This window comes from Silene latifolia, chromosome 1 (assembly GCF_048544455.1).
Source record: "Silene latifolia isolate original U9 population chromosome 1, ASM4854445v1, whole genome shotgun sequence".
Taxonomy (NCBI): Eukaryota; Viridiplantae; Streptophyta; class Magnoliopsida; order Caryophyllales; family Caryophyllaceae; genus Silene; species Silene latifolia.
In genome coordinates, this window is record NC_133526.1 from 8407730 (window position 1) to 8550144 (window position 142415).

Genomic DNA, 142415 nt, shown 5'->3' on the forward strand with positions numbered 1-142415 from the left:
TATTGGCGTGCGCGAAGTTCTCTAATTCTGCCCAGAGTTCAGTTCGATTGCTCGAGTTTGGACTGACGTAAACAGCAGAAAAGAACCAAGGCAGCTCTCCATTGCGTGATACCTCAATCGTAATATACTGTGAATGCTCTTTGACAGGGGTTATGGTTACAAATTCTGATCTCCAATAAAACCAAATGCCCCCGCTAAAACCATTAGCATCCACTCTAGAATGACCTTTGTACCCTATGATCCTCTGTATTTTTTGAGCGTGGTCACCATTCATATGGGTCTCTACTAGAGCGATGATGAAGGGTTTATAAGTTCTAACCACCTCTTTGAGTGCATTGATTTTATTCTTATTACCGGTCCCCTATATATTCCAAACCATACAGGTAACTAGGGACAAATTGGGCGATAGTGCAGGGATTCTGTCCGACATATTAAAAGGGGCGTAAAGTAAGTGCGTTAGATATGATCGACTTACAAGTGACAAAACTTGATTGATGTTCCAACTTCCATGGTATCAACATCTCCATTCGGAGAATCGGTGGGTCCTCCTGGATTGTGCTGAAGCTGATATCCATTATCGGACTCTCCGGTACCATCACCCCCATATAAGGTGCGATGGTATCCTTCCATACTGACCTCATACGATTGTTTGTGTCGAGGGTATCATTTCGAACTGTGGAAGTTGGGGGAGGTAACGGATTTGTGGTAATTTGAGCTCCAAGTATGGTATGTGGGGGTCCATGGTGATCGACTGTTAGTGAAGCAAGTGTTATGTTTTTTTGGAACGTCGTAACAGAGGGTGCAGTAATAATAGGAGTAGGGTTGGATTGTGGGTTGGATTTAGGTAAGTTTGTGATATCTTGTACGTAGAATATTATGGTTATTATTATCAGAAATAATAATATTATTCTTGGTAGGATTCTTATTCTTTTAGGAGGATTGAGAAAACAATTTATTAGCTTGTTTATTGAAGGAAGTAATTCTTTTGTTGATTATGGAATTATTTTTCGCAATCTTTTTGGAATTAAACTGCATATTCTCATTGGACGAATTAGGAAATTGAATACCAGGAATATTCTCTGGATTATTCAAAATATCAAACCGTGACCCCTGTTTCGCTTGATTGCTGGCGAAGTTGAAGACCGTTTTGTTATTATCGGGTTGTCCTGGAGCCGGAGCTAGCTTATCAGGGGTGTTAACCGACTCCTCCTCGGAGATTTGGTAACCATCATCCAATTACCGAAATCGTCCATCTCTTCAGGTCGGAGGCCTGCCTCTAAAGAATTAGCATTTACTTGAGCATCAACAGTAACCTGTTGCACATCCATTGACTGGTTTATGTCTGCTAAATTGCCCGTATCCTCTTTGTGACATGCTTCTGAGTTATGACCTAGCTTACCACATTTGAAACAAATCATTTTCAAACCTTCATATATATTGAATACAATAGATTTTGCCATGTAAACGAAACTTCGATAACAAAGGCTTGGAGATATCAACTTCGACACTTATTCGCGTAAACTGACCCCTTTGTGCTGAGGCAGTATTTCTATCTATCCGTATGACTTCTCTAATCTTCGATCCTACCTTTCTAAGAAAAGACTCATTGAAATATTCGACGGGAAGGTTTGGAATTCGAACCCACGCAGTTAAAAACTTGATATTATCCTCAGACGTCACAAAATTCGGAATCCACTTTCGAATCGTTAAGTAAGGGTCATCTATCATCCATGGCCCCTGAGTGATAACATGTTCATAGTCTTCCCTTGATGTAAAGCGAGCAACATAGTATGGACTAGTTAGATCAGTAAGGGTTAATTTCCCTTTAATCGACCATTTTGCCTGCAACTTTCTCATGAGCGAGAGATACCCTATGTTCTTATCGAACATTTTAATGATTAGGGATCGTCTCCAAGGCTGACGCGGCTTTTCTTTCTCTTCCTTGGTGAGAATAATGCGTGGACAAATAGCGTCATCTTCATCAGGGTTTGCATCCCCATCGTCATCAGAGTCAAGATCAATATCATCCAGAGAAATGTCGTTCAAAAGATCCGAATCTGACCCGAACCCTTGAACTGTCTCCCTATACGAGAGGTTTTGTATTTTGGAATTGTCTTGAATATTAGATGGTGGGTAATTAATGATAGTGCAGGTAGTATTTGGATTCAGAATGATTGAAGGTGTATTGATAAATTCACTTAAATGCATGGTTTTTCGTTTCGAATTTTTTGTGATTGATGAAGGAGAGGTATCAATTCCATTGGGTGATAGAGGAGGATCCGGGGGAGCGGTTGATTCGTTGTGGTCTCCGGCGGGAGACTATTGGCAGTGGTAGTCATTCAAAAAGGAGAAATTGTATCTCTCTAGAAATTTGTCGTAAGATTTCATAATATTAATTGATGAGAAAAATATTTAAAATTATTTAATAGGAGTATCACAATTTCCTTTACAAAAAAAAGAAAAAAAAAATTAAGAAAATGTTAGTTAGTAGTTACGGTCTTACGGATGATTTATGAGCAATTTCATGGGTATTAATAATAAACGGCTGATTAGATTGTAAGATGGGTCAATTGAGAAAAAAAAATAATGTGAAAATCCGGTGAGGTTGGAGAAGGATCTCGGTTTGCTGATTTATTTTCTGGTTGGATGGGGAGTGGATAATATATATTTGAAATTATTTTTGGAAGATAAAGTAAACTTAGGTGTTAGGGTTATCAATGAGGATTGTCGCTTGAATTTTTTGTTTATTAGTACAATGAAGATGTTAGGTAGGTTACAATGACTAATCTCTTTACAAAAACAAAGTGTTAGTTATAATAAATAATGTTACACAACATTTGACCTTAACTTCAGTTTTAAAAAAGAATAAGCAAATATTATAATACCTTCTATTGGTGTCACATAACATCCTCATACAAATCCTTGTAAAATGACATTGAGTGACAATTTCACGTAATTCTATTTGGTCAAAATGACTATTTCGACCGCTTATTTGGATTTTGTCGATTTACCTTATTCAAGTGAAAATCTTTTATGAGTTCAGATAAAGACCATATATAAATGAGATTTTTTTTTATATTTTGTTAAAAAAAAAATTAAAAAATTCTTGATATACCTACCAAGCCACCGTTCTGTTTATCTGATGAGAGAGTTTCCAACTAATTAAGTTATCATGGAACCCCAATTCCACCACAATTTTGTATTCCCACAAATTCATGGATCTAAAATTAACCTGACTCGATCCGGGCCCAGCCCAAAATATCGTGATCAATTAAAGTGGCAAACCAAAATGAGTTTGGAATTGAAATTACAGAACTTGTTGAGTAGGGCGGTCTCTTACTATAAGACGGACCCAATTGCTAAAAGCCCAAAGCAATTAAATACTTTAAAAAAAAAAACTTAAATACTCAATGAGTGGTTACTGGGAACTGGTAATCAATCAATCAATCAATCAATCAATGAATACTATATATTAATTCCAGAAACCAAAGGATTTCAATGTAATTAAAGAAAGTTATACAAATTAATTATACTACTCCCTCCGTCCCGGTCAATTGTTATCTATTTCCTTTTTGGGGTGTATCACTCATTTGTTATCTATTTCTACTTTTGGTAAATTTAGGCAAGTGGACAAGTAGGGTATGTGATATGGGCAAATGGACATATGAGATAGCTCCTTTATTTATCATTATTTTTCTTTTCTTTTTCTCATTTTCTTGGTCTTTGTGCCGAACTGAATAGATAACAAATGACCGAGGTGGAGGGAGTATATAGTTTTAAATCACTAGCACCGTGTGATGGACCCGATTAAGGGATCTCAATGCAAATATTATATAGTTTGGGTTAAATTTAAATTATATTGAAGCTTGGTAATTTTCCTAAACATTTGTAAGAGACTAAAACATGGTCAATTTCCTTAAAATAAAATAATTAATTAAGATGGTCAGTTTCCTTAAAATAAAATAATTAATTAAGATGGTCAGTTTCCTTAAAATAAAATAATTAATTAAGATGATCAATTTCAAGGAGACTAAAAAAAGAAGATGCTTGGTGATTTTCCTAAATATTTATAGAAGACTAGAAGATGGTCAATTTCCTTAAAATAAAGTAATTAATTAGTATAAACACGTTTTAGTTTATTAGATGTATAGAGATGTTAATTATTTAACATACAAAAATATAATATAAGTAGATTATAAATAATTCAAGTTAGATTCCATAATATATAATATTGCATAATTCTTTCGATTTGATTTAATGCATATATGTAATATATTTATATAAATATATAATCCTCTTAAAATAGCATGCCTAGTAGTAAAAGTAATTTCGTCAGTAATATGGTAGTAAACTAGTAATCACTCATTTGAATATTAAAAGTAACAATATTACCAGCGAGATTAGTGAAAGTGGTAGAAACAACAACGGGAGTAGTAAAATAATCAATATTAATTCGGCAATAGTTGCGGGAGTAGTGAAATTATCAATATTAATGCGTCAGTTATGACAGTAACAATAATTACTGCGGGAGTAGTGAAAGAAACAATGATTACGAGCAAGTAGTGACATGTTATTACTATTGTTTCATTAATAAGAGTAAAATATTAATAGCGGGAGTAGTGAATTTGTCTCAAAATTTATTTCATCGTAATTGATGGGGCATATTCTGCACCCGCTGACCGAGTCAACATACTGAGTAAGGTCAAAGATATCTACAGCAAGTCAACGACTTAGACGGCCTAACCGACGCAACCCGTCGGCCTGTCTCTTGTGCCTCGGCTAGGACAATTAGCCAGCCGGGGCACATATCCGCGAACTCATATCCAAGACCCCTCGGCGGCGAGTCAACAGGGCCCGCCGGCCTGCCATGGGTCCCTCGGCCGAGGGTAGATCAGTCTTTCCACCTGCTAGCCACTTGGCCACTTGGCCACTACGTGACAAAAGGTGAAAGTCTATAAATACTCCTCAACCTTCATTGAGGAAAGGATCCCAACCAATCTCACAACTAAACCTAGATACACTATTCATCTGGTAACATCTCTCTTATCTCTCTACAATACATTCCTAGCCAATTAGCATACAACTTATACCTCTAAGTTCACTGACTTGGGCGTCGGAGTGGGTACGCTTGGCACAAAGCCAAGCCCTCAGTTCGTTCATTGTTGCAGGGGAGGCCGAGGGAGACGATAGAAGCACGAAGGGTCTAACCCAAGACATTATTCTACAAGCACGGGTGGTAACTTATAACTGCTCTGGAATTATACCCGGAACAATTGGCGCCGTCTGTGGGGAAGTGGATACTAGAAGCTAGTCACATTCACAACACAAAACAAAAACCCACCCAAAAAGCTAAGAAGATGTCGAAACAACCAGAGAAGGTGCTTGTGGAAAATGAATTCTACCAAGACGACACATTCCACAACTCGGAAATCGGGCAGTCCCCCACCGGCCGTGTCACTGATACGACGAACGGGATGCCAAAGGAACAAGATACACCGCTGCCCGCCGACCAAGTCACCATCATGGGACATGTGGTAAATGCGGCAAAACTGAAGCTACCCCTGGACCTAATTGGTAGTACGCCGACTCACACTGTCACACCGACAAGAGCGGCGGAACCCGTCCAGGAGACCAGGGCCCAAAATGTGACTCCGAGAAACTTGAACGGAGCACTAGGAGAAGCTTGAACGGAGCACTAGGAGAAGGCGACCACAAGACGCCGGGGAGCTAAATGCGGTCGAGCCAAAACCTCGATCACTTCGGCCGAAGCCAGGAGTGACGGGGGAACGAGCCGGTAAATGCAATCGAGCCAAAACCTCGATCACCTCGGCTAAAGCCGGGAGTGACGGGGGAACGAGCCGAAAGATGCAATCGAGCCAAAACCTCGATCACTTCGGCCAAAGCCAGGAGTGACGGGGGAACGAGCCGGTAAATGCAAATCGAGCCAAAACCTCGATCACATCGGCCAAAGCCGGGAGTGACGGGGGAACGAGCCGGTAAATGCAATCGAGCCAAAACCTCGATCACTTCGGCCGAAGCCAGGAGTGACGGGGGAACGAGCCGGTAAATGCAATCGAGCCAAAACCTCGATCACTTCGGCCGAAGCCGGGAGTGACGGGGAACGAGCGGTAAATGCGGTCGAGCCAAAACCTCGATCACCTCGGCCGGCCGGAGTGACGGGGAACGAGCCGGAAATGCAATCGAGCCAAAACCTCGATCACCTCGGCTAAAGCCGGGAGTGACGGGGGAACGAGCCGAAAGATGCAATCGAGCCAAAACCTCGATCACCTCGGCCAAAGCCGGGAGTGACGGGGGAACGAGCCGAAAGATGCAATCGAGCCAAAACCTCGATCACCTCGGCCAAAGCCGGGAGTGACGGGGGAACGAGCCGAAAGATGCAATCGAGCCAAAACCTCGATCACCTCGGCCAAAGCCGGGAGTGACGGGGGAGCGAGCCGGTAAATGCAATCAAGCCAAAACCTCGATCACCTCGGCCAAAGCCGGGAGTGACGGGGAGCGAGCCAAAATGCAATCAAGCCAAAACCTCGATCACCTCGGCCAAAGCCGGGAGTGACGGGAACGAGCCGAAAAGATGCAATCGAGCCAAAACCTCGATCACCTCGGCCAAAGCCGGAGTGACGGAAACGAGCGAAAGATGCAATCGAGCCAAAACCTCGATCACCTCGGCCAAAGCCGGAGTAACGGGGAACGAGCCGAAAGATGCAATCGAGCCAAAACCTCGATCACCTCGGCCAAAGCCGGAGTGACGGGGAGCGAGCCGTAAATGCAATCAAGCCAAAACCTCGATCACCTCGGCCAAAGCCGGAGTGACGGGGAGCGAGCCGAAATGCAATCAAGCCAAAACCTCGATCACCTCGGCCAAAGCCGGAGTGACGGGGAACGAGCCGAAAGATGCAATCGAGCCAAAACCTCGATCACCTCGGCCAAAGCCGGAGTGACGGGGAGCGAGCGGTAAATGCAATCAAGCCAAAACCTCGATCACCTCGGCCAAAGCCGGAGTGACGGGGAACGAGCCGAAAGATGCAATCGAGCCAAAACCTCGATCACCTCGGCCAAAGCCGGAGTGACGGGGAACGAGCCGAAAGATGCAATCGAGCCAAAACCTCGATCACCTCGGCCAAAGCCGGAGTGACGGGGAACGAGCCGTAAATGCAATCAAGCCAAAACCTCGATCACCTCGGCTAAATTAAAACCGAGGGCGACGGGGGAACGAGCCGATATGCCTAGATATTTACAACGGCGGTCAGAACGTAAACTCGATCACCTCGGCTAACTAAGACCGAGAGTGACGAGGGAACCACGACTTGCCCTCGGCTAATTAAGACCGAGCTTAAGAATGTATAAGTACCGTTGAGACGCAAAATCGACACCTCGGCGAATTAAGACCGAGCGTGAACGAGGACGCAATCAATAATGGTCTATAGATACGAACGCTGTCGCGCCGTAACCCGATTCCCTCGGCCAAGGCCGGAAGCGTGAGGCCTACAACGACCGATACGCTAACATGTTTACAATGGCGGTTGGGACACGCTCCTTGACAGAATGCCGATCGACGTATCTTCTTCAACACGCTCCTTGGTATCTACTTGCCAAACGGTCCACTCTCAACCCTGGTCTCGGCCAACGTCTCTCTCTTTTCCACATCGGATGTCCATTACACATCCATGTGGAGGGGGATAGGTGCGGCCTAAGCGAACCAAACCGAGGTAGAAGAAGCGGGGCGAAAAATTTTTACTTGCGCAAAATATACGCTCAACACACATCGGAGCCCATACCACGGCATAGACTACGGGGGGCAAATTGATGGGGCATATTCTCGCACCCGTCGACCGAGTCAACATACTTGAGTAAGGTCAAAGATATCTCTGACAAGTCAACGACTTAGACGCCTAACCGACGCAACCCGTCGGCTTTGTCTCTTGTGCCTCGGCTAGGACAATTAGCCAGCCGGGGCACATATCCGCGAACTCATATCCAAGACCCCTCGGCGGCGAGTCAACAGGGCCCGCCGGCCTGCCATGGGTCCCTCGGCCGAGGGTAGATCAGTCTTTCCACCTGCTAGCCACTTGGCCACTTGGCCACTACGTGACAAAAGGTGAAAGTCTATAAATACTCCTCAACCTTCATTGAGGAAAGGATCCAATTAATCCACAATTTAACCCAAGAATCACTATTCATCTGGTAATATCTTCCTTATCTCTCTACAATACGTACTTTGCCAAGTAACAACAACTTACCTCTCTAAGTTACTGACTTGAGCGTCGGAGTGAGTTCGCTCGGCTCAAAGCCGAGCCCTCAGTTTGTTCATCGTTTCAGGAGACCGCAAGGAGGATTCAACTAAAGACGTCATTCTACAAGCACGGGTGGTAACTTATAACTGCTCTGGAATTACACCCGGAACAGTAATTTTAGGATGTCATAGAAAAATATATTAATGATAAATTTATGGGTTATGTAACTTTAAATAATTGTATTTAATGAAAGAAAAATTTAATGATAAGTGGAGATAGCTCAGGCGAAGCCGGGCACCAATACTAGTTCATAGTAACTCTGAAACCGTCAGTTACCTTCCATTGTTGTGTAGTTTCCCTCATGTCTACAAGAGCAATTCAAACACTTGCCCTCCCACTTGCATTTATGTGAGAGGGAAGTGACCCGTCACTCACTTGTGACGGATAGTGTCCGTCACAAGTGAGAATTTGTGATTCAAAGGAGCTCGACAATCCATATCTTCAACTTTGTTCTAATCAAGATGTTGAGCGTCAGTGCGTCACTCTCTTCTTCAATACCAGAGTTTTTTTCCTGCTGATATTTAATGATATCTCCAGAAAATAATGCCCAAAGATTACCATCGATCTCATTGATAGAGAGGTTTGTTTTCATTTTTTTCCTCTTATATTAATACCTTGTACGGAGTATGAATTTAAGTACGTAAAACATTGGTGCAAAAAAGTCAATAACTGAGCTTTTGCTATGAAACTAATGACATAATGGTAGCACAATTTAGCTAATGAATAATCTCTCATCTCTCTTTGTTATTGATCTAATTGAAAAGTGTTCGTTCTAAGTTGTGGACTAACCTTTTTAATTTGCAAACTTACCCAACTATATATAAAAGCTATGAATTCAAAAGACCAAAAACACTCTCTTTTAAGATATAAACCCGGTATGAAATTGCCATAGTTAATAGTAACTCAATGTGTAATCGACTGTGTTTAGTTGACAATATGCTAAAGTTGTAATCTCGTGTTCCTAGTTTGAACCATTATGCGTTAACTTTAATAAACTTGTCACACTTTTTGTGTTAGCGACCATAATTTGTTGATATAAAACCGATTAGCTCAAATGGAAGAGTATGTGCATTGCACAAGGTATGGGTTCGAATCCCATATTGGCTATATAATTAATAAGACTTACGTCACTTACCATAATTTATATCTTAGTGGTTTAATTTAAAAACATGCATTTTTATGCTAAAAACTCAACGTAGTCAAACTCATAATATTTAAGTTGTAATTGTTGGTTTTAAAAATAAAATTACGAGTTTATATTATATATTCTTATGTTTACAACTAACTTATGTTAACGATGAAGAAATATTTATTATGTTTTGTGGTAGCCCGTGTGTTTCTTGTTTAACTACATGAGAAGTATCGTTTTATGTTGAAAACTCCATGTTTTTACATTGAACATATAATGAAGAAAGTTTTGTGGTTAAAAATACTAGTTTTAAACTTAGCTTACATGTATGATAATTAGTTTAACTAAATTTTGTTTTATGGTGATAGCCTCATGCCTTTTACATAGAAACATCATACAATACAATGAAATTCAAGTTTTGTAATTAAAAATACTAGTTTTGAACATAAGATTTAACTAATAAATATGGGAGTAGTAACGCATCTAGTGATTATAGAATTATAATTATATTATAAAAAGTTATAATCAAAGAAATAAATTGACAAGATGTTTTAACTACTGGGTTTTTTGTTTTAAATAACTTGTTTTAAAGTTTAACATGTACGAGTAAATTTTAAATAAGGCTATTTAATATTATTCTAATGATAAATTTTGTAAATCATAAATTGATTGAAGTTACAGTAGTGCACACACAAGTACACAACGAACTTCACCTTATATTCATTTATTTATTTATGTCTAACTTCTTTCTAGTAACTGCTTCCCTATCCATGATTTAACTGCCAATTATTTACATTTCTTTTATTTTTTATTTTTCACTGATTTAAGACCTGGACTCTCTTTTAATGGATCCGTTCTATGATATAGGATGGACCTATATGAGAGCTGGTGACCAATTGGAGTGGGAGTCTCTTAGTCTCGTCATTCTCGTGTGCTCCCACAAAGTCCACGACGACAATCAGAAGCCTCACAAAATGCACAAATTGTCAAATTGAGAGTGTTTCTTTGAAAACTGTCTTAAACCAAACCGTTAATTGACAGTGGCGGTGACACACACATAATAATGAGCAGCATGGCCTTATCTTCTGCTTACTCCTTCAAATCGTTTCCTGCAAATGAATCATCATCATCATCAATTAGAGCATCTTCTCCTGCTCTTTCTGTTCCTTCAACATTTCAGTTGAGTACTACCAAACCCAGTTTCTCAAACAAGCCATTATTATTAGCAGCAGGAGATCAATTGTTGAATAGAAGTAATGTTTGGAAAACAAGAGTATCATTTTTCCCTGCTTTTTTGACTAACAAAAGCAAAGATGCTAAAGCTGTCAAGGAACAGCTTCTTCAAGCTATTCAGCCTCTTGATAGAGGTGCTGATGCCACTCTTGATGATCAACAAACTATTGATCAGGTTCCATTCTTTTTCTTACCTAATTACGAAAATTCCGTCTCTGTCATTTGTTTACTTTTATATTCATTGCGAGGAGTTTTATAAATTTATAATCAAACGGTAAATAAATAATTGGGACTGAGGGAGTATATGCTATGGTGGTAATTGGGTTTTAAAATTACTAATGACATTAGAGATAGCCTAATAGTTAAGGCGGATGTATTGTGGATAATAGGTTCAGGTTCGAATTCCGTTCCCCTAGATTGTTATGCCTTTAAAGCCCTAGGCGGAGTTCAGGTATACTCCGTCTGTCCCGGTCATTTATTGTCCTTTTTTGGGCGTCTTAGTCAATTGTGTCCTTTCTATTTTAAAAATAAAGTTGATGAGCAATTTGATCATTCATACTCAATTTATTCCACTTGTCATTCAGTAATTGACCCCGTACTATTTTCTTGGTTTTTGTGCCAAAATCAAAGGACAACAATTGAACGGGACCGGAGGGAGTACTTTGTAGTATATTCCCTGTGGTTTAGGGTTTCTAACTTTGATGAATTGAGGATATATATACTCCCTCCGTCTCGGTCATTTGTTGTCCTATTCCATTTTGGGTGTCTCAGTCAATTGTTATCCTTTCTATTTTAGGATTACATTTGATGAGCAATTTGGTCCACTTGTCATCTTATAATTGGCTCCCTCCTATTACCTTGGTCTTTGTGCCAAAACCAAAAGACAACAATTGACTGTGACGGAGGGAGTACATGATTAGAGTGTTTGTGATCATGTAGATCATATGCTTTGGAAGTACCCAATTAGTGTAAAATTAATTTTGTGTTTTGGTGATGAAGCTTACGCGTAAACTTGAAGCTCTGAATCCGACCAAAGAGCCACTAAAGTCGGATTTACTGAATGGTAAATGGGAGCTCATTTACACCACTTCAACATCCATTTTGCAAACTCAGGTGATCATTTTTATATGCTCCTCCTTTTTTTTTAAAATCATACACAGCCTATGCTTTTCGTCAATTAGATACCATGTGAGAAGACCATCTCAACCAAAACCGTAAGGTGATGGTTGAGGCCCAATCAATGATCATGAGACTGAAATGCGGTCAGTGACCATGTTCAGTTTTTAAGACTAAACCCTATGATTTGTGAAGGTGAACTATAGTGAAGTGAAAAATGGATTATTACTAGCGTTCAAAAGGGTTTGCAAGGCGAAGGATTTGTTGTTTTACCTGTTCTTGTAATGCATTTATGTAACTGATCATCCAGTTGTATTTTGCCAGAGACCCAAGTTCTTAAGATCAAGGGTAAACTATCAAGCAATCAACGCAGACACACTTCGAGCTCAAAACATGGAGAGTTGGCCATTCTTTAATCAGGTTACCTACAAATAATGTCTTAGACTAGTACTCCGTATTAATTAGCAGGTATTTGTAAGAAAAGCCGAATTTTGCAGGGTTTCTATATCCACTTTTTGTGGCAATTCCTTCGTTTTCTGTTTAATGAAGTTCCGTCATGCTCAACTCTATATTTTCAGGTAACTGCAGATCTCACCCCAGTAAATTCGAAGAAGGTGGCTGTGAAATTTGATTATTTCAAGATAGGTGGACTGGTAATGTTTTCATCTTACCGGGTGAATTCTGTCATTTGTTTACTGCATGAACTGATTTGTTTCATGAAGTGTCTGGTATTGTAACTAGATTTCTTTCGTTTGCAGATACCTGTTAAAGCACCGGATAGAGCTCGTGGTTCTTTGGAAATAACTTACTTGGATGAAGATCTTCGGTATGTTTGCTCAAATAGTTTCAGTACTAAACCGCATCTATGCATCTTATGTTTTAACTATGAATTGACTAGTTAAGTTCAAGTGTGAACTATCACGGCTTAGACGGCCTTGAAAATAACATACGAAAGTACAGAGTAGCATTTCTATTTCGGTTTAAATTTGAGGTTTCATCAGTATGATTTACAGGTGAGGTGATTATTTTGCGTACCCGGCCCCCTACCAGGCTACCATGCCCTTAGCCCCTCACCCTCTCATCAGCAGAATCTTTACCATTAGGTCCATGCAGTGATGCAACTGCTGTTGTCAAATGAACTTTTGGCTTTGAAGTTTGATTAGCCCACGTTTAGCAACAGACGATAAACCTAACAACTTCATTTTTAGTGAACTTGTTGTCGAAAAAGGGAAAAAGAATGGTGAGAGGGGAAGATACATATCAAACAATCCATAAAACGAGATTTTTAGGCTTGAAGCCGAAATCACAATTAACACGAGATGAACTATGACTTGACCCGGCAAGATGCATCAGTTAATTTTGCGTACTACTAATGCTAAGCGAAAAATGACTGGAGCTGAGGCCCAGGTGGGCGTCAAAGTAGTTCCGTCCTTGAAAGCAAATTGTTGCTTATCTGTATATTCAAAGTAAGTAATCGCTGACGAAAATTGTTGGATAAATTGCAGTGTGTCAAGAGGAGACAAAGGAAACTTGTTCATCTTAAAAATGATTGATCGATCATACAGAGTTCCAACAAAATGAAGTAAATTTTGGAGTACGTCTTGTGTATAGGTGTCTTGTGTATGCAGCTTATTTTCTTCCTGATAATTTTGGCTGAGATGTATTTAAGATTTAGTGATATACTGAATACTGATATTTAACCCTTTCAAGAGTTTCAGCCAGGTCTTACCTAAAGGTCAGTTTGGAGGATTCCCAATAATGTACAACCGTAATACTGTATACTAGTGTAGATCCCGCGCAAATACGCGGTAAATATAGGCCTTTTAATTTTTAGTGTATTAGTTATAGATTTTAGATTTATATCTCGCGAATTTTTATTAAAAACAACTAATATTAAAATTAATCAAAAGAATTAAATAATTCCATGAATTGTGTTTTTTATGAAAATATTTTAACTATATCAAATTTATTAAAAAAATCTTTTTTCGTCACGATATTAATAATAGGAGATACAGTTTTTATGTACAGGTTATTTTAAATGGAAAATTAGTTTAATAAATGAAAATCTAATTTGTTTCCATATATAAGTTTGAGCACTTTTGGAGGGAAAACTTTAGAGAAGTTGTATTCTCTTAGTATATAGGAAGATTTATACTTTTAAAATTTGCACCGCATTAATATTTATCAGTTCACTCCATTGTATTTTGATATGAAACAAAAAAATTGAAATGGAAAACTAATAAAAAAAATTCTTTATGTTTTGAATTTTTTTTTTATGAATGTTTTTTTGTCACGAAGCTAATAATAAGCATGCGTCAAGTTATTCTCTACAGTAATAATTACTGCATTACTGGAAAAATTTAGCAACTTATACTTTATAATTTACTATCAATTTTATATTATTTTAATGAAAAAATCATAATTATGAATTTATTTTAAAAATTAGAGTTTATTTATAAGAATATATTCATTGAAAAGATAATAATGTAATGAAAGAAAATTTTATTTATTACCTTATTTGGCTAGATGTTTTTTGGAGGGAAAATTAAGAGAACTTTTATTCTCTTAGTAGTAGGGGGATTCTGTAATACTAGTATGCAACTATATATCTTCAGAGTTCAGACGCCTGTTTTCACGCGGCTGTTCGGTTCATTCCCCATTTCTCTTGCCTACTCAAAATATCTCACAGCACAGAGCATATTAGTATGGTAAATATGTATTGGAGGTGGCCATGAAGGATGACCTTACTAACCTATATAGGCTCTTACTCGGAATTTAAAAACCTTCACCAAATTGTCTTTCAGACGCTGTTAGAAGAGCGTGTTGTAAGGCTAGAGCAGACGTTTGCTACAATGTTTGTGATAAGAATACTTACAGTCTCATTTGCTAAATCTATCAATGTTGAGTAAAATCTGGAGTGTCTTGTATTTATACGTCTGTTCATGTCCGGATTTGGGTGCCTTGGATTGGAATTGTAACAAATTAAAAGCAAAGTTTGATGCCTTTACAAATAAACTTGGTAACTTGTGTTTTTCCAGATGCAATTAATGAGAAACTATACTGGATTCAGTAAGGTTTGATGCCTTTTGATAGATAAAGCCATTTAAGTCCATTTCTGGGACCGGTGCAAACCACGTAAAATGGAACGAATCAAAATACTTTACTAAATTAACGTTAGCCAAGTAACAAGCCAGATTGCCAGGCAGAGTATGACCTTTGAGACGGACGCAAAAGGTAAACAAAAGCCCTCTCACAAATGCGTCTCGTGAAAAACTTGGCAAAGGTGAAAACAGATCTCCAACACGATTAGTTGCCAAACAAAAATACGCGTACTTGATTACTGTTTTCTAGTTTTACAGCATAGTTGTTGGCTTCAAGATTTAATTCAACTCTGGAAACAAGATTAACTTCATTTCGCAATACTCGATTCAAAAATAATGCATCCTGCGCGACCTAGTCTTGATTCTTGAACAACTCTACTCCTCTACAGACGATTTTGTTCGAGGATTGGCTAGCCGAACCAAAGTCCCAAACCACGCAACCATACCCTACAACACTAGATGATTGTTAGATCCTCTCTTATGTACGAAGCAATATAGTGAAGCAGGCCGCCTAGGTGTTTGAACAAAAAAGTTCTTTCCACCACTATAATCACAGTTACTCCATAGGAATAGCTCCTTCATTCTCGTCAATATCGACTTCTGCACTGCCTAGCATCACTGCTGTCAACATCAGTTTTCCGGCATCTGAGAAATCTTTATGTTGCATCAAGACTGCTTCCACAGAGGAGGCACCAGAATCCTTCACACTTGAAAGTTCAAAGCTCTCTTGCCTCACTGGCAACACATCCTCAAAACCTCCGTTGTACGAATCTGATTCTGGGCCATAACATCTCCTACCTGCCTGGCAAAGCATAGTTTTTTCAAGAACACGTAAGGTATCGTCCTCACTCCATCCTTCAGCAATTGAGAATTGGTAAAGCTTTTCCCAATCGTCCAAGTCAACAGCAATTTTCCAACACTCTTCTAGGAGAGATTTGTTTGATTTCCTGAAGGATGAACTAGTCCAGGCAAAGACATCAAAAGCCTTTAGCAATAGCTCTGGTGTTCGACCCTGAAGGCACAATCTGATAAGTTCCCAAGGAGGCAGCATACGTTGTCCAATGTGCTGCGTCTCCATCTCATCAGGAAGTAGTTGCAAGACGTCTTCCTGCAGCAGGTAGCTTTAAGTGGTCAAAATCACAAAATTCAGGAGTTATATTACTCCAGCTTAAGAGCTGAGAAACATTTTTGATGATTAGTCACTTGCGACACATTTTTGATGATTAGTCATTAGTTGCCATTTATTCTGACGCTAAACTTGAACCTTAGGGGCCCAAACTCGTACATGTATACCAAAGGAAGCCGAGAAAGGTCTTTTCGTATTTTCAACCACTCAAGCCCCCCCACCCCAACTCTTTACCGATGAACCTTGCTCATCATAACATCACAACTTTTTTTTCGCCACTCTTTACAGATGAACCATGCTCATCTTAAACATAACCAATCTTATCTTTAGACAAGAATATCCACAAACCAACAGGAAGTTACTCCATCAGGAGTAGTGCATTAGTGAAAAAAACGGTACTACAAGTCTACTACTTCCAAACATCTTTGGCAGAAGTGGCTTTGAAATGAAGGACAAGATGATAGCAAGTAAGTAATGAGGTTGGATTTTTAACCACGGGGATGCAGACAAACTAAAGAAATAAATGAAATAGCTCCACATGGATCCGAAGCAAGACAATATGGTTCATCAATCATCGCAAAGGCGCAAATCTAAGAAAATTCTTATGCAGAAGATACAATCCCCCATATGAGAGAAGCAGAATATCTATAAGGAATTACTAAACTGTCATGAAACTCATGATAATTAGGCCTCCGCCTCTACCAAAATTATTAAGAAAATCGATTGTGTCTCAAGAGATACCTGACACTTCAAAATCTTCAAGTCGGCATCAATACGTTCTATTTTTTCTTCATAACTATTATCTTTGCCTGTCATGTTTGTATAAAAAAAATTATAATAACTCAAAAGATATACGTCTAATTACAAAATACTCAAAAACACATCATAACAACTCATAATATTACACCATATAATCACGCAATACATGTAAGAAACTCTGTCTACGAAGTTTGAGGACATCACCTAGAGGCTAGAGTTATACAACAGGAAAGAAGCTCTGAAAATATATTTACTCAGCGAACGGAAATGTAGCAAAAAACATCCAGAGCAGTCTTTCATCCATAGACTCGCCATTCTTTGGCTTGATAATTGTATTATGATAAATAAAGATTACAAAACCAAGAAATGGCTTGCTAAATGGGTCACCAGCTTATGTGGTTTCAAACATATATAAAGCTATGCACTTTAGTCCACCATACGTGGCCTCCAATGGGAGCCTATAGAGCGCTGCACAATGTTGTAATCTTTCATCCATAAATGTCAAGCACTCAAGCCCAAGGGGTTGCTTGTATTAAGGAGTAAGTGTTACATGACACTGAGACGGGTGGTGAAACAAAGATACGGCAAAGCTGCTTTCTTACCGATGCACACTTTCGAAGGTTATCACAAAGAGACAGCAAGGGCATGGTGACATCTCACCAGTATCAATTACAGATAAGCACCAATACATGTGCAGCACTAGGCTCCGACTAGAAACAATTTCACAAAAATTGCATGACTTCCACTCACCACGGAGAACACTCGGATAGTCGCATTTATGTCGGTTCCATTTTGTAGCTTTCTTTGATCTACCATTTCTACTTCTAGATAAACCATTATAGAGCAAACAGAACTCTTTTTTTACATGTTGCTTATCAGAGTGTCTTATATAGTTATATCCTCATCATCCAAGTCTCAACTCTCAAGCACAATCTTTAACCTCCAAAGTTGAATCGTACAAATCCCAAAACGTTCCTAGATAAATTCATGAAAATAAATTACAAAAAAGTAGCAAATGGAACTTCTTTTTTACATAATCCGTATTATTTATTTAAGTCTTCTGTATATTTAATTTCCAGGTCCATCTTTCACCCTCCAAAGTTGAGCCTAACTAATGCCAGATTGAGGCAAGATAAATTCGTGATAACAAAGTGCCAAGTAGCACGTAGCCACGTACAACACTTTTCTACACATTTGCAAAGTTATATGTATACTTTAGTTTTGAGGCCTCAAGCACATTCTCCTTCCAAAATTGAATCTAACATATCCCAAATAGATTCACCAGAAATTTCAGTAAAATAAGGTGCAAAATTGGAATGCCAAACAAAACACACAAGTGCAACTTTTAAATTTTCAAGGTTGTCAAAAGCCCATGGACGCCATTGTATACTTGAGCACATTTATGGAGGCATCGACATCTTTTATTTTATTTTACAGTCAATCTTCACATGTGCTCCTAAAATTTGTGTATAAGTACTATTTTTCATTAATACTCCTTTTTTTTTTTTTTTTACAGTGGAGAGAACCTCCAGAAAAGGAGATTCTAAAAAAACAACAGCTATTCTATTCCTATCAACTACAACCAAGCAATTAACACTGCCCATAAGAAAACACACTAACACTGTTGTTACATAAAACAAGGCTTATCTAATTTCGTCTCAATTTCTTAAAAAAAAAAAAAAAAAAAAAAATAGTAATTATGTGACATACGAAGCTTATGAAGATGGGAAGTCGAATAAAAAAAAACTAGACTTTTGTAACAATCATCATTGAAGGAACGCAATGGTAAAATCCTTGTTGGATTGAGCCTTTCTTTCATAACTTATTGACACCTACCAGCTATGCAATTGCACAAAAGTCAAAAAATGAACCTAACAGCTAGTCAGATTAAGCCTTTCCTTCGTATCCATGAACATCACTAACTAACCAACACCCCAACATCCTTAACAATGCTAGTGAAGATTTCTCTATCGTCCACAGTTGATACCTTAATAAAATAGCCTCAATTATGTACTCAGTCCATGTCAAGCTGTTTCACTAAAAACTTTCACCTAATCTTTTGTTCATTAGACAGACAATTCACTTTGACAGCGTACATCTGGAAGGAAATGGTAATGGGCATTCTTGGCAAATGTTTTTGATATTATGACTGCATCGGCGGCAGCCCGAAATGTTCTCTATGTGACATCCCGGTACCGTAAAATTCATAATTGTTACCGCAACCAAGACATCAGCCAAGGTAACAAAATTAGTCGTAGATGCACAAAAAAACAGGTTTGAGGATTGTACAATGATATATGCATAAGCTAACCTGCGGCTGCAGCTATCTTCGAGAGTTGCAAGAAACGCTTCCTGTCTGACAATGTCAGTTCTGATTTTCCAGAGGCTGATTCTGTTTCCTCATCAACAGCTGAAACGAAATGTCCATCTTCAGAGAGTGCTAAACCATGAAGAGTTCTTGAAGCATCAGAATGTTGAAGAAGATAAATTTCATGAAGCCACATCAAATCCTGGTGATCCTTCAAAAACTTCAATAGCCCTTGTGGGAACTCTTCTCCTAGCCTCAATAGCTTTGAAAATTGTTTCATCTTATGCAATTGTTCAAACACATAATAACTATACCCTCCTCTAGGCCCCATGCTTTCATGCTGCAAAAGAATAGAGTCAATTTCAGATTGAGATCAATTTCTGTGTCTGATTGATCAATTTCAGATGGTAATGATTTAGCCATTTTGTAAGAGGTGTTCTTACCATAAGCTCTTTAAGAAGAATAGAGTCATTGAGATCACAGCAGATGTTCCAAAGAGTTTGGTAAGCCTCATGCCGCCTCGCAACAGACAATAAATTGGAAGACAATTCTCGAAGTATTACTTCACGGAGTTCTCCATTCTCATCGACTGAATCCTGCGGGGTCAAAAAATACCAAAAAAAAAAGTCATTGACCATCACATTCCTTCACCCAAGAGGCCTAGCACTGTAATCAATCTCGTCTACTCATAACATTCAACTCAAATTTGCTAAAGAAAAAAAGGACCACAAACATCAGATCAAGGTTTATAGAACTAATATTCAGAACCTATAAGCCTTCAAAATAAAAACAATATGTATAGGTTAACACTCAACAGTTGAACAGGCTTTATTTCAAGAACATGAAATGCCATCAGTAAATTGAAGTAAAAAAAGGCTCATATGGGTTAGGGCTGAGAGAAGCTGGTTCTAGAACTAACTTCAACAGAGCTTGTAATTATTCCAAATCATCAACAAGCTCATTTACCCCCAAAAGGTTCAGCTTTTTAACGACATTCATTTTATATCCTTCTTGCTATTAGACTAATAACATCCATTCCCGAGGTAATTATCATGTCCGGTTGCGAGCTATGTTACTTTGACTCTTTACTTTTCGGACCTTACTGGTGTTGATAAGACATGGATGGTATGGATCCCATACCCGACACTTCTCCTAGGAGAACTGAACTAGTGAGGCTTGCTCCACAAAAGTACAGGAACAGAGGTTACAAGGCATTGAGTATTATATTTACTGATTTTAAGTCTTATTTGTCCGACTTCTTTCCATATACTAAAAAAAAAATGGAATAATTTGAACTTAAAAGTGCATTTTTGCTTTGAAGACGTGTCCCCGCACCCATATCCTTATTTTAGGACAAGATCCCCATGTCTCCAAATTTGTCATTCCAAATCCGACACTTGGATGTGTACCTGTGTCTGAAACTCGTACCCCAGTCAAAGTACCATAGGTTACCCGCCTTGAAATTGAACTCTTAACATTACAAGGCCCTCCACCTGGTCGCTATATGAGTACATCCTAGAATGAAGAAAAACCATTTATACATGCCCAGATTTCAAGACAAGCTAAGAAATCATTTTCTATAAATTGAACAATCATGCTAATGAATTCATAAATAAAGGTCATATCCAAACCTTCCTGTAATTCTCGACCCATCTTCGACTTTGTTCAAAAGGTTAAGGACAAGCAGTGAAATTTGAGTGTGGGATCCATAGTGAATGGCTTGCATTTTATGCAAAATCTGACATTTTTAAAGGGGAGGTTGAAGATGTAGAGCATAGAAGTGCTAAGGGAATGGAACCTCGGAAAAATACCGTCTTGAGAGAGTTGCTTGGCTATTAGTGCTTGACCAAGATAACTCCTTGATTCAGAAGTATTTGCAGATCACAAAAATAACCTCTTAAGAGAGTTGCTTGGCTCTTGGTGTTTGAATTGAGGAGAGAATTTGAGGGACAAAAGGATCAATACAGGAAGCCACTTTTCTACTTACACAGTTACACTTAGTCGCCATTTTCTAATAGTGGTTTGCGTTTACAATCATCACTGACTCGAAATTTTCATTCTAGGCATCTAGCATTCACTAAATTGCAGTGCTAGTCATCAAGCATTCACTAAATCATTCCACGTCTGCAGCATTCACTAAATTGAAGTGCAAAGTTCAAATTACCACCAAACAATCATCTAAGCGAACCGAGATCCACTAATGCAAACAAATCCTTCTAAAAAGAGATTTGAGAAGCAAGAGAAAAGAATCAATTACACAGTGCATATCATCCAACCCCAATTAGTTGACAAGCTAACAAGGTAACTGCTCAGAAAGTCAATAAAAGAAACCTATGAAAACTCCTCTAACCCATTAAAAAATAATCGTGGGAGTATAAATTATGGGCATTAGAAATGTTGACACTTGCACATAATTGACAATTCCCAAATCATGGTCAAGTTGGCAGGTGGTTTGCAGGATCCCTTTCCTATCCGAAATCCCAATAACCGACACTTCAACAACAACAACAACAACAACAACAACAACAACAACAACAACAACAACAACAACAGAGCCTTAATCCCAATAACCGACACTTCAGAATAAAAAAAATACACACATTACAGATTCGAATGGGTAAAAAGGCCGAGTTGTTCTTCGGGCTTGTTTGCTACGCACACTAAGAATAAAGGACTAACCTGATACCTAGCATTGACAAAGACCTTGATTTGTTGATAGAGGGAATCAAGAAGTATGTCCCTCTTTTTCCTATAGTCATCTGAGAGACCTTTGTGGTCTTCCTCACGCTCAACTTTTGCTGTGATTGCACCAACATATGACTCTAGTACAACATCAGCTAGCACCTCTAGATTGGAACATATATCTGATTTAGAAGATATGTCAATTGGAGATGACTCATTTAATGTTTGAATCATGAAAGCAGCAACACTCCACAAGCCATCACGCACAACAGACTGGCTATACCAAGGCACCAAGCCATCCGGGGGTGGGTACCAGATGTGATGCTCATTTTTGTACTGCATAGAACTGCGGATTATCGTGACACATGCTTTTGACAGTTCACAAGCTCTCTGGACTTGAATCTTAAGCGGCTGCCCTACATTAATAATGCAATGTGCCTGCTTGTCTAAGCAATAGAACACTTCTTCAATGTCAGAAATTTTACTGTAAAACACTTCAGAGTTGTCCCTATCCATAAGGAGGACAGTATTTCTGCGAGCTCTCTCACCAACTAACTGAATTAAATCCCATAAAGAACCTGATGCTTCCCTTTCCATACCCAAATGTTGCGAACCAGCTCCAAATGAATTGTTATGACTGATCATGTTCTGCAGTTCCCTAAGCTGAATCATGCCAGTGAGCTTTTCGCCATGCTCCAGAATGATTTGCAGAGCATGTCCTGACAAAATAAATGCCACACCAGATTGATATATATCTATGTGGAGTAAGCGAATTATGGCAAAGCAACCAAACAAACAATAAATAAAGAAAAAGGCCCAATATTGCTTTGCACAGAAAAGCAGAGATAGCCGCACAAGAAGCAATATTATTCAATCAGATTTTTGATATTATCTGCTATCTTATGGTATGCAATTGCATTATATCTGAAAATCTTCAAAACCTCTGTATAAATTTGATTTACAAGGATTATCTTATGTATCAACGAGAAGGGAAAACATTACATGATATGAAGTTACTCTATACATTACCAATGAACTTCTAAAGACTCGGTGAACAGATAGTAGACTTTTGACATTTATGAGGACAATTGGTGACTGCTTTTTACATTATAAAGAACCATTTTCTGTTGTCAATTGTGATTTGTGAGTATATGACGAAGATTAAATACTGAGATATACAAAGCTTCAAAATACACTAAAATTATGTTAGCTGCAAAAATTGTAAATAGAACTTTAGATCGATCTCTCCCCACAACCATAAATAACCCCTCCATTACATCATGCAAGGCATGGAAGTCACTACACAAAAAAAGCAAGAAGGTGAAAAACTCAACTAGAAAAAAGACACTACCACATCCCCATATTCTTGAGGGATCAAATGGTGGGGGTAAGGAAGAGAAAAACAGGAAATTTTATTTAATCAACTTACCAAGTATTGGTTTTTTAAGTTGTGTTATGCAATAAAAGCAAAGCAATAACTGTCTTATGACCTTGGTAGGATAACAGATGACTTTATACACATCTTTTATTTGCACAAAAACTTACTTTGTTTGATACATAGTTCCTCATGGCACTTGGATAAAGCAAGAAACTGGAGAAATTTTTCATGCTTCTGCAGCTTCTCAGTGAGTTGATTGGATACTGCCGCCAAGGCAACTATCTCAGCTCCTCTGGTTGTTGTCCAGTGCTTAGCGAGGGTGTCAACAATAGCTTTGCTTGCCCGAGCAAATGAACTAGTTTCTCCATCCCTTTCAAATGCTCCAGCATTTTTCAGCTTTTCAAGAGAACCATCAACAGTGCCAGACAACAGAAAATCATGAAACAGACGATTAAGTAAAGCCTCAGTTTCTTCATCTTGAGCAGATCTGCTCACAACACCAGTGAAACCAGCCCTTTGCTTTCCAGCGACATTTGGTGATTCAACACTGGCCTTCACTGGAGAAATATTGCCTACGGCGAAAAAGGTTTTCTTCTCTTGCTCAGTAGACCTTTCATTTGAGCTCCCCTTGCGCGACAAGCTTCTCTCTGGTGGCTCCACACCACCAAATAAAACAGACTCCTCTCGTATAGCCCAAATTCCAGCTTTCTCAGTCATTACAACCCATGCACCCTCCCCATCATCTGAAGAGGGGAAAACCGAAGCATCAAGAACTTTTCCAGCATCATAGGGTAGATCAAATTGATAAAGCCTAGTTGTGTTTCTCCAGAAATAGGAGACAGTGGCCGTCCCATCTCCAGAGAGTATGACAGCAGAGCCTGAAGGTTTGCCCCCAACTCTCAATCTCATTGAGAATAAGAACTCCTCTTCTTCGACCCTTGCTTTCGGTATTATAACTTGTACTGGTGCCTTCTTTTCTAACACCCTTTCATGCTTCAAGTTTGCTGATGTTTCATCTACACCAGCTTTATACCGCATTGTCAAAAGAGAGTACTGTGTATAGCTCGAACTGCTCACTCTGTCCTTGCAAAATATTGCAACCAGAATGGTAATTTCTTTACCATGTTCATCCACCTGAACATCCAAAGGCCAGATCCTCTTTTGACCAGCTAAATCCTTCTTAATACCAAGATCATTATCGGTCCCAATGATTTCCTGAGACCAGACTTTTGAGACATTCATATTAGATGAGAGTTGAATGCTGAAACACTGTATCTCCATATCAGTCAGTAAAAGAAACTGCCTATTATTTTCTCCAGTCAAGAGAGATGGAAAACGCCAGATAAGAGATCTAGGATACCCTTTACTCACTGAAGCCTGGCCACATTCATTGTTAGCTGTCGAGCCTAGAAACCTATCATAAGCACGCTGACGCCGAATCCCAGAGGAACTGCAAGAGAATTGCCAGAGTTCACCACTAGAACTAGTAGCAAGGGCAACACAAGTATGGTAGCTGGAAGGGACGGCAGAAGCAATTAAGGAGTTAAACGAACCCGATTCAACTAGAATACTTCCGCGCTTATTGTTTGAATGCAATCTACTTGGGGGGCTCCTATCATTCCCAGGAGAAGAGATAATCTGCCGCTCCTCCGGAGATGCAAGGCTAATAAGGGGTGTGGAGTCATCATAGACGTTAGGCCAGAACACGATACCTCGATTTTTCTGATTGCATAAAACAACTCCGGCTGACGTTATACTGCTGTCTGGGCGGTCGTTATTCCAATTGATACACGAAAGCAACCAAGTATCGCCAGGGTAAGTAGCTCTACCACTGAATTCGGATACTTCTAATGGAATATCAAGAGCTATACATTTCTTTGAAGCAGCAGGTGATAAGTAACTCCACATGAAAAGTTTGTTTCCACAAATCATCCAAGACAAAGAAGTTTCCTTGTCCATTCCACCAGCAATGCATGCTTCACCTGCCACAAAGGCCTAATTCAGGAACGTATTGACCTCTAAAGATACAAAGTTATTGAAAAATAGGCCAAACCCAAATTACTAACCTGGGACGGAATTATGCAGAAAGTTTGTCTGCTGGTCATAAACAACTTGCGGAAAGTCTCCGACATACACAGGATTTCTATCATCTACCTTTGCATTTTCCTTAGATGTAGGGATTCTGGAAGATAAAGAATCTCAGCCTCAGTCCAAATTCAAATGGAAATAATCATATTTAACAATGTCACAAACTCAACATGATAGAAACTTGATTTTTGTAGGTGATTTAAGAATTCTTCTGCGAAAAATAGCACTCAGAAAGGACTCCGCACTTCTTAGGCACTAAAACTTAAAACATTTCAAAAAAAGTCCCTATTTCCAATCAATAGATTTACAGACTCTTACATGCACAACTTCTTCTAGTCGATTTTGAATCTAAAATAAAATTTCGAGAAATGCTAATCATGATTCCTCCTAACTCTAATAATTGATTTGATCATTTTTCTTACGGTCCACTGCACATTGAAGCTTATACTAGTAACTAGTACGACACCTCAACAAAAATCCAAACATCTACAACCCAAACGCAACAAATTTGAATCACGCAAAGTTGTAAATCTGAAGGACTAAAACCTACATCGAATCTCAATCTCACATTAAAATATAACATGTGAGTCAATAACACATCCTAAGACAAATTTGCGAACTCCAAACCATAATAGTCCATCTCTAATTAAAAGGTTCCTACCCTTAACTCTGAGAGTCTGAATATATGATAGATTGATGAAATCCTACTTCATGGTACAATTTAATTGAGTAACTAGTAAGACACCTTAACGATCTGTGAAGATCTACCATGCAGCAGAACAAATTTGAGCACACAAAACAATATTTCCTAACAACTAAAATCTGCATCAAATCTCAAACCCACATGAAAGCACCATCTCTTCGTCAATACAGCATTCTAAATAAATTAGGGAACTCCGAACCACACGGTCTGTCTCTTATTAAAGAAACTATCCTTCACTCTTAGTGTATATTAGATCAGATGAAATCCGAAAGGTAGACTATTTGAATATACAACTTCATATGATTGACATTGCTCAACTTCAAGCTACACAAACACTATTATATGTTAACAATTATCAATGTTGCAAAGTCCAAACACCATCTCTGCTTCAAATACAGCATTCTAAATAAATTAGGGAACTCCGAACCATACACGGTCTGTCTCTTAATATATATAATCTACCCTTAACTCTTAGTGTATATTAGATAGATGAAATCCGAGTACAATGTAAGGAAGACTATTTGAATATACAACTTGAAATGATTGGCATTGCTTAACTTAAAGCTACACGAACACTGTTATATGTTAACAAATATCATTGTTGCGAAGTAAATGAATAATGCTTCGACAACAGTGCAGGTAGAATGAGGCCATCTCACCTAGAAACTAGTGTTTGAACTAACATCACATGGAGAAAGAGCACTCAATACATTCTAAGTAAGTCTCTTGCGAGACTGCCTTGTTGTAATTCATGTGACACCACCTCATTTGCTTGAAAAACTCCCTCATTTCCCCACTAACCCAGATAAAAACAGAAATAAACTAACAACCAAACTATTATATAGGTCCATCTCATGCTACTGTCTCATACAAGAAACTGTGTACATTAAATCATGAGACCACAACATCAAAATATATGAACATTTTCAACTTAAAACGTCACGGTTTTCGACAATGAGAAAACCTAAGTCAAGCAATCATCAATAAAAGGGCCCGTAAATCATAATATATCAAACAAACATGATATAGGCACAAATGACAAATACTTCAGCAACAACACTGATGGAATACTAAAGAACTAGAGTTTCAACTAACATCCTCTAGATAGAAGATCATTAGAACGCAAATACATTCAATCATTAGACCACATCAATTAACATCCAAAAGCGACATCAAAAACCTACAACATCGCTACTTAAACAGCCACATTTTCGACAATAAAAAACCTAATATCAAGTAATCAGCAATAACAAAGTATATAAGAACGCAGATAAATTAAATCATGAACTAACACAATTTTGACTATGAGACCATCTAACCTTAAGAGCTAGTGTTTCAAATAGCATCCTAATACACTGGAAAAGCGGATACATTCAATCATGATACCACAAAACCTACAACATTCACTACTTAAACTGCCACATTTTCGACCAAAAAAACCCTAAAAATCTAGCAATCAGCAAGAAATTGTGTTTCAAGTAGCATCCTAATACACTGGAAACGCGGATACATTCAATCGTGAGACCACAAAACCTACAACATTCGCTACTTAAACTGTCACATTTTCAACTATAAAAAAACCTAAAATCGAGCAATTCGCGCTAACAAGGTATATAAGAACGCAAATAAATTAAATCATGAATTAACGCAACTTAGACTGTGAGACTTTCTAAACTAATAACTAGTGTTTCAACTAGCAACCTAATACACTGGAAACGCTGATACATTCAATCATGAGGCCGCAAAACCTACAGCATTCGCTACTTAAACTGCCACATTTTCGACAATAAAAACCTAAAATCAAGCAATCCTCGATAATAAGGTATATAAGCAAGCAGATAAATTAAATCATGAATTAACGCAACTTACACTTTTAGACCTTCTAAGTTCTAACCTAAGAACTAGTGTTTCAACTTTCAAGTAGCATCCTAATACACTGGAAACACGGATACATTCAATCATGAGAGCACAAAACCTCAAAACCTAAAACATTTGCTACTTAACAGCCACATTTTCGACAATGAAAAACCTAAAATCAAGCAATCAAAGGTTAATTAGACCGCTGATAAATCAAATGATGAACTAACGCTAGTTCGAGGATGAGAGCTACTAAATAAGAAGTAGTGTTTCAAATAGCAGCTTAAATGCTTAATACACTGGAAATGCCGATACATTCAATCATGAGACCACAAAACCTACAACATTCGCTACTTAAACTGCCACATTTTCGACCATGAAAAACCTAAAATCAAGCAATCAACGAGAAGAAAGATAAACTAGAACGCAGATAAATTAAATCGTTAATCAACGCTAGTTCGACAACGAGAGCTACTAACCTAAGAACTAGCGTTTCAAGTAACATCCTAATACAGCGGAAACCGTAACAATCAGCATCGGTACGCAACACGAATAACTAGAGCAGTACGAAAATGGAGAAAAAAAGAGACCTAGCACGGAGAGATAAACGAGAAGCCCAAGGAGCAGGAGTGCCGGTCTTAGGACGGTTAGAAATGGTGGCGGCATCGTCGAGAAATCGGCGATTATCAACGGGAGGAGTAAACGGTGACGAATCAAAAGAAGGCGTGGTATGGTGAGCAGGAGTTCCGGTCTTAGGACGGTTGGGATTCTTCTTCCTTGTTGCTGGTGAGAACATTTTAATGGAGTTTTACGGAGAGTAGTGGAAATTGACAAGGGAAATGGAGTAGAAAAGGTGGTTATATGGCCAAGGGGGATGAAGTGGAGAGGGTTTTAGGCGATTTTAGGAGGGAGGTCCAGTGAAAGACTGAAAGGGGACTAGTGAAGGAAGGAAAACAGAAGTACAGTGCATTCTACAAACAAATCGGAGAAGAATTACGGCTTCGCCACAAGGTGGACTTTTTTTTTTTTTTTTTTTTTTTTTTTTTGACAATCGGGTTATCAAGCTCTACAGTTTAATAGCACGCTTAGCTAACCTATGAGTGGCTTTATTACAAATTCTAGGAACATAAGCAAAGGTGGAGTTAAGCGTTTAAAACTTGGCGAAATTTTCAAATGCCTCAGGTTCAAAACGTAGTTGTTGTTTCAAGTACGAGTTTTACTTTTTTCATTAGTTTTCCTTACCATCTCCTTCTCCTAAAAACAATGGAAAAATTTCTAATCCTCTCTTTCTCTCCAAATTAATCAAACTAAAACCAAATTACTCACTTATGAAACTTATTTCTCATATTAATCAATTAATTCAAGTAATGATTATAACTTAGTCATTCATTGCATAAATTATGTAACAAATTAAGGAGTTGAAATTAATTTAGGGTTAATAAAAATTTATATATGTAAATTAGGTTTGTGAGAAAAGGTGACTAAGGTGGTGAAGGCGGCGGAGGTCAGGCTTGTGGTGGTCGGCCATGCAGGAAGGCAAGGGAGATGGGTGGTTGTCAGCGGTGCAGGGTGGCAAGGGAAGGGCAGTAGGCTTGGTGGGGCGGATCGAGGGCACGGGTCTATTTTCGGTGGGGTTGGGTGGGTGGCTGATTTCCGGCGGGTCTGGCCGGCCGATATTGCGGGCGGTGTGCAGAGGAGTGGTCGGTGGAGCAGTGGAGGGAGGAGGGCGGTGGTTGTGGGTGGTGGTTGTTGGGAGAGAGGAAATAGAAGGAAATGAGTAAATTGTAAATATGTTGAAATGTAATGGTTAAAATGGTCAATTGTGTACACAATTGAGTAAATCATGTACATGATTGAGCATCACCCAGTTCAAAATAGCATTGGTTACCTTTTAAGCTTTGAGCCTGTCACTCCTAAAAAGGTGGTTAACATACTGTATGTGGTCTATAAGCTATCACGTACACTCCTGTGCATCAAAATATAGCAGCTATGGTTCCCTCATCATTCACAACAACAAAAAACGGCTTCAAAAATGTTTTTGCAAATATGCTCTAAATTTTTCAAACGTTTCAACGGGAATGCTACCTAGCACCAACCAGGGAAATCTGTCCAACGGGCAATGGGTCAATTGGTTAGGGTTTGGGTCGTGCTAATTCGGGTCTGTCATGATATCGGGTTAGTTTGGGTTGTTTCTGGTTTCTGGTGTTATTGGGGTATGTTGGCCGACCATTTTCAGATCAAATGAGTCGAGTTATTTCGGGTATTTTCTGGGTCAATGATTAAGAAAAACAAAAAAAGGTACGTATTATTAGTATTACCTGTTTTTAGTTTTACTTTTGATAAAAAAAAATTCTAGACCTAAATAATATTAAGTGTGCTTTTTAAATTAGTTATTTCAAGCTTTTTTGATCGATTAAAGTTATATTTGTCAGGTCATTTTCGGGTCGAATAGTTTCGTGTTGAGTCGTTACGGATCGAGTCATGTTCGGGTCGGATTACATGTCACATTCGAGGGTTAGGACTTGTAGTTTAGGTCAATTTCGGGTCTCGGGTTAGCCTTTTAGGGTAAGGCTCCGTTTGGCACGACACTTCAGGTAGCTTATTTGACCAAAATTTTAGGTACATGATTTTTTTGGAAGTGTTTGACAAATAGCTTATTTGTTCAAAAAGGGTACCTGAAATGGAATGTTACTTCAGGTAGCATTTGAGAAATCTGGTACGTGAAATGACTTATTTTCCATTTTGTACCCATTTATTCTATAATATTAAATAATTTACATATCCTTTTACGTCATTTTACGAAAATCAGCTACCTTTTCAGCTAATTTGCCAAACACATTTTTATATAATCAGTTACCTTATCAGCTCCTAATATTCAGCTACCTTATCAGTTACCTTTTCAGGTTTCAGTTAGTTTTTCAGTTTTCAGCTACATTTTCAGGTTTCAGCTACCTTTTCAGGTAGTTTTGTCAAACAGAGCCTAAGTATAACTGGATTGGGTTGACATTGCCACTTGCCAGGTATAGGGGGCGAGGGGAATTCACTCACTAGTTCGACCAAATACCAGATCGAACGAACTATTTGGCCGGGTTTAGACCGGACCGTATTTATTTGATCAGAATCACCTATTTACTCTACTTTAATTTTCGATCCCGTCCTAAACCAAATTAAATGGACCGTGGGATCGGACCATGCACCGAACTTAAAAACAAAATGTTGTTTAAAATAGTAACATTATTGATTTATTAATTATTTTGCTTACATATATTATAAGATATGTAATTATGTACACAAGTAATTAAGTAGAAAGGTAATGTTTCTTGTTTTAATCGTAATGAACATCTTGAGTTTTAGTTTTATATATTACACCATGCATGGTTGTCAGTTTGTCACGATTGTGATCCTACTTTGAATCATAGATAGGGTGGTAAGATCGGATTGCAGAATCGAATCGAGGATTGAAAGACCCTACAAATAACTTAAATTTCTTCTTTGGATAGCAAATAAGGGTGGAAGGAAATGGAGGGGGAGAGATTCAGAGGGATTCATTTTCCCTCCTACAAAGCAAATCAAATCTCCAAAGTAGACAAGATTTCAAAGGAAATTCTATCCGAACACCCACATGTCATTTGCCCTCCCTTACCCTTAATTACCTCCCTTTCTCTTTTCTCCTCCCCCCTCCCCTCTCTCTACCTCAACTTTTGTTATCCAAACACACCCTAAAAGATTAATACGGAATAAAATAATTTTGTATTGTCTAAATCTCAATTGCTTATTTCTGACAGGTCCATTTCGTTGAATGAGTAATTGGAGCTTAAACGCATTACACAACTTATGAAGTTACGCTTAAATCAGTAATGAACATGCAACGATGACTCATACAGAGCAAATGCCTTGCCTTTGATGCATGAGTCAATCAATGTCGATTTTAAATTCTTGGTTAACAATGGGTAAACGAATGGAGAAACCTACGCTTTTGTAAACTCCAATAAGGAAGCTAGTGTTTATAATACTAACAACAAAGAATGACTAAAAATATTTACTTTTGTTAATACATAGTAGAAAATTGAAATAGAAACCCTAACAATAAAAACCAATATTACTCCAATTATATAGTATTCGTAAAAAACCGCCGAGTCTCATTGATTTTCTACCTATTATGTTGCACCCAATAATTATTACTCCAATTAAAGTACTCCAATTTAGACCATATATCATACCATCTAGCTCAAGATGCTCAAGTGGCCTAACACTAATGTCACAGAAAATAACCGGAAAGAAGAAATCGTCTTCCATTGATGAAAACTTTAGACAATCAAGCTCATCGTTTTTTGAGATAAAGAGGGATCGTAGGAACGTCTTTAAGGTGGTCGGCGAGTGGGGGAGGGACGGACGACGATGGTTGCGATTGTGGTGGATTGTGGGCCGGTGGGTAAATATCTGATGAATCAGATACGGGTCAAAGGGGTCATGGTCACATTGGAGTTAGAAGGATGAAGTGATTTGTTAAGGAGGTATCAGGTCATCTAAGGGGGTGTTTGGTTGAGAGTGTTGGAATGGAATGGATTTGAGTGATTCTAGTGTTTAGTTGGGGCATTTTGGAATGGAGTTAGAATCCTGATGGATTCTAATTCCACCCCAACCCCTTGGAATCTCATACCCACCTTTCCACTCAGGTTTCTAACTCCATCCCCACTCCATACAATTTTAGATTGAACCAAACAATAAATAATAGGTATGAGGTTCTAAATCTATCCCCTCGTGGTATCTCATTCCATTTCAATCCATTCCGACCTTTTGAACCAAACGGCCCCTAAGTGTGATACGTGGAGATGGGTGCATTTGTATGGTTTATTGTTAGTTTAATTAAAATTTAGAGTATTTTGAGAACACCCCAAATAATTTGGAGTAGGCTATGTTCTTTTCGGCTGAAACGAGCTGAACAAGGTGAAATGAATGTGGTTGAAATAAGAGTTAATTTTATATAAAGATGAGATGAGCAAAACTAACTGAAACTGAACTAAATAAAACTGAGCTAAATTAAAATGAACTCAAATTAAACGAGAAAGAACGAGCCTAATTAATAATTTTGAGTTAGAATAGGAGAGCTGATTTATATCGACGACGTTTTAAAAAAAAAGACGATAACTGCCCTTCCACTCATCCAACACTTTCTCGTTTAAACTGATCCCTTACGTTTGCAATTGAGAGCACTTGAGCCCCTTCACCAACGCGTCTCCCATTATTAATGGGGGCTGATTTATATCGACGACGTTTTAGTAAATATCGACGACGTTTTTCATAAAAAAGACGATGACTGCCCTTTTGACCTTCTCTCTCTAAAAAAATTTCTCTCAAACTCAACTAAATTAAAAACAAAAAACAACAACAACAATTAACAATATGTCAGCCTAATTAGTTCATGACATTAATTTTGTAAATAACATATTGTTAATTGTTTGCGTAAATCTGAAATTTTTACCCCCAAGATTGAACCATGGACCAAACGTTGGAAATCAACATTTGCCGTGGTCCAAACGTGGGAAACCAAGGTTGGCCGTGGTCCAAACGTTGGAATCCCACGTTTGGCCACGGAGAAATTTTTTTTTTTTTTTTTTTTTTAAAAAAAAAAAAAAAAAAAAAAAAAATTCTCCGTGGCCAAACAACCAATTCCCACGTTCAGCCACGGATGAACGTTGCATTCCAACGTTATACCCACGGCCAACAACCATTTCCAACGTTTGGCCGCGGTTTCGCCCTAAAAACCGTACAAATTCACTCCCAATTCAATTAACAACAACAAATTTCGACTCAAAAATCAATCCCAATCAACTATATTTCGCAAACAACATATAACAATACCAAAATTTACATAATAACAACTAATTAACATGAATTTTAATCGAAAAACTAACAAATTCTACACTTACTTGGTTTCAATTTCTAAACTAATTTAACAAAAAAAAAAAAAAAAAAAAAAAAAAAAAACCACACTTACTTGGCAACGTGGGAGGCAGCAGTGTGGTGGCGGTGGAGGCGGCAAGGTCGGCGTGGTGGTGGCAGCAGTGTGGTGGCGGTGGTTGTGGTGGCGGTGTGGTTGTGGTGGCAGTGTGGTGGTGGTGTTGAGTGTTGGTGGAAGTTGGAGGTTGAGTAGAGAGAATAGAGAGAATAGGGAGAATGGCTAGTGAGAGATGAGGGGCAATGAGCGTCTTTTTTATGAAAAACGTCGTCGACGTTTACTAAAACGTCGTCGATATTAACGAATCCGGTTATTAATCCCTCTTATTCCAAAATCACATTCATCCCCAAATTCATAACCCTAACCCTAATTTCCGACAAAACAATGCTTCTTTCTCCTGGTAATTCCCCACGCCATCTCTCATCTCCTTCACCAACTCCTACAACCACCACCACCACCATCACCACCAATACTCTCTCCGCCGCATCACCATCGCCATTACCAAGAACCTCAAGAAAAACCCCTCTTGTACTCGATGAAGACACCTATGTCGCCGCAATTGAAAAGATTATCGAGCGCGATTACTTTCCTGATATCCCCAAGCTCCGTGATCGTCTTGATTGGCTTCAAGCAGTCAAATCGGCTGATCCCGTCTTAATCCGTGACGCCCAGTTGAAGATTCTCGAACGTCGCCGCGGTTCCAACACTTTACAAGGTAAAATTACGACACCTGGTTCTAGTTTGATTCGTAATTCCAGTACTCCCTTTGAATTTGATCCTACTCCCTCTGTTATTAATGCTAATTCGACGAATTCCGATACGGGTAATGATAATAGTGGGTTTGATGTGAATTTGAGCTTGGATGATTTCTGTAGAAGGTATACTAGTGAGGATAATCATAGTTTTAATAAGATTATTGAGAAGGTTAATCGAAAACGGAAGGAGAGGTACGGGTTTTTGTTAGAAGGGGAGAAGACGGAGGAGGGTGATGAGGGGGTTAAAGGGATTGAGGATGTTAAGAGGGATAGGATTACGGACGGGTACGGTTCGTCAGACCAACCCACTAGTACGTTGGATGGGTGGAAGTATAGTGCTAAGAATTTGCTCATGTACCATCCCGCGGATAGGGGAGAGGTGGCATTGACAACGGAGGAGAGGGCCCATAGGTTGAAGGGTATGACCAAGGAGGTTGATATGTATAATACTCGGTTTCATGGCAAGATGTTGGAGTCTAGGCAGGATGACGAGGGGGTTGAGGTTTTGTATACTTCGGTTGCTGGGGCTACTCCGGTTATGGCTGAAAGGGAGAGGGATAAAGCTAGGAGTTATGATTTGGAGGATTTGAGGAAGACCCCAAATAAATTCTATGTGGAGTCGGAGAAGAAGGCGGAGAATGGGTTTAGTTTTGTGAGGACACCTTCACCTGCTCCTGGTGTGGATGAATCGCCGTTTATCACTTGGGGTGAGATAGAAGGGACGCCATTGAGGTTGGACCTAGAGGATACCCCTCTTGATATTGGAGGACGTGGTGATGGCCCTCATTTTAAGATTCCTTGCCCGCCCTCAAGGGATATTAAGGCTCACTCTATGTCGAGGGAGGCTGCGCGTAAAATTAAACAAAGGACGATGATGTATCAGAAGCCACCATTGCCTTCACCTTTGAGGAGTGGAAGTGCTAGTCCTAATGTTAAAACTCTTTCTCCTGCTGCTCAAAAGTTCATGAGGAATGCAATGGCGAAGTCGTCAGGGTCCGTTGACGAGTCTCTTCGTGCTAGTTATCGAGGCAACAGTCCTGGTCTTGGTACACCGAAAGCGGGTAGGAGCATTTCAAGGCTTGGAAGAGATCTAAGCACTGGCTCCAGGTCACCTTCTGTGAGGGAAGGTTCTAATCCTCCTTGGTGATATGTTTGCTGCTTAGCTTTGACTTTCATGTACATTAATCGGAGGGTATGAATAATCCTCTTGTACTCTTGAATCTGTAACTGCTACCTAATGATTTCTTTTCTTCCAATCATATAAGAGTGTCATATTTCTTACACCATTTATTCGGTGCATGCATCATTCTCCTTTGGCTTGTCTGCAGATTTTTATATGATATTTCATTGCGGCACAAGCCTACAAATTACATTGATTGATCATTTTTTGTGTAATTAGGATGTGTGTTTGTTTCTTAAATTTCTCATATGCGGGGGGAACAAAATAGTGAGTTGTTAGTTTGTTACAGTGCAACCAAAATTTTGATGACAACTCTGAATTAACTTCATAATATTCATTTAGTTATAGCTTGTCAAGAGCTTACCATTCAGTAATCCTTTGTGTTATAATGGAAAATGGTTTGCATTACTCATCTGTGGTGGTTTGGTACCTGGATCTTGGATATATTGATACAGATAATTAACATGACGTTCACTATATTTGCTACTTGTTTTACATGTAGATTTAAGGAGGATAATTTTGCGTAGGCACTACTGCTGAGTTTTAGAAGTCCTTTTGCTTTTTGCCTATTCAGACTTCATCCCTACTGCTGAGTTTTTATTTAGCTAGAAGTCGTTTTGGTTTTTGCCTGTTCAGACTTCATCCACGTAATCAAAAAACGATATTCTCCCTCACGGGAGTTAAAAATTCTACGACTTTATGTTATGATTACCTCCAAACATGTCATAATATACTATCTTGTATCTGTAAACTACTTGACAGCAATCAAGGGTTGATAGCTGCCCTAAAATCAGCCAATCAAGCAGCTTATCTGACTTTGTTTCTTTTATGGAGTTGCTGGTTGCCTTGGGGGAATCATTGTTTACAGTGTCAAATTGAGTGTCTATCATTATTGTCAATGAATTTACTGGGATTGCAGTCTAGTATAAAAGGAACATTTAATCATTTGTTCTACTGGTTTAACCTAATCAGGGTTAAATCTTTTTCTGGTGATTGTTAAAAAAATGCTTGTTTGTGTGAAATATGAAGTAAGAAAAGCTTACTTTGTATTTCCGAGCAAGCTTATTGGGAGTTAAAGACTCCTGTAGGTTTCCAGCATAGTTCCGTCGCAGAAGTTGAAAATCCTGGAAAGCTATAAAAGGTTGCTAGGATGAGTTTAGCTTGTTTTCAAGGTGGTTGTTTGTCCTACTTTTCTAAGGTAACCTTTCATTGTATGGGGTAGAACTTGAATACTTGTTCTTGGGCTAGGCCTTGAATACTGGTCTTGGATCGAGGGTTGTGTGGGAATGTGCATTTTCGTTGAAAAGTTGTTGAAATACATTATTTACACATTGATAGTTTCTGTTACCTTGCTAATAAGGAATATATGTTCCTTACACTCTTACAGTGTTACTGGATATCAGAGTTGAGTATCTTGAAAGGATCTCAGAGTTTTAGTTGTGCTTTCTACTCTTTTGTTATAAATCTTGATTCGACTAGTCTTGTTAAATTGAAGCGCAACAATATTGCCATGATCAATGTTTCAGCGGAAGTGACTGCAATGACGGGAAAGTCTTGGCTAATTGAAACACTAGCAGTAGATGATTCAGAAGCTTTTTCTGACTCCATATAGTAGGGTTGAGGTCTGAGGGTCATGTACTGAAATTAGTCTAATTTAATGAAGTGCTACTCTTATTAGTTCTTCTACCAATTTTTGTTGGTTTTGCCTTTTATATTAATAAAATATAAAATCTTGCTGAAGTTTTTTCGTCGAAAGTCAAACTGAGAGGTTTGGAGCCTGACAGCTAGAAAATTTCAGGAACAATATGCGGCTTTGAATCTCGTGTAGCTCCCCCGTGTATTCTTGGTTTTTAAGAGGCTCTCTATACGGCTTACACTTTGTACATTGTGAGGTAGAAATTGGTGGCAATTGTTGTCAGGGCTTCATGGGTTATTTAGAAACCACTCTATGTTTTTTTAAACCAGGGGCAAATTGTGTTAATACAATCCTTTTCGACTGACTGATTGAACACTAGCTAGAATGCATTTCTGTTTGCTGTTAGTTTTGACTGGTTTTCTTTGGACGCCTGAACTTGTTTATTTTTCACTTGGGTTCATTTGACATATATGCCCTTTCGACTTGTCTGTTTCGTGCTTGTGTCTTAGTTATATGCAATGAATCCAAATAAATACAGAGAATAAATGATTTCAAATTAGAGGGTGCTTTGTTGGCGAATCATATCCATATCTTCTGGAGTTATTGTGAACCATGCTTATAGCTGCATCAAAGTGGGGTTTCACATGTTTTGATCATTTTATACTGAATTTCTGGATTGTCCCCCTTCATTTCATTTAACCTTACACTGCAAGGCACCAACTCCTTTTGAGTTGACTCTTTCTTCTCCTAATAAAGATGCCTTGTTTTTTAGGGGATCTTTATGTGTTTTCACGCGGATAGATTGTGATATCATAACAGTGCCTGAATATCAAGTGTCGGACATGAGTGTATGAGGTAATATCCAGAATTATTAGAGTAGTGCCGACGATTTCTGTAAGCTTGTTGGCTAAATACTAGTCTAATACCAGAAATCAGAAATTGAGGGTGGTGTTGCCAAGGTAAGTAGAGTTTTTCTTGATTGTTTGCTTTTTAATATATTGGTCACGGAATATGTATGAAACTGGATTCAACATTAATTTTCGACGCCTTTATTGTTATATGTCATTGCTTTCTAGCAACTTGAAGACTACTCTCAATCCAAAAAAAAAAAAAAAAAACGCCAGTTGTTGGACAATCTGTAGTTGATACCTTTGCAAGCTATAACGTGACCGTTTTATAAGCTTTACTTGATTTACTTGTACTCTTACTCATACAGGTATCACAAATTACTAAGGCAAGGCTGGCTTTATACATGTAAAATCGTCTCTAATATATTATTCTGAGTAATTACGTCGGTTAACGGAGTAATATATTAAAATATTAATTTGACGAAATACTTCAAAAAAATTCTGTAATAGAAAATTTTGTAACTTATTAATGTAGGTAAGAATGTAAGATGAATTTTAATACATGTAAGTATGTAACTCTATATCGTTGTCATTTTTTATGACACATTTCTCTTTTAATATTTGTCAAGATATCGTTGTCATTTTTTATGACACGCAGTTCTCAGTGCAAATCTAACGACATAAGTTTTATGATGTTTTTTAGACTACATTTTTACCGAATTAAAATCCAATGTCTTCTCGAAAAATTGAAAATACTTGATGCAACTCCTACTTAAAAAGTAGGTAGAATGATTGTGTACAATCACCTCACATAACATTTAAAAGCGAAAATTGTTCGTGATGTAAATGTTAAATTGTTAATGAAAAAAATTTGTATTTTAATAAAATCATCCCCATGTTTCTATATAGCTAAATAAAAACAATTTAGAGATATTGGGAGAAATATTTGCCAGCACAAATTATTTTGCAAAAGGTTTTACATAAGTGTTATTTTAAAAACAAATGAATGATATTTTACATGCCAAAAAATCCCATTGAAAATAAATTTTATCCCCTCTATGTTTTGTACTCGTCGGCCAGTAATCATTAGATTATATTACCAGATGTATGGTTTCGAATCCGAGCTCTATACTAAAGTTTTGGAGTTTTGCTTTAAGAATCTCAAATATATAGTAAAATTTCTGAACACACTTAAATATTTAAAAAAAAAAAAAAAAAAAAAAAAAAAAAAACTCAGAAAAATTATTTATAGCTCGGATAAATGTACAGTGGTTATACAACCCTTGTTATACAACCGGAGTCTGGAGATATAATAGTATTTGTATTCGGTCAGAGTTGACAAATTGTACAAAGTGACGTATAAAAGATACCTACGAACAAGGTAGCGTTTAAATACAAGTTGTCCACATTTTCAGTTTTCATTCACACATTTCTCTTCTCTTTTATCTTTCAGATTCACTACAGGTACTTTTCTGCTATTGTCTTATTCCTTTTTATAACAGTTTTCTGAATTTTACTGAATTTCCAATTTTTTAGAGGTACGTTTATTGGTTCATGTTGGTATTCTTCAATTCATTCATGCATGTCCTTACAAATTTACAATTACGACTGTCCACCTGTGTTTAATTTTACTCTTCTTGTACCATGAAACCAGTGGCGGAGCCACGAGCCTCTTTTCGTCCCAGGACACTATAAACGGGAATTTTTCTAGTGTATTTTAGTCCAATTTTTAGGTAAAAATAGAGTAAATTTATATTTTCACGTAGAAATAAGTATTATATTTTCCACGTAAACCCGAGACCATAATGAAGAAATTAATTTTGTCTATATTTTGATAGAAGCTGGAAAATTGTGAGAATCATTAGATGCCTTGCCAGACAGTATATCAAGCAGTGGGTGACAAAGAAGTGTTTGAAGAGACGGACCCCACGGGTCGATACGGCCGATACGACGACCTGCTCGGAGCAGGGGCAGTCAAGAAAGTCTACAGAGCATTTGACCAGGAGGAAGGCATTGAAGTTGCTTGGAATCAGGTCAAGCTTAGGAACTTCAGTGATGACTTAGCAGCCATTGACCGCCTTTTCTCCGAGGTTAAGTTACTAAGCAATTTGAGGAACAAAAACATCATAAGATTGAACCATGTTTGGAGGGATGTAGGGCGCAACACACTCAACTTCATTACTGAGATTTGTACTTCAGGGAATTTAAGGGAGTATCGGAAGAAACATCGTCAAGTTTCGATTAAAGCCTTGAAGAAATGGTCTAAGCAGTTGCTCTTGGGTTTGGATTATCTTCATACTCATGATCCTTGCATTATTCATAGGGATCTTAATTGCAGCAATGTCTTTATTAATGGCAATGTCGGCGAGGTATGTAAATACTATGCTACAACCAGTTGTATAGTAGCATTCGCTTACTGACGACATTCATCATAAAAGGCGGTAAGCCAAGCATCCAAAAAGGTTTACATAATATTCTTTTGTCCGAAGAAATGATTCATGGGTTACTTTTGCATCGTTACCAACTGGATTGCCTAAAAATTTTATCTGGGAATTCCATCCTTTTTTTCGGGCATTTTTTTTTCAATTACTAGCCCTCATTTCTCATTATAATCTAATTTATATACACAAAATTAGTAGCGGATTATTACCAATGTAATTAGAACCACCTCAAAGTTGTTGAACTCTTACACAAAGTTGTTGAACTATTTTACAAGTTATTGAGATTAATAATTATTCTGTTAAGATCAATAACTTTGAATCCTAGCTCGATAATTTTGTTAGTAGAGCTCGATAATTTTATAACAAATCTCAACTACATAGAATAAGTTGTATATACAACCAGTTGTATAATACATTGACTATGACTTCATATGTACTACATTTTCAACATTTTGGTACTCTTGGCAAATAAGTTATTCAGGTCAGGTTTTGGGTTCTCTCCATAAGACCATAAAGATTGTGAATGTTCATTTCCTGAATCTTTGCTAACGAGATAATTAATGTCGATTGATAAAGGTGAAAATAGGTGACTTCGGGCTGGCAGCAATAACAGGGAAGAGTCATGTAGCACATTCAATACTAGGGACACCGGAGTACATGGCACCAGAGCTGTACGAGGAAGACTACACAGAGATGGTTGATATTTACTCGTTCGGGATGTGCTTGCTAGAGATGGTGACAATGGAAATCCCTTATAGTGAATGTAATAGCATTGGCAAGATCTACAAGAAAGTAACCTCTGGGATCAAACCCATGTCTCTTAACAAGGTTAAAGATCCGCAAGTAAAAGCTTTCATTGACAAATGCATTGCTACGCCTAGGGCCAGGCCATCTGCTGCTCAACTCCTTACCGATCCTTTCTTTGATGAAGTAGTCGATGAGGAAATTGTTGATCATGGCGATAATAATAACAGCTCGTAAAAATGGCCTTTAATTTCCAATCATAGTTAACTAGTAACCTAATCCAATTATGTACTGTATTTGTTTTTTGTATATACCAGGAATTATAAGTTAATCTGTCACTGTCTTTCGAATATGTATTGATACTGATTACTGATATTGAATTCGTAAGTTTAAGAGTCTCTTTCGCTAATTATAAAATAAAACAATCATAGCATCATAATAATAGAGGATATTTTGATTAACCTTGGTTAGACGGATACGTCCCATCCATGACAGTAAACAACGACACTAGGCAAGGATTCCTATATACAAACAAATTATCCATAGCAGGATAACCATCAACGGAAACCATTAAGCGGAAAAAATACACTTAGTATAACCGAAGAACTAATATAGAAAGCATGGCTCCGAACCCCATCCAACAGTTCAGGACTGAACACAGGCAGCCTGCACAACAGAAAAATCCTGTGGAACTTTGCTGGTTTCAATAACTGCACGCGCAGTGCCAATAACAGCCTGCCCGTTGACATAATGCAGACGACAAACAGGCATATAAGACTCAGCACCTCCAATCAACTCGGTCTTAGTCTCCTCCGTCTTCCTGAGGGTGAAGAAAGCTCGCTTCCCACACAGTTCACATCTTGCTGTTAACTTGGTTACAGTATCAGCAAGTGGGATTACATCTAGCACTGACCCGAAACTTCTCCTGTATCCAACAATAACATCAACATTAGACTCATGACCGCAATCCAAAATTGAATTAGAAATTCAAGCGTGATGTGCAATTGCAGACCTTAGGTAATCACCATCCAATCCAGCAACAACGACTATCTTGCCATCATTCTCAGCAGCAGTGCAGCAGAATTCATACAGATCTTCGAAGAATTGTGCTTCATCTATACCAATCACATCCAACTGTCCACAAAAAGCGATTAAAGTAAATTACTCCGCTTTTACGGAGTACAATTCAACACAATAACAGATAAATCCTTTGGTATACCTGATTGTATTCTTCGAGGCCGAATTTGTCCTTGAAACAGGCAAGATCTGGCAAAGCCCAGCAAGGAAATTTCGCTCCGTCGTGTGTGACTACTGAATCTTTTGCGTATCGGTTGTCTTTACTCGATTTAATCATTGCGACTTTTCTAAATCATAACACAAGAACAAAATTAAAAACTTATTTAAGAAAACTTTGATTATTAAATGAATCAAAACTTCACAAATCTACTTGTCATACAAATAATTGAAAATTCTACAATAATACACACCGTATTTTGATTAATTGGTATATTTAGTACCAATTAGCGAAAAAAAAAAAAAAAGAACTCCTATTCCAGTCATTTGTTTAACTCTTGGTTATTGAGGGAGTAATAATTATAGTTTTATATTCCGTAGTTGGAAATTTTGATGGAAGAACTGGCGGGAAGATAAAATATTTGAATTATAATCATAAATTTTACAGCGTATAAACAAAAAGGGTAAAAGGTAAAAAAAATGCAAGTGAACAGTAAATAAAAAGAAGAAAGTTACCTTCCATTGGTGCTTTCGGCTCGAACACGGCGAAGAAGGGCGGTAGTTTTGCCAGCGAACATGGGACCCACAATGACATGAATCTCGCCGGAGACATCGTTGGAAACGGAGTTGGGAGCGACGACGGGGGAGTTGAAGGTAGACATGGTAAAGGCGTTGATGAAAAGAGGAGGGAGTGGAAATTGGGGAGATTATTGGATTGGAGTGGAGAATGATGGGGGTGGAAAAGGGGGGTTAGGAGGGTATGGTATTTATTTAGGAAAAGGAGAGGGGGGGAATGAAGAATAGTGTGTCGTGGAAGTTTTGAGGGGTTGGTTTGGTCATTGGTGTTGACATTTTCCGTGTTTGAGTTTTTTTGAATCGTTTTCATTTTGGAGGGAACTTTTCGTTTCAAATTTTAGAGGGAAAGTTCATTGGCGGAACGGTGGATTTTGATTAATTATTTCAGGTTGGGATTTCAGATTTCGAAATTTATTTTCTTGCATCTTTTCCCAATCTTTATTTGGTGTTAATTAAGCAGGATCTACTCTCAGGGTTGTATCTTGCCCTAGAAGGCATAAAAAATACTCCCTTCAATATATCGGTTTTTTCAAACGATTATGCTAGATTAAAATTGTTAACAATTGTGTACTGTTTAATTTATCTTTATTGGCAAATTTAACACAAATAACCCAACCTTTTAATAATCTTCTAAAATTAACCCAGCCTTTTTACTTAAACAATAATAACCCAACCTCTTAACCCCTCCAATAAACATAACCAAGTTCACCATCTTTGAAATTTTGGGTTTATGGCCTCAATCAGGTAAACAATGACAACCTTTTTCGTCAAATCTTATTGTGTAAATTTTAACATATGAACTGGGAATGATAAGATTGCCAACAAAAATTTGTTTGCTTCGATGCATATCATCTAATTCTAATTCATCTTTTCTGGGTACTTGCAAGTTATAATTCTTCTACCGTTCTATTAGCTCATCATATACGTACAACGGGTGTTTTCACCTTTTTAATTGCTAATGATTCGTGGGGAGTTGTTCGCCTGATTGAGGCCGGAAATCCTAAAAAAAAATCCGAAGATAAAGGACTCACATGGATGGAGGTTTTGGCGCCGGAGATTCAACTCCGGTGAACAATGGGTTATTTTTGTAAGATGTGTAAGAAGGTTGGGTTATTGTTGTGTAAGTTAAAAGGTTGAGTTATTTTTAGAAGATTGTTAAAAGGTTGGGTTATTTTTGTTCAATTTGCCATCTTTATTTGGTTAATTAAGGATCTATTCTAAGGGTTTTATACGAGTCGTCTTAACAATTGTGTATATCGTGTTTTAGCTCATGTTTTACCTAGGACTGTTAGTAAAACTGTTTGGTTGGATAGGCTACTTCCGACGACGAACGCTGCGGTACTGTTTGATTTATCTTTGACGAAGTAATTCAGTAACTAGTTTAGATCTCGTGCAATGAATGAACTGTATTTATAGAGTTACTAATATAGACCCCCGTGCAATATATGCACGATATTTATAGAGTTTTACTTTTTAGTGTATTATTTATAGAATTTAAATTGACAATTCACTTATTTTTCATGTTTCTCTGAATGTATTTTGATTAGAGAAATAAATAAAAACTTAAATCGTAAGAAGTAATAAAATGATTGTTTATTTATAATTTTTAATTTTATTTTTTTTACCGAGAAATTAATGATGTTAATTTACAAATATTTACTAATAACATATTTTTTAGCTGCAAATTTTTATCATAAAAAGTCAATGAATTTTAGCAAATATTTACTAATACCATATTTTTTAGCCGCAACTTCTTATCATAAAAAGTTAATAAATTTTTATCAATATGTTATGTAAAAAAAGAATTTCATTATCCTAAAAAGATCGAAGATAAATTTATGTAGAATATTAAATGTTATAAATATTTAAATACAAAAGATTATATCCATTTATAACTTATCATGTCCACACCTATAGTATATGCTAAACATACCAAGCATTATTCTAGGAAATATGTTTTAGGTGGGAAAAGTTGGAGTTTCGCCTATTCCTTTACTAAATAGGGGATGCCCTTCGGGCTTTTTTCCTCAATTTTTTTTTTTTTGTTAAATATTAATCTTAATTATTTGAATCTGAATATTTAAAAAATTACTAGTTTTAAACCCGTGCAAAATTGCACGGGTATGTATTTGGGCCAGTATTAATGTTCTTGGATGTATATTTGTTTTTGCATTTCTATTGTACTTATCTAGTTGGTCTAAATCTACGATCTACATAATTTATGTTTAAATTTGTTACAAACACGTGTTCACATACACTGGTTTATAAGGAAATAACGTAATCTACTCTTGTAAATAAAAATTGCTTACATAAAAAACTTTACATCCGGATAAAAGAAATATAATCTAATATAATCAACTTTAACATATGTATGTAATTCATTTGTGTTTAATGTTCGATCCCGTATATAAATGTTATTCCTTCTTGAAATTATGTAATTTTATTATTATGTAATTTTGTTTTAAAAGTTATGTAATTCAATTTCATTTACTCGCATTTGTAATTCATTCTGCGTATATGTTATTAATTTTATTTACACGGAATATATAAAATTATTTCATAATATTAATTCATAGAATTTTTTCATAATATTATTTCATAGAATTTATTGTAAGACGGAATTTATCGCATGTTTGAAAAGACGGAAAACTGAAAAAATAAATACATTGCACACTCAGGGGTCCCACCATAACATGAATTTCAAAAAAAAAAAAAAAACTGCATTAATGACGTGGCGCGATGAAGATTGAGTATTGTCTTTTGTATTAATATAGATAAGATTGTTAAAAGTCATCATCTCGCATCACAACTTTAAATAATGGAAAAAAATGTTTTGTACCGGTAAATAAATGTTTACCAGTGCGCACCGAAAATAGTGACTGCGGGTTCTCTCGTAATAAAAAAAAAATAATAATGCTAATGATAATAAAAGATCAAAGCGTCTTGCTTGTGACGGGCTAATCCCGTCACAAGCTGAAGACCTCTCACAAAAAGGGAGAGGGGAAAAGGTAGGGTACCCCCATGTGCTCCCCCACTCACCTTTCATGGGTATTTTGTGAGAGAAAACGGTATCCGTCACAAGTTTGTGACGGATATCGCAGTCTTCAATGAGATTTTGTGATAAAAGATTGTATGAAACTTAAAACTTGTGCCATTGCTATTGCCTCACTTTCATATTTTGTTGGTTCGAGGCTAACCCTGCATTTGGACATTTCACCTTACTTTAAGCCAGTGTTGATACATTCAAAGTAACTTACTCTCCTGACTCCTCTAATCCAATCAAAGATAACTTTACCTTTTGGAGGCCAATTTTCAGAAACTTTGACCATAAATAAAGTAACACATATTAAACGTTAAATACCAAAGTTGGCTGGTGTGAGTGGTAAGAGCTCTCATCTCTTAAATAAGTGGTCAGGGGTTCGATTCCTGACTCTTGCGAATGAAAAAAGCTAAACTTGGGAGGGGTCAACCCATTAAATTGCCTTCAGTACCCCGAAGGAGATTGACCCAGCTGACGGTAGGGGATACTCCTGGTCAACACCAAAAAAAAAAAGTCAACACCAAAAAAAAAAAAAAAACATATTAAACGTTAAATATTGAAACTAACATATTTAAATTTGTTACGAAAAAGTCTTTCGTAAAATAAAAATTTTCGTGAAAAAGAGTCGTGTTTAATTTCAAATGAAGAAAAATCCGGTAAAAGTACTGCCTCAAAAACCATAAAGTAGATATATTACCTTTAGATTGGATCGGAGGGAGTATTTAAAATGAAAAATTAATCTGAACTTGGATTGAAGTCGATAGAATTAAACATAAATGGAGATTAATTGCCACTTGTGGGTTAATTAAACATAACTAAATTGAGTTTAATATTATCTTGAATGATCTCATCATCTCATGTTACTAACACCAAATTAAGGCAGGCTTTGATTGCTTTAAACGCAATAGAATGATCAATTAAGAGTTACACAAGCCTTACCATTACCACTAACTATGACACCTTCCCTCCTTAATTTCTCTTCCTCAGCTTTTCTACAAAAAACAACCCAACTATTCACCTCCAAAGCTATGCATACACCAATTATAGTAGAAAGGCACAAACAATATGCCAATTTAGCATAAGATCTACTTGCTTCCATCACTTGAAACCCTTGAAATACATTCACAACCCCTATAACAACACAAGCATACCCTACAAAATGATGGTATGACTTCCAATATTTCCTATACTTATGTGTTGTCCTAGGTCTAAACAACAATGCAAGTGTTTGTAGACTTCCCATACAAAATGCTATGAACCCTAACTTCCTATGTAACCCATAGACCTTACCCGGTGAGAGCTCTCCGAGTCTAATCCCAATCGCGAAACCAATGGTTCCTAGGAAGAAGCCGGTGAGTTGCATTGCCGCGTGTAAATAGAACCATGTAGGTCCTAATGCTTGTATATCTCTAAGGTAACGCGATGTGACTATGCCAATTGGAAGCATAATACCCCAAGAAATCGCGTTAGTGACACCGTGGACCATCTTTAGGGTTTTCAAATTGGTGTCGTGTCTTGCCATCCCAGAAAGTAGGTCTATGGTTGTGGCGGATGAAAGGTCATTGATTGTAGTAGGGTGAATTGTAGGGGAGTAACCTTGGACATAGACACCGCGATTCCATACACAATGTATTTTGGTCTTGTTCGGGTTGAGCTTTATCTTGGCATAAATTTGGACTTGAGCCCCATTGTGAATTGTAGCTAAATGCCCACCATACATTACTACCGAAGATGTTAACAAGTGAATGTCAAGAGGACGTGACAGTAATGGTGACTTTTCCAATTTTACTGATGGGTCTAGTATATAGGGAAGAAGGACTAACTGGGCCGAGTTAGGGTCAGGGAAGGCTACTAAAACACGAGCCCCAGTCATCTCGGGTGAGTTGAGATTGATCCCCCAACCGACCCAACCGGAAGGAGATATGAAGCTACCAAAGAAAACAAGGTCAAGGGTTGAATTGTGAGCATGGTATGTCCATGCAATAGAAGCTTGTTGTGTGGGTAATGTCATGCATTTTTCAAATGTTTTAGTGTTAGTACTTGTGCTACAATGGGAAGATATGACTAGTGTAATTTGAGGAGATGTCAAGAAGAAACATAACAAGAGAAGAATCATGGTTGGTTGTACTAATTTTGCATAAGAGGTTGGTTTGAATTTATGAGAGATTTTGTTACTATTAGATATGTGGACTCTTAGGCACGGCACACTAATGATGGGAAAACATGGAATTGTAGCGTAACTTAGAAGTCAAAACAAATGTGTTTTGTCTCTAGAGTATGGACATATTTGGTGCGTTGAATGATTAATTTTTTTACTACATTGTGCTTGGCTTTAAAGCAAGGTACTCCATAGAAATTAAGAATATGAATATCCTGTGTTAGTTGTAAGCTGTAACTTGTAATGCCATGACTATTGCACATGTGAAAGGAGGTGTATTGATAGAAACTTGCTAGCTGACATATTGTTATTTGATGCCTACGGGTTACAAGGCCAACCGTCTGTCTCATTATAGACGGACACTATCCGTCTATAACTATAGATGGATATTGTCCCTCTCACAAATTAAAGTGGGTAATGCAATCCTCACTTGCATTACCCACTTTAATTTGTGAGAGGATCCGTTTATAGTTATAAACAGATAGTGTCCGTCTACACTCTATAATGAGAATTTGGACCAATTATTTATTTTGTCTACCACCTTATTTTTCACCACGCTTGATTTATATAATCCCTAATAGGGGTGGCCAAACATACGAGCCGATCCAACTCGGCCTGCCTCGACCCACCTCGCCCCGGGTTGTTTTTAACCCTCTCCAGCCCTCAGGTTGTTTTTTGCTTGCTCGTTAAAAACTAGGGCTGAACTCGGGTCAATCAAATCCAACCTGGCTTGTCCTATACCCGCCCCACGGGCCATTTACAGGTCCACCTCAACCAGACCCACACCGGCCCGTGTTGCCCCGCTCCTACCTCGATTTGGCTGCAAGTCCGCCGAGCAAAGCCCGACCTGCACTCGGGTCAGCCCGGTCTAGCTGCTCACTCGACTGTCATATTGATGAGACCACACAATCTGATCCGAACCAGTCTTGGCCAGACTTTATTGGTCCCATAAACCCGAACCCTAATACACAAAAGTTGAAGATCAGAAATCAATTGAAAAGTTGAATTAAAACTTGACTAGGCAAACCCCCAAAGTGCAGAAGCTGAGAAAAGTGAAGTACGAAAATGGGAGAGAGCATAGAAGGGAAGAAGACAATACTAGTAGCATACATGAAAGAACATGTACCCAAATACCATCAATGGATGCAAGACCCTGCTCTTCTTTTCGCAACCGGGTCGGATCCTCTTACTCTTGATCAGGAGTACGACATGCACCTTTCTTGGTCCCAAGACCCTCTCAGTACTTTACCCTTTTCTCCTCTCTTTTCTTTTTTGTCCAATTACTCTTTCCGTCTCAGTCATTTGTTTACCTTTTATATTCTTTGCGAGTACCATTTTAATCGAAGGTAAACAAATGATTGGGACGGAAGGAGTATATTTCATGGGTTACTCTTGTTTTGATACATGATACTGTCTTTTCATAATTTCATTGCATCTTTTCTGTTATTCTCGTACTTATGTTTAGTGGCCCAGCCGAATTCGATATTAGGCTAAGCGAATTAGCATTAACATATAGTACTCTCTTTGTTTCGGTCATTTGTTTACCTTTTGATATTTTTTTGAGGAGTATTAATCATAGGTAAACAAATGATTGGGATTTGGGACGGAGGGAGCAAGAAATTAGTTAAAAGTTTGAAAATTTGAACTGAACAAATCATATTTTTCATTGTTTAGGACTTTAGGACGGTAGTTATTGCTAGCCCGCCCTTGCTCCATCACTGTTTGTACTGATGAATGATGTTCCATGATAAGGAGTTCGGAATTTGTGATACTCGAGGGTATTCGTATAGCAAAATTATATGATGGTTTAGTGAGAGTTCTTTATGCTGCATATTTCGTGTCAGTGGCTAATTATTTTGTACGAGTGATTAATTTGAAGATGCATACTTCTTGATAAGCTCTTCTGTTCATTGGGGATTCTGTAAAAAATTAGTTTGTTGATTGATACTCGGTATGTAAATTTCAGAGCGCACTTTCATTGTTTTGGATAAAGAGATGATTGTGGGGGACTTTCGACATGGTGAACCCCATATTGAAGGTAGAATTTTGTTTTCGTGTGATCCTATGGGTTTTTTATGTACGAAGAAAAATGCTAATGTCGAGATGAATTTTTGAAACAATTGTATGCCTTTTCCTCCCTTCAGCAATGGTTGGTGATGTGAATATATACATGAACGATCCTGAGGATCCGCAATTGGCAGAGATTGAAATTATGATAGCTGAACCTAAAAGGTAATCCCTTTGTCATTGAAATTCTTTCATCTTTAGAAGCCCACCGTTTTTTCTCCCCTTGCATGTTTCTTTTCAATGAAAAATGTCTTCATGCTCCAACTACCAATCCTCAAAATTTAAACTTTGGAAGTTTCTATATCGGTGATCCCGTATACATACGACTACTTTGTAATGGTTCTATAAGAGAGACAACAAACAAGTGCCTAGTTATTTCCGACTTAAGTAGCAAAAATATTTGAAATTAGTTGTAGTATTTTAACAGTAAGCTGGTACACCGTGCAAGTTGGTCCCCTTCAAAGGTACAATGACTGTTGCACAGAAGTTACAAACAACTTGTCGATCGTTCATTTTAGTGACTCTTATTGAAATCTACGCTTAGTTTGGATAGAGAGAAATGGAGGGAAAGGAGTACTGATTTCAAAATTCATTATTTGGAAAAATCATAGAAAGTATAATCAAAGTAGGAAATAAAATGTCTGATATGTTCTTGTTAGACAGCAGGCAGTAGATCCTAGGCAGAGGACCATGTTTGACAAGATTTGCAGCAATTTGGTTGAGTACTTGAGTTGGCTGCCTTAGTTTGAAAATGCGCAAGGCGCACTCAGGCGCTAAGGGGCCAAGGTGACGAGGCGCAACGCGTTTTAATAACAAATTTGTAATTTGTAATTTCCAAATAAAATTTTGGGCAACAATAGGCTTTTTAGGAGTTTTCAAGCTGGCTAACATGTAAAGGAGTGAAGTTACGAATAATGGCCAAAATAAATGGTGAGCCTTGTCTAAAAGATATGGAAAGTGAGTACTAGTTAGCCTTGTTAGGTGAGCCTTGTCTAAAAGGCGCACCTAAAAGGCTAAAATACATCGAGGCGTTTTGGCTAGTGCCTCATCCAAGGCTCGCCTTAGACGCACTCAAGGCGTGCTTTTTTAAACTAAGTGTTTTGCATACAATATTAGTCATTGTTATCATTACCTGAATGCTGATACAGAAGGCCTCGCTCAAAACGGGAGAAGGGAGGGTCGGATGTAAGCAGTGTTTTTATAGCAAGAACATAGAGGCTATTTTGTGGGACCCATAAAGAATCACAAGGGTCTTTTTTAGCCATTTTTATTCACTCCCTCATTTCCCAAAGCCTGTCATTAGCTTGGCCCCATAGAAATAGACGGATACAAATTGACGCAATACTCTGTACAAGAATTGCCACTACACGTTTGCACCTGCAGCTAGCCATCAAAAGGCTGTTCTTACTTCTTACTAGTGAGTATTGGGTTATGGCTGCGCTGCTCCTCCCGGTCGTTCTGCTGGCACTCTAGTATTTGCAATTGCTGCCATCCATGAACTTTCCTTGAAAATCTTTCCATCTGTATGCTATATGGTACAAGAAACTGAGTGAGAACAATCTAAGTTTTTCATCTAATCTCAAAATCAGATCTTCTGTGCAAATCTTGTTGGAATTTTTGTCGCGTATGGGCTTCTGACCTGCATTTTGTTAAAGAATGGGTGTTTCAGCCTAAAATCATTGAAGGATCATATAAATCATACTTGAACAAAAATGCCAGCCATTTTTTTCTTTATTGACATGCTGTCACTTAACCGTAAAGTTGTTTAATTTTGTCTCTTGGTAGCATAGTCGTGGCAAAGGACTTGGAAAAGAAGCGGTTTTAATGATGATGGCATTTGCTATTGAGAAACTTGAAATCCATACTTTTCGTGTTAAAATTGGCGAAGCAAATCAATCATCACTGTATCTGTTCCGTAAACTGGTACACTGCCTCTTCTTCTTTCACCTACATTTCTCACATTTCCCCATCTTTGTCCGGTCTTTTTTTAATATAAATCTGTTCTGTTTGTGTATTTACAATGCTGTAATGGCTAATTATCTTGTGGGATTTCAGGGTTTTGAGGATACCACATTCAGTCAAGTTTTCAAGGAGGTAAGTTTTAGGCAATCTAAATTATTTGAATTTTGACAGTTGAAATAAGGTTGTATACTTCAGCACCCCCACCCTCATCATATGCGCAATTAGTAGATTATACAACCAGTTGTATACGGTTGTATGGTGTAGAATCCGAGTTGTGTACTAAAGTTTTCGAGTTTTATTAAAAAGAATCTGAGCTATACTTTAAAGTTTTTGAACTCACACACTTAAACATAAAAAAATAAACTCTTGCAAAACTCTATAAAATTGCATATAAGCTCGGATTAATGTATATGGTTGTACAATGCTTATTATACAACCAGTTGTATAGTAATATTTGTGATCATATGCGGGAGCTACTACAATAGTTAACTTTGCGTTCCGTTAATACTATCAGACGGTGAAACTTACCCCCATGACCTCATAAACCTGTAACTATGGCAATCTTAGATATGTCTGATATGGTTATCTAACATTCTCACTATCCCAAGTCCTTGCAAGTTTGGATTTGGCTTTTTATTTGGACACTCTCTGCTAATTCTTATTTTCACCGGGTTTCTACTGATCTCGTCCTCCTCATTAATGTACTGCAGTGGACATTGGAGTTGCCCGTAACAAACTCAAAGCGAGATGAGCTGCAGCTTTACATGACAGACATGGTCACTCATTCCTAATCTGACCCTCTTGTTAGCTTCGTTTTTTCGCCCTCGCTTCTTATTGCAATTGATGTTTGGAATGGGCACTAGTGTTTACAATTGAACTTGTAATCACTAATCAGTAGGCTAATTTTACTCACGAGACCGTTCTATATAACTCAAATTGAAGAAACTTGTGAAATTATGATTGGGGCGAATGGCCCAACCCGTTGTCTAGCCCAAATATGTGTGTGGAGTGACCCGGTTTTTGTTGTTTTGTTATTGCTGCTTCTTGATTTGGTGAAATTTAGGATTTTTGTGGTTATTCTCCACCAAACTAGCTTAGAGCCATAGATAAAGAGAGAACGAAAACATATAAAATGTTAACAAAAAAGAAAAAGAAAAAAAAAGGGGCTATAATATACTGTATATGGATAAATTAAGGAGTCCTTTTAGCTACGATCAACAATAAGATAATGTGCTAATTGCTTTTGAAGCTTTCCATTCCATGCAAAATTCGAGGCAGTCGGAGGGGCATAGGGCTATAAAATTAGATATGGCAAAGGCGTATAACAGAGTTGAGTGGCGATTTCTGGAAAGGGTGCTGCTAACGATGGGTTTTGATGAGCGTTGGACTGATCGTGTGATGGAATGCGTGTCCACGGTTTCTTTCGCGGTGCTAATTAATGGGAAACCGTCTCGAACTTTCAGACCGACTAGGGGTTTGAGGCAAGGTGACCCCCTTCCTCCTTATTTATTTATCCTATGCGCTGAAGTTTTGTCTGTTCTCATGAGGCGGGCGATTGAAAGCAATGCTCTTCATGGAGTTCGAATCGCAGCTGGAGCACCGGTCATATCACACCTCTTATTCGCTGACGATAGTATCTTCTTTATCAAAGCCACGGAGGAGGAGGCTGATGTGGTGAGTGGTATCCTTCGACAATACGAAAGTGCCTCTGGGCAGCTGGTAAATTTGGATAAGACTACTGTTTCATTCAGCAAGGGTGTGCCTAGGACGAAGCGCAGTAATTTGGCAAACTGCTTGGGCATAGTTGAGGTGGAGGAACAGGAGAGATACCTAGGGTTACCTACGGTGGTGGGGCGGTCCAAGAAAGTTCTCACTAATATTCTTCGTGACAAGCTCAGCAAAAGGTTAGAAAGGTTAGAAGGTTGGCGCGGGAAAATCTTGTCTAGGGCTGGTAAGGAGGTTCTTTTAAAGGCAGTTGCCAATTCACTCCCTACCTATGTTATGAGTATTTTCAAAATTCCCGTAAACTTTTGCGAGGAGCTCCGTTCCATGATGTCACGTTTCTGGTGGGGACACGAGGAGGGAAAGAGGGGTATTAGTTGGGTGGCCTGGAAGAAACTCTGTCAGCCGAAAGGAATGGGGGGAATGGGTTTCCGTGATTTTAAGCTGTTTAATTTAGCGCTCTTGAGTAAGCAGGCTTGGAGGCTCACTACTGAAACTGATAGCTTATGGGCTCGGGTTATGAAAGCGCGCTACTACCCGAATGACGAGTTCTTGTCGGCTCCTTTAGGTCACCACCCGAGCTATACGTGGAGGGGTATCCACGAGGCTAGAGCTACGCTACATTTGGGGCTGCGACGAAGGGTGGGCAATGGCCTGGAGACCCGTGTGTGGGGGGATGCGTGGGTCTTGGGAAATCAGACCTGGAGAGTCATTTCACCGTGTGTTGAGGGGAATGAGAGTATGATGGTGTCGGCTTTGATGGGTGATGCCCCGGGGACTTGGAATGGAGCTTTGATCGATAGCATGTTTTTACCGTTTGAAGGGGAGAGAATCAAAAACATAAGGCTTAGCGAGAACATGGGCCATGACGTGTGGTATTGGAGTGCGGAGAAAGATGGGATATTCACTGTTCGATCTGCTTATCGACTCTTGGCGGGTGGAACTGAGTTCTTGGAGGGGGGAGGGGCGTCTAATTGGGAGAGGGAGAAATGGCTATGGAGCAGGCTCTGGAAAATCCCGGTATGGCCTAGAGTGAAACTTTTCTTTTGGCAGCTGTGCAGCGAAGCATTGGCGACAAGAGCAAACATTGCCACTCGAGTTCGAGGTGAGCCTTCTTTCTGTTCTCTTTGTAATTCTTCCATTGAGTCTAGTATCCATCTGTTCAGGGATTGTGTGGTTGCTCAACGGGTGTGGGAGGGGATTGATCTTCTTAGTGGGGAAGAGGCGTGCGAATGGAGCACTAGGGATTGGGTGGAAGCAAGGTGGAGGGACTTTGGCGCTCGGGAGTGTGGGTGGTTCATGGTAGGATGTTGGGCATTGTGGGAACACCGTAACAATGTTGTTTTCAATGCTAAGGAGGTCGACCCTTTAGGTGTTGTGAAGAGGATACGGGACGTGATGGATGAGATTGAGGGTGGGGGCTTTGTGCGAAGCAGGCAGCGGGGTGATGGGATGGTGGAGGGCACATCGGGGAAGCAGATGGGTTGGAGTGTGCCGAGGGACGGCTTCGTTAAAATCAACACTGATGCGGGAGTTCGAGAGGGTGAAGGCGTGTCTTTGGGTGTGGTATGCCGCGATGGAGGGGGGAAGGTGCTATGGGGTTTGTCTATCGTCAAGGAACAAACGTGGGAGGTTCATGTGGCTGAGGCGGTAGCTGTTTTGGAAGCGGTTCGAGAAGCAGGGAGGAGAGGGCATGCTAAAATCATTGTCGAAAGTGATTGTATCCAAGTTGTGAATGCTCTTCGGAAGCCGGTTGCTGGCAGAAGCATCTTTTCTTTAGTTTTAGACGACATTCTTGCTTTATGTAATTCTTTTACTGCTATTGTTTGGTCGTACATTAGCCGTAGTTGTAATGGGGTGGCGCATGCTTTAGCTCATCCTTTTCCTAGAGTGGTTGGTCGAGTCGTGTGGTCAGAGGCCTTGCCTTTGGTTGCGAACGATATTGTTATTGCTGATTTATCGTTAATGCAGTATAACCTCTGGGGTTCATTTCAAAAAAAAAAAAAAAAACAATAAACGTGTTACGAAAAACATATAAAGGGATATGAAGAAAATAATCTCTTAACTAGTTGTTGGGACATGAAATGGGCCTAGGCCTTCCCGAATGGAGGAGACCGGATTACTTAACAAATACAACGGAGGTTTCATCATATAGGAGTAGCTATGTCCAGTTATAAACTCACCAAATCAGGATGAAATGTTAGACTCTGATATCATGTTACAATATGAAAATGGGTCTGACTCTTACCGAAACGGAGAAGATACAAATTACTTGATAAACACGAGGAAGATTACATTCTAAAATCAATTGGTAATAGAAGAAGTATTTGTGTTAACCCATACTCGAATTTCACTATGAGTCCATGAGACTATGAGACCTGACAAATGGGTCATCCGGGTCAGGTGACTTCGGATCCGGTCATTTTGGGTCGAAGTTCTGGGTCGTTTGGATCACGATTTTGCATTAATTCAGTCATTTTGATTCACACGGGTTATTTTGGGTCACTCAAGTCGGGACACTATCGGGTTGGGTCTCTTCGGGCCTATTGGGTCACTTTCGACTCATACATTTTGAATCATTTTCAGATTTCGGGTCAGCTTTATCGGATCGGATCACTATGACCCAGCTATATAATACCAAGGACCCACCATCATTCGGTATGAATGCGCTAAACTTAAGTGATTATACCAAAGCTGTGTGGACATGGTAGTGGTTACACACTTACACATTTGTATACCAAGCAAAGATGATGATTCGACTCAAACGTTAACTCGTGTTTGCTTTGCTTGTCATTTTCAGATTCGACTACAAAATTAATAACCAAGCAATCCTAATCCTATTTCCAATACCTTTTCTCCTAATTCAAATTACTTAATTTTGTAAACACGGTGGTCAATGGCCAAGTAGCATTTGTTCATTTTCGAGCCTTTGTTACTTTTGAATTTCACAAATTCTTATTTATATCCATTGTAAATAAAAATAATTTATAACGAAGGTATAAATCCATCCCAATTAATACCTTTTTTAGAGGTGATAGGGTAATACATCACTGAATTTGCAACGGTTATAAGCAAGACTAATTGTTGAATTTAGTTACAATCAACAACCAAACAACTTGAATACTTAGCACATGATAAGAAACCATATAAGACAATATTTTCAAGATTCTTTCTCTAAAATGGTAAGAATGAGATTATCTTTCTATCTCTCATGATTGAATCTTAAATATATTTTCTTAATGGCTTTTTATAAGTAGATAATTAAAAAAACCGAATTGTTTCTAATAAAATCTTGAAAATATTTGCTGTGATAATATCATTTCATTAAATAGACTTTTCAAATGTGAAAATAATCCTTGAAAATATAAATATAATTAATACAAAGAACTCCCTCCGTCCGCAGTACAAATCATCTGTCCAATTTTGTATCCCATCACTTCTCCTATTGACACTTAAGCACTTTGAGACATATTATTGACACTTCTATTATCTAAAGTGTGATGTGTCAAGATTTTAAGGTGATGGGACACAAGATGAGACATAAAAGTGAGACAGGTGATCTCAACTCGTCGGTCTTAGTGAGAAATTATTTATTTTATTAGTCAATAATTTTCTATTTCTATGTTTGGGGTATATTTTTTCGGGACGTCTTCCATGTATGAGTGGAGTTATATGTTTTGTGTGAACCAACATCATCTATCTTTATTTTCTTAATCTTTTTGCCAAAAGTAATAAATAACTATTGACCGGGATGAAGGTAATATTTAGTCCGTCCCGATTATTTGTTTGCCTATTATATTTTGGGTTGTCTCGGCCAATTATTTGTCTTTGATGGGCAATTGGATCTTTGATACTCAATTTATTAGTTCACTTATCATTTAATAATAATGATCACCTTTTTTTTGGTCTTTATGCTAAAAATCAAAGGTAAATAAATGATCGAAACGGAGGAAGACCCTGTTTGGTAAACAGCGGATTAATTTCAGCATAAGCAGATTGCAAAAGCCAGATTATAAATGGCAGATTTTATCAGAAGATTTGACTAACATATTATAATTAGCAGAATTAATTTAAGTGTTTGGTAATTGGTAGATTACGATTAGTAGATTGTTAGTTTTATTTGTAAAATGGAGAAAATTTTCCTATTTTACAATATGCTAACAAATATGCTAGGGTAAGCAGCATATTGTAAAACAGCATATTGACTCCAAATATGATGTTTCAAATTTCAATATACTGTTTACCAAACACTAAAATTAGTATATTAATTGGTCAAACATGTTAAAACTCTTGAATATACTAAAAATTGGTCAATATGCCGTTTACCAAACAGCGCCGAAGTAATTATTTGTAGTAGAGTGACTTATGAGTCTCCTCTAAAGTCGACACACGCACACCCAGACACTACTGCCCTACATAATAGGGCCATCCCCACTCAAAGAGACCAAATATTGCTTTCTAACTTGCTCATGAACTAGTCAACTAACCCAAACTTTTTTGGCCAACATTTTACCTTCGAGTCCCACAATCTCACCAAATCACACTCATATAGAAACTTCCCCTTGACAACTATCCCCTCTTTCTTTGAACCTCACTTATTTTAAATTCCCCCTATATATATTCCCTCAATCCTTCCTCCATAACCTCACACTTTTAGATTTTGGTCCCAAAACTCTATTATCCTCTCAAATAACCAAAAACCCATATCAAATTAAAAAATGGGAAAATTAATATTATTATCATTGTCATTAATTATAATCCAACTCTCTTTGTGTTTAACAACCACAAATGCACAATCATGCAAAAGTTTCTCACCTAACAACAAAAAATACAAAACTTGTAATGATCTCCCGGAATTAAACTCATACTTATATTGGACATATGACTCGGTGGCTGGGACCGCAGATATTGCGTTCCGAGCCACCGGGGTAAACCCGTCTTCGAATTGGGTTGCGTGGGCTCTTAATCCAACTGGACAAGGGATGACTGGGGCACAATCATTGGTTGCACTTCAGAATTCCTCTGGTGTTATGTATGCTTATACTTCTGATGTTCAGGGTTATGCCACTACTCTTGCTAAATCCAGTTTGAGTTTTCAGGTTTGTACTTTTTTTGAGTTTTATTTACGGAATTGTTGATTTTTTTTTTTTGATTTAGATTTTATTTGATTTAATTGTTTTTATTCGTCAGTTATGTGTAGAAGCAAATAATTAAATTTTAGAGAAGTATAAATTACTTAAGGGCAGGGGCACATGGTATGCCAAATGTGAAGGGTCTTGGATTGATTACGGATGTATTTTAGCCACGCGTTATGTAACGCACAATTGGTTCCGTTTGTCTCATTTAAAATGTTGTACTCCCTCCCAGTCACTATAATGTTCCCTCTTTCCCAAAACGGATTATTCAAGTAATGTTCCCCTTTCTATTTTTAGAAACTTTTACTCTTATTTTATTCATTTCTCTCTCCTATCACCAAACCCACACAACTCTTTTACTCATATTTTATTACTTTTCTTTATGTTTTGGCCCCACAATTCTTATTTAACTACTAATAATTTATCCCCCTCTCCTACCAGTCTACCACCAACCCCACACAACTCTTTTACTAATATTTACTTTTCCTTAAGTATCGTGCCCATATCAAAGGGGAACATTATAACGACTGGGAGGGAGTATAATTTAAATGAGGCGTGAGGCTAGTACAATACATGAGGCGGAGGATTCGTACCATAACCTATTATCACGATGTCTAAGTCTTTACCGTACACTTTATTTCACGATAATAATAAATAGGCAAATTTAACAACAAAAATAACCCGATATTTGTCAAGTATTTCAAAAATAGGAGTTATATCATTGCAGTATAAAATTAAAATATTCTAATATTGGAGAATTTTGTGATTCGATATTGTTTAGTTAGTCAATTTCTTTTATATGTTCCATTTTTCCTTTTAGGTATAGTTTTCAATATCTTCAATTCTCTCTTATTGTCATTTACTTTATGCTTACCTTATATGTGAAGTGCATCGCGTAATTTTAAATTAGCTATTTTATCGTATCCTTTTTCATATAGCAATCAATGAATATAATACTTCGTGAAATATATTGTATTTGAATTTCCCTCGTTTATTGGTGATGGCAAATTATGTCAATTTTAGACATCTTTCCATAAGTTATCATTATCCTATTACATTATTATTGCGTACGTTTTAAAAATGATACTATGAGACAATTTGTGTTAACCAAAGTAAAAATTTGTGTCACTTTTATTTATCCACAGTATATATTTTCAAATAAAATTGACAATCAAAATAATTTATCAATACCATTTTTTATTAAAACTAAACACAAATAATAGAATAAAACATTTTTGCAATGTAAAACCGTCTTACACAATAAGTACGGATAATAAATAATACCGAGTAATAGTTTACCTTGAGTATTTTTATTACTCTGTGGTCTGTTTTTTGTTTTTTTTTTTTTTGGTCAATCGAAGCGCGCTTAGTCGCATAAAATAGAGGGGGTGGGGGATTCGAACCTGAGAGAGTCTGAGACCTATCGTCCATAATACCTCCGTCTTAACCACTAGACTAAGACATCTTCGATAGTACTATGTGGTTTGTAGTATTCCGTTTTTGTTGATTTAATTAATTGAATTTTGGCGATTACGATGGAAAACGAATCCGTAATTAAAGTTACGACGACCCTTGATTTGCTTCTACTTCTAGAAAGCAAGTTCACAAATTACTCTAACTCTGAGTGAGCTCACCTAAATGTCATGCCTACGTCATGAGTCGACCATCATAGCAAAATGACGATGCTAACCCTGGAATAATCCTCACAGGTGGAAAAGTTAACAGCAATGAGCAGGGGCAATAAGGAGATAATAATAATGGCAACAATAAAACCACCAAAGACAACAGTGAACCAAGTATGGCAAGTGGGCCCAGTTTCAGGTGGCACTCCAGGTCAACATCCTCTACTCACTGCTAACAAAAAATCCTCTGCTACCATTAACTTCTTGTCGGGTCAAACCACCTCTTCCGGTTCTGTTCCTGGTTCCACTCAGAAGAATAAGAATGTAAGTTTTCTACTTCAGTTCAGTTCGGGTTTTAGTCATTTTAGGTAAACTCGTGATAAAAATTTAAAATATAAAAACGTCTTTTGTTATAGGTACGTCATTTTAATCAAGTCATTTAAGGATTACGTTAACTATAGGCGGGATGCGGATTTTGGAGTCGGATGGAGATTGCGTAGAGTCAATTTGAATTAAATCAGTGTTATTGTATCTGCCCATTATTTTAGACAATAGGAATGCCACCTAACATACCTACTAAAGTTTGAATGTGCTTCACTTAGGTAGTTTTGGCGTGTAATATTAAGTAGGTGGACAACTCACAGACCGGAATGTGCTTCACGTAGGTAGTTTAGCGTGTAAACATCAGAAAGTCTGCATGTGACGAAAAGTGTCCATTACAAATGAGATTTTGCCTGAAAACATAGTTGCTAGTTAGTAATGTAGTACTACTTTGTCATTCAAATTTGATAAAAAATTATTGTAGCCCATTCCATGATTTAAAGTGAGACATACCGATAATTCCAAACTGATTACGTTTCTAGAAAGTCCTTAATAATGATTAGTGTAATATAAAGTGATCCAATCAATAACTCTATAATGTGCATTTACGGAGTAGAAGATAATTTAGGATATTGGTGTTGGTTTTTGTATGCCAAAGCGTAATAAGTGGATGTTTGGTGGGATTGATCAAGAAGATGGTGATGATAAAATAATAGGTAGTCGAACATGTGTTAAGTGTAACTACTTCTAGAATAAACAAGTAAAAAGTTGTCTACTTTGATTTGGTTGTTCAGTCCTTTTGTGTTCTTTAGAACAACCCATGAAACAATAGAGTGATAATTGATCAAAGTGTCGAGTTTGATACGTATTTTATGTTAATACGACATTTTACTTTGGTCTCGTGACTAAAAAAATGAAGATTTCATGGAAAATAATCGTATATGACACTTGCAGCCAAGTGAGTGAGAGTAACAGAAGTGTATAGTACCTCAATTAAGCATTTGTGAAATTAACCTTTTATGAATTTACGACTTATATTGAAATGGTCGATGATGATGATGAAAATTGCAGATACATGGAGTGCTAAATGCGATAAGTTGGGGAACACTAATGCCATTAGGAGGCATAATAGCAAGGTATTTGAGGGTGTTCAAGTCAGCAGACCCAGCTTGGTTTTACATACACATTACTTGCCAAACCTCGGCCTATATTCTCGGAGTTGCTGGTTGGGGCACCGGTCTTAAACTTGGTAGTGAATCAGTCGGGATAGTTTACCATGCTCATCGGAACATTGGGATCACTCTTTTCTGCCTCGCCACGCTTCAGGTTCGACTTTTTCTCCGTTATTTCCTTTGATGTTAATTAAGCTAGAATTGAACTAGCACTCTGTTATTACTACATCATTGGGGCATTTCTATGTTTGTGCATTTTTTGTTAGATTGTGGAATAATTCGTCATTACTCCCTCTGTCCCATTTAATTGTTTCCGTATTTTATTTTGGGGTGTTTTTATCAATTTTTTACCTTTTTATTTTAAAATTATTTTTGATGGGTTATTGTTTCTCATACTCAATTTGGTCCACTTTTCGTCCAAGTAATTGGTTCACTTCTTTCTCTTTGTTTTTCACAAAACCAAAAATAAAAAAGGACCGGGACAGAAGGAGTATTAATTTGATTGTACACACGGACCACACTTATGGTTTAATGGGCCCCTTGCCCGTGTGATAAGCTAAGCGTAGTTAACACGATATGTTCTTATTTAACAAGACACTTACTTTAACCATTGCACCAAAACAAATCACATTCTTTAATAAAAGACACGTAACATGGAATTATTAGTGGCATGACATCATTGATGGGTTTATAGTTCATAGCTTAGCTTAACTTAATAATGATTCAATTGAAACTTTTTGTCTTCAAAATAAACTAATCTGAATTTATAGGACATGAAATTATCAACTCGAACTCAAAATGAGTGAATCGAATTACTGGTAATAATACAATTCGACTTCACCTCGATAGAATGTTTGACCGGACAAAAACTCAATTAAATATGGTTTGACCGATCTAAAGAAGTTCAAATACCACCAAAAAATATGGTTTGACTGATCTCTAGTTTTTCCGATCAAACTTGGTTGACCTAAAGTGAAGAGAGGAATAATATCATACGAAGTGTATATTGACTTGTAGTCTATTTATGGAGTATGAAATTGGTTCAACGTAAGACTAACAATTTCGTGTGCAACTATCGTGAGTCCATTTTTGAAATAATGGTCAAAAATAAAATATTTGTCGTTTTGGGTCGGTTTTGAAAATATTTGTCAAAATGGTGTCCACGTAGGCTCGGGATTTCTAGACCTGAAACACGCCACTACTAATGGCGTGTTTTGTGAAGGAAACACGCCATTAGTAGTGGCGTGTCTTTACAACAATTTTTTTCCTCAACTGACTAAACTTTAAAAAAAAAAAAAAAAAAAAAAAAAAAAAAAAAAAAAAAAAATTTACACAAGACACGCCATAGAGGATGGCGTGTTTCCCCTCCGAAACCCGCCATTCCCAATGGCGTGTTTGTTTTAGTCCATTTTTTAATGAAGTTTCTTTTCCTACTCATTATAAACACGCCATTTGTAGTGGCGTGTTTTAGGTCCAGAAATCCCGAGCCTACGTGGACACCATTTTGACAAATATTTTCAAAACCGACCCAAAACGACAAATATTTTATTTTTGACCATTATTTCAAAAATGGATTCAACTATCGTCAACTAGTCTTTTTTAAACGTAAAGGACGTCTCCATGACATCCTATTACGTAGTTTTTCTTATTTTCTTTGCTAATCTTTTAATGAGAGAAGTTGGTAGGTGTAGATTTGCCGGAATAAGTAAGGTATGCAAACAAGAAACGTTGTGTTTACTCTTGTAGTCCTTTGGCAATTTTTGTAGGTGGAGATTTAATTCCGTTTCTTCAAAATATCGATATAAATCACCTAATTATGACGGAATTTTGACTTATGGTATGCTGAGAGATTGAGACTCCTATATGAATTTCCAACCTTGTGACGAATCCATTTTTAAAGTAATACTCAAAAATAAAGTGTTTATTGTTTTGGGTCGGTTTTGAAAATATTTGTCAAAATGGTGTCCACGTAGGCCCGGGTTTTCAAAACCTGAAACACGGAACAGACACGTCATTACTAATGACGTGTTTATAGTAAGTTGGAAAAAAAAATTCTATAAAATGAACTAAAGGAAACACGCCATTGGGAATGACGGTTTTAAGGAGGAAACAGGCCACTCTTAATGGCGTGTCTATGTATAATTTTTTTTTAAGTTCATGCGAGTCTGTTAGTTGAGAAAAAACTGTAAAGACACGTCAATGCTAATGACGTGTTTCCTTCATAAAACACGTCATTGGCTCATTGCCCATTGGTAATGGTGTGTTTGTTCAATATTTTAGGTTTTGAAAACCCGAGTCTACGTGGACACCATTTTGACAAATATTTTCAAAACCGACCTAAAATAATAAATATTTTATTTTTGACCATTATTTTAAAAAATCAGTTTCGGCACAAAAAGTCTTTTATAAGTGTATGAACGCAAAGTTGTTGAAAATGCTGATATGAAGTTGACGGATTTGAACGTGCAGGTGTTTGCATTGCTTTTGAGGCCGAAGAAGGATAACAAGTACAGACTATACTGGAACATCTACCATCATGCAATCGGATACTCGGTCATCATTCTAAGTGTGATAAACATATACAAGGGATTCGATATCTTGGAGCCTCTAAAGAAGTGGAAGACGACCTACACAGGCATTATCATAGCATTAGGCGTCCTTGCTATTGCTCTAGAGGTGTTTACATGGGCCGTCGTGTTGAAGAGGAAGAAAGACGGTCCTGCGAAACACGGTCATCATGGTAATGGATCCAACCCATATGGAGCAAGAACACAGCCCATGGTGTAATTTTTGGTGCAATAATTTCTAGATATAGTTTTTTTTTGTTTTTTTAGGATGTATTATATTTACAGGGATTTTGCATCCATTTTAATTCTTTTTTTTCCCCCCGTTTCTAGTTACTTGACATTTACTTGGATTATTAATAGCGAACTACAGAGTTATAGGCTATCTGTTTGCTACTATTTGGGCTTTTTATATGCATATTAGGCATATTGGGCTTAGTATATGTGTATTATGCGGATTTCCATTCCTCTTTTCATTCTGCGCATTCGTTTTCTTTTTCATCAAACCAATTATGTTAACTTTTTCCAAGAGATTAACTAGAGTCAACATGCAGTTTTGGTCTGACGACTTGACGAAGCGTGCATTGAATCTTAGATCAGCAATTGGTTCAAAATGCACATCAAAGCCCATGTCCTCGAGAATTGGTTCAAAATGCACATCAAAGCCCATGTCCTCGAGAATTGGTTCAAAATGCACATCAAAGTGTCATTTCTTGTAAAATCGATACGAATATACCGATGTAACAAATGCGGAAAAACTGGTATCAAGTACTCCCTCCCATCCAAACCAAAGGTAACAGTTGTTTTATCACACTTGTCGATGCACGTTTTGCAACGTAAATATCTTTAGTTACATATTTTTAAAAATTATAAAAATTTGATATTCTTATAGCATTCATAATGATAAATCAAATAAGATCTCACTTAACTATATTTTGTCTTATAGATTAAGAATAATATCAAAGATTCCCTATGACCATAAATAGTGCTAAAAAGCAAGTGTTACCTTTGGTTTGGATGAGAGGGAGTAACTCATAAGAGCTCATTATAAGTACATATCGACAGGGGAAATGCTATGCAAATGTGTATATGAAAGAACGTATCAATTAAGTATGTATTTGATCCCAAATTGTAAAAACTATACCACTAAATTCCTTACAAAATAAAACAATCATATGACTATACATGTTATATGAATATTTAATCATATATTTTTAGAAATATTGAATGGAGAATTAAATCGCTCAAAAAGTGAAAATGACATATATAAAAACAATAGAGTTAGTACTATATTTGCAAGAGTTCAACTATTGTCAAATTAGGGGAAGAGCCTCAAGTAATGTGGACAATAAACTTCTTTTGAAAATTAAGCAAAGAAAAGAGGGTAAAAGGTGTTAATTCATTTAAGGGGAATAATTTCAAGCGATATGCACACTAAACTCTATTTGAAGATTTTAAAAGGTAAAAGAGGCGTAATTAATTTACTCATTTGCATAGGCTACAAACAAGATTTAAACTTACAAAAAATATGTTTACTGTCTCAAGCAATGTGGACAATAAACTTCGTTTGAAGATTAAGCAAAGAAAAAGAGGGTAAAAGGTGTTATTCATTTAAGGGGAATAATTTCAAGCGATATGGACAGTAAACTCTATTTTGTGTTTAAAAAGTAAAAGAGATGTAATTAAATTACTCATTTGCATAGTCTACAAATAAGACTTAAACTTACAAAAAATATGTTATTATATCAAATAACACATGTATTTGATAACACCAAAACATTATTTGGTCTTTTAATCAATCGTTGATCCAATAAATTTAAGGTGTCCATCCCCTATATATATATTAAAAGATTAACACATCTCCAAATTTTCCCGCTTAAATTTTCCGTCTTAGTGATATTCTACTGAATAATATTTGTTTCCTAATTAATCAGTGTTGACTATCTATATTTACTACTACTATTAAACAATATTTATCTCCTAATTAATTTTATAACATCAACCATTGTTTAACTTTTATACAAATAAGGCTAATAAAATATCTCATTGAAATTATATATGCAAAATTTCTACCCTTTTCAAGATGAAGGTAAACTATATTAGTTTTATTAATTGTCAAATTCTCTAATAACTATATCTACAATACCGTGCATTTGCACGGGAGCTACACTAGTTAGTATTATTATACTTAATTACGCACCCAACATGATATGACCTAATTGAATTGGTTGTATAACTATTATGGGTTAATAAAGGTTATAATAAAATGTAAGTTAGGATGTACTCGAGTATATACAAATGTACGTTATGGAATAAAAACCATCGTGCTCTCAAACATATATGAGTTGTAAACAAAACAATGTAGTTGCAACTAAAGGTCCGGAGATTTTGGCTCAATGTGATCCGCTATCCCTGGGCCTTGACCTAGCTTCAAACGTATACAACTTGACAGATTTACGGGTCGTTTGGTTCAAGATAAACGAATGGAATGGAATGAAGTATGATATCATAGAACTATAGGGTTCCAAATCTATTCTTTCTGAAATCTTTTGTTTCATTCTGACTTGTAAGGAGAAGGAATGAAGTTCAGTTAATAGATCCTACAACTGAGCAACCAACAGATTGTCATTGTATCTTTAACCCGAGCTATATAATAAAGTTTTCGAGTTTTGTTTTAAAGAAGTCGAGCTATACCCTAAAATTTATGAGCTACTCACTTAAACATAAAAAAAAGTAACTTTAAGAAAACTCAAAAAAATTACACATAAGCTCGATAAGATATAACTTGGTTGTATGATGTTATTATACCACTTGAGGGGTATAAGATTTTAAGGGGTTGGGATAGAGTTAGAATCCAGTTATATAACTCCATTCCATTATACCTAACCCTAACACTTCCTTTCCATTCCATAAGACTCATCCAAATAACTTTACTATCTACCCGTTAAAACGCGATTAATCTCCGATATTGTTGTGATCTGACCTTGGTAACGCCCGAGTATGAAATCTAGTAAAATTTTAAAGGAGAAATTTAACACATAAATACATACTACTAAATCAATAAAAAATAGACATAAGAAATATGATTTCTTATTCCATAGTTAATCAAATACAAGATACGTGGAATTGAGTTCAAAAACTCTGAATGTTTCCCCTAATTAAATCACCCTAATTAGATTCTTAATTCATTACCGATACCATCGTACTAACCAAGTCCCGTAACTTTGAATTCCTAACGGCGAGACGAGTTCCAAACCGAATATTAATTGTTGAAAACTTACGGTTGTCCTTAAATAGACTGATGATAACAGACTCTAAAATGATTCGAACCCGAGCCGATCTGACCAAATTCTTACAAACCCGAACAAACATAACCCAAATTGATCGACTCGAATTCGATCTGAATAAACTGTTTATCAGGTCTAGAATCGAATTAGAATTTTTTTTTTTGGAATGAGTTTCAAAAATTTGAATACTCCCTTAATTTAATTCCTAACTTTATACCGATCCACCGTACCAACAAAGTCTTATCCGTCTTCAATAAGAATTTGTATAAATATATATTCTCATAGTCTCATTCACCAAAGTTGGCTGGTGTGAGTGGTAAGGGCTCTCATCTCTTAAACAAGTGGTATAAATTGTCTTTAGTACCCCGAAGGAGATTGCGCCAGCTGTCGTTAGGGATACTCCTGGTCAACACCAAAAAATAGTCTCATTCGGACGCCTTTTTCTCCGTCAATACCCCTCCCCTATATGGTTGGATCGCCGGACCAACTCTACTATCAAATATTCGATCATACAATTGTATGAGTCGCGTAGTTTGATCATCAGAATTCTTCAAAAACCCACCAAATTCCGTTCCTTAGATTGCTTAATTTTGATCAATCTTATCCATTTTCGGCGCTAGGTAATCTCAATTACGCAGCTCCCCTTATATTTGGTTCTGTTCTTTTAATTTAGGGTTTTGCGTTTTCTGAAAATTTGACATTTGAATAGGTATGGATCTGGAAACAGAGAATAGAATAGCTTCAATTCTATTAAAAGAGGCTGCTGAATTGCGGCGTCAAGCTCAACAAGAAGGCGTTCTTGCTTATCTTCACAAACCCACTGTCCGTGGCCGTCCCAATTCTCGTTTCCTTACCGCCACTATTCGCGGGATTGAACAAGGTTTTTTCTTTCTTTCAATTCTTCTTCTGCTCGATTATTGAGAAGCACCCCTAAGGCCCTAATCCAATTGACCCTTAAACTGCCAAATTGTATTTGCCATTTTGTTTAGTTAACCATGAAGTAATTATAGTGTTTCTAGCAATATGTGATATTCCCATCTTTGTATTTAAAATCCGGTGTATGGCTAGCAAGTAGCAAATAAAGGTGGAGGGTTTTGGAGTGATCAATTTTCCCTCTTTCAATGCAAACCAAAATCCTTTTACGGTAAGAAAGATTTCAAGGGAAATTGTATCCAAACTCTTATACTCCAGTCTCCGGCCCCCGTCCCTTCCTTTCCCCGTACCCCTCCCTTCCCTTTTCCTCCTAGTTTGCTATCCAAAAATATTAAAAATAGTAAGAAAGATGTGGGCATATACTCCCTCTGTGAATAGTTTATATTTATTTTATTTTGTGAGGGGGAAATAAATTAAGTGTTACCTATTGACTGAGACAGATTGAGTAACTCTTTGTAGAAACTCTCATTTCCTTTAACATATAGGAAGAGTCTTACCTTCTCCACCTTAAGTAAATGAATGATGTAGTAACTCCCTTCTCATATTTAGAACTAAATACCGTAAAAATTTCTCCTGAAGAAGGTGGAACATCTTAAACCTACCAAATAAGCAATACACATCAATATATGAGGGGACTTTGTAAACATACTTGACACATGGCTTTTTGAAAACTGAATTTCCTAAACACCTGATAATGGTTGGTGCCCTTTAGTATCTCTGGATGCCACATTTTTTGGTGAACTTACATTTAAACTTGTAAGTGATCATTTGTAGTCATGTTCTGTTCCTCTAGCTCTCTAATGACAATCCCAGCTTGTAGTGATCTTTTGGTTTATGGTTGTAATCCTTGACCTCTTGTTACAGTGATAGTTTTATCGTTTCAGTTTAACCACACTTCAATGTGACATTCGTTGTCCATCATTTACTTTTATACAAAACATTTACTTTTTGACCAAAGTTCTACGTAGTCATACATATGTGAGAGAATATCAAGGCACTTCCCTGCGGTAATATATTCCCTTGAATCTGACGGGCCCATGGCTATGTGATTGTGTAAATGACCAATGAAAGGATGAAGGATAACAACACATTTCTTATGATTTTTTTTGGCCCATAAAAGTTTGATTTAACTATGTGAAATGAGAGCTGCTAGTAACATTATTTCAAGGATGTTCTGGTACAAATAAAAAGTGTTAAGAGTTTAAGACTATCTTTTTATGGTCTTAACATGAGACTTGGGATAAAGTCGCCTAGATTTTGATATGTCTTAAGTTGAGACAATTGAGTTTTGGAAATCCAATTTGAGCCTTGGAATTCCAAGACCCAACTTGAGACTCGTGAATAGTCAAATGTGAGTGGAACGTGGGTCTCGTGTTGTAGACTTAACTTGAGACTAAAGTGAAAAGATACGAGAGTCTGAAAAATAAATTATCAGATCTTAAAGACTTATTTTGGGTCTAGGATAAAGATAGCCTTACAGTTCGGTCTTGAACATTCTTCTTCATGTTTTGATCTTGTTGAATTTGCTGCTGTTGCGAATTGTGATCATGTTTAATGGCTATAGGATTTAGAAACACGATGAGGCAAGTGATGGGATAAAATCCCGTGTACTGAAGTCTTTCAGTATTCTATATACTTTGGATTTCTTTCACTGTCTGTTACTCTAATGTGTATATTCTTTAAAGTTGTCCATTTCTTTTTGCAATAGAGAAGTCCCCTTGCTGATGATGGTCTCTCTTTATTGTAGAATTACTTCTTTTTCTTTTCAGGTTCTATGTTATATGAAGTTTAAAGGTGTTAGGACTTAAACTTGAATGTTTTTATTTTTGTTATTTTTATGTATTTACCACAATGGCGCTAGCATATTATGTCATATGTAATAAAGCGACTGAAAGGGGACGTCTTGTGCAAATAGGTGGAGAGAGCTGATTTTCAAAACAATTATTTCTGTACTCTCATTTTTAAGAGTGTTATTGTATATTATGGGAAAATATTGGTCAGTCAACACTATTTGAAGTCAATTAGTGACAATACAAATTGGGAAGAGTTCATAATAAGTGTACTAGTGTAGTGGTGGTGACTTGCATTTACACCACCCTTTGTACACTTGTCAAGGGCTACAAATTGTGATAATCAACACCTTCATGGTAGCTTGAGCTAGCAAACATTGACGTGGTATACATTCTTGTTTAATGTGATTAGATGCCGTGCTTATGTTGGAGCTGATGTCTGTTGGGTGCCCCTTTTTCTTTCACATGGTGACTCTGGTTTCCTCATGGACTAATGGTTAATTGGTTACTAGCTAAACTGATTTGCCTTTATGGTATTTGGGCACAAACTTATCAAGTATTTGTTTTGGGTAAATGGCGAAAACAAGATGAAAATGACAACGTGAACAAGTAGGAGCTAAAAAAAATGCTTTCAACAGATGATCCTCGTTGGGGATAGAACTGTTCAGCCACACAAAAATTAAAACATTTATGTTAATTTCGTTGGATAAAATTGAGATTTGAGGAAATATGCTTTATTGTATGAAGTTACACTGTATCAGACAGTCCAATTATGGTACTTCGACAAGGTGATCAAATTATCAAATATTCAACTTATCACTAGAACCAGTGTCCCAGTCTCCTATCAGATTTCCCCCCAATCTTGGTTTTGAGCTATGCCAAAAACCTCTTAACAAATCTTGAATTTTTGTTTGCTGTTGCTTCTTTTTAGTACATAACTGTCTTTGGTCAATTATCATCCTCATAATCTGCTGAGCTGGAGCACAGTTCCTGCACATTTCATGAGTTGCAGCATCGATGTTTGTTTCCAGTCTTAGAAAATCGTATCATAGAAAATTTCTGTGTGAAATCGTGATTTCTTTGGGTTAGAAGAGACGTACGTTTAATGGGCAAGTAAACAACCTATTGATATTAGCCACTAGATAGTGAGCCCCCCTTCTTCATTTTTTATTTAGGTAGTTACCGTCTCTCTGTAAGAGGAATTCCACACGGTTTTGGGTTTTCTTAGTATCCTTGCATTTGAAAGTGAGATTTATGTAACCAAATGTGTTTGGTGTGGTGGTTGCTCACCTCATCCCTTAACCATGAGGTCAGGGGTTCGATCCCTGCCAATGGGAATGGAGCAAACTCTTTGGCCAGCCGTTTACCTCTTCGTGAGAGCACGCGCGGCGAGGGGATTATACACTGTTGTCGACGGTGGACACCCCGGTTTACACCAAAAAAAAAAAGTGAGATTTATGTGTATGACATTGTTGCTCATTGTAAAAAGGTAAAAACTCAGATTATATGATCAAAAATCACTTGTATTAAAATTACCACTTAAATTACAAGGAGAAAAGGCGTAGGGCTCTGTTAATACCTGTTTAAAAAAGACAAGAGAACACTCAACAGCAATGTCATACACATAAATTACCTTCTGGCCCATAATTCTTGTATTGCCTTATAAGTTCCAAAACTGGACATTTTTACAAATCATATTAACTGCAGAAGTCCAGAAAATGAATGTTATCTGCTGACGTCTGAGTTCTCATTGTATTAAGTATTAACCATGGGTTGTGTACTTCTTTTGTTTTTTGGTTTGTAATTGTTTCCTAAGAAGCTTTCTTTCATGTTGACAGCTAATCGAGTTGTAGAGGTGAATGAAATGTGGCGAGCCCGGCAGAAAGAGCTCGAGATGGACAATAGGTCTAAAAGTAGGCGGAGAGATGAGGGTTGTCATGGTAGCAGGGACACAGTTTCTGATTCAACCAGAAACAGAAGCAAGAGCCATGATCCGAATCCCTCTTGCTCATCGAGCAAAAGATCATATGATGATTGTCATTTTGGGCAAGATGGCGGCTTGAAGGATGAAGAGCTGGAGGAATTTCTTCAATCGAGGTATTGTAACACCTTTACTCCTAGACTTAGAGAGTCATGTATGAGACAATCTCACAAGTACCACCTTCCGAGTTTTTATGCATAATCCTTGGATTATAAAGTTAATAATGGGTTAGTTTCATATGTGCGTGTGACCGTCTCATACTCTCTCGAACCTAGCTTATCTTCCCATATGAGTTCTTTTGAATGAAAATATAATTTTGTTGAAGATGACAAAATTACAAATGTAAATTTTTTAGTCTCGCATATTACATATATGATCTTGTATAGGAACCGAAGTTTTTGTACCTTCTTTAACATTTGCCTTTTTCATTTACGGTATTGGAGGGTTCTTGATTAACTCAGATCATCCACTGTTTTCAGGGCGAAACGCGGCAGGGGCTCTGTAGGGTCAAGGATGGATGAAACCGGTCCCTATCTCCCCCCTTTACCAGAGTCAGAGGATCAATTATGTACAAACTCTTATTACGTTGACAATGACAGGCCCCAACGAGTATATTTGGGTCCAGAAAGGCCTTCCTCCTCAAAACGCTACGAATCTTCTGATACTGAGTCTGAAGAAGAGCAAAAGAGATCAAAGAAGGGTAGTTCAGGAGGGTCCAAAAAGAGACACTCGAAGAAGCACAAGTCAAAAGATAGGGATAAGAAGAAAAAAAAGGAGAAACGTCGGAAGCACTAAGCCAGCCCCATGCTATAGATGTGGCAGTGTAACTTGCGATCCTGATTTCTGATGTTAATAGACGCTGTGATTCTATATTCTTCTTTTGTTGTTTTTTTGTATACGAGATGCATCGGCATTAAGGAGAATTTGTTGCAGCCTGTTTATTTGCAATATATGGTTTAACTAGGGGTCTAAACTTAGCGATTAGCTCCACTATGTTTGGTTTGAGACCACTTCGCAGTTCGGATATTTGAGCTCAAGCTCGGGCTTGGCTCAAAACTCGGCCAACCTGAAAAGCTGAAGATTGAGAAAAAAAGACCTGGCTCAAGTTAAGCTTGCGCTAGGTTGAACTCGGTTTTATCACTATTTTCTTCTTTAAGTCTAATATAAAAATGAAATAACATGTAACTAGAATAACTGAAGGAGTATAATCATAAAATATTAAAATTAGATAATTAGAAAAACTGGGTCAATAAGATTTCATTCCGAGCTTTAGGCTTTGTTTGGTAAACAATGGATTAATATTGACAGAAGCAGATTGTAAAAGCAGATTATGTTTAGCAGATTATATTAGCGGGTTTGACCAAAATATATAATTAGCAGAATTTGTTAATGGTGTTTGGTAATCAGCAGTTTCAGATTAACATATTATTTATTTATTTTTTATGTAAAATGACTAACATGGACATGGATAAATTATTGGCAACCATGATAACATATTTTTTCAAGGATAAAAATGTCAATTTAAATATTCTCTAATCTACTGATTGAATATGCTAGTAGGAGCAGCATATTGTCAAACTAGTTTTTGAACTCGTGCACTGCACGGGTGGTAACGGAAAGTATTGTAAAAGTAAGAAAACGTATGTATTTTTTCAATTAGTAAATAACTAAATTTTTGTCAGTTTTAATAAGTTTATGTTAATTAATTTTATTCGAAATACTTTGCTTTTTTCCCCTCACTTTTTAAGTTATAAGAGGTGAAACCTGAAAAGTGAATGTAAAATTATTGTAGTTTTCTAACCTGTTTATTTACGCAATACACATTTAATTTTCTCATTGTTGTACTTTTTTTTTTATATAATATTACTTCTCTTGTTGTTCTCTTTTCATTTCCCTACCTTCTCTCTCATGTCACGACGTCCCACTCAACCCGTGTCCCAACACTTCTCACAACCACCAAACACCCCCCCCCCCCCTCTCCCAACCACCCTACCCCATCTTGCCCCTACCATCCCCTTCGTCCTGCACCTCCAACATAACCACTCTCTCTGCCTCACCCTACACGCGACCCCCAACCCTTCTCATAACTTATGTGCGATTCCTCACCCCATCATTACCCACCCATCGTGACACCTCCCCTATCACGACCTCCACGATCAATACTGCTTATTCATTCGCCTTTCAAGTTGCCAAATACTTTTTTTTGTTTTGTTTATTGAGCATGTTAACACTTGTCTCTCAACATTGTAAAACATTTTGTCATGCTAATTTAGAATAGGAAATTGAACAATAAAATTTAAATGGATAAAACATGTTTTTGCTAACACCTTAATTACTCATTAACTTTCATTGTCATAATGTTATATATTGTAGATAATGTTTTTAAAGTCACTACAACTTATATAAATTGAAAATAATACTAACCTAATTTGTATTTCATTATCTCACAAACATGAGTGGTATTAGTAATTTCGGAGTGATATTATGTTTTTCTTGTATAGAAATCATACAATTGTTAAAAAAAATGTAGCAATTGAAAGATCACAAATTCTCAACTTAAAAAGGGTCAAGTATCATACCACCTGTGTATATAAGATAAATATATTACTTTTTCTTTTTATATACTCAAGTGGTATGTACTTAACCCGTCTTAAGTTTAAGACGGGTAGTATCGTCTTAACAGAGACTCTACAATTGGTTTTATTTTTTGAAAAAGTTATTTTATCATCGCCCTTTTGTTAGGTTACATTTTCTCACTTTTATATGATAGATGAAAATATCTAAACGCGTCTTAAATTTACTATACTCGTCTCAGTCATTTGTTTATCTTTAATTAAATATATATGCTTCTTAATAATTAAAAAAAATTGATTAAAACATATGGAATACATTATGAGAACACACACTATTAAATTTTCAAATCCCTGTTTTTATTATAATATTCACATTGTATTTAAAATGCATTATTAGGAAAATTGCTTGAAATTTCAAACTCCCTCCGTCCCGGTCATTTATATCGTGATTAATTGCCTTTTGTATGTCAATCAAGTAAACATGTGTACGTATCCCAGCGACGGATTTGGGGGGGGGGGGGGGGAGTGAAGGCACGTGCCCTCACGTGACGAAAAAAAAAAAAGAAAAAAAAACTAAAAATCTATGTTTACATATTTAGAGCGCCTATTTTTAGCATGATGATTCTCTTGGTTTGGTGGTAAGAGGCTTATAAACTTCCCTGATGGTCTCGTGTTCGAATCTCACTATGGTTAGGTTTGGTTTATTTTTTTTGTATGTTCAAAGTTAGATTTAATTAATTGAATTTCAAAATGATGCTAGAAGGGTTCGAACCTGGGACGTTAGACTAGTATATTCAATGATTGTCCAACACACCAATTGCATACTAATATTGTTTGTTAAGCATATATATTTTTATATCTATAGAATTATACACTTTTAGAAGTAGTTCCATGTAAAATTTCTCACTGTCTTATAAATAAAGATTATGGTACTCTTTGGTTAATTTTTTTACTATTTTCATGACGATAATATATGAAATTGAAGGGGTCTCTCGAATTTTTTTTACACAGGACCGCCAATTCTACCGCCGAAAATGGATATTCCCTCTAAAATAATGCACTTGGGCTTGTTGGTATTTGGTTTAGCCGTTTAGGGTTTGTTGATATATTTTTTCTTTACGATTATATTATTATGTATTGACGATGAAAAAATTTTAATGTATAAAAGTTGTCCGCAATTTTTTTTTGGGTGTGCCCCCCTTTAGTCAAATCCTGCATCCGCCACTGACGTATCCTATTCTTTTTCTTTATTTTTTTTATTTTATAATGTCGTCTTAGAATTAATATAGATTTTAGAATTAGAATTGTTCATAATCGTCAAAATATAGTCTGATTAGAATGAGAACATTCTCAAATCTGAACAACCATTTTTTAGGAAATAGCGCGATTTATATAATCATGCCAATCAGTTTAAAATCTCGTATCTTAAGTAAGATTTTTTTTTTCTAACTCACCGGAGGACTCTAAAAAGTATTCTAAAATATCACTATGGGTGGGTATATTCTAACCTTAATTAGTCATATTTAAAACTTAATTAGTCAATTTTAAGTCAATCAATCAGCATGATATATTCTTTAAAAGATATTCTAAGATCATCCTAATATCGTAACTAAACAAAATATCCTTTCCGATTAATTTGATTTTTTTAATTAAGTCTTAGAATTACAGCTATTGACACGTGACACATTATAAGGCTATTGACACGTGTCATCTTATTAGACTGATGGTTTCAACTTTAATATAATATATGATGATTAATATAATATATGATATGATACTAGTAGATTGCACCCAAATTTACTATTTCAATATGTTATCTACCAAACACTCTAAACAACATATTGACTGGTCAAACATACTAAAATGTCACAATATGTTAAAAACTTCATAATCTACTATTTACCAAACACCTCATATTAAGTCTGAACTCGATTCAAATTGGTTAACCTGATATTGAGTTTGCTAAAGCCTAAAGTTAATGTCGAAGCTGAAGACAAGTTAATTGAACTCGAGGCGGACTTTAATCAATTTGTGTTGAAAAGGTTTGTTTATAGAAACATAAAGGCTATAAAGTACACACACATAAAATATTGGGTACCATATAAAAAGTGGTAAAGTTCGGAATAACACGTGAATTTTCCGATTTTTTTTTTCTGTTATTTTTTTTTTTGAAAGAAAACCCGAAGGCTATATTGCATTAATGATAAATCGGAACAAACAGCATCGTTCGCAATCAAAGGCAATTCCTCTGACCACAAGACCTTACCAACTAATCTAGGAAAAGGATGAGCTAACGCATGAGCCACCCCATTGTTTAAGCGACTAGTAAACGACCATACAATAGAATTAAAAGAAAAACGTAAAGAAAGAATGTCATTCAAAACTAAATCAAAAATACTACTGCCAGGACAAGATTTCCGCAAAGCTTCAACCACTTCTAGATAATCACTCTCGACGATGATCTTTGCATGGCCCCTCTGACGTGCTTCTTTAACCCCTTCCAAGACCGCCACTGCCTCCGCAATATGACTCGAGGCCAAAAGAAGAGTTTCACGCGAGGCCAAACTGGGATTTTCCAGAGCCTAGTCCACAACCATTTCTCCCTCTCCCAATTTGAAGCGCCCCCCACTTCCAGGAAATCACTCCCTCCCGCAAGTAGTCGATAGGCCGACCGGACAGAAAACACCCCATCCCTCTCTGCGCTCCAAAACCAGTCATCATGGATTGCATTCTCACTAAGTCGAATATTCTTTATCCTTGCTCCTTCGAACCCCAGGAAAATGCTATCAATCAGCGGCTCATTCCACGCCTTGCCCCCATCGCTTAACAAGTCCGCAACCCGCATGCCATCGTGCCCCGGAGGTTGAGGTGTAATAACCCGCCCCATTTGGTTTGAAACGACCCAGGCATCACCCCACCCACGGGTCAAAAGCTCATCGCCTATCCGCCGTCGAAGACCCACACCGAGCGCACCTTTTGCCTCATGAATACCCCTCAAAGTATAACTAGGATGGTTACCAAGATTGGACGACAGAAAATCACTAGTCGGGTAATATCGAGCCTTCATAACACGAGCCCACAAACTCTCCGTCTCCGTTGTGAGCCTCCAAGCTTGTTTACTCAAGAGAGCAAGGTTAAACAGCTGAAAGTAACGAAAACCCATCCTGTAACACCCCCTCATACCAAGGTACCTTACCAGGACTACCCCAGCATGAAAGGTTGTTACCATCTCGGTTGCCCGAGGTTAGTATATATCAAAAGCAACAGTCCAAACACATTTATTAATGTACGGTAAATATAAAAGTTACATAGTCTCCAAAATCTAATAAACGAATTATCCAAATGGCAACAACTACCAAAACAATAACTAAGGCTCGTGATGGTGTCATCTAATCCAGCGTGGTGACTCTCCCCTGACTGCCCCAAGTTCAATAAATGTATCACCTGTCACAATCTGCTCACCATCCCCGAATGGATCACCGCAGGTTTTACAAAACAACAACACGGGGTCAGTACTACTCAATCAATATAAGGCAACAAACATTACCACAAGCTGATCATCAATCTCACACAGTAACCGACTACACACCGAAGTGTGTAGCCCTGCCAGATTACCCATCGCAACAGGTAATCCTCGCCGCCAGTGGGTGACCGCAGCCCATCCCCACCTAGTCCAGTTCATCAACGAGCGACTAACAATCCCTGTCCCTTAATGTGCACATCCCCTCCCGTGACGGGTTCCACGGAGGGCGAACTAGGGTGTGAAGCCACTCCCGCAAGTGACTCCACCGCAATCACACACTGCATCACAGCTGTCACAACATCACAACTGTCACAACATAACCACCCCAACACCAACACCGTCACCACAACACCCATCCTCCCATGATCAGCAGATAACAACAATTATACACAGTACAATCACAACATCTCAAATTAATTAAACAAATCGAGTAGGAAACCCTACCTTAGCAATCAACAAAAGTACGGAAACCGAACAATCAGAAAGGCTCCTCTATGAAGTCTTATCCTATACAATAACCATATAACACAATCACACATTGCACAATTCCCCCTATTCCCCAAATTCCATATATACAGTAACCCTAAAATAACATAAATGACATGGGGAATGAAACTTACCAACAGTAGGATGAGAGATTACGCGCAAGGATTACGACAATTGCACACACAAAGAGATTAGAGAATGATTAGGGAGTGATTAGAGAGATCGTAAAATGATTAGGGTTGAAATGACGTTTTAGAAACTGACTTTGAATATAAAACAACCCCAAACACTCCCGCATCAAACCGCTGAAATATTACTCGCCAGACCGGATACTCGGTCGAGTATAAGGCATACTCGGCCGAGTATCCTCTACTCGGTCGAGTATTCATCATACTCGGCCGAGTATTCCTCGGCAGAACCCAAACAAACTACACCCTTGACACTACTCGGTCGAGTACTTAGCTTATAAAAATCCGTAGTATTACACATCCCTCCCATACCCTTAGGTTGACACAACTTCCTCCACGATACCCAATTAATACCCCTTTTCCCCTCCTCATACCCCCACCAGAACCGCGACATCATACTACGGAGTTTCTCACAAAAATTGACGGGAATTTTAAAAATACTCATAACATAGGTAGGGAGTGAATTAGCCACAGCCTTTAAAAGAACCCCATTACCAGCCCTAGACAAGATTTTCCCACTCCAACCTTCCAATCTTTTGCTCAGTTTGTCACGTAAAATATTGGCGAGCACTTTCTTGGACCGCCCCACCACCGTAGGCAGCCCCAAATATCGCTCCTGCTCCTCAACCTCAATAATACCCAACCGTGTCGCCAGGTTGCTCCTCTTCGTTTTTGGCACACCCTTACTAAAGGAGACGGTAGTCTTATCTAGATTTACCAGCTGCCCAGAAGTATGTTCATATCGCGCAAAATATTACTCACAGCATCAGTTTCCTCCTCCGTGGCTTTAGTAAAGAAAATACTATGATCACCGAAGAGTAAGTGAGAGATTTCTGGTGCCCCAGTCGAGACCCTAACCCCGTGGAGCACTTCATCCGCAATAGCCCTATGCAACAAATCAGATAAGACCTCCGCACAAAGAATAAACAAATAGGGGGAAAGAAAATCACCTTGACGTAAGCCTCTAGTTGGCCGGAAAGCACGGGAAGAATTCCCATTTATCAGCACAGAAAACGAGACCGTGGTCACGCAGCCTATAACGCGGTCTATCCAATTCTTGTCGAAACCCATAACCCGCAGAACCCGATAAAGAAAACGCCATTCAACTCTGTCGTACGCTTTTGCCATGTCCAACTTAATCGGCATATGGCCCTCAATTTGTCTCGAGCTCTTCAAGGCATGAAAAACTTCAAAAGCGATAATTACATTATCCGAGATGGCTCTCCCCGGGGTAAATGCCCCTTGATTCTCAGAGACAATATCCCCCAAAAACTGCTTTAGACGGTTTGCAAGAACCTTCGAGACCAGCTTATACACCACATTGTTATTGAGAACGGAAAATTCACGTGGTACCCTCGAACTTTTCCATTTTGTACATGGTACCCAACGTTTTAAGTTTGTTTACATTACACCCTTCATGTTTGATCTTTATGCACAATATACCCTTTTTATCGCTGTAAAACAACTCAATTGCGCATAACTCCTAGACCGGAATTCAGAATCGACAAATTTTTTTTCCTAAATGATTATCTCGTCATAATCTACGATTTGTGGAAAAAAAAATTGTCGACTGACAACTTACAGGGTTTTTTTAACGAAAATCTCAATTCAACCGTATCTTCGATCTTAAATTTTCGAATGACCGCTTTCTTTTTATCAATTTATAGATCTCGAAGAGGTAATCAACTTGAAAAAAAAATTAGTCAATTCCGATTTCTGGTCTATAATTTATGACCAATTGAAAATTTTAAAAACGATAAAAAGGGCATGTTGTGCTTGAAAATCAAATTCCAAGGATATTATGTACACAAACTTAAAAAGTTGGGTACCACGTGAAAAATGTCAAAGTTTGAGGGTACCACGTGAATTTTCCGTTAAGAATCCTTAATTATATTCATTGATCCTTCAATCTTTTGAATTCACTAACATAAGAGTTCTATTTCTATGTATTTAGGTTCTTTGGCGGTGCAGCCACCGGCACGGGAAATATATTCAAGACATTTTTTATAGCCTCGGCGGAGATACAACGGGGTCAAACGAATGGAGAATTATCCAATCACTCTACTCTAATTGTCAGTTCTCAAGATTGAAAGATATCGCAATTCTCTTTATTTTACAACACTCAAAGACCACTCAAATTCATGATTATAATTTATGAAACAAATTTGATATTACCGGAATACTTGTATAGTTGTTGAATAGGATGATTTGAAGTTGGGGTTAGGATTTTAGATATAGTTGATTAGGAATCTTAGTCTTTTCTGTCTATAATTTTAAAATGTCTTTATTTGTGTTGAAATACAATCCATACATCTTTGGAAAAAAATTATTAACCAATACGTATATTGTCATAATATATCATCAAAATATATTTATTTTTATGTATATTGCCACAATTTACTAAACTTTTGCCACAATTTATTTTTATTTTGTCACGAATATTGCTACGTTTGTTAGTGTTTTGCAGCGATTATTGTTTTCTATTTTTTTTTCCTTTTTTTATTATTAAGCTCCTCCGTTTCAGTCATTTTCTACTTTTTATTGTTATTTCATTAAAAAAAATCTCTTAATTTCTCTTAACTGTTGTAACAATTAATCAAATGAAAACAATTTAAATTATATGGGTATATAATAGATAAAACAATAATCATTCTACATTATAGATTCAAAGTTAAAAGATATGATACTCATTAGTAGCTAGAGCGGGCCCTGCCGCGGAATACCATTACAGCCGAAATAGAAGCAATGAGTATAAGCTTTCAAGGGACTCTCCCAGAACCAGAAGAGGTTTGGAGCCAACTGTTGATCAAATAAAAGAGATGACAAGACTATTTAAGAAACATGCATATAGGCTTCAAATAAGTATTTTCATCTTATTCTACAGAATTTGTTGGTTTTCCACCAAGATTCATACTATTTGATTATTTATTCCTCCTTTATTATTTTGTATAAACTACTCAGCAATATCAATATCAATGTTCGGAAGCGACAACTAGATTTTGTAGGCAACTGGAGAAGCTTTTTACACCAAATCGTGGTCATTTTTTCGGGGAAGAAAATTATAAAATTAACAATAACATTAATTATAATAAAAACTTGAAACTAGAACAATAAAATGAGAAAAGGGAAGAAAATTATACCATAAGAAAGGAGAGAAATGGAATTGCATGGATTTAAAGGATGGTTACAAAAGATTAAATCTTGAAATAATTTAATAACTAAATTAATTAACCCATAATATAAATTAAAGAGGAATAATATGAGAGTATTTTTGTCCTAAATTATCTACTCTAATGTGTGATCTTCTTTTAGGAATGAGAGGAGACCAAGGGTTAGAGGAAGCTCCTCTACCTCCCACATCAACACATTAAGAAGGGAACATGATGAAATAGTGGATCTCACAAGACTTGACGATTTCTCAAATGTCGAATTCATCAACGATGTGCAAAGACTAATCTTCCACCGGTTTCTAAGTAAGAACATTTTTCCCACTAAGTTTTTATGTCATGATACTTTGAGGAAACTTGGGATTTATCACCAAGTGGAAGCTCTCTTTGAAGTGTTTGGTCTTTCTACCCTTTTCCACATGTATGAGCAAACTTATAGATCCCTTGTGCTTGAGTTTTTGAGCTTTTTGAAGATTACAACCTTGAACAAAACAATATGCATAGAGTTTAGGTTGGAGAATGTTCCAAGAATGATGACCCTTGTAGAATTCGCAAATATGCTTGGACTCGATGTTTCGCCTACCCGGACATCGAAGCCAAAGAAATATAGTGTTGAACCTTTGTGGAGGGCCATGATCGGCCGGGATTTCATTCACAACAAGGAATGTCTCGCTTTTCATATTTAAAATCCAATCTTGAGAGTCACTTACCGGTTCCTCTCGGGCACTCTCTTTGCTCGCCGAGATCCGGCAATCGTGAATCAACTTGACCTTGTGTTCATGGAATCCTACCTCAATATTCAAGGAAGGAATGCGTACCACTTCAATGCACCTCTTGTGCTACTCGAGAAATGGGCAAAGTTTAGGAATGGTGATGATGACGGGATGAAACACATTGTAAATGGAGGGCTCATTACTAGGCTTGCGAAGCATTTCAATCCGAGGTTCAATGAGAATAATGAGTATGCTCCTCTTTCGGGAAACACGAGGATAAATGAAGACCTTTTTCTCATTCATCATCATTGGATAACCCTTGAGGGGGTTGATAAGTGGATGATAACAAGAGATTTGTCGTCTTATCCCTTTACCAAAACTATTTATAACCCAATTAAATGTAGTATTTAGTCGGGTCGAACACGAAGACGGCGGGGGTTTCTACTAGGTCCGACTTAGAGTCAAGTTTAATCAACAATGAAAGGAGGGGTTTTGGTTTTAACTACTAGAGCAAATAAACAAACAATCTAGTGAAGATGAATTCAAATGATTAAAGGCTAGGGCTTTCGGGTTCATCTAAATGGTTTAAGGGCAAACATGATGATTTAAGGGGTTTATGGTAAGAGTTTATCCTAAGATGCAAAATCAATGTCTTGATTATCCTAAAGGTGACAACTAACTCTCATTAAGTATCACACTTCTCTTAAACATACAACAAGACCACCACAAACTTTCATTCAATGGGGGAATTAAGCAATAATGAAAAAAGGCATAAACTTTCACTCATGCAATTAATCAAACACCTTGTGTGCATGAACAAAAAAGATAAACAATCCACCAAAGACCCAATTAATCATACAATCATGCCCATAAAAACCATATAGACTCCCCCTAAACCCTAGAAGGAAATTTACTCACTCATATTGGGGATAATTATGCTAACAAGAGGGGAAGAACAAATAACATAGAGAGAAAGCATGATGATTATTGTAGCAATTATAAGAGACAAGATAAGTGTAAACAAATGATTAACAAGCAAATAAGAGAGGAGATTATACTAAAAGACACAATCTTTAACACAAACAACTCAAAGATAGAATCTTTGGGTGGAAATAACAAGTATGAACTAAGAAAAGATGAACAAAAGTGGAAACAACAACAATCAAACAACAAGGATGCAATTTTAACAAAATCAATTAAACAAACTAGAAGGAAAAGCAATATGTAAACTAATGAAAATAGGGAAAGAAACAATACCAACTCAATAGCAAAGATGAATTAGGATAGAATAATAAAGAAGGAGAAACTTTCAATCTTCTTACAACCCAAATTCTATTGCTAGCTTAATTCAAGAGCTTATCTAATTAGGGAATGATTAACAAAATGATTAATAAAGTTTTGAACTTGGAAGGGGAAATATTCTGAGATCTAGGGTTGTGTGTCTAAAATGAATTAAGGAGGGGGTATTTATAGTTTACAATTATTTAGGTCGAAAATTACAAGGGAGTTCAAAATGCGGGGAAAGGGAGTCTGAGCCGGTCAACCGGCCGCCGGCTGACCACCGGCAGAAAACCCACTAGAAGTTTTGGGTACAAATTAAATCATCAGGTGTGGCGAGCCGGTGGACCGGCCGCCGGCTATGGACCGGCTCCAGAGGGGGTTCTTCAGCCGGTTGACCGGCCGCCGCCTAGCCGGCTTGGACTCCTCCTTCAGCTCTTCAATCTTCAATACAAGTGTAATGGGACTCTCAGCCGGTGGACCGGCTGCCGGCCGACCGGCCGGGAGTCCTGCTTCTCTTCTCTTCGCCCTTATTCTCTATGCATGCCTTGAAAGTTCCATATCTAGCTCCCTTAGCCCTCTTCCTTATGCAAAGCCTGCAGTGAGGAACATATGGTTCATAGTACGGAGCTAAAACTACAAAATGGGGCTAAAAGGGGTCGAAAACCGAGTATAACCGGGAAATAAGCAAAGAGAAAAAGGGTGAAATGGATACAAAATGAGAACTCATCAGTGGATCAAGTGGTTGACGAAAGGAAGTGATCCGATTTATCTACCAATGAACGGCCTACCACGAATTTACCCGAGAAGAAGACCTTTGTCTCCAATCCCATCCTACCTCATCCCTCCAAACCCAAACCAACCAAGACAAGCACCACCACCTCCAAATCCCCAACAACAACAACAAGAGCAACAATCTCAAGATGAGAAGATCAAAGTGCCTCCCTACCCATTTCCTTATCAACCATACAATCATCCAAACCCCTTCATCCTTCCCCGTGATGACTTCGTCAAGGGAATTCTACAAGATATGCACTACCGACAATATGAAGCTAACGTGGACAATTACTATGCACTCTATCCTCAATACCACGATATGATTCATAGGGGAAAGGTTAGTGAAGAGGGAGCATTTCCCTCTTGGGCACAAATGGACCTACTCTTCCCTAATTCGGAGAGGGCAAATGAAGGGCAAACGGGAGACAAGAGGAAGGGAGCAACAATTCTTGCGGAGGGGATACGGTGGAGCTTGAAAGTGAAGAGGACGAGTTCATGGACCCGAACATGAGTGATGCATCAAGGGAGATATGGGATAGTGATCTAGAGGGGGATGACGACGATCTCTAGAGGATCACTTCATGGCTAGATGGAGCGGGCATGAGGCACCCATCTAAGTTAAAGTGAAGTTTCCTCATCTCCTCTCTTTAATTTTTAAGTTTCATGGAAGAGTTTTTATGTTTTGTTAACTTGTACATCTTTATCTTGATCATGATTGATAGTCCTAGCAACATGGAGGACTAACACCTCGGCCCCATTGAGGTGTTCTTATCTTATTGTTCCCACTTTTTGAAAATCCAAAATGACAAATTTAGATTCATGCATTGCATAGTGTGTGCATGAACTATACCCAACCATAGGATATTAGAAATAATGTTTAACTCGGTTTGGGGAAGTAAATGCATACACAACGGGAGGTAATCTAAATTATCCTCTCCGTCATAAACAAAAAACCATGCATCATGTAGTGTAGATTAGTGTAGCTTGCATTTAGTATAGAATTCATGCATCATGCTTGCATGATTTCCCATTATTTTGGCCATTGAGGACAATGCCCATATTAGTGTGGGGATGGGGAATTCTAGCTTAACTTTTATTCAAAAACCATAAAAATTAGTGTAGCTATGTATATATTGTGTAGCTATGTATATATTGTGTTGTATATATTGTGTTTGTTCTATCCTTGTTCACATTGATCGACTACGCCACATCCGAGACACGAGGATATTGAAGACCGCATGGTATGATCTTTCCAATCTCCTTTTTCCTCTTTATGTTAATGACTATGTGGCTTTATTTTGTTTGATGCGGTATAAACAATGTGAATTTAGGACTTGCATTTAGTTGATATGACATATTAGTTGGTAGAATCATTTGCATTAGGATGTTTATATGTTAGTTGCATCATGGCATGTAGTTTGCATGTTAGAAAAATTTTGCGAAACCGTCTACTTGGAAAGCTTGACAAGTGTATATAGGCCCTAGTAGATACTTTTTCTTCTTAAGACTTTATTTGTTAGAATACTTGTAAAACACCCTAGGATGTGTCATGCTAATATCTTTTGACCCATGGATTAAGGCCTAGTCAAGAGTACCTTGTGGTGTGACAACTCCTTGGCTACCGTTTATTCCAAGGTGACCCTTGAAACCATGCATACATCCATCATCCATGTTCTACCATACATTTTTGTCATCAAAGGGAATGGGCACAAAAAGAAATCAATTTGAGTTCAATGAAATGAAAAGTGAAAGTTTGCAATCAATTGAAAAGAGGAGCAAAAAAATAGAACTCATATGCTTCAAATATAAGGCACCCTCACTACATATGGGGTGACTTTGAAAATGTTCAAAAGAAAATGCAAAAAAAAAAAGTTGTCGAGTGTTGAAATTGCCATAAATCAAAAAGAAATGGCAAAGAAAGTGTTCTCAAATGTCAAATGCCACAAGAAATTGGGGGGAAAACAAAAACAAAGCAAACTCCCAAAGTGAAACTCAAATTCTATCAATCCCTTTATCCATCGTATCCATTTTTGTGCATGGTAGAGAGGGGACGACCCTTCTTCTTGTCTAGGCAAGAGGGGGAATTCCGCGATCCTCCAGTGTTTCTAACACCATAAGGAGTCTACTCTTGACAAAAGCATTTAACGATTGAGGACAAAGGTACCCTATCTTGACACATTTTGGAGGTGATTTATTGGTATCCTTCTAGGCTTAGTAGTTTGAACAAATCGCATCTATGTAGGATTGTGTACCCCTGAATTGCTTCCCTTGTAGATAATTTCCGCCACTTAGATGAGGAAAGTGGCTATTCTTTTGTAGATGCATCCATTATTTGTTTTTGTGTGCTTAATGTTTGGATGTGTCGCCATTTTGGCAAGACCCACCTTGCCTTGCAAGAAGGCATCCTACCTCATGGTTGTCTTGTTGTGAGTTTAAGGGGCGGAGTGAGACCCGCTAATTGTCTCATATCGGCTATGTTATTAGGTTAGTTTAAATAATGGTCCTAGTTTTTGTCACCTCTTTACTCGGGACGAGCAAAGGTTCGGTTTGGGGATATTTGATGTGACCATAATTAGAGCACATTTAGTCCCCGAATTAGCCTCGTTCCCATGCTTTTTAGTGCATATTTGGGTCATTTATTGTCTTTAGTTCTTTGTTTTGCATATTCTTTGAGGTTTTGTGTCCTTGGTAGGAAAGGAGTGCAAACCTTGCATTTTCATGGCAAAATAAGACTAAATTGACCAAATTCAAATGACCAAGCATCAAGGAGAGACAAGATTAGAAGGCCTTTGTACATACTATAGTAGATGGGCAATGACGCGAAAGGATCCTTGCATTCCCGAGGAAATCCCCAAGGATTTTATGAAGGAAAGGAAGAAAAGAAGAAAGAAGTGAAGCTGTCCAGCAATCCGTCCGGATTGTCTGGAATCCGCCCGTCCTCCACCTCCACAATCCGGCCGTCTTCTCTCAAAGACGCCCGGGCAGCAAGCCCAGAAGACGCCCGGATTCCCTTGAAGACGCCCGGGCAGAGGTTGTTGAATCCGGCCGTCCCGTGCCTAAGACGCACGGATTCCAAGACAGCAAGATTTCGTTTCTTCAAGCTTCAATGAAAGATGGCCATCCTTCGAAAAATACCGGCGTTTCCCTGCTCAAATCCCAAAAGTGTAATTACTAGTTTAGTCCTTAGTTAACCCTAATGCATCCACCTAATCCCCACTATAAATACCCCATTAGTCTAATTAGAAGAGCATGTTCTTCTTATCAATTCTTAGAGTAGTTAATATCAATCAAATCTCTCTTTAGTTTTGTAATCAACAATTAATCAAGTTTTAATACAAATTTTATTTTCTTAATCTCTCTTTTGTTCATCCTTTGTTTTGGGTAATTGAAGATTATTTGGGTTATTATTGGGAGATTGACAACCTCTCAATCAAGCATCAAGTACCTCTTTTATTCTTGCTTTATTATTGGAATCATTAGTAGGTATAATCTTCTTAATCCCTTTTTAATTATTGCTAATTACTTTCATTTATTCATCATGTTTCACTTTGTTGGTATGATTGACAACCTTGCTAGCATGTTCAACATGATAATGAGTGAGTAGTTCCTTATCTAGGGTTAATGGGTAATTAGGGGAAACCAATATGGGGAATGATTCATGCTTAAATTAATATGCTTTCATAGTTTATTTGCTTGCTTGTTGTGATCTCAATTTATGCACATGTTATGCTTGATGAAATGCTAAGCCTATGAATCCTTGCATTTACCACCATCACCTATCTTTTCAATGAGACTTGTAAGACATAAACCAACTCGAGTCTCATTAGACCATCACTACTACAAATTTAGGCAACTACAACGCCCCTTTAACAACGATTATTCACGAAAATCACAATAGACGTTGTAGAATGTATGGCGCGAATTTTACTAAAATCAATTACAACGGGTATAGTTATAAAAACCGTTGTTATTATTTTTAACAACGGGTCACACATGCGGAACCGTTGTTAATAATTTGGCGCAAAATTGGCGCAAAGTTAGTGAAAAGTAATCACAACGGTTACTTTTGAAACCCGTTGTTAAAACTTATTTAACAACGGGTGTTTTGTACAACCGTTGTTAAAACATATTTCACAACGGTTGTTGTTTAATAACCGTTGTCAATACCTTCCATACTATAAACCACACAAACAGAAGTCTGCTGCAGCCCACAAAACACAACCCTTAATACACAAACACAAACACAAAGAGACAAAACAAACACAAAACACATACACACTCTCTTTCTCTCTTTCTCTATTTCTCTCTTTCTCATCGTCGCTTTATCTTCTCGCCGTCATTGTGATTTCATCGTCTATTACGTTAGTATTTATCGACAAATCTCGCCACACTTTGTCATCGTCATTATTTTCTTTTTCTATTTATTTCTTTTGCATATATGTGTTTTTATCGACCATTATGTTATTTGTTTAAGTATTGTTCGCATAATTAGTTACTAAAACAATGAAGAAGCAAGATGAAGAAGTAAGATAAACATAATTAATATATATATATATATTTATAAATACATAAATTAAAAAAAAAAATTACATATGTAAAAATGCAATTCTTATATTTTCATGGAGGATCTTATTGTGCTCTCATCGTATCCATCCTCTCCTCCTTGGCTATTTGGAGGTTCCGTTCAGCGATTGCTATATCGTCATATAGCCGCAATCGCTGCTCCTCCGTCAAGCCATCTTCTTTGGCGTGCTTCAGTGCGGATCGAGCTTCCGCAAGGTAGCTTCTGAAACTTTCCTCAATATGGAGGAACCGGCGGATGAAGTTGTTGTTGTTCTCGATCATGGTAAGAGTCTTTAGGATGAAATCATTCATTTTCTTAGAGTTTTTGAGTTTGATTTGAAAGATTAAGTAGAGTTTGTTTTAACAGTTAGAGTTTGGAGATGAATATATGAGATAATGGAAATGTTAGTTGAGATATGCAATGTATTTATACTAAGCAATGTGTGGGTTGAGTTAATTGCTTTTTAATTAATATATATGTTAGGAAGTTGTGCCATAATCATCATCATCTCTCTCAATAATGCTGCTTCAAATCCTATTACTAACCCTTCTCATTCCATATTATCCGTTCATATGTACAGTGAATGTCGGTAATAATGCATGCATTGGAATTCTAACAGTAGTAATTATGCATGCATCTAGTAATATTTAATTTATTTTTTTTTATTTTTTAAGAACAAACAACAACGGTTATTTTAAAACAACCCGTTGTCTTTAGTTATAACAACGGTTTTGTATATTACAACCCGTTGTTATAACTTTCCCCCCAAAATTGAGTCACACTTTCCACAACGGGTTTTTATACATAAAACCGTGGTTAATATTTTTAACAACGGTTTCCTTAAGTAAACCAACCGTTGTTAAAACCTTCTACAACGGACGCTTTAACAACGTCCGCTTTTTTATATAACAACGGTTTTTGACCGTTGTTATAGCCTGTATCTGTAGTAGTGCATGCATATTGTTGAGTAGGGAAGACTAAGTCGACTTGTAGGTGTTGTACAATCTATTCGATTCGGCTCCGGGACTCAAACTTTCCTAGGATTGTAAGACATAAACCAACTCGATCCATCACAACAATAATTGCTTGCTTATAACTTGAGAATATGTTTGTATGATCAATTCCCATGAATCCCCTATGACCCCATGATACCTTAGTGCCTTTTATCAATTGTTTACAACTCTTTTAATTCATCTTGCTTGTTTACTTGCTTTGCTATTTAGTTTAGTGACCTTCTACATCAACCCCAATTGTGACCCCCCTAAGACACCACTAGTTGCAATAGAAATCTCATCTCAATTCCCGTCCCTTGGGATCCGACCTTTACTTGCCTCTTTACTAATTATAGAGTTGTTTGTGAAGCTATAAATTGTGTTTTGATTTGGAAGTGATCCAACGACAATATCTAATCTCACCTAACACGATCACGACCACGTCACTTAGCCAATTTATCGACTCCATCAAATATGAGCTGCGAACATCACAAGGATGGCGACTCAGTGTTGAACAAAGGAGCAGGTGGCGGTTGCAGGTGGATGTCGATGCTGTAGCTGGTCACGGAGGTCGGAACTGTTGCTGGTGGTAAGAATGGCTGAATGGAGGTGCGTTGATGGTAGGCTCGAGCCATGGTGGTGCGGATTGATGGTGAATTGCTGTGTAATTTCCTGTGTTGCTCGGTTTCGGGCTAATTGGTGGTCGTCGAAGTGGCCGATGAAGGTGCCTCTGTTGCTACTGTTGTAACAGATTGAGTAGCTGTGGTAGGTGGTTGCTCGGCTGTGGTTGATCCATGGTTATGTCGAGGTGAGCCATGGTAGTTCTGGGATAATGGTGTCGAATGGTAAAGTGGTGGTGAATTGAGAATGATGGAGATGAATAGTGATGTTGATGAATGATGAACGAGAGCGGTACCGTGCAGGAGGTGTAGCTCGGTGGTAAAAGGAGTTGCTGGCCGCGAGACGGAGGAGCGATTGTCGTGAATGTGTGGGTCAATTGTTTTTACTGGTTAGTCGGTGATTGAAGTTGTGGGTTATATGGCACTGGGGAGTTGAACTAGATGTGGTGTTTGTTAAAGTCAAGGATTGACTTTCATTTTATTTTTGCTTGATCTCATTTAGTCCGTCTCAATCCGTCTTTTATTCACGAACTTGTACCTATAAAATGAAAATAACAATAGCATTACCAAACCAATAAAATATAACGATCATTCGCAATTATTATAATAAAATTAATGACTTCCAATTAGTTAGTAAAATGAGCTATTAATCGATTAAAGCACACAAAAATCGAGTCGGATTAAGGTATAAATAAGGGGTAAAATGCGATTAAAATACTACTCATCAAATATCCCCACACTTAAAACTTACTCGTCCTCGAGTAAGCTCATAAACCAAGCCAAGGACCCTTATTAAATCAACAACTAATCTATCCTAATAATATCCGATGAGAGGCAATTAACGGGCCTTCTCCGTCCCTTCAACTCACAACGAAACACAATGAGGTATGTGCTTCCTTGCAAGGCAAGTGGGAGCTTGCGGAAAATTTTGACACATCCAACATTTAAGCACGAAATAACATATAGGATGCATATAAAAAAGGCGAACCGCTTTGCTCATCTAAGCGGCCAGGTTTTATTTCAAAAATCGAAAGGTCTAGGTTGGGAGATACCGTCTCAAGCTCTCAACGAGGTGCCAACCCCTTAAGAGTGGCTTATGCAACCCAATACAACAACCAAGATGCCAAGGAAACAAATTCAAAGGCGGGAAAAAGGAAGCAAGGCTAAAAGTCCAAGATTGACATGACACGACACAAGATTCAACCAAGAGAGACCCATGACTAAGGGGACTTACACTACCGACTTACTCGCGGTTTTCACTCGTCACTCATTGAAGAACGGATGTTTTCATGTGACAAAAAGTAACCAAAAACACTCACCTACTACGACTCGTGAAAAGTGCCCGCAATCTAACGTGTAATTTTATCATATGACCATGTGAGTTGCAAAAAGGAAGAATGCACACAAGTTGAAACAAAAGCTTGTAACGGGGCTTGGGGAACGGGTCAAAACGGGATTGGTGCAAGCACCATTATGGATAATTGATACCAAGTTTGTCGTACTCCTCGGTATGCAAACAATATTTGTAATACTCAATACCAACTAATAAACGTAGTAGGGTAAGGAGGTCGATCCCAAGAGACGGTGGTTGTGGTTCTTAAATTGATTGTTTTATTTTTAGTTTAGTTCTAGCAAGTATTGAATGATTGACAACTAACTACCAAGACTAACTACTAACTATTTGAATCTAAACTAATGCAAGTAAAGACAAGTAATACTAAAATGATCTAAGACAATAATTAGGAGAAACTAGGATGTTGGGTTCACCAATGTAATTAGAGAAAGAAGATTGACATAGACTAACAATTATCTAGGTCGATACAAAGGCAAGACTTCATCTCTCGATGCAAATCCTACTCTAGGTCAAGATTTAATCGACTTACTCATTCAATTAACCCAAACCTTAATTTGTTATCAAATCTTAATCACTAGCTAAGTTACTCACTCAACAAGTGGATTAATTAGAGAAATTGACTTAACTTACTCATTCAAGCAATTCCTCGAACAACTTATGTGCATAACAAATTATAAATGTAAATGACTCAAGAATTATCATCAATTTATGCCAAACCCATTACATAACACTACAAAGGATCCCCCTTCATCCTAGTATCAAACTACTCAAACATGTTACTAAAATTACAAGTAAAAGATGAGAACTTTATCATGAAAATAACAAGAACAAACATAATATAAAGACAAGTAATTAAACTACAATAAACATGTAAACAATTGAGAGGAACTAAATTAAGGGAATGATCAACATGTAAACAAATGAGCCATAACAACAATCAAAGGTGGAAACTTTAACATAAGATAAACACAATAAAACATGTTGGAAATTATACTAATTAAACTATGAGGAAATGTAAACAAATGTAAACAATTGAAAATTGAGAAGCGAATTGTACCAATAATGAATAAAGGAGGAAACTTGGATGAAAATAATGAGGAATGAATCTCTTCTTCCCTCAAATTACAACCCACTAATCTAATTGTAAACTATTGATAATTGTAGAGATTCAATAAACTAAAGAGAGATTAAATTTTAATTAAATAAAGATTAAAACTTGATCAAAGGAGTACTTGATAGATTAGATGAAATAATTAGGGTTCTTACATATTTGAGAGAATAATAGAGAGACTAATTTTCTAATCTAATCTAGTCTAATGTGAGGTTAGGTCTAATGTAAGATAGTAGTGTCTTAAATACTAGTTTGATAAAAAGCACAAATTCTCATTATAGACGGACGCTATCCGTCTATACGTATAGACGGATACCATTTTCTCTCACAAAATACCCATTTGCCATAAAGTGGGAAGCACATAGGGGGTGCTCACCTTGTCCCTCATATCCATTTTATTAGAGGTCTTTACCCGTCTGTTCGCCCCACCCGTATATACCAAGATCTATTGAATAAAAAAATACCACTACTAATAAATAATAATAATAATAATAATAATAATAATAACTCTAAGGGTGTGTTTGGATAGCAAAAGTGGAGAGAAAAGGGAGGGGATGGAGAAGGAGGGAAGAGAAAGGGATGGAAGGGAAGGGGAGGGAGAATGGAGGAGGTCATTTTTCCTCCAAATCTTGACTTTATTGGAGAGGAAATAATTTGGCTTGGAGGGGGGAAGTGGAGGGATTCATTTTCCCTCCCCTCAAAATCCCTACACCTCCATTTTGCTAACCAAACAAAGGATTTATCATCCCTTCCTTTCCTCCCCCCTCTTTCCCTCCAAATCCTCCTATCCAAACAGACCCTACCTCTACAAAATCAATCAACACAATACAAATAGAAAAGGACAAAGCATCGACACAAATGAAAAAGGTAAAACAAGGCAGATGGGCCCTGCCGGCAGGCCGGCTACCGGCCGTGTCACCGGTAGCGAGACCAATGAAGCAAGGGGCATAAATTGATGTGATGTGCGTTATGCCAGTAGGCCGACTGTCGGGACACCGGTATAGGGAACAAAAATTGATGCGAGATTGTTGATTTTCGTGTTGTGTGCCGGCGAGACGGCTACCGGTTGCTATGCCGGTAGCGAGACCTCACAGAAAAGGAGAGGAATTGATGTTGGTGCCTGCCAGTGTAGGTAGTCGACTGCCGGGGCACCGGCAGAAAGTACATATGCTTCAAATCAGCTCGGTTTCGAGCTCGAGTAGATGAACGAATTTGATGATGGTAATGGGTAATGTCGCTGCTGCTGGTATTATTGTTGTTGCTGCGATGATGAGCTTGGTGTTGTCGGAGGTGGACTGTGGTGGAATGAAGGTGTTGGAATGATGCGGGATTAATGGAGGATAGTGATGGTGAAGGTGACGGGAGCTGTTCGGAGTTGCTGGTGAGTTGTTGCAGTTGGACTCGGGTTTCGGTGACGATGGTGAGTATCGAGGTTGAAACATGGTGGTTTGATGATGGTGGCGAAAGGCAGGTTGCGGGATTTAATGGTGATGAGTGTATGAATTACGATGTATAGGGGATGGAATTGGTGTTGATAAATGAATGACGATGGTGGGTTGTTAATGTGTGCAGGTGGTTGAAAATGGTGGTTAAGTAATGAGGGGGCAAGTGGAGTTGTCGTGCTGCCATGGTGTTACAGGTGGGTTGATGATGATCTCAACTCGGGTTTTAATTCCGAGTTCGGAATTGATAATGGAGGTGATGGCAGCTAATGGAGGTGATGATGGAATGGTAAGGTGGAGCTGGTTCAAGTGAATGATGAAGATGAAGGGGACGGGTTTGACTTTGGAAGAGTTAAATGGTCAACTTTGACTTTTGCTTTAATGAGTATTCCAAGTCTCAACTTCTCAATTTGATTCCGTCTCAACCTGTCTCATTACTTCCCCTTGCTTTCCCGTTTCACCTATACATCATGTTAATAAAGTAATTATGATACTAATATTATATAAAAAATACAATTAATTATTAATTATAATAATACGACTAATTATTATAAATTAGTAAATAAATGAGCTATTTAATCATATAAGCACACAAAATCGAGTCGAATGAAAGGATTAAATATGGGGTAAAATGACACTAAAATTATACTTATCAATAATGAGAGGTTACATATCAAGAAATTGTCAAAATTCCATTTCCTCCCAACTTATTACAACAAATGAATGTGTTCCGGGTGTAATTCCAGAGCAGTTATATGTTACCACCCGTGCTTGTAGAATGACGTCTTTAGTTGAATCCTCCTTGCGGTCTCCTGAAACGATGAACAAACTGAGGGCTCGGCTTTGGGCGAGCGAACTCACTCCGACGCTCAAGTCAGTAACTTAGAGAGGTAAGTGGTTGTTTCTTGGCAAAGTACGTATTGTAGAGAGATAAGGAAGATATTACCAGATGAATAGTGATTCTTAGGTTAAGTTGTGGATCCTTTCCTCAATGATAGTTGAGGAGTATTTATAGACTTTCACCTTTTGTCACGTAGTGGCCAAGTGGCCAAGTGGCTAACAGGTGGAAAGACTGAGCTACCCTCGGCCGAGGGACCCATGGCAGGCCGGCGGGCCCTGTTGACTCGCCGCCGAGGGGTCTTGGATATGAGTTCGCGGATGTGTGCCCCGGCGGACAAGGTGTCCTAGCCGAGGCACAAGAGGCAGCCGACAGTCTGCGTCGGTTAAGTTTGTTTAAGCCGTTGACTTCTTGTGGATATCTTTGACCTTGCTCAATATGTTGACTTGGTCAGAGGGTGCAGAATATGCCCCATCAATTTGCCCCCAGCGTAGTCTATGCCGTGGTATGGGCTCCGATGTATGCTGAGCGTATATTCTGCGCAAGTGAAAATTTCTGCCCCGGCTTCTTCTTCCCCGGCATGGCTCTGCTTAGGCCGCACCATAAACCATATCCCCCCTCCACATGGATGTGTAATGGACGTCCGATGTGGAAAAAGGCAATGACGCTGGCTGAGACCAAAGGTAGAGAGTGCCGGTTGTTTCTGATTGCCCCCTGGCCGGTGCTTTCTGGCTTGGTTGATCACGTGGCCGGCGGAGAACAGATACTTAGGAATTTGTCGAGGAAGATGAATAGGCAGAGATATGAAGGGGCGTGTTGAAGACGCTTGGTCACTGTTGCATTGATTGACATTCAATTGTCGCGACGATTGACATCCCGTGGTTGCATGCTCGACACGTGTCTGATTGCTGATTGGCTGACGTTTCATGGGCTGTGCCCTGATTGGTCCTTCTTCATGGGCTTTTTCCTATAAATAGGGTACTTAGTCCCTGAAATTGGCCACCAATTTCATTTCCTCAAAAATTTCCTTCTTTCTAGCCCTTGTGACGAAACCTCTCTCTAGCTTTCAGAATCATTACTCCGGCGTGGCAGTTTTCTTCAAGGTAAACAAATAAATTCTCTTTTTAACTCGTAAGTTTTGTTGTAACATGTCTTCTGCTGGTCTTGGACCTAGTAAGCTTCTTGCGCCGGGGTTCCCCGTCGCGTCTTGATGAGGAGGAGATACTAAACGCCATCCCGATAAGGTTTGGGGGCCCTAGGTCTCCGTCTCCTGAAGTCGATCCAAAAGCTCCGGAGGGTGGGGAAGATGATGATGTTGATGATGGCTGTGAGGAAGGGATTCCTTCTGGTGAGGAGAGGCCGCCTATCCTGAACCACGGCGAGGCGTGCGTGACTGGTCCTGACCGTGCCTGGACCAATAAATTCGCCAGTTGTTCTGGTGGAACTCTTTTCGAGGGTCATTTCTATTTCTGTGAGGGGTACAAAATTGTTATCCCTGGGAAGGGTCAGGCGGTCTGTTGCCCTCCTCCGGGGCATATCGGCGTATATATCAGGCATCTGGAATATGGCCTCCGGTTTCCTTTGAACAAATACGTCACGGCCATCGTCAAAGCTATGAACGTTGCCGTGGCTCAGCTGCATCCGTTGGCCGTTAGGACGATAGTTGGCTTCGTGTGGCTCTGTCTTTTCAAGGGGGAGGTACCTACAGTTAATTTATTCCGCCGGCTTCATCATCTTCGGGCATCGACCCCCGGTAAGGTGGGGTGGTACAGCGTGCAGATGGAGCCGGCGTCCTCTCCGTTGATAAGCTTTCTTCCTGCAAGGACCGGAAGGGGCGGTGGGTGTATGTCAAAGTGCTTGGATGACTATCCGTTGCCCGGTCCTTCCAAAGCACCAAGTCAACTAACGGTGCGAGAGTAAAAGGGAGCGTGAAAAATGGGTCTCCCAGAGTAAGCACAAGATGGATGCCAGCAGGGTTGCTCTTAGTGCTGACGAGGAGCGGGCGATGCAGCTATTTGATGTTGAGAAGAGATGGGTGCCCCCGACTCAGATTATTCTTCAGGATAAGCTGCTTTGCCGCGTCGGCCTCATACCGGCCCTCAACCAGGGTGAGTAGGGTCGGTGTGAGGCCCATCTCTGCCTATTACGCTCCTGTTTTTAGAGCTTTGTTTTACTTCTTTTATGTAACTCTTGTCTGGTTTCTTGCGGATCGGTTTGGCCAGGATCATGCGAGGAGACCTTGAAGAGGTTGGGGCTTGATAAGGACGGGAACGTCGTTGAGCGAACCCTCGGGCGACACGTGTGATCGTAGATTGGCTCCCAACGAACTTATGGACAAGCGGTAAGGCGCTGGATCGAGGCGGCTCAAGCACGGGTTCTCGGGGTGTGCCAAGAGAACATCAAAGGCGAGGTCCGGTCCGCGACGTTGTCGATCCCAGCTCCTCTTCAACCCCAACGGTCCGGAAGGAGCATGTGGAGGTCATCGATGTCTCCGGAGATGGTGACCGTTGCGAAGGGCCCTCCTTCTCCCAAGAAGAAAAAGAGCCATTGCCGCCTGCCGCTGCTGGAAAAAGACGATTCACCCGGTCCTCCAACTAAGAGGGTCCAGACTCGTACGGACTGACACACGTGGTTCAGACTTAGCTGGTTCATTATGCATTCCCGATGACGAGACTCTCGATGTGTCGATGAATGTTGACATGGATGCGCTTGTGTAAATTTTTTGTAGATCCGCCGTCGGCAAATGCCGTTCTTGCGATCGGCAATTAGAGAAGCGACCGAGAAGGCGGGTGATAGGAATGTCACCGTTGACTCCGCACTCCGAAGGTTCCCCCACCGAGCTTGTGGCGGAGGGTACAAAAATATCCGAGAGGCTGGCGAAGTGGACTCAACTGGCCGGCTCCTACATTATGGAGCAAGAACAGGCCATGGCCCAGCTAGGCCACGATCCAACGGATCAAGCTTGATCTCTCCGCTGCAAAGGGAGAAGCGGGAAGGCTAAGGCCGGATCTCCTTCGCCAAGAAGCGTGTGGAGGAAGCCGAGAAGGCTGCTAGGGGCCGAGAGGGCCAAAGTTGAGGATGCGATGCCGCCACCGCCAAGATGATGGAGGAGCGGGACCGGTATAAGGGCGCTTATGACGCCGTGGTTGCCAAGAGGGAAGAGTGGAAGGATCTGCTCCATAACCAAAGTGAGGCGCTCGGGGACACGCAGCTACCCTTGCTCAAAAGGAGAAGGATATTGAAATGCTTCAAGATGATCTCCTCCCTAAAATGTGCGCCCAATTCCGGGACCAGGCCGAGGAGGCGACCAGGGAGGCAATCAAAAAGCTCATCCCCGACGGCTCCTTCCCGTGGGATAAATTTGACCAGCTTCTGGATGAGATGGGCGATCATCGCGAGAGCGCGGCTGCGGAGAAGGCGGAGGCGGCGAAGGCGGCTCGATAGCCGAGGCCAAGGTGGCCTATGATGCAAAGGTGAAGGAGGGTGAGAGGCTAAAGGCACTTGAAAACGTCGAGCCTTCTTTCGGGCCGGCCACCAAAGATCTTCTGCTGCTGCGATGGAGGGCGACAACGAACAGGCATAGGGAGACGGGCGGTCGTCACTGGACTCACCCGGCATCTCGGATAGCCTTAGGCTGTTCGGGGCCAACTATTGAGCCTTTCCTCCCTGCCATTTTTGGCGCTTCAAATGATATGTTTGTAATCTTTTGCTTTTCTTTCCCTTGTTTTGTTGTAAAACTCTTGGTAGGTTGTGTTTAGGCTTATCCCTATGGGGACGGCCGTCGTCTGTATTCTTTTCGCTTGTAACCTGTTATCATTAATGAAAGCTTGCTTATTTTGCCTTCGGCTTGGCCGAGGTCTTTTCTTGTCTTCTTGCGTTATTAATTGAGCGCTTTTTCATTTTTACCTTCGGCTCAACCGAGGCAGCTAGAATGCGTATCTTAACTGCGTTTAACGTCTTTTTCTTGGACATGTTAGCGTATCGACCGTTGTGTCCCCTGCCTAGCCATCGGCGGACCGAGGCGACTAGGAGTTACGGCGCGACAGCGTAGGTTTGCGTATCGATCGTTGTGTCCCCTGCCAGGCCTTCGGTTGGCTGAGGCGACTAGGGGTTACACCGCGACAGCATGAGTTGGCGTATCGATCGTTGTGTCCCCTGCCAGGCCTTCGGTTGGCCGAGGCGACTAGGGGTTACGACGCGACAGCATGACTTGGCGTATCGATCGTTGTGTCCCCTGCCAGGCCTTCGGTTGGCCGAGGCGACTAGGGGTTACGACGCGACAGCATGAGTTGGCGTATCGATCGTTGTGTCCCCTGCCAGGCCTTCGGTTGGCCGAGGCGACTAGGGGTTACGACGCGACAGCATGAGTTGGCGTATCGATCGTTGTGTCCCCTGCCAGGCCTTCGGTTGGCCGAGGCGACTAGGGGTTACGACGCGACAGCATGTACCTCTTGGGGTGACTTCCGTGGTGTCTACTTCTTGATGGTGACTATGGGGAAAATGAACACTGATGGAAAACTTGGATGGTTCTTCATTAGAGATAAACATGCGTCGGGGTGCCCACAGTTGTCTTTGGGCACCTCCGCCGCTATACAAAGTATTTCCTGAGATTGTCAGTGTTCCAATGGCTCATCAAAGGCACACCCTCCATGTCTGTCACCGGTATGTACCGGCCTCATTTCTTCAACCACTTTGTAGGGACCTTCCCGATTAGCCGTCGGTTTGCCATGAATGTTCCCTTTGTTGGTGGCGGCCGACTTTCTTAGGACTAGGTCTCCTACCTTTAAGTCCCTTTTGTGGACTCTTCGGTTGTAGGCTCTTTTCATTCGGTTACGGTATCTTTGCCAAGTTGAGGCGTCTTTGTATCTCGGCTTTCTTCGACCAGTCTAGGGAGGTTCTTAAGCCTTCCTCATTTTCGACCGGCTAAAGGTGGTCGTTACGTATGTTGGCACCGTTGCTTCAAATGGCGGGATCGCTTCGGACCCGTAGACTAAGTGGAACGGATTTGTACCGTTGCTTCCTTCTCGTGGTTCGCAGGGACCATAGGACGTCGGGTAGTTCATCGGCCCATCTTCCCTTTAGGTCTTCAACCTGTCTTCTTCAAACCATTGAGGATTGTTTTATTGGTCGCCTCCGCTTTGTCCGTTGCTCTGTGGGTGACAGACGGAGGAGTATGCAAATTTGATACCGAGTTCTTCCAAATGACTCATTATTGTGTCACTCCAAAACTCTCGGCCGTGGTCGAATACCATGACTTGGGGTAACCCAAAACGAGTTATGACATTTTCCCAGATTACCTTTACGACTGCGCCGTCGTCTTTGCAGTATCGCTACGGCTTCAACCCATTTGGTGAAGTAGTCAACGGGCGACGATCAAGAACTTTCTTCCGGGATGCCGTTGGAAATGGCCCTAGTAGATCCATCCCCAGCATGCGAAAGGAAGGGGATTAAGTACCGGGCTGCGGGTCTCGGGATGGCGCATGTATCACCGGAGCATGCATTTGGCAGTTGTTGCACTTTTTGGTCTTGGCTCTGGAATCCGCAAGCATGGTGGGCCAGAAGTAGCCGGCTCGGAGAGCTTTATGGGCTAGTGTTCTTGCCCCCATGTGATGGCCGCAGATGCCTTCGTGAATTTCTGTCAATATTAGCTCCGCGTCGGTTGGACCGACACACTTCAAGAGTGGCCTTGTCACGGACCTCCCGTATAATTCTCCTTCAAACACCAAGTATCTTCTGCGATCCTTTTTATCTTCTCGAGAGACTGCGGTCCTCCTAGAACTCATTCATCGGTTTGTACTTCATTATCGGAGTCATCCAAGTCGTCTCGGCCTATGTGTCGCCCACCATGCCGATGGCCTCAGTAATGCTTTTGGCATTCCTGATGTCCACCAGCACGGTTCGACTGATATTCTTGATGGTTGAACGGCAAGTTTTGAGAGAGCGTCGGCTCGATTGTTCTCGGACACAGGAATGCATAGTATTTGGAAGGATTTTAACTTCGAAGTGTCGGCTTTTACCTTTTCCAGGTATCTTACCATTCCGTCGTCCCGAGTCTCGTACTCTCCTCTGATTTGATTAGCCACTAAGAGTGAATCTGTTTTCAAAATGATGTGTTCTCGCCCTAAGAGCTACTCGGCTAGCTCGACTCGGTTATCACCGCCTCGTATTCGGACTCGTTGTTTGAGGCCGAGAAGGTAAATTTCAAGGCGTACTCAAACTCGTCCCGTTTGAGCTGATGATAAGTATGCCGACCCCTGAGCTGTTCGCCGTGGAGGATCCGTCGGTGTATACCTCCCATACTCCGGGGCTTTGCTCTTCTCGGTATGTGCACTCGGCCAGAAATCGCCGGTGCTGTCCTTTTATTGAGGGCCTCGGCTTGTCTGCGAATGCCGAAGCCGGATAGCTCTCTTCGCCCATTTGATGAGCCTGCCGGATTGCTCAAATTTTTCCAATGCTTTCTCCAACTACTGGTCGGTTAAGACCGTCACGGGATGTGCGTCGAAGTAGGGTTTCGATTTCCTTGAAGCGGCGACGACGGCAAAGGCTGCTTTTTCAATCGGCGGGTAATTTCTCTCGGCGGCAACGGTGTATGGTGACAAAGTAGATTGGTGCTGTTGCTTGTCCTCTTCTCTCGACGATCACGATCACGTGGCCGAGGTAATCGCTATGTATAGGTACAAGTGTTTCCCCCGATCGGCCAGGACGGGGTTGGGAGAGTCGAAGATGAGCTTTCGATTGTTTGAAAGCCGTGCTCGCTCCTCCCCCCCGAAGTCTTTATTTCCCTTCAACACCTTGAAGAATGGGGTGCTCTTGTCGGTGACCGAGAAATGAAACGGGCTAGAGCCGCCATCCTCCCGGTCGATCATGACCTCTTTTCGATTCCTCGGCTCCGGCAGTCTAGGATCGCTGGACTTTGTCCGGATTGGCGTCAATTCCCCCCGGCGCCGACAAGTACGCCGAGGAACTTACCTGCTCGGACACCGAAGTTGCATTTCATTGGGTTGAGCTTCATCTTGTACTTCCTTAGTGAACAAAATGTCTCGTGCAAATCGGCTAAGTGTTCGCTGTCGGACTTGCTTTTTACAATAGCATCGTCGACGTAAGTCTCAATGTTTCGCCCTTTTTGATTTTGGAACACTTTGTCCACCAGTCTTGTGTAAGTTGCACCGACGTTCTTTAAACCAAACGGCATCATTTTGTACATGTATGTGCCGTTAGCGATGATGAATGCGCATTTGGGCATGTCTTCCTCGGCCATGAACACCGATGATACCACGAGAAGGCGTCCAGCAGGCTCAAGATAGTGTAGCCTGCGCCGTCGCGTCGATTAAACTATCTATTCGAGGCAAGGGATAACAATCTTTGGGGCATGCTTTATTAAGATTGGTAAAATCTACGCACATCCTCCATGCCCCCGATGATTTCCTCACCATTACAACATTAGCTAACCACTCGGGATAGGTACAAGGCATGATGAAACCCGCCGCCAAAGAATTTATCTACCTCGGCTTTGATGGCCTCATCCTTCTCGGAGGAGTTCCTCATCCTTTGCTTGACAGGCGAGCGGGTGGGAGTACGTTCGACTTGTGAACAATTACCTCCCGGCTCACGCCTGGCATCTCGGCCGCGAGTAGGCGAAGACGTCTTTGTTCTTTCTCGGCGGATCTAGGAGTGCGGCTCTGAATTTTGGCACCGAGTTGACACCGATAGTTACGGTGCGGCCTGGGTCAATCTCTACCTCTTCGGTCTCCGCTCCTTCGACCATGCCGACGGTGGTATCCATGCGCTCGCCCTCCTGTTGCAAGGACGGGCTCTTCCCCTTCTCGACTTTTTTTTTCCACTTTGATGGATTGCATGTTGCACCCTTTGGCGGACACTTGGACATTGACCACTTCGTCCTTTTCGTTCTTTGAAACGAGCTTATGCGCTTCCCCCAGGTCCGAGACGTACATCAATGTCGAGCCGGACGGACATTACTTGCATCGGCCTCGCTCGGGGGTGACTCGGCCTATGAGAACGTTGTAGGCGGACGAGCCGTCAATGACCACGAACTCGGACATGACGTTCTTGGCCGCACTTCCCTCACCGAACCTCACCGGCACTGATTGACCCTAGGGTACCAGGCCGGCCCAAGAAAAGTCGTACAACGGGATGGTGCGGGGCTCAAGTCTTCAACCTTCGAGACCGAGGTTGAGAAAGCATTCGCCGTACATGATGTTTGTGTAGGCGCCCGTGTCGACCAGCACCTCTTCACCAGGTGGTGGGCTATGTCCAAGTGGACTACGAGCGGGTCGCTGTGAGGGGCGATGACTCCTTCGTAGTCCCTCTTCCTAATGGTTATATCGGGGATGCTGGAAGCGGGAGTCGCTGTGTTGGGCACAAAGTTGATGGCCTGATACAGCTCGTTCAGGTGTCGTTTGTGCCCATGAGCGGACCCACCGTTCTCGTTGCCCCCGATGACAACATGGATTACTCCTATCCGTTCGAAGACGGATTTCTTATCTGAACCGCCGGCATCAGTCTTTTGACCTTTGGCGACATACTTGCCGAGGCTCCCCTTCCGGATCAGTTCCTCAATGGCATTTTTCAGATGCCGGCAGTTGTCCGTAAGGTGACCGGTGTGGCCGTGGTACTCACAGTACTGGCTCGTGTCACCGTCACTCCTCGGCACGGGTGGCCTCTCCCACTTCGACCCTCGTTCTTGCTCGGGCGAAAACCTCGGCGCGGACACGACCGGTGGGGTGTGATCATTGTACCGCTTCGGCGGTTCGTTCGAACTCCACCGGCGTCCGCCGAGTTCGCTTCCCGGTGGACTGTCGACCGTGACCTATTATCGTCACGGCGTCTTTCATCCGGTTGTCCTCCCGTGGCTTTTTCTTTTCGAGTGCTCGGCCTCGGGCTGGGCCTGCCCGTGTTTTGTGGTAGTCCTCCACCTTAATGGCTTGATCGGCCATTTTCTGGCGAGTCTAATCTTTGGCCGCCGCACTTGATGAGCTCATTCTTTAGGTCTCCTCTCGAGACCTTTCATCGCCGCGAAGGTCGCTGGTTCATTGCTTCGCTCACGAATCTGCTGAACCTTGGCGTCGAACCTCTTCACATAACTTCGGAGAGATTCGCCTCCTTCCTGTCGATAGTCGGAGGTCCGAGGTCTCCACGGCCCTCCTCTTGTTGCGGAATACTTGGGCTAGGAACGTGTCCTTCGTGTCGGCGTAAAGATACCGACCCGTCAGGTAGCCCCTTGTACCAACTTTGTGCCATCCCATGCAGTGTCGTTGGGAAGATTCGGCACCAAACTTCATCGGGTTGCTCCCATACTGACATGTGAGACTCGTAAGCCTCGACAGACGGCGCCAATAAAAAAAGAACATGATTTTAGTTGCCTAAATCACTCAAAAAATTGAAAATCCGACTCATTTGGAAAAACATCATTTCCCTTTTATTTTGCAACGCCTTTTTCTACTCCTTTAGTGATGAATAAAGAGTGTTGCTCGGCTTTTTCTCATCAAACATAATTTAAATACATAACAAGTAAATTTGCTTCGTATTTTTCTTCTTTTCTATTTTTTTTTTTTTTTTTCAAAACCTCTTTATTCAATTTCCTGCCAACAATAAATACAAATGTTCCAAAACAAGTGAAGTGAATTCAACTTCACCAAATTAGGACTCAATACCTCCAACTCATGCAACCACAACCATGACAACTTCTTGATCGGGGAAGGATGTTTTTGGAATGTAGTTGATATAGTAGGTTCCAAATGGAAAGGCAAGGCTCAAAGAGGTTAAACAAAAGGTTGTCCTAATCTAGAGGGTAGAAACAAAGCTTAATTTGGCAATGTGAGGTTAAAACAAGTATATGCAACGAGTTTGTTTCAAAATTGTACAAAAAAATGAACACCTCATGGTCTAAGGGCGGAATGACACGTTTATGCGTATGAACATGACACGTCTCGCGAGGAGACCTACTCACAATCCTAAACGGGGGTCAGGTATGAATGTACCGACCCATAGGAGGCTCTAAACCTCACATGTATGTAGTTATGTCGAAGTATAAGCCTAGCCTACGGTCCTCTTGGCCTCACAAGGCGGTCAACACTTTTCTTTCAAGCCTCATTTCCCGTATATAACGAGGAAGTCACAAGGTGCAAGCCAATGGGAGGGGGAAGACATGGCCAAGACAATATCATCATTGAGGGTATCATGCTCTCTTCCTAGACCATATTTTGTTTTAAAATATGTACAAACTGTAAATAAAGCAACAAAGACATATTCACAAGATACGAAATGCATTTCTAAGTACTAGCAACATAAATAAACATGCAACAATTGTCTAAACCTAGCAGCACGTAAGTAACACACACCAAGTTCCAAAATGGGACATCCTCATCAACATAGCCCATCCTCCTCCATATATCCAACAGTATAAAGGAAAAGAATAGTAAAGGAGAAAGAGATAGGAAAGATTAAACCGCGCGGTCTTCTAGTCTCATAATGCCTCAAATGTTCCGTATGTGCCTGCGCCACTTGTTAGACAAACATATATATACAACGCAATGTTTTTTGAAATTTTCTCAAATTTACAAATAAATATACAAATATACACAAAGTAGATATTTCCCTCCCACACTCAAAATTTACATCGTCCTCGATGGAACGAGATGTAGGGAAGAAATAGGAAAAATAAAAGACATGTTTTTGTATTTTTAAATAATAAAATTTCCTCCTCACACTTATTTATTTACATAATTTCCAATGAAAATAAATATGTGGAAGAAATTCGGAAATTAAATACATATTTTTGGGTTTTTAATTTTTTTCAAAGAAAAAAAACATGTTTTTGGGTTTTAGAAGGATTTTTTTTTTTTTTTTTTTTTTTTTTTTTCGATTAGCTTGAAAAAACCTGGCACCTCAAACCCTCCTGTATCACCAGTTCATCACCACACACATGCGATGAAAAACAAGAACAACATCATCAACTAACAATTAAACTTATTTTTTGGACACAAATTAGCTGTTTCACCATGTTTGTCATCAACAGGATGTCCACCTCTTCCACCATTACTACTCTATCTCTTTTCTCCAATTCTCGTCGTCTCTTTTCTCATAAACCCTCTTTTTCTTTTAAAAAACAACCTTTGTCATTTTCTGCTTCGTTTCAATCATTAAACAACATTCACAGAAATGGGTTCTGCACTTCTACTTCTACTGCTGTTGCTTCTTCTGAAACAGTTCAGACTGATGATTTGAATGTCTCTAATTTGTCTCAACTTAGGATTAAACTTCCTACCAATGATTCTTCTAATACCCTCCTTCGTATTCGTCATACTGTGAGTTTTTCCGTTATTCTTTGTTTTTATCTTTCTATTTTGCTTAATTTGTTGAGGAATTATGAAAAATGATGGGAGTAGTATTTGGTCAATGCAAATTTAGAGCCGATTTTCATCTCGGGTCATTCAGAAACCGCCTCTTTGCGTAGCATAGATGTACCCTTTGAGGCATTGAGGCATTGTTCTTCATCTGTCAGGAGGGATGGAAATTGCAATTATTATTGGATGGAATTTTAGCTGAGATGTTTGATTGTATCCTTGATTTGATTTTTATTGGATATTTCAATTTTGTGAAGAAAAGATGAAAACTTGAATTGGGTCTATAAAATAGATGAATATCCGAAATGGGTCACTTGGAAATGACCTCTCTATACTTGCAAAGGAAATGATGAGTGCTTCTGAGCTCCTGACCGCTGCGAGTGGGAGTCTCTTTATTGGGGTTGGAGTACTGATGATGAATGAAGAATTGAGTGTCGTGTTTATTCGATTTTGTCTGATTGTTTGAATACAAAGCGGAGTTCTTTATCAAATACGAAGTACAATCTTTTCCTTATATTTAGCTTCGTGCCATCCAAGTGAAATTTTAAGCTGCTGTTCACTTTCAAGCTATCCACAGCCTTATTAATGTCTGTTGTTACTGGCGTTACTCTGTCTGTGTATGCAAAAATTGGCTCGGTTCTTATTTTTATTGTCAATTTCAACTACTTGCGTATCCTGGCACTCTTGCTTACATTTTTACCTCCCTATTGTCCTCCATAGTCCATAACGACAATCTTGTAAACTGATACTGATTGCATAGTATATTTGATATGGTCTATCTTGATGAACTGCGTTTTTGGGCTAGCACATGAACTTGATGGTTGTCTAACTTTCAAGTCTTTTCTTCTCCATGTTTTCTCATTCCTTCAGTCGTTTTATTGCTGAGAGTCCTAGTTGTTGTTCTACTACAATTTTTAAGAGATCCGTCATGAGTGGGTAAGGGCGCAGGTTTATATTTTATACTTTGTTCTCTTGCCAGCTTGAAGTTAAATCTTAAATTTTAATGCAACAATGTGTTATATTCCGAATAGCGTTCTAATGAGAATATTTTTTTATTACTTACAAGTTAGCTCTTTTATTTTGTTGATTATGTGTAACTGTGCTGTTATGCTTATTTGCAGTGTGCACATGTGATGGCAATGGCTGTTCAGAAGTTGTACCCAAATGCCAAAGTGACAATCGGACCATGGATTGATAATGGTTTTTATTATGACTTTGATATGGATCCTATAACAGACAAAGACCTGAAGAAAATTAAGAAGGAGATGGTCAGTCAACAATTCTTTCTTTTAATGAGTAGAACTGATATAGTTGGGTATAAGTATTTATCAGATAATTGTTTCAGGGTACAGAATTCATTTCTTACGTCATCTGTAGGAGCGCATCATTGGTCGAAATTTCCCACTTGTTAGAGAGGAAGTTACCCGAGATGAAGCACAGAAGAGAATAATGGCGCAGAATGAACCTTACAAATTGGAGATTTTGAACAGCATAAAAGAGGAGCCCATTACAATCTATCATATCGGTAAGACTTTTCATAATTTATGTTTTACAGTTTTCTGTAACATCATTTTCTGCAATCAACTCATAGTACAATCTGGAACAATTTAATTAAAGAGTAATTTTTCTGTTACATCGAATTGTTTATGTTTACTTCTTGCACAAATATTAAGAAAGTGGGGTATCTCTACTTTTCATATGCTTATTTACCAAAATACCATCATGTCAGCCCCACACCGGTTTGCACCCACACACCAGAAAGTACAAAAGTAGATAAGGAAGGATATGTGGGTCATTCAATTGATCAAAAGATATCCATATTAGAAAACGTAAACAATCAAATATAATGGCCTAAAATAGAACACAAACAATTCAATTGAACGGAGGAAATATATTATTTGTGGGTTTAATTTGCTTGAATGGAAGGATTTGGTGGAAAAGGAGGAGGGGGAAAGGGAGGAGGACAAAATATCTTGTTTGGTCAGCAAGTGTGGTTGATGAGGAATGGACGGGGAGGGAAATGTGGATGGGTGAGTGAGTGACACCCCTAAGCGTCGCTATCTAAAACGTGAAAATTAACTATTTATAATCCTTAGTGCAAATAAACAAGAGTATAATGACAAGAAGGCTGAACCCTAGAGAAGGAATGATTCTACTAACTGAGTTTAAATGTGTAATTAAGACAACTAAGAAACAACAACAACAACATTACCCCAGTGCCTCAATGGCTCCCGCAAATTGCGGGGTAAGGGGGGGTCGGATGTACGCAGCCTTACCCTTGTGTTAGCAACACAAAGAGGCTGTTTTCGAATGACCCAAGATGGAAATTGCGTCGAGAACTGCATCGAAGGACCGCTACTTCACAAAAGAAAGAAGCGTAGCCGCTTTAGTGAGCCATTTTGATTTATTCCATTATAATCCATAACCAAAGAGTAATGAGTCTTTGGCTCCATTGGAAATATGGAATTAAGACAACTAAGAAAACTTAGAGAAAATACAAGTAAAGGGGTTTTCGATTGATTTGGTTGCAAGAGTAAATTCAAATAAGAGTAACAAACAAGTAAGTGAATAAAGTAGTGAAATTTATCAATAAGAGAGAAATACTTGGCATAATCTATCTCCCTTCCCAATCAATCCAAAATTGACAATCTAGAATAGATGGATCTTGTTTTTGAGGCTGTGTTATCAGTTGCTTAATGGTTCAATGCTGGTTGTTTTCTTTCTCTAATTCTTTATACTTGTAGGAGATGAATGGTGGGATCTTTGTGCCGGACCCCATGTTGAATCTACTGGAACTATCAATAGGAAAGCTCTTGAGCTCGAATCCGTTGCTGGTGCGTACTGGAGAGGGGATGTAACTAAGCCAATGTTGCAGAGGATTTATGGCACAGCTTGGGAAAATGAAGAACAGTTGAAAGCTTACCTTCACTTCAAAGAGGAAGCTCTGCGCCGGGATCATAGGCGTCTTGGCCAAGATCTCGACCTGTTTTCAATACAGGTAGCACTTCGTGCCATCTTTGCGTGCTGTACAGTATCCAGACAGTCCTTGAAACATTGCACCTTATTGAATATCATCATGTTGATTCCATTATCATGGTTTTATTCTTGTTAAATTTTACGTTTTCTTGCTAGGTAGCTTGCTTTGAGTAGAAAACTCCTAAACTTGATGAGACTTATTCCCACCTTTAACCGCCAACTGCTAAATGCCCAATCATCCTTAGTTTCTCTTGCTAGTCAGAGGGAAATAGGAATTAGGCCATTAGGGTTAATCAAGCAGGGCTTTTTTCGGTATTTAACTTTATCTGGTATAGTGTGATCTTGACCAACCAGTGAACCTAAGTCAAACTTGAGATATCATCAAATGATCCCGAGTTATCTGAAAATGAAATTAATATGCATCAAAATCCTGGCTTTTGGTGGAAGCTCATTTTGTGCATGTCGAGGTTGTTCAACCTGGACTTCGGCCCTTGGGGAAGCTGGAATGAATTTGTTCAAATTGTTGAGAACCGTAAGCGAGCACACGCCACTAGCTGATCTGTTGTAGTTAGAGAGAGATGAATTAATCTAGGATAGAGAAGAATGCTGCTTAAGAGAAACAAAGATTGAAGTTACAAGCTCTTGACAAATGCCCTTACAGTTAATGTTCATGTTTGTGAGAATAAGAATTTATGAAAAATTAGACTCTAAAACCGTTGGTTTGGGTGATGGTACTCGCATCTGTTTTGGGCATGGGTCTAGTTAAATTAGGATTATCTTCTGGTAATTTCATAACATTGGCATCGTTTTATCATGTTTCCGCACCCATACGCACACATACAGGCGCGCCCACACACACGCTCTCGCACACACTCGCACGAGTGCACTCACATCCACACGCACGCGCGCACCCACATCCACAGGCACATACACACCCACTCACACCCACGCCCGCCCGCCTGCGCACCCACACACCCACCCACGCGCTCGCACACACAGACACATACCCGTGCGTGCACACAACACACACACAAACGCACATGCATACGCGCCACAGAAGCACACACAATTATAATATTCGGCCTGTAGCACATCCACTTACCCAGATTTTGTTCTGTGTATTGCTACTTTCGCTTAATACAACTAATATCTGCAAAATGAGCACCTGGCAGTTAAATACTTGAATGTGAAAATTATTCAGAGCAGTTGGTTTAAATAGTACTGACGTCAATTCTTTGAATTTCAAAAATATTTTGTAAACAAGTGTACAAGTGGGGTTTGAATATAGTTTAGGCCTTAGGGTATGTAGGTAAAATAGGTGAACCATACACTCACATTGCTATTTTAATTACATCATGTAATAGTCATTCCATTTTTCAACTTTTCACAATATAATAGACATAGTATTCAAATTGATTTTGGCAAAAAAGTAATACTTCAGTTCCAAAATTGGAGTAAATAGTGAATTATCTGTGATATCACAGGAAGACGCTGGTGGAGGGCTTGTTTTCTGGCATCCTAAGGGTGCAATTGTGAGGCACATCATTGAAGATACATGGAAAAAGTTGCACATTGAACGTGGATACAGTCTGCTCTATACTCCTCATGTGGCAAAGGCAGATCTATGGAAGATAAGCGGTCACCTTGATTTCTACAAGGAGAATATGTATGATCAAATGAATATCGAGGATGAACTTTATCAACTACGACCAATGAACTGCCCTTACCATATTTTGGTCTACAAAAGGAAAATGCACTCTTATCGAGATTTTCCTATCAGAGTGGCTGAGCTTGGAACGGTATACAGATATGAGTTGTCTGGAGCCTTACATGGCCTTTTCCGTGTTAGAGGCTTCACACAGGTGATCACTTTTCTGTGGATCATGATTTTTCTTTTATCTTCTCTTTCAAATTTTGTTCGCTTAATTGAAAACTTAATTTGGAGAGGTAAACATATAAGTCTAGCGGGAAAAAAGGGTGTGTAAACATTCTTATTTTGGCCCGTGCTTTATTGTTTTTTTTTTTCCCTTCTTTTTTCGTGTGTTGAAGTTATTTACGTACTGTTTTCTTATCTGTTAAATGTTGTGGAAAATTCTGATTCCGTAAGGGGACTTTTGCTGCTGGAGTTATTTGTTTGACATGTTGTAATCTGTTTTAGGATGATGCACATATATTTTGCTTAGAGGATCAAATAAAAGACGAGATAAGGGGAGTTCTAGATCTTACGGAGCAGATACTACTCCAATTTGGTTTCCATCAATATGAAGTGAATCTATCGACGAGGCCAGAAAAATCTGTAGGAGATGATGATATATGGGAAAAAGCTACATCTGCTCTCAAAGATGCTTTACATGATAAAGGTTGGGGATATGAGATTGATGAAGGTGGTGGTGCCTTTTACGGACCAAAGATAGATCTCAAAATTGAAGATGCACTTGGAAGAAAATGGCAGTGTTCAACAATACAGGTAAGTGACAAGTTATTAGTTGATTGTTAGTTTCAAACTCTTCTTTCGCCATTAATGCAGTAACATAAAAGAACCCTGCTGTTGGTCTCTTGACTCTCATTTTGTGTAAAAACTCTCTTTTTTCTGTTTAGGATTAAAAGGAGTGTTCTGATTCCATATTTCCAATGGAGTCAAAGATTCATTACTCTTTGGTTCTGGATTATGATGGAATAAAGCAAAATGGCTCACTAAAGTGGCTACACTTCTTTCTCTTGTGAAGTAGTGGTCCTTCAATGCAGTTCTCGACGCAATTTTCATCTTGGGTCATTCGGAAACAGCCTCTTTGTGTTGCTAACACAAGGGTAAGGCTGCGTACATCCGACCCCCCCTTACCCCGCAATTTGCGGGAGCCATTGAGGCACTGGGGTATTTTGTTGTTGTTGATTAAAAGGAGTGTTCTAGTGGAATTGCTTTTAATGCCTGGCATTACTAACTAAAATGAGAACCTTCTTCTTTTCAGGTTGATTTCAATTTGCCAGAGCGGTTTGATATTACATATGTGGACTCCAATTCAGAAAAGAAACGCCCCATCATGATCCATAGAGCGGTACTTGGATCTTTGGAAAGGTTTTTCGGAGTTCTCATAGAGCATTATGCTGGGGACTTTCCATTGTGGTTGTCACCTGTACAAGCTCGTGTCCTGCCTGTAACTGACACACAGGTGAGTCCTTGTTTGCAGATTATAATAGGGTCCTGTGCAACAATTAATTGAGCACAAATTCATTGTTATGTGATTGATTTGGTCTGCATACTGTTTTATTGTGTGTCTGGAAACTAAGTTTCGTGAGTAAATTCCAGAATAGGCTGTATCTGGTGTCTGGAAATTCAAAAAAAAAAGGGAATTGGATTTGGCCCAAAGTTTCCATTCAATTCCAAATGGATCTAAAAACTCATTTTTCTTAAGTTGTGCCCACTCCCATGTCATTTGAGTTCATTGCCCAATTAATCTGTCTCCTTTTCCCTTTCCCCCTCTTCCCCGAAGCAGCTACCACGGTGCAGTCCATCTCCCTACCCAGCACCCTAACCCATGACGGAACAATCCTCCTTTCCAGACATCACTCTCAGTCCCTTATCCTTCCCTCTAAGTGTGCCCTTTAGGCGTCATTCAAGCAGACCGTTCTTGCTTTATGTTCCCGCCTGCTCTCCCACCTTCTTCAAAATACTTGCCTTAAAAACCTTGGACAGTCTCAACTACTCCCTCCCGGCCTCCCCTACTACCACACTGCTGCCTCTCCAAGACTACCCCCGGCTTCGTCGTCATCCTCCCTCCACTGACCTCTCCCACAATTTCAGTAACACGTGGCCACCACTTCCTAGTTCCTACACTCTCCCATGATGCCTCCATATCCTAGGTCGTCCGATGGTGTGACCAGACTGACCGCTGGATCCCTCCTCCAACCATCGTCCGACTTCATGATCTCCTACATTTCCTTCTTCTCTTCTTTCTTCATTTAGGCTGACTGTTGTCTGAGTTCAACTACAGTAGTGGGAGAAGCGGTGGGAAGATTTTTTCTTTTTTTGGTTGAGGGGTTGAAAAAGTGAAGGGAGAAAGGTAGTTGAGTACTTGAGTGTATCCAACCATGATTTCAGGAAGTTGAAATCATATGAATACAATTCCATGTCCGCAAACACGAAGGTATTAAACCTAGGTCTTGAAACCGTATTACGATTGCTTTGTTAAGGTTTTGAAGATTACAGGCTTACCAGTACCACCATCTGAGGTGCAACTAGATTATGCTCCAATGACCGATTCGGTCATCTGAAACTGATACTGAATACCATGCCAAACGCTATCTTATGGAAGCTGGAAGGAAGAATTATGAGTTAAATGTATTTTAAAGTCCTTTTAGTTTAGGGATTGCAAGAAGATTTGAGACGGTGGATAGAAAAAAAAATATAGCGTTGGTGTTGGGTAATAAAAGGACTTAACACCTAAGTGAAAGTAGGAGCTTCTGTAAGAGAAGCTGTTTTGAGATAATTATTCTAGACTAGGTTCTATCTAATACTAGCAAATTTCTTGTTTGAGGTTTCTTAGTTTTTATCTTGCCAGATTTTTTGTCTTAAACTAGTCATGTGTATAAATACCACATACTCATGGAGAGGTCCGAGGGCAGATCGTAGAACTTTTTCTTTACTTGTCCTTGTCGGTTTTCTTCGTAGCATTACCGTCACCAGTGTTTGGTGACTGAATTACTGTTAATTTTTCTTTTTCTCTGTTTTTGAGTCGTCACTTCAGGAGTTATGATGAACGACTTTCTATTACTCCCTCTGTTCCAACTTCCAATCATTTGTTTACCTTTAATTAAAATACCCCTCCCAAAAAATAAAATAGGTGAACATATGATTGGGACAAAAGGAGTAAAGGTAACTTCACACACGGAAAAGATATCACTAACCGACGTCATAAATTCTGCAGCTTGAATACTGCAATGAGGTGGTGGAAGAACTCAAGGCAAATGGCGTTCGTGCTGAAGTTTGCCATGGTGAGCGTCTGCCGAAACTCATCCGAAACTCAGAGAAGCAGAAAATTCCATTAATGGCGGTTGTGGGACCCAGAGAGGTGGAGACGCAATCTGTGACTGTTAGGTCGAGATTTGGAGGAGAACTAGGGACAATGCCGGTCACTGAGTTTAAATCCAGGATTAACAAGGCAGTTCTGGACAGAGCCTCTTTCTGACCTTTTTGATCATTCAAGTCTCATACAATACTACGTAGGAAACAAACCCCATACACAAATTGGATTATGTTTTAGTACCACTATTCTAAAATTCAATTTTCATCATAATTCCTTGTATTAAAGATGCTTTTTTTTTTTTTTTTTTTTTTTTTTTTTTTTTTTTTTTTTAACACATGGGAGTAGTTTCATCACTTTCACTTGTTTTACATTAATTCCACACCAAAAGTAAAATAAAAAAATATCGATGTAGTTTGCAGAGAGTGATAGAGCACGATATGAGATTTCTGGGGCTTGAGGAGAGTATGGTGACGGAGAGGGCACAATGGAGGGAAATGATACATGATGATTTTTAGTATTTGATACTTTTTGGACATATTTAGTGTTTTTATTTAATTTAAAAAAAATTAAATTATTTGTTCTTCTCTCCTTTATTACATTTTTTTACCGACCACTTTCTTGTATATTTTACTTGGTTTACTTTTAAGGCATTCCGGATCCCTGATTCTATTTCGGTTTTTAAAATTGTTTTAATTTTTTCTCTCGATTTAAATTTTAAGTTTTTATAAAAGAAATCTGAAATTCGATTTTAAAACCTGTAAGTTTACCTTGACTTTCCATTACATTTTCGTTCTCCCTTTTGTTTTTCATTTTCCCTTTTCTATTCGCTTTTTGAGGTGTGCGTTCACCTATGGACGGTTCTAAAGGATGATTCATGTCAGCCGACCCCAAATCATTTTGGGATTAAGGCTCTGATGTTGTTGTTGTTGTATCGATGTAGTTTGTAGACCTAGCAAACGTGTCGGTGTGTCAACGAGTTGGGATCCAAAACTTGATAACATTTTTACGGGATGCATTGGAATTAAATGAGTGAAATGGAGTTGAAATGAAATTAGGTTAAAACTACACCTAATAAATAGATGAACCGGGTTAGATTTGGGTCAGGTTAGTTCAGTTCAACCTAGGTTATTTTAGGTCAGATCGGGGTGAATCGGGTAATTCTAGGTAAGGCAATTAAGGTATGTTATTATCAAGTTCTTTAGGGATAATAGTTAGTTTGTAAGAATAAAGATTCCGATCGGGTCATATTAGTTTGGGGTTAATTCGATTTACGGGTCATACTCCGGTCAAAACTCAAAACTCCATATATTACCATCTGCTAATCGTAATTCGTATCTAACCCGATTACCATCAATTCTATAGTTTCTGAGCATTATAATAAAATTTTTAAGTTTTGTTTTAAAAATAATTAGGAAAATGATAAATACAGCCCTAGGGCTGTATTTAAAGTGCCAAAAAAAAATGAAAACCTTAAATCAAGCATTAATGACATCAATTTACGCGTAATTGTGTCTTAAATTCCTAATTTAATTTCATTTTGGGAAGTAATTTAGTTCTTTAGGGCTGTATTTATCATTACCGTAAAAATTATGAGTTTTATGATAAAGTTTATTTACTTAAACATTAAGTTCTAAAAAAAGTACAATAAACTCAAAAACATTACATATAAATTTAGTAAAATTTGAGTTTTGATGGAAAATAAAATAAAATTTAACTTATAAATTTTTAATAAGCTCAAAAAAATATACATATGCTCAAAAATAAATAAAATTCAAGATAATAAGCTCAAAAAAATATAAATATATGCTCAAATAAAAAAAAAAGAAAAAAAAAGAACAAAAGCAGTTTGTTGAGGGAAAGATGCAGAGCCCACAGACATGGCAATTTCTGTTGCAAGAAACATGAGAGCATTCTCTCTATTTCATTCCTCTAACAATGGCGGAATTCCTATTTTCAATAGAATCCCGCTTCTCAGACCTCAACAACAACAATATAGAGCATACAGTTTCCTTAATTCCCATCTGAAAAACAAAATCTGTAATTCCAAACAATTTTACTTTCGACATTCTTACTCAACTTCTTCTTCTTCGTCTAATGGTTCTAAGAATGGATTTCTAAAATGGTATCTGAGAATGCTCGAAACTCGCCCATTTATCACCAAAAGCATTTCTTCTTCCTTAATTTTCGGCGCTGCTGATGTTTCTTCTCAGGTTATTCTTTTCCTTGTATCAAATTTACAATTATTGTTTTTGTTGTTGTTGATTCTCTTATTTTCTGTCGATATTTATGAATTAGATAATCGTTGTTGCTGTTATAATTGATTCTCAGGGTAATTATTTCTTCTTGGGAATTTCTACGCTAGCTATACCCCTAGTTTTTCGGTTTTCTAGGTCGTATTCCTTGCCTTTTGAAATTCTCATTGAAGACGGGCATCCAAATTAACGCAAAATCTCATTGAAGATGGGCACTATTCGTCACAAGCTGAAGACGGATAGTGCCCCTCTCACAATATGCAAGTTGCACTATTCATGGGGTGCTCCATTTCCCCCCTACTTGCCCTCCCACTTGCCTTATTGTGAGAGGGACACTATCCGTCTTTAGCTTGTGACGAATAGTTTCCGTCACAAGTAAGACCAGCTGCCAGATTAATACAATAACAATTTGTATACCCATGAACTCTATACATTAGTCTATACCACGACCTCGTTGATTGTTCCCTCCGTCCCGGTCAATTGTTGTCCTTTGGTTTTGGCACAAACAACAACAACAACAACAACAACAACAACAACATCAGAGCCTTAATCCCAAAATGATTTGGGGTCGGCTGACATGAATCATCCTTTCGAACCGTCCATGGGTGAACGCACGCCTCAAAATGCGAATAAAAAAGGGAAGATAAAAAACAAAAGGGGGAACCGTCCTTTGGTTTTGGCACAAAGACCAAGGAAAATCGAGGGGGCTAATAACTACTCCGTAAATGACAAGTGGAATAAATTGAGTGTATATGATCAAATTGCTTATCAAGTTCATTCTTAAAATAGAAAGGACAACAATTGACGGAGATACCCAAAAATGGAAAAGGGCAACAAATGACCGGGTTTATGGGAGTATTTGATTTACCCAATTAACCCAGCCAATTCCTGATCTTTGTATACCCATGAACTTGCCTATCAATTCCTGATCTTCGTTATCATTTCATGCATCCTCAGAGGTTTTAATACTGTAGTAGTTTGCACTTGTACAAGATAGTTTATGATGCTTCTCATAGAGGAGGGTGACACGACGTTAATGGGTGAAAATGGAGGTTGAAGGAGGGTTGTTGGGTCTGGGGGAGGGAAGAAGGTAATGAAGAGAAGACATGATGGCGAGTAAGTACGAAGTTCAGGGCAGCAACACGTAGAATATAAAAAAGGCAGGGGTGCAACATGGAGTTTGTTGTCCTTTGCAGGGTACAACATAGAGTTACCTGTTGTTCTTTGTGTTATTTCTTCCTTTTGTGGGGCCATTACATTTGTGTGTCGTGTGAGGGTAGGTGGGGTGGACGACTTCATCTCCTTTAAGAGGCTCGTATATGGGTGCAAAACTTACAACTTTTGATCCATGATTCCTTGGTTATGAATTTTGATGACACTGTATGGAGATCAATAAGATCAAATGCTTAATTATTTGTGACTAGAAAGAAAAATTTGTTTATGAGATCAAGTGTAACTGGTTTCTGACTAGTGGCGGACCCAAGATTTGAACTTAGCGAGGGTAAAAAGTTTCAGCGAAGGCGAACAGTTAATGTGTTACAAGGTAAAATCGAAAAAAATTCGGAAATTGCAACTAAAAAGTTCGAAATTTTAATTCTCTTGTGGGGGCGAGCGCCCCTGCTAGCCACCCCTAACTCCACTGTTTCTAACATTTGGTGTTCTTGGTTGCTAAATTGAAGTCTGTAAAAGCCAAAAGATGATCCTAATCCTAGCTCAGTAAATAAGATCTGTTCATTTCGCTGCATAACATGAGAACAACTTATAATTGTACGTTTATCATCGGTAACTTCAAGTGGTATTGCTTGTTCTGTTCCGTAGAGGAAACTGGACTATGTTAGGCAATCAAGTCTTCAGTAAATACGAGACTTGATTATTTATATGATCTAGGACTTTATATAAAAGGGGGAGGGGGTATGAACTTAACCGTTCTTCAAATCTGTCACTCACTTGATAAAAAAAGGCATTTTGATTCAATCTCTCAAATTGACCGACTGTTAGTCTGTTAAGGGGTTAATAATACAACTTACTGACTCGAAGAATCTCTACAAACTATGTAGCTACTCAATTATAGAGAGAAATAAATCTGATTGAACAAGGCTCATTCCTGGTTCAGGAAAAGCTTGAGTTGAATGTGATTTCTCTAAATGGACTTTTGAGAGAACTGAGAAGGTTAAAGTATAATGACTTGCATTTCTATGCAATCTTGTTCTAGTATCTAATATCTATTGAAAATGTTGGTGTTTTTCATAATATTACCTAAGGTTTTGGTAGCAGATTCTCACTCTTTCACAATCTGAATCATACGACATGATCCGTACACTGCGTATTGCTGCATATGGTTTGTTTATTATGGGACCATCTCAACATGTCTGGTTCAATAATCTCTCAAGGGTTTTACCTGGCCGCGATGTATTCACAACTTTGAAGAAGATTTTCACGGGACAAGTTATCTATGGGCCTATTATGAATACAATTTTCTTCTCATACAACGCTGCTCTTCAAGGTAAACTAAATCTAATCATGCTTTAGCTATATTCATCAAAGTTTCCTTTTATTTATTCGGTAGATCAATCTGTTAACAGTTTCAGGAGAAGTCTCCAAAGTCTGAATTTAATTTTATTCTTATACAATCCTGGAATGTTGCTTATTTTGCATTATTGATACTGGATGGTGATTAATGTTTCTTATCTAGCTTGTTAACATTTAGATGGTATGTTGGCATAAACATATTACACATACACCGGAAAACATTCTTTTATTCTACTAGCATTTTACCTTATTTTGGTGCCTGACAATAAAATCATTGTCTGTATTTTGTGTATAAAAAAGCTCTAAAAGTTATAACAAGGCACCAGAAACAAGATTTCTGGGTAATATTCTGACTGGTATGAATAAAAGGGTTGCACTGAAGAAGGTTTGTTTTCTGGGGAAATGTTTTTGCGTTTAATATTTGGCAAGAAGAAAATGATTCTGAAAAGCAGTTAATGTTATGACTCTCTGGCTTTCTACTCTTAGGAGTGTTCTGTTTTGTGATAAATTTCATGTTCTTGGCCTAAAAGAAAGCATCTTTGTGTCGTGCTCGTGATGTAAGAAACATTGTGTCAACACATAGAAGTAACCTAGCTTCAAGTTCATTTTGTCAATCCTTTTGTTGTCAAGGTGCTTACGTTGTTGTTTTGGTGTATCGTGTAAGGTGAAACAAAGGAGGACATTGTTGCTAGATTGAAGAGAGATCTTCTCCCGACGTTGAAGAATGGTCTTATGTATTGGCCAATGTGTGATTTCCTGACATTCAGATTTATCCCTGTCCATCTACAGGTAACTAACTCTATTTGATTTGCGACCTTAAGTTTCTATGTTTCGAAAATTCACAGATTTTATTTACTTCTGGAAGTGGGAAACACTAGGACCCTTTCCCTTTTGTTTGATGGTCTGCTTTGACTATTAATCTCTAGAGATACAATTGTAGACTTTATCTCGTTTAAGAGCATACCCGTCGAAGTCAGTCAAAGGGATAACACAAATAGGATGGAGAGGGCATTAAATACCGTCTGTAGTGTGTTTACTCTTTAATCTCGGTCACTGCACCATTAATGCAAAATGGTTCGATACTACCTCAACAATAGAGCTTTTAATACTGTTATAAAACAATCAGACGATGTCATAGCGTTGATTAATACCATGTTTAGAGTGAAAATTATCGACTTGGCTTCTAAGAAGTGAGGTGTGTTGTGGATAATACTTGCGGCTAATGAAGTTATATTTTTGTGGGATTGGGCAGCCATTGGCAAACAGCTCTTTCGCGTACTTGTGGACAATCTATTTAACTTACATGGCAAGCTTGAAGAAAGTCGGCGAGGACTGACGAATATTATCCTATTTTGCTGTAGACTTTTTCACACTTTGACACTTTACTGAGAGCATCCACAATGGTAAGCAACAACTCAACTAGCTTAACTTTCCACATCACCTTTTTGAGCTATAACACTTTTAAGCTACAAACTCCTCCAATGGTTAAGCTATAAGAATTGTTGCTTAAATGAACTCAAATACATTTATTTAATTGGCATATATCACTTTGTGGGTCCATTTGAGCTACTAGCTCCATGGAGCTAGTTGCTCAAATTAAGCTAGTTCATGTGAAGCTCTCCAATGGTTGAGCAACTAGCTTGAAATTTTATGAATTTGCAAGCAAGTCCTTTTACTCAACCATTGGAGATGCTCTGAACTTACCAAGAATTTTGTTAGATAAATTAACTTCCCTTTAACCCTCTATCCGCCATTGAAGACGTTCCAAGGCTTGGAGGGTAGGGAGAAAAGGATTCAGGTTTCCAAATTGCTGGAAGTTATGAGCCACTTTGAGCTCTTGTTTGTGATAATATTAGAATTAGCGAATCCTGTATGAGACGGTCACGGTTTTATACATGAGATTCAGTATTCTCCATTTAATTACAAGACAGGATAAAATATCACATCTTCATCTCAATCACATTAATTTGGTTCTTTGGTTGACAATTTAGTGGTTTTGAATTTTTGATGTTAAAAATCAGAAATTCAGTTTATCAATCCAGCCTTCATATTCTTCATCAAATATAGGTGGTTGGTTAGCATCAAAGAAAGATATACTTTCTTCAAAACAAAGTTTTGGATTACAATCCTTTGTGCTACTGAAGGATTTAAGCCCTTCATAATCTTCAACTCTTCCTTTTCTTCGAAGTCTCAAAAAATGCTCAACTTCTCAAATTTCTAAGATATACCCATATTATTCCTTATGTCCCTTCAAAAAAAAAAATAATAAAAAAAATAATGCTCCTAGTATGTAAACATTATGTCAAAAAAAAAAAAAGTATTCCTTATGTCCCTTTAAAAAAAAGAAAATAGTATGCCTTATGAGCCATACCCTGTGGGCTGTGTGTAAACTACTCTTTCCCATCCAGACCAAAGGTAATATGAACCTACTTTTCTCCTCACAAAAAAGTGGGTCTATGTTAGCTTTGATCTGGATAAAAGAAAGTATTACTTTTACTGCTGCAAAAAAAATGTTTGCGTTGACTGAAAGATGCAAGCTATGTAATCCAAACTAGTAACATACTAACATTTGAGATGTACTGAAGTTTCATTTTCTACTTCGTATTATTCAAATTTAATCATTCAATACTCGTACATAACAACACAAAGTTTGAGTGAAGTTTGAGAAGGAAGGTTAAATTTTTGAGAGATCACTCTTTCATATTTTTAAGTTTTTCTAGTGATCTTTTTTATTAGTGTTGATCGTGTCACATTATGTCTCTTTAATTTTGTACCTGATTTTAAAATTAACTGTCCCATTTTACTTTCTCCGTCTTGGTTATTTGTTTACCTATTCTATTTTGAGTGTCTCAATTGTTTACTGATGGCATACGAATTTTTGACCCAATACCTTAGTGAGGCCCACAAGGAGATCGTCCCATGATCCAACAGGCCCAAGCCTAAATCCGAATGCTTATGCTCAGATCGACAACGCCGACTACCCAGAAGGAATTACATGATGAGACACTCAATTTATTTTTTTAACTAAAATCAAAGGGAAGAAAAGCACTCCCAACACAATTTATGTTTTATACTCCCTCCTATTCGCTATAATGTTCTCTCTTTCCCGAAACGGATTATTCAAGTAATGTTCCCTTTTCCTCTTATTTTATTCATCCTTCTCTCCTATCACCAAACCCCACACAACTCTTTTACTCTTATTTTATTACTTTTCTTAATGTTTTGGCCCCACAACTTCTTATTTAACTTCAAATAATTCATCTCCCTCTCCTACCACCAACCCCACCAATGTCCTTTATTCATTTTTAATAATATTCCTTAAGTATCGTGCCAAAGACAAAGGGGAACATTATAACGAATCGAAGGGAGTATTATATTATTATGTGATGTGAATTTATTTTATAAATTTGACCATGACGTAGAAGGATACCTGCTACTTAGTATAATTAAATGACAAATAGCTAGAAACAAATAATGTTAAATTAGACTTTTTCCAAGGGTTCCAACTAACGTAGGACTAAAGTAACCGGGGTTTCGACATGCATTGAAATAGTCCGTGATATTGGCAAAGAAATCATTTGTAGTTCCATCACCATTATGAGTTTATGACTAATTTACACAATTACATAAATTATAGCTAGATAAAAGCAAGGACTAAATAATTAAAGCAGTAAGGATTCACTGTCCCATTTTTGTGTCCCATTATGTGTGCCACTCCACTCACCTTTTGATACACCAGTTGTTGCAAAATAAAATATTGCAATAATTATATTAATTTCTTGATGTGTTAGAATGTCACTAAGGCCATTTTAGTCACATTTAAGGTGATAGCAACAAGCCAACAAAGGAATGCATTTAATTTGAAGGAAATTATCATTGAACAAGTATAAGTAAGAAACATTCAAAAGCAGCTCAAGTAGCCAATATAATATATACAAATTAATTAATATTTTACTAGAATGCATGGGAGTTGAATGTAAGAAAATGTTGACAACCTAATTGATTAGCACACTTAAGCATAAGACGGTTCAAATACATACCAAATCATATGACAAATTGCTTAGAATATCCCAAAAGTTGTCTTTATAACCACTATGTGGTAGTATTTAACCCGTCTTAAGTATAAGACGGATATTGCCGTCTTACGCAAGACGTACTGTATTAGGACACCAACTAGTCTTGCTATAGACAGATATATCCGTCTATAGCTAAAGACGGGTCAAATAGCTTGAAAGTGGTGACATTTTTGGCCCCCACAACCCCACTTGTTGCTTGTCCTATTAAGAATGTGATATTGTATTTGACCCGTATTTAGTTATAGACGGATATGTGCCGTCTATAATGAGACTTTTTGTTAGGACACATAGTTAAATAGTTAATAGCCTAGAGATATTACTTTTGTTAAACTAAAGCGTGTTCAACCTAGTTGACTTGAATTGGTCATGTTTTAATGTTTATAAAGCATGCACCAAAAACCTTGAACAATTATATCATAAAAAAAAACAAATAAGAACTTTGAGAAATTTGTAGTCAAGAAAAAAATTGTATTGTACTATTATGGCTTGTTCAAAGGTCTATTTTCTACTAGTGATTACTTTCCTTGGCCTCTTTCTAAATGTTGATGCCAATCTTGATCCTAATTATTACTCAAATACTTGCCCACAAGCTCTAAGTATTGTCAAACAAGGACTTGAAGAAGCTATCGCGAACGAGGCTCGTGTTGGTGCTTCCTTACTTCGAGTTCATTTCCATGATTGCTTTGTCAATGTAAGTTCACAAACGTTACACTCAAATATATGTGTAGTATTTTAATGAGAGAATTAAATGAAATAATATTTTGTGATTAAAATACGTGTGGTTTATTCTATCATATTCGTAATTTTGTTATTTGGTAAATGCAAATTAGGGTTGCGATGGATCGATTCTGTTGGATAATAGCGCGACTATACAAAGTGAGAAGCAAGCTGCTCCCAATAACAACAATTCAGCAAGAGGTTTTGAAGTGGTAGATCAAATCAAGGCCAATTTAGAGTATGCTTGCCCCGGAATAGTCTCATGTGCTGATACTCTTGCCATTATTGCTCGTGACGCTGTAGTTCATGTAAGTTCGAAATAATCTTCTAAATAATTTTTGATAACCAATATCACAAAATAGATTTTCATCGAAATTATTCAAAAGGATGACGAGTTTTTAAACCAAGATTAAGTATATATTGTAAATTGCAGTATGGGGGTCCAACATGGGAAGTCAGATTGGGAAGAAGAGATTCAGTTACGGCGAATCGAGTCGGTGCCAATATGTTAATTCCAGCACCATTCTTCAATCTTAACAATCTCACATCTAGCTTTGCTGCCCAAGGTCTATCATTCAATGATATGGTTGCTCTTTCAGGTACGCCTTCGCCCCGTCCCCTTTATTGTGTGCTTTGCAATTTTTTTCCATGTTTTATTTGAAAGAAAAAAAACAATTGAGAACATAAAAGCTTGGAAATCATATTTACGAGTGTGACTTACCGCAATTTATGGATTATACCAGACCGGTGTAAAATCTGAGCTTTGTAATAAAGAATCCGAGTTCTATTTTAAAGAATACGAGCTTTATTAGATAGTATCTGATTTTATCCATTTACACAATAAAAATATAATTTTAAAAAAGCTCAGAAAAAATACACATAAGCTCGATTTGTTTTACTTTAGTTGTACCATGCTCATATACAACTGGATGTACTGCAGGTGCTCACACGGTAGGATTCGCAAGGTGCACAAATTTCCGAGCACATATCGAAAATGACTCAAACATCGACACCACCTTGGCTACATCACTCCAACAAATATGTCCTAAGATGGGCAACGACGATGCACTTGAACCCTTAGACATCCAAACACCGTTTGTTTTCGACAACAAATATTATCAGAATTTAGTGGTTCAAAAGGGATTGCTTCATTCTGATCAACAACTATTTAATCAAAACAAGGCGGATTCACTAGTCCTGATATACGCAGTAGACCAAGGCAAATTCTTTGATGATTTTGTTAAGGGTATGATTAAGATGGGTAATATTAATCCTCTTACTGGAAGTGATGGTGAAATTCGATGTAATTGTCGTAAACCCAATTATTCTTGATATTATTAGCGTCTCAAATTCTTTGTGCTAAAACCAAAAATGTATTTTTGTGTGTATTATGCCCTATGTAAGCATTCTTTTACTTAAATTTTGTAAAATTCAAATCTGTACAAATGTTTTATAGATGTGATGAACTTCTTTGATTTTTCTGTGATCATGAAAACTGAATAGCGTCAAAAAGTACAATAAAATTATATTCATACATTTATTCATTTGTTTAATATTACTGTATATATTAGGAAGATTTTTATGGGCGAGTTATTGATCATCTTATTTATTCAACACGTTTGATAATATGAACAAATCTTTTGGCATTTTCTTCGCAACTTATCATGCTATTTGGTATTCATTTGACCCATCTTAAGGGTCAAGGCGGATACTTTTGTTTTAAGCAAAAATTTGCGTATTCATAAAATCACACAAGTTCAAACCGCACGCGAGTTTGACATGTAAAGTTCCCGTCTTCCCGAGCCAAGCTTTGCATGTGCCAAACTTTTACCAGACCGAGCTCGAGTTCTCATAAGGCGTCTCATAAGTACTTATTGACTCATTGGGATTTTCTAAGTAGTAACCTTGTGTTTCGAATTCTCCGTAATATCCCTTGTTTTTTAAAAACATCATTGGTATCTCTAAACTAAGTAAATAATTCTTAAAATATTCAAACTACTAAAAATGGAGTTTTAAAAATGTAAAATTTTGTAAATAAATATGGAATAAACGGTATTTATGTTAATGGTATATTGGTATGAAAAACTATTGAAAAAAAAAAAACAAAAAATGTATAAAATGAACATTTAAAAGAGGCAAACTAGAACATTCTAGGGGTATCAGTGATATTATTGTTGAAAACTGAGGGATACCACGTAAACTTCAAAAAGACACAAGGGTACTAAGACCACCCCCAAGCAAGGTCACCAACTAAATCACTTGGAGGGTGGGTCTCCTTAATCATGAATTAATGAAAAAATTAAGAAGACCTTCTATATAAAAAAGGTCACTCCATGACTTGGGTGGGTTGCCTTGTGACCTTCCACATGTCCATGAGGTATTTGTTGGGCACAAATATTGAGAACACAAATAAAGAGGAAAAAATGAAATGAATATGTCTTCACTTCACGCATAAATGCAACATGCAACACAAATATTAAGAGATGTTTTGGTTGGTAGAGAATGTGGGAAATGATTGGAAATGTTGGAAAGTGAGAAATGATTGGATTGGTGACCTAGGTCGCGACTTTCTGCTTGAGAGTGTAAAAGTGGGTCAAGATAAATAGGGTGAGATTAAGAATAAAATGGGATAGTGACCTAGTTAAGGTGACCTTTGCTTGGGGGTGGTCTAAGTAGAATAGTTCAGGCTTCTTAAAGTATAATTATTAATAATACTAATTTCTCTATATATGACTATATTCTAAAATATCGTGCATTTACACTGGATTTAAACTAGTTTTATTTAACAGTAATAATTATTAAAAATTTCTATAATTATTTCAATATAATAATGTAAACAATGAACGTAATTAAGGTATTAAAATTAAATATGATTTCATTCTCCCAGTGTCTCCATTAACGACCAATTATTTATCTTTCATTTTAGGGTTTTTTGTCAGAAACTACCTTATATTTAGGGGTATTTGTAAAAATACTACCGTATATTATTTTGTTTGTTTTCAACTACCTTTGTTTTCTTTATTTTTGGTCAATAACTACCTACGCTAAGAGTCTAGACATATTTGGTCTTTTTTCCAGCCTTAACCTATCTCAAATGACTCTTTTATGTTTTAATCTTACTTAGGCCCGATGTTGGGAAGTCATGATGTACTTACGCTTAACTTTAATATATGTTTGTAATTATTATTCAAATGTGAAATCCATAAATTTTTCTTATCTGAAGTTATATTGTGGTTTTGACGTAAATGATCATTGTTGTCTGATGTTAACAAAGACATGTGAGATAGGTTAATGTCGACAAATCGATCAAATCTCGCTATACTTTCGACATAGATAGTTTTTGACCAAAAAATGAGAAAACAAAGGTAGTCTAAAACAAGAAAAATAATATAAGGTATTATTTTTACAAATATCCCTAAATATAAAGTAGTTTTTAACAAAAAAAACCTTCATTTTAGCAGTTCCGTTTTATACTCCCAACACAATTTATGTTTTATATTATGTGATGTGATTTTATTTTATAAATTACTCACGTAGAAGGATACCTGCTACTTTGTATAATTAAATGACAAATACGGATTAGCTAGATAAAAATAATGTTAAATTAGACTTTTTCCAAGGGTTCCAACTAACGTAGGACGAAAGTAACCGGGGTTTCGACATGCATTGAAATAGTCCGTGATATTGGCAAACAAATCAGTTGTAGTTCCATCACCATTATGAGTTTATGACTAATAGTTAGTACACAATTACATAAATTATACTTCCTCCATTCAACTCCACTCTACCTATTTGTCTTTTGCACAAATATTAAGAAGGGTGGGGTTGGGTGGAATATATTGTAAATAAGTAATGAGATATGGTGTAAATAAGTGGGGTATGAGTGGAAAAGAGTGGAGTTTGATGTAAAAGTAGTGGGGTATGATTGACAAATATTGTAAATAAGTAATGAGGTATGAGGATAAAATGATCATTTGTCATTCTTTTTTAGGAAATAGGTAGAGTGGAGTTGAATGGATGAAAAATGAAATATGGTAGAGTGGAGTTGAATGGAGGAAGTACCTAGAAAAAAGCAAGGACGAAATAATTAAAGAGGGATTCCAATTAGGAAAATTTGGAAGAATAAATACCCCTAATCTAAATAATGAGTGTAATATTTTTTTTTATAAAGAATAGAATAAGACAGCGTTATATGCATGTAAGACGACCTTAGGCTACGTTTGGCACGACATTTTAGGTAGCTTATTTGACCAAAATTTCAGCTACCTGATTTTTTTGCAAGTGTTTGACAAGTAGCTTATTTGGTCAAATAAGGTACTGAAATGAAATGCTACCTTAGGTAGCATTTGAGAAATCAGGTACCTGAAATGACTTATTTTTTATTTTGTACTCCTTTATTTTATAATATTAAATAATTTTCATATCTTTTTACGTCATTTACCAAAATCAGCTACCTTTTCAGCTAGTTTGCCAAACACATTTTTATATAATCAGTTACCTTATCAGTTCCTAATTTTCAGCTACCTTATCAGTTAGTTTCAGTTAGCTTTTCAGTTTTCAACTACTTTTTCAGGTTTTAGCTACCTTTTCAGGTAATTTTGCCAAACAAAACCTTATTATGTAAGAAAACTATTCATTTATTATTATTGATAATTAGGTGTTTTTTATATAAAGGATTATAATTTTACACAATAATTACTGATTGTTATTAGTAATACATAGACACATAATGTTGTGCTAAGATGTTAATTTTGGACTTCAACCATGATATCATAATACGAGTATTTTGTTAAGATTTAAAAGCTTTTATTATAATATACTAGATTTTGTGCCCGTACGTTGTACGAGTTATAATATTGATTCGTCTCTAATTGTATCTTCGCAATTGAGACATGTATTCTGTAAATCTGTAATGACTTTAAGTAGGTAAAAAAGGCTTATGAGTGTAGTCACAAAGTTAAATGTGATTTCCATAGAGTATCATGTCTTAGGCTCTTAGCTATGTACTGCCCTACTGCAGCATCACCAAATTTTAGAAAGCTACGCTTTTTTATTAGAAGTTTTGACTGGTTGGGTTGCAGTGATCTAATTTATTTCCTTGAACTTGTTTTTTCAGGGTTTAGATTTGTATGGAATTCTTGCGGAAACTGAAAACCGAGTCATGTCATTTGATCAATTGCTAACTATACCCGAGCAAGACGATTGGGTATATAGTTATGGTAAATCGACAACATGTGTTTCGTTTATCCTTTCAATGTATAAAGAGGCGGGAGTGTTTGGTCCACTGTCTAGCTCCAGCCAAGTGACAGAATTCACTGTAAGTTCCCTGTTTCCCATATTTAGTGTACTCTTGGTACCTGGCAGTTCCTGTGACATAAAAAGATTATTAAAACTACCGTCTTACATCTTAGTGCCACTCACTAACCTTTAGTTAGACAATGAGTCTAGCATGACACGACCTTGCGTGAGACACTGAGACCAGACCAATACATCGATATGCAAAATGCAATTCTCCTTCCGTGTCATTCATTGTGAGGGGTATTTTAATCAAAGATAAACAAATGATTGGGACAAACCGACAAAGGGAGTAGTTTTTTACTTATAGAGCTCATGGGTTGTCAGATTGTCTCACATGTAAGACCGTCTCCGGTAATTTTTCTGTGGTAATTAGAATTTGTGGGTTAGTCTCACATGTGGAAGTGTCTAATCGGTGGTTTTGTGCTCTTTTAGTTTCCCTTTTATGAACTGCTGGAACAAAACTCCACGCTTGCCAAACTGGTGTAACACCGAGAATGGACTTCTCCCGTTTTGTCAGATTCTCGAAGAGTATCGCATGGAACTCCCTGAATACAACACCATAGAACCTTACGCTTACATGGATGAGAATTGTCCCTCCTTGCCTCCACATTATCAAAGGCCTCTAAATTGTTGATGTCGTGTAAGAAGTCGTATTTGATGTTCTAATTCTGTTGTTTGTACAAATTACTAACCATGTCGTCTTGTTATATCGGTCTGTTAGCGTTTTGTAAATAGCCGAGACAGTTATGTGAAGCAACAATTATTTTGAAAAAAAAAGACTATTATTAAGCTTCAAATCTCCAATGATTTATAACGCGTTCGCTCTTTTTTCTTATTTTATCCTACTGTTGTTAAGTCGAGTTCTTACAAATTCACATCACTTCCAATTCAATCGTCTTCATGAAGACATTTATGCAAGGGTTTGACTTAGTATGGTACCACCGCAAAGCTGGTTTTAATATGTTGGAACGATGTTGATGTTGAAGCAAGGAGCAACGGTGTTGTGGGTTGGATTTGCAGGTGTGAAGAGGGGCTGGTGCTGGTGGTGATTGCAGTTGTCGATGTGTATATATATGTACATGACTCTTTGGAGATTTATGTTAGGTAGGATTCAAAAATAAAACTCAATCTTTTTCGTAATTTACTTTATCTCTTATTTTATTAGCTAAAAAATAATTATCTTCAGTTGAGTTTATTATTAAAAATAAAAATCGTGTTTTAAAAAAGTTGGAGTCTCTAGAATTGCCTGAAAAAAACCTCTTTTATATATATACTAGATTTAATGCCCGGGCGATGCCCGGGCCAATTTGCAATATTCTATTATGTAAAAATATTCTAAGCTCTGTTCTTTTCAGCTTATTTTTAGCTCTCATTGAGAGCAGTCCAGTTCAGTTCAGCTCCATTTAGCTGAAAAAAAACAGAGCCCTTTTACTGAGTTCAATTAGAAAGCAATAAAGAGCAAGTAAAATCCAGTTCTCTCTCTAGTTTTCTCTCCCCCTTCTCTACAAAAAACAAAACCCTAAATCATCCCCCTTTGTGCCGCCGTTCTCCTCCTTCCTCACACCGCCACCCATCAACCCCCTACCTTGTCGCCGGGGATGGGGTCTCAAGATCTTTCTCCGGCGACCCGTCTCCTCTCTTCCGATTAACCCTCCCCCCTTTCTTACCCACACCCGGTTCTGGATCGTACGGGTCTGCCTGTTCCTCTCGGTCTGGGTGGTGTATGTGGGCTGTTCGGGTCTTATCGGACGAGTTTGTTGAGGTGATGTGGCAGGGTGGTGATTGGATCTGGCTGTGTTGTGGGTTGGTAGGGAGGCGGTGGGTTCCGCTTTTTTTTCTTGTGTTCCGCTTTGTTTCCTTTATGTTTTTGTTTAATTTCCGCTTTCGTTTTTGTTTCGTCTCTCTTTCTGAGGGCTCTGTCTCCGTCTATCGGAGGTGTCCTTCTCTCAGTTTGAGAGCTTTCGTTTTCTGGTTCGTTTGCAATTTTCTAATAAGTCAGCAGAAGATCAGCGTTGTTATAGATCGTTATATTGTTTTACATATTTTGTCCGATTCATGGCTACAATCAATCACGTCAGAAGAAATGGATACTCGTCAAGGAAGATTCGGAGACCCTCTTATGGATGAAAGCTTTTTGCGGCGAATCGATGATAGAGACTCTGTTGCAGTGTTTCATTCTTTGAACATGAATTTATTTCCTATGGTTGTAATCGATTTGTATCCGATTGAACTTGGCATATGTTGTAGATGTCGTATGACTTTTTATTAATGATAATGATCTTTTCTCAAAAAAAAAAATAAGAGCTGATTTCTTCTGATCTGAACATATAAAAGATACTCCCTATTTGTATTTTATAGAGGAGAAAAAAACTTTAAATAGTGTAACTAAATATCCAAATGCATAAAATAATGTCGATGCACATGCCTATTGTAGCTTGCGACATGTATAACGTAAACCCGAAAAAATGTTTTAACAATCGAAAAATAACGGATTGGAGGGAGTATGACTTATGAGATTTAGTGTTTTTATCAACTAAATGCAATTCTATCATCTATATATCACATATTTTATTATGTTCTAGTTTAGTAGCTTTAAGATAAGAATTTTAATCAAATAATATGATTCCCTAATGTAAATTTTTTTATATTAGTTTGAATGGTCAAATACTCTGTATAAGCTAAAGTGACATTTCGCTGTATATGTCATAATTATAGTTAATGATTGTATCTTGAGACGCCACCAAAACTAACGTGTTAATTCAAACTTGTACAAAATTCAACTACAAATACTGAGGCTCACTCACGCAAAGACTCAATTCAAGTTTCACTATTAATTTAACCGTTGATTTGTACTTCAGCAATATAAGTTCTCGTATTATCTTGATGATTCGAATAGCGCCAAAGTTAACCCCCATATTTTTAGCCAATTGTGAGATTAAGCCCATAACTTACAAATGTAGTAATTAGGCCCATAATTTTGATAAAAAGTGAAATTCAACCCAACTTTTTATTTTCAACCAAAATTGCACCGAAAAATTCAATTTCATTCATCAATACAATTTATAAGTATAGAAAAAAAACATCAATCAATAATTTTAACATTAATATTAGTTAATAATCACAAACATAAAACAAACAAAGGAAATATACTTTTGAATAAAGGTAGAAAGCACCGTCCCGGTAAATCATTCTACTTGCTACAATTAGAAGTATATAGCTTGCTTGCCATGGGCGGATTTATAGGTGGTGATGGGGGTGAACCCTCACCCCCATTAATTTGAGAAATAACAGATATATATTTGTTTGTGTGCTAAAATTATGTTAAACCTTAGTGGCTCACTGGTTGACACTATCATCCATCTTCAAAGCAACCTGGGATCAATCCCCTACAACTGCATTTATTTTTCAACTTTTAATTTTGCACAGCCCATTTATTTTTCTACTTTTAATTTTACACAGCCCAATGGTCCATGACCCGGGCAAGAGTAATTAAAAAGAGTTCTGAATATGTGGTAATACTTTATTTTTTTTCTTTTTCATTTTTTTCTAAAATTTTGACCTTTTCTCAATAATTTCGTTCTTGAAATTTTTTTCCTCAGTTTAAAATGATTCTTTCATTTATTATTTTGATTGTGTAAGCAAATTTTTTTATTTATGGAAAGCTTTCAAGTGAAATCTTTACAAATGTGAGTATCGTTCGTTTTTGTTTGTAAAATGATGTCCCATATGTTATTGTAATACAGTCTAATCATAAATATATTGACATTCATATTTATTTGTTAAATATGTCGGGGCGGGTCTGATCGAGTAATTATATTTTGGCGTTTTTTTATGTTATAAATTTTACTAAACACCCCCATTTCATAAATCCTAGATTCGCCAATGCTTGCATAAATCAAGCATACTGTTCGTAATATCCAAAAATTGTGCAGAAATTCTTCAACGACCAAACTTGCCAATTAGTTGCGAGTTTGCTACAATTTAAATGTCTTTAGGAGTAGCACACATTAATCTTAGGAGTATCCTCATTAAAGTATAAAATGGAAATTATTTCACAAATTAACAACCCTAATTCTCGTAAGAGACCGTAACAAAATAATGCTTTTATATCTAACATTACTTGCTCACTTCTTGTCAAAGCAAAATAAATGAATAAAGCATTATATCTAACATTCAAAATTTATTAAACTGTCAAATAAGAAATATGTGAAAGAGTAAAAAAGAAAAAGAAAAATCTAAATCACTCACCTCGTGTCAGAGGCCTAAATCCATCGTTTTTTCTTCTTCTACCCACTGTCATAGCAAAATAAATGAACAAAGCGTTACATCTAACATTCAAAACTTATTATATTATACGGTTAAATAAGCAAGATGTGAAAGAGGAAAAAAAATACAATACAAATTTCATTAGATAAAAGAGCAAATAGAAAGAAATAACGTGAAAGTTGAGAGTTGACAAAAGCCTTTCAAGCTATTTATAGTTTTAATGGGGAAATCCTTGTTCTAATCAAACAGGTGAGAATTGTACAATTGTAATTGCATTGACAATAGTAAATCCATTCGTCTCAAACTCTGATGGAATATCTTAAAAAAAAAATCCTTATCTTGTACTCTATCTCTAATCTTAATAGTAGTATAGTATTTAATAAAATAAATTAGCAGTAGTTGGTAGAGATAGAGTTTTATATTGCTCGGGTAGATCGAAAAAGCCGAACTCTCTATAATCGCTCGAAAAAAGCTTCCTTTAATAATATAGATAGATATTGATTGATTGATTTAAGGTGACGTTATTTGTCACTAAGGCTATTTTAGTCACATTTAACTATTTAAGGTGATAGCAACAAGCCAACAAAGGAATGCATTTAATTTGAAGGAAATTATCATTGAACAAGTATGAGTAAGAAACATTCAAAAGCAGCTCAAGAAGCCAATACAATATATACAAATTAATTAATATTTTATTAGAATGCATGGGAGTTGAATGTGAGAAAATGTTGACAACCTGATTGATTAGCACACTTAAGCATAATTAAGACGGTTCAAATATATACCAAATCACATGGTAAATTGCTTAGAATATCTCAAAAGGTGTCTTTATAATCACTATGTGGTACTCCCTCTATTCCAGTGATATGTTTACATTTCGTTTATTTTGTGAGGGAGAAATAATGAAAGTGTAAACATATCATTGGCACGAAAAGAGTAGTATTTAACACGTCGCAAGACTTACTGTATTAGGACACATAGTTAATAGCCTAGAGATATTACTTTTGTTAAACTAAAGCGTGTTCAGCCAAGTTGACTTGAATTGGTCATGTTTTAATGTTTATAAAGCATGCACCAAAAACCTTGAGCAATTATATCATCAAATAAAACAAATAAGAACTTTGAGAAATTTGTAGTCAAGAAAAAAGTTGTATTGTATTATTATGGCTTGTTCAAAGGTCTACTTTCTACTAGTGATTACTTGCCTTGGCCTCTTTCTAAATGTTGATGCCAATCTTGATCCTAATTATTACTCAAATACTTGCCCACAAGCTCTAAGTATTGTCAAACAAGGACTTGAAGAAGCTATCGCGAACGAGGCTCGTGTTGGTGCTTCCTTACTTCGAGTTCATTTCCATGATTGCTTTGTCAATGTAAGTTCACAAACGTTACAGTCAAATTTATAATCCCTTCTGTTCCTTGAAATTGCAACATTGGTTAAATATTTGTGTAGTATTTTAATGAAATGTAGCAGTTCCAGAGAATTGAATAGAGTAATAATATTTTGTGATTAAAACACGACTGTGGTTTATTCTATCATATTCGTAATTTTGTTATTTGGTAAATGCAAATTAGGGTTGCGATGGATCGATTCTGTTGGATAATAGCGCGACTATACAAAGTGAGATGCAAGCTAAAGCTAATAACAATTCAGCACGAGGTTTTGAAGTGGTAGATCAAATCAAGGCCAATTTAGAGTATGCTTGCCCTGGAATAGTCTCTTGTGCTGATATTCTTGCCATCATTGCTCGTGACGCTGTAGTTCATGTAAGTTCGAAAAATAATCTTCTAAATAATGTTTCATAAACAATATCTCAAAATAGATTTTCAACGAAATGATTATATAAAAAACTGTGTACATTTCGATATAATATACGAAGTATATAATGTAAATTGCAGTATGGGGGTCCAACATGGGAAGTCAGATTGGGAAGAAGAGATTCAATTACGGCGAATCGAGCCGGTGCCAACATGTCAATTCCAGCACCATTCTTCAATCTTAACAATCTCACATCTAACTTTGCTGCCCAAGGTCTATCATTCAATGATATGGTTGCTCTTTCGGGTACGCCTTCGCCCCGTCCCCTTTATTCTGTGCTTTGCAATATTTTTCCATGTTTTATTGAAAGGAAAAACAATTTAGACATAAAAGCTTGGAAATCATATTTTATACCACCAGTTCTATTAGTTGTATGGTGTAGAATCTGAGCTTTGTAATAAAGAATCTGTGTTCTATTTTAAAGAATACGACCTTTATTAGATAGTATCTGATTTCAACCATTTACACAATAAAAATATAACTTTGAAAAAGCTCATAAAAAATAAATCTCGATTTATTTTACTTTGGTTGTACCATGCTTATATACAATGTAACTGCAGGTGCTCACACAGTAGGATTCGCAAGGTGCACAAATTTCCGAGCACATATCGAAAATGACTTAAACATCGACACCACCTTGGCTACATCACTCCAACAAATATGTCCTAAGATGGGCAACGACGATGTCCTTGAACCCTTAGACATCCAAACACCGTTTGTTTTCGACAACAAATATTATCAGAATTTAGTGGTTAAAAAGGGATTGCTTCATTCTGATCAACAACTATTTAATCAAAACAAGGCGGATTCACTAGTCCTGATATACGCAGTAGACCAAGGCAAATTCTTTGATGATTTTGTTAAGGGTATGATTAAGATGGGTAATATTAATCCTCTTACTGGAAGTGATGGTGAAATTCGATGTAATTGTCATAAACCCAATTATTCTTGATATTATTAGCGTCTCAAATTCTTTGAGCTAAAACCAAAAATGTATTTTTGTGTGTATTACATTCTTTTACTTAAATTTTGTAAATTTCAAATCTGTCCAAATGTTTTATAGATGTGATGAACTTCTTTGATTTTTCTATGATCATGAAACTGAAAATCGTCAAAAAGTAAAATAAAATTATATTGACTCATTGGGATTTTCTACGTGATAACCTTGTGTTTCAAATTCTCCGTAATACCCTTTGTTTTTTAAAAATATCACTGGTATCTCTAAACTAAGTAAATAATTCTTAAAATATCCAAACTACTAAAAATGGAGTTTTAAAAATGTTAAATTTTGTAAATAAATATGGAATAAATGGTATTTATGTTAATGGTATATTGGTATGAAAAACTATTGAAAAAAACAAAAAATGTATAAAATGAATATTTAAAAAAGGTAAACTAGAGCATTCTGGGGATACCAGTGATATAATTTTTGAAAACTGAGGGATACACGTAAACTTCAAAAAGACACAAGGGTACTAAGTAGAATAACTCATGCTTCTTAAAGTGTGTGTAATTATTAATAATACTAATTTATATATATATGACTACAATCTAAAATATCGTGTATTTACACGGGATCTAAACTAGTTTTATTTAACAGTAATAATTATTAATAATTTCTATAACTATTTCAACATAATAATGTAAACAATGAACGTAATTAAGGTATTAAAATTAAATATGATTTCATTCTCCCAGTGCCTCGATTAACGACCAATTTAGGGGGGGGGGGGGGGTGTTTGTCAAAAAACTACCTTTATTTAGGGTTATTTGTAAAAAGATTAGCTTATGTTATTTTTCTTGCTTTAGACTACCTTTGTTTACTCTTTTTTTTGGTCAAAGCCTACCTCTGTTGAAAATATGGCGAGATTTGGTCAATTTAGAAACATTAACTTATCTCACATGACTCTGTTGACATCAAACAATCAGACGATATCATAGCCTTGATTAATACCATGTTTAGAGTGAAAATTATTGACTTGGCTTCTTAGAAGTGAGGTATGTTGCGGATAGTACTTGTATAATCTGTTTCTCAGGCAGCTAATGAAGTTTTATTTTTGTGGGATTGGGCAGCCATTGGCAAACAGCTCTTTCGCGTACTGAGGAATATTATCCTATTTTGCTGTAGACTTTTTCGCGTACTTGTGGACAATCTATTTAACTTACACGGTTTTATACATGAGATTCAGGATTCTCCATTTAATTACAAGACAGGATAAAATATCACATCTTCATCTCAATCACATTAATTTGGTTCTTTGGTTGACAATTTAGTGGTTTTGAATTTTTGATGTTAAAAATCAGAAATTCAGTTTATCAATCCAGCCTTCATATTCTTCATCAAATATAGGTGGTTGGTTAGCATCAAAGAAAGATATACTTTCTTCAAAACAAAGTTTTGGATTACAATCCTTTGTAATCCTAATATGTAAACATTATGTCAAAAAAAAAAAAAGGTATTTGTCCCTTTAAAAAAAGAAAATAGCCCGCCTTATGAGTTATGAGCCATACCCTGTGTGTAAACTACTTCTTCCCATCAAGACCAAAGGTAATATAAACCTACTTTTAACTAGTAACATTTGAGATGTACTGAAGTTTCATTTTCTACTTCGTATTATTCAAATTTAATCATTCAATACTCGTACATAACAACACAAAGTTTTTTTTTTTTTTTTTTTTTTTTTTTTTTTTTTTTTTTGAATAGGTAAGAAAACTAGGTTGATCCACTAGGATATGACCAACCTATCTCATCCTTTCGAATGAGGGAGGTAAGTTGAAGCCACCGGCTATCAAACCACCTCGAAAGAGTTGGACATGAATGTCCAATAGAAGCCATGAAGTCAGCAATCTTGTTGACTTCACGAAAGCAATGTTTAATTATCACTTTATCGAAAAAATGAAGGTCTAATTTCACATCCTTGATAATACTAGAAATTTCCCAAGAAATTTGCCAAGTACCTCGAATCGAGTTAATAACACATAAATTATCACCCTCCACAGTTAACTTTGAGATTCCTAAGTATTTAGCTGCTAAAATACCTTCTTTTAAAGCGAGAGCTTCCACAACAAGGATATTGTTGGATCCGCATTTTTTTGCTCCCAACAAAACGACTTTACCATTGTGATCTCTTATAGAATATCCTAAAGCAGCTTTATTACCTTCTATTCTCGATCCGTCAAAATTTAGCTTTAGGAAACCGTTTCTAGGTTTTTCCCACCGAATTTCTTCCTTACTAGAGTTGTTTCTAGCTGGCTCTTCTATCTCGGGATTGTTGAGATCCTTAAATCTAGTCACATTCCTGGTCTTAGTGCTATTATTACATAAAGTAATAAGTTTGCTGATACTTAAATTAACATTATTAAAGATAATATCATTTCTATGAAACCATGCATTCCACCAAATAAAAATAATCTTAATGAAATCATCTTTTGGAATTAAATTTTTGAGATAATTAAGTTTCGTTAGAAAACTTTGACTTGTAATATTATCATATTTTGACAAAAACTTGTTGAAACTAATAATGTTCAGGTCTTGGATGACAGACCCGATCAAGGGACATTCGTAAAATAAATGATCTTTGTTTTCAATAGGATTGTTGCACAGAACACAATGAGGTGGGACATCAATATGACTCTTAAGAAGTCTACTTTTCGTTGGAAGGCCGTCAACACAGGCTTTCCAAAGAAAAAATTTCAATTTTGGAGGAATATTCAATTTCCAAATCCACTAAAATTCACATTTATCAATAGCTTGATCGAACAAACCTCGCGCTAACCAAGTTGCTGTCTTGGTAGAGAAATTTCCATCTACGGACAACCCCCAAATGAGGGTATCTGGAATATCATTATATGGCAGTGGAATGTTAGTAATCTGATTAACAATATCATTATTCACTAAAATGGATAATTTACAAACATCCCATTGTTTGTCTAAGGTTATGAAATCTTTAACCAAAAGATTAGGATCACGGTTATTATCATCATCAACCATACTGCTTGTAAGTGGGTGTGAAAAAACCCAATTATCAGACCAAAACTTAATGTTGCTACCATTACCTACCTGCCATCTTAGTCATTTTCTAAAGAGATCTCGAAGACTCATAAGCTTATGCCATTGCCAAGAGGATACTGAGTTTGGCTTATGGTCAAAAAGTGAATAATTTCTCAAGTATTTTTTAGTTATCACTTTGACCCATATATTTTCTTTATCCATAAGAATTTTCCATAAGAGTTTCATTTGGAGAGCCTTGTTTGAGTGAAGTTTGAGAAGGAAGGTTAAATTTTTGAGTGAAGTTTGAGAAGGAAGGTTAAATTTTTGAGAGATCACTCGTTCATATTTTTAAGCTTTTCTAGTGATCTTTTTTATTAGTGTTGATCGTGTCACATTATGTCTCTTTAATTTTGTACCTGATTTTAAAATTAACTGTCCCATTTTACTTTCTCCGTCTTGGTTATTTGTTTACATATTCTATTTTGACTGTCTCAATTGTTTACTGATGGCATACGAATTTATGACCCAATACCTTAGTGAGGCCCACAAGGAGATCGTCCCATGATCCAACAGGCCCAAGCCTAAATCCGAATGCTTATGCTCAGATCGACGGCGCCGACTACCCAGAAGGAAGAATTACATGATGAGACACTCAATTTATTTTTTTAACTAAAATCAAAGGGAAGAAAAGCACTCCCAACACAATTTATGTTTTATACTCCCCCTTATTCGCTATAATGTTCTCTCTTTCCCGAAACGGATTATTCAAGTAATGTTCCATTTTCCTCTTATTTTATTCATCCTTCTCTCCTATCACCAAACCCCACACAACTCTTTTACTCTTATTTTATTACTTTTCTTAATGTTTTGGCCCACAACTTCTTATTTAACTCCTAATAATTCATCTTTCTCTCCTACCACCAACCCCACCAATATCCTTTATTTATTTTTAATAATATTCCTTAAGTATCGTGCCAAAGACAAAGGGGAACATTATAACGAATCGAAGGGAGTATTATATTATTATGTGATGTGAATTTATTTTATAAATTTGGCCATGACGTAGAAGGATACCTGCTACTTAGTATAATTAAATGACAAATAGCTAGAGAAAAATAATGTTAAATTAGACTTTTTCCAAGGGTTCCAACTTACGTAGGACTAAAGTAACCGGGGTTTCGACATGCATTGAAATAGTCCGTGATATTGGCAAAGAAATCATTTGTAGTTCCATCACCATTATGAGTTTATGACTAATTTACACAATTACATAAATTATAGCTAGATAAAAGCAAGGACGAAATAATTAAAGCAGTAAGGATCCCCTGTCCCATTCTTGTGTCCCATTGTGTGTGCCACTCTACTCACCTTTTGACACATCAGTTGTTGCAAAATAAAATATTGCAATAATTATATCAATTTCTTGATGTGTTAGAAGGTGATTGAAGTGACACACACATTGTGACACCAAATGAGACAGAGGATCCCCACTCTAATTAAAGAGGATTCCAATTAGGAAAATTTGGAAGAATAAATGCCCCTAATCTAAATGATGAGTGTTTA

The 142415-nt window shown here is 37.9% G+C and overlaps 13 protein-coding genes across 17 annotated transcripts; 10 read left to right on the forward strand and 3 right to left on the reverse strand.

Annotated features, from left to right (window-relative positions):
- The first annotated feature begins 10355 nt into the window (after positions 1-10355).
- LOC141596539 (putative plastid-lipid-associated protein 4, chloroplastic) lies at positions 10356-13524 on the forward strand. The gene is made up of 6 exons (XM_074416743.1): positions 10356-10849; positions 11674-11787; positions 12115-12210; positions 12369-12443; positions 12549-12616; positions 13296-13524. Exons 1-6 carry the CDS (start codon positions 10505-10507, stop codon positions 13369-13371), a joined length of 774 nt encoding a protein of 257 aa, XP_074272844.1. The 5' UTR covers positions 10356-10504; the 3' UTR covers positions 13372-13524.
- Positions 13525-15100: 1576 nt separating this feature from the next.
- On the reverse strand, positions 15101-28805 carry LOC141596529 (nuclear pore complex protein NUP133). The gene is made up of 8 exons (XM_074416732.1): positions 28383-28805; positions 25211-25326; positions 23312-25126; positions 21764-22485; positions 19528-19680; positions 19088-19424; positions 16759-16826; positions 15101-15999 (listed from the first exon to the last, which is right to left on the reverse strand). The coding sequence occupies exons 1-8, from the start codon at positions 28586-28588 to the stop codon at positions 15448-15450; spliced, it is 3969 nt and encodes a 1322-aa protein (XP_074272833.1). The 5' UTR covers positions 28589-28805; the 3' UTR covers positions 15101-15447.
- A 5234-nt stretch (positions 28806-34039) lies between these two features.
- Positions 34040-35792, forward strand: LOC141596547 (uncharacterized). Its single transcript, XM_074416754.1, has one exon. The coding sequence runs from the start codon at positions 34136-34138 to the stop codon at positions 35651-35653; it is 1518 nt and encodes a 505-aa protein (XP_074272855.1). The 5' UTR covers positions 34040-34135; the 3' UTR covers positions 35654-35792.
- A 3781-nt stretch (positions 35793-39573) lies between these two features.
- Positions 39574-41753, forward strand: LOC141596556 (putative serine/threonine-protein kinase WNK11). 2 transcript variants are annotated; one of them, XM_074416765.1, is made up of 3 exons: positions 39574-39634; positions 40009-40539; positions 41188-41753. In XM_074416765.1, the coding sequence occupies exons 2-3, from the start codon at positions 40036-40038 to the stop codon at positions 41590-41592; spliced, it is 909 nt and encodes a 302-aa protein (XP_074272866.1). In that variant the 5' UTR covers positions 39574-39634; positions 40009-40035; the 3' UTR covers positions 41593-41753. The 2 variants fall into 2 exon arrangements, with proteins under 2 accessions (XP_074272866.1, XP_074272871.1); XM_074416770.1 differs by lacking the exon at positions 39574-39634 and adding an exon at positions 39826-39903.
- Positions 41754-41785: 32 nt separating this feature from the next.
- LOC141596572 (thymidine kinase) lies at positions 41786-43379 on the reverse strand. Its single transcript, XM_074416777.1, has 4 exons — positions 43105-43379; positions 42575-42719; positions 42368-42489; positions 41786-42280 (listed from the first exon to the last, which is right to left on the reverse strand). The coding sequence occupies exons 1-4, from the start codon at positions 43248-43250 to the stop codon at positions 42001-42003; spliced, it is 693 nt and encodes a 230-aa protein (XP_074272878.1). The 5' UTR covers positions 43251-43379; the 3' UTR covers positions 41786-42000.
- A 2931-nt stretch (positions 43380-46310) lies between these two features.
- Positions 46311-48501, reverse strand: LOC141596583 (cytochrome b561 and DOMON domain-containing protein At2g04850). Its single transcript, XM_074416787.1, has 2 exons — positions 47144-48501; positions 46311-46694 (listed from the first exon to the last, which is right to left on the reverse strand). The coding sequence occupies exons 1-2, from the start codon at positions 48318-48320 to the stop codon at positions 46630-46632; spliced, it is 1242 nt and encodes a 413-aa protein (XP_074272888.1). The 5' UTR covers positions 48321-48501; the 3' UTR covers positions 46311-46629.
- A 458-nt stretch (positions 48502-48959) lies between these two features.
- LOC141596594 (GCN5-related N-acetyltransferase 9) lies at positions 48960-53387 on the forward strand. The gene is made up of 6 exons (XM_074416798.1): positions 48960-49602; positions 50329-50400; positions 50507-50594; positions 52220-52352; positions 52485-52523; positions 53102-53387. The coding sequence occupies exons 1-6, from the start codon at positions 49428-49430 to the stop codon at positions 53180-53182; spliced, it is 588 nt and encodes a 195-aa protein (XP_074272899.1). The 5' UTR covers positions 48960-49427; the 3' UTR covers positions 53183-53387.
- Positions 53388-58677: 5290 nt separating this feature from the next.
- LOC141596480 (cytochrome b561 and DOMON domain-containing protein At5g47530-like) lies at positions 58678-65403 on the forward strand. The gene is made up of 4 exons (XM_074416660.1): positions 58678-59212; positions 60958-61194; positions 62263-62517; positions 64833-65403. Exons 1-4 carry the CDS (start codon positions 58832-58834, stop codon positions 65148-65150), a joined length of 1191 nt encoding a protein of 396 aa, XP_074272761.1. The 5' UTR covers positions 58678-58831; the 3' UTR covers positions 65151-65403.
- A 3226-nt stretch (positions 65404-68629) lies between these two features.
- LOC141596491 (uncharacterized) lies at positions 68630-73892 on the forward strand. Its single transcript, XM_074416673.1, has 4 exons — positions 68630-68834; positions 68924-69094; positions 72776-73034; positions 73398-73892. The coding sequence occupies exons 2-4, from the start codon at positions 68926-68928 to the stop codon at positions 73711-73713; spliced, it is 744 nt and encodes a 247-aa protein (XP_074272774.1). The 5' UTR covers positions 68630-68834; positions 68924-68925; the 3' UTR covers positions 73714-73892.
- A 33529-nt stretch (positions 73893-107421) lies between these two features.
- LOC141596605 (threonine--tRNA ligase, chloroplastic/mitochondrial 2) lies at positions 107422-116210 on the forward strand. The gene is made up of 8 exons (XM_074416807.1): positions 107422-107868; positions 109029-109175; positions 109285-109432; positions 110652-110905; positions 112368-112745; positions 113042-113350; positions 113850-114050; positions 115806-116210. The coding sequence occupies exons 1-8, from the start codon at positions 107563-107565 to the stop codon at positions 116064-116066; spliced, it is 2004 nt and encodes a 667-aa protein (XP_074272908.1). The 5' UTR covers positions 107422-107562; the 3' UTR covers positions 116067-116210.
- A 1525-nt stretch (positions 116211-117735) lies between these two features.
- On the forward strand, positions 117736-125441 carry LOC141596623 (protein SYM1-like). Of its 4 annotated transcripts, none has more exons than XR_012522524.1 (5): positions 117736-118114; positions 120431-120659; positions 121350-121474; positions 121938-122088; positions 125352-125441. XR_012522524.1 is itself a non-coding variant. In XM_074416830.1 (4 exons), exons 1-4 carry the CDS (start codon positions 117782-117784, stop codon positions 122019-122021), a joined length of 771 nt encoding a protein of 256 aa, XP_074272931.1. In that variant the 5' UTR covers positions 117736-117781; the 3' UTR covers positions 122022-122229. The 4 variants fall into 4 exon arrangements, 1 of the variants encoding a protein (XP_074272931.1); XR_012522526.1 differs by lacking the exon at positions 125352-125441 and adding an exon at positions 123581-123797; XR_012522525.1 differs by lacking the exon at positions 125352-125441 and adding an exon at positions 122394-122590.
- Positions 125143-126953, forward strand: LOC141596613 (peroxidase P7-like). The gene is made up of 4 exons (XM_074416820.1): positions 125143-125452; positions 125592-125786; positions 125912-126077; positions 126419-126953. The coding sequence occupies exons 1-4, from the start codon at positions 125243-125245 to the stop codon at positions 126808-126810; spliced, it is 963 nt and encodes a 320-aa protein (XP_074272921.1). The 5' UTR covers positions 125143-125242; the 3' UTR covers positions 126811-126953.
- A 9126-nt stretch (positions 126954-136079) lies between these two features.
- On the forward strand, positions 136080-137844 carry LOC141648881 (peroxidase P7-like). Its single transcript, XM_074457610.1, has 4 exons — positions 136080-136415; positions 136618-136809; positions 136942-137107; positions 137422-137844. Exons 1-4 carry the CDS (start codon positions 136206-136208, stop codon positions 137811-137813), a joined length of 960 nt encoding a protein of 319 aa, XP_074313711.1. The 5' UTR covers positions 136080-136205; the 3' UTR covers positions 137814-137844.
- Positions 137845-142415: the final 4571 nt, after the last annotated feature.

What these genes read in the sequence shown, in the direction of transcription:
- LOC141596539 (XM_074416743.1), top strand. Translation starts at nt 10,505, where the DNA reads ATGAGCAGCATGGCCTTATCTTCTGCTTACTCCTTCAAATCGTTTCCT. An exon ending in CATCCATTTTGCAAACTCAG is followed by an intron (nt 11,788 to 12,114) that starts GTGATCATTTTT and finishes GTATTTTGCCAG; the next exon opens with AGACCCAAGTTCTTAAGATC. An exon ending in ATTTCAAGATAGGTGGACTG is followed by an intron (nt 12,444 to 12,548) that starts GTAATGTTTTCA and finishes TTTCGTTTGCAG; the next exon opens with ATACCTGTTAAAGCACCGGA.
- LOC141596529 (XM_074416732.1), bottom strand. Translation starts at nt 28,588, where the DNA reads ATGTTCTCACCAGCAACAAGGAAGAAGAATCCCAACCGTCCTAAGACC. An exon ending in TCTGCATAATTCCGTCCCAG is followed by an intron (nt 25,127 to 25,210) that starts GTTAGTAATTTG and finishes CCTTTGTGGCAG; the next exon opens with GTGAAGCATGCATTGCTGGT. An exon ending in TTGTCAATGCTAGGTATCAG is followed by an intron (nt 19,681 to 21,763) that starts GTTAGTCCTTTA and finishes TTGACCCCGCAG; the next exon opens with GATTCAGTCGATGAGAATGG.
- LOC141596547 (XM_074416754.1), top strand. Translation starts at nt 34,136, where the DNA reads ATGCTTCTTTCTCCTGGTAATTCCCCACGCCATCTCTCATCTCCTTCA.
- LOC141596556 (XM_074416765.1), top strand. Translation starts at nt 40,036, where the DNA reads ATGCCTTGCCAGACAGTATATCAAGCAGTGGGTGACAAAGAAGTGTTT. An exon ending in TTAATGGCAATGTCGGCGAG is followed by an intron (nt 40,540 to 41,187) that starts GTATGTAAATAC and finishes CGATTGATAAAG; the next exon opens with GTGAAAATAGGTGACTTCGG.
- LOC141596572 (XM_074416777.1), bottom strand. Translation starts at nt 43,250, where the DNA reads ATGTCTACCTTCAACTCCCCCGTCGTCGCTCCCAACTCCGTTTCCAAC. An exon ending in GCCTCGAAGAATACAATCAG is followed by an intron (nt 42,490 to 42,574) that starts GTATACCAAAGG and finishes TTTTGTGGACAG; the next exon opens with TTGGATGTGATTGGTATAGA. An exon ending in TTGGATGGTGATTACCTAAG is followed by an intron (nt 42,281 to 42,367) that starts GTCTGCAATTGC and finishes TGTTGGATACAG; the next exon opens with GAGAAGTTTCGGGTCAGTGC.
- LOC141596583 (XM_074416787.1), bottom strand. Translation starts at nt 48,320, where the DNA reads ATGATTCTTCTCTTGTTATGTTTCTTCTTGACATCTCCTCAAATTACA. An exon ending in TGTCATAGTTAGTGGTAATG is followed by an intron (nt 46,695 to 47,143) that starts GTAAGGCTTGTG and finishes GGTGTTGACCAG; the next exon opens with GAGTATCCCCTACCGTCAGC.
- LOC141596594 (XM_074416798.1), top strand. Translation starts at nt 49,428, where the DNA reads ATGGGAGAGAGCATAGAAGGGAAGAAGACAATACTAGTAGCATACATG. An exon ending in TGGTGAACCCCATATTGAAG is followed by an intron (nt 50,401 to 50,506) that starts GTAGAATTTTGT and finishes TCCTCCCTTCAG; the next exon opens with CAATGGTTGGTGATGTGAAT. An exon ending in TGTATCTGTTCCGTAAACTG is followed by an intron (nt 52,353 to 52,484) that starts GTACACTGCCTC and finishes GTGGGATTTCAG; the next exon opens with GGTTTTGAGGATACCACATT.
- LOC141596480 (XM_074416660.1), top strand. Translation starts at nt 58,832, where the DNA reads ATGGGAAAATTAATATTATTATCATTGTCATTAATTATAATCCAACTC. An exon ending in AATCCAGTTTGAGTTTTCAG is followed by an intron (nt 59,213 to 60,957) that starts GTTTGTACTTTT and finishes TAATCCTCACAG; the next exon opens with GTGGAAAAGTTAACAGCAAT. An exon ending in TCTGCCTCGCCACGCTTCAG is followed by an intron (nt 62,518 to 64,832) that starts GTTCGACTTTTT and finishes TTGAACGTGCAG; the next exon opens with GTGTTTGCATTGCTTTTGAG.
- LOC141596491 (XM_074416673.1), top strand. Translation starts at nt 68,926, where the DNA reads ATGGATCTGGAAACAGAGAATAGAATAGCTTCAATTCTATTAAAAGAG. An exon ending in TATTCGCGGGATTGAACAAG is followed by an intron (nt 69,095 to 72,775) that starts GTTTTTTCTTTC and finishes TCATGTTGACAG; the next exon opens with CTAATCGAGTTGTAGAGGTG. An exon ending in GAGGAATTTCTTCAATCGAG is followed by an intron (nt 73,035 to 73,397) that starts GTATTGTAACAC and finishes CACTGTTTTCAG; the next exon opens with GGCGAAACGCGGCAGGGGCT.
- LOC141596605 (XM_074416807.1), top strand. Translation starts at nt 107,563, where the DNA reads ATGTTTGTCATCAACAGGATGTCCACCTCTTCCACCATTACTACTCTA. An exon ending in TCCTTCGTATTCGTCATACT is followed by an intron (nt 107,869 to 109,028) that starts GTGAGTTTTTCC and finishes GCTTATTTGCAG; the next exon opens with TGTGCACATGTGATGGCAAT. An exon ending in GTGTTAGAGGCTTCACACAG is followed by an intron (nt 112,746 to 113,041) that starts GTGATCACTTTT and finishes AATCTGTTTTAG; the next exon opens with GATGATGCACATATATTTTG.
- LOC141596623 (XM_074416830.1), top strand. Translation starts at nt 117,782, where the DNA reads ATGGCAATTTCTGTTGCAAGAAACATGAGAGCATTCTCTCTATTTCAT. An exon ending in ATACAACGCTGCTCTTCAAG is followed by an intron (nt 120,660 to 121,349) that starts GTAAACTAAATC and finishes GTATCGTGTAAG; the next exon opens with GTGAAACAAAGGAGGACATT. An exon ending in TTATCCCTGTCCATCTACAG is followed by an intron (nt 121,475 to 121,937) that starts GTAACTAACTCT and finishes GGGATTGGGCAG; the next exon opens with CCATTGGCAAACAGCTCTTT.
- LOC141596613 (XM_074416820.1), top strand. Translation starts at nt 125,243, where the DNA reads ATGGCTTGTTCAAAGGTCTATTTTCTACTAGTGATTACTTTCCTTGGC. An exon ending in TCCATGATTGCTTTGTCAAT is followed by an intron (nt 125,453 to 125,591) that starts GTAAGTTCACAA and finishes AATGCAAATTAG; the next exon opens with GGTTGCGATGGATCGATTCT. An exon ending in CTCGTGACGCTGTAGTTCAT is followed by an intron (nt 125,787 to 125,911) that starts GTAAGTTCGAAA and finishes TGTAAATTGCAG; the next exon opens with TATGGGGGTCCAACATGGGA.
- LOC141648881 (XM_074457610.1), top strand. Translation starts at nt 136,206, where the DNA reads ATGGCTTGTTCAAAGGTCTACTTTCTACTAGTGATTACTTGCCTTGGC. An exon ending in TCCATGATTGCTTTGTCAAT is followed by an intron (nt 136,416 to 136,617) that starts GTAAGTTCACAA and finishes AATGCAAATTAG; the next exon opens with GGTTGCGATGGATCGATTCT. An exon ending in CTCGTGACGCTGTAGTTCAT is followed by an intron (nt 136,810 to 136,941) that starts GTAAGTTCGAAA and finishes TGTAAATTGCAG; the next exon opens with TATGGGGGTCCAACATGGGA.